General features: G+C 46.0%; 4 protein-coding genes and 1 pseudogene across 7 annotated transcripts in view; 2 read left to right on the top strand and 3 right to left on the bottom strand.

The window, feature by feature from the left end:
• Positions 1–3,893: 3,893 nt before the first annotated feature.
• Positions 3,894–7,473, bottom strand: Exo5 (exonuclease 5). Its single transcript, XM_057784726.1, has 2 exons — positions 7,033–7,473; positions 3,894–5,351 (listed from the first exon to the last, which is right to left on the bottom strand). The coding sequence occupies exon 2, from the start codon at positions 5,335–5,337 to the stop codon at positions 4,216–4,218; it is 1,122 nt and encodes a 373-aa protein (XP_057640709.1). The 5' UTR covers positions 5,338–5,351; positions 7,033–7,473; the 3' UTR covers positions 3,894–4,215.
• Positions 7,474–11,079: 3,606 nt separating this feature from the next.
• LOC130883896 (zinc finger protein 69 homolog) lies at positions 11,080–29,023 on the bottom strand. 2 transcript variants are annotated; one of them, XM_057784715.1, is made up of 7 exons: positions 28,787–29,023; positions 26,189–26,444; positions 23,583–23,668; positions 16,932–17,058; positions 16,101–16,196; positions 12,275–12,451; positions 11,080–12,037 (listed from the first exon to the last, which is right to left on the bottom strand). In XM_057784715.1, exons 2-7 carry the CDS (start codon positions 26,313–26,315, stop codon positions 11,319–11,321), a joined length of 1,332 nt encoding a protein of 443 aa, XP_057640698.1. In that variant the 5' UTR covers positions 26,316–26,444; positions 28,787–29,023; the 3' UTR covers positions 11,080–11,318. The 2 variants fall into 2 exon arrangements, with proteins under 2 accessions (XP_057640698.1, XP_057640697.1); XM_057784714.1 differs by having other exon boundaries at positions 11,080–12,451.
• A 14,896-nt stretch (positions 29,024–43,919) lies between these two features.
• Positions 43,920–96,174, bottom strand: Smap2 (small ArfGAP2). 2 transcript variants are annotated; one of them, XM_057784840.1, is made up of 10 exons: positions 95,663–96,174; positions 64,859–64,992; positions 62,261–62,346; positions 61,310–61,388; positions 56,230–56,316; positions 54,224–54,305; positions 53,215–53,321; positions 50,432–50,597; positions 48,677–48,993; positions 43,920–45,152 (listed from the first exon to the last, which is right to left on the bottom strand). In XM_057784840.1, the coding sequence occupies exons 1-10, from the start codon at positions 95,763–95,765 to the stop codon at positions 45,027–45,029; spliced, it is 1,287 nt and encodes a 428-aa protein (XP_057640823.1). In that variant the 5' UTR covers positions 95,766–96,174; the 3' UTR covers positions 43,920–45,026. The 2 variants fall into 2 exon arrangements, with proteins under 2 accessions (XP_057640823.1, XP_057640824.1); XM_057784841.1 differs by lacking the exons at positions 61,310–61,388; positions 62,261–62,346.
• A 14,528-nt stretch (positions 96,175–110,702) lies between these two features.
• LOC130884203 (40S ribosomal protein S15-like) lies at positions 110,703–111,136 on the top strand (annotated as a pseudogene).
• A 2,592-nt stretch (positions 111,137–113,728) lies between these two features.
• Col9a2 (collagen type IX alpha 2 chain) overlaps positions 113,729–121,896 on the top strand; it is a 17,626-nt gene continuing 9,458 nt past the window's right edge. Inside the window, exons 1-16 of one of the 2 annotated variants that reach the window (XM_057784030.1) lie at positions 113,729–113,960; positions 115,123–115,197; positions 116,657–116,692; positions 116,780–116,842; positions 118,614–118,667; positions 118,780–118,815; positions 118,913–118,936; positions 119,212–119,265; positions 119,592–119,645; positions 119,755–119,802; positions 119,932–119,988; positions 120,068–120,121; positions 120,749–120,802; positions 121,162–121,215; positions 121,316–121,369; positions 121,478–121,531. In XM_057784030.1, coding sequence (XP_057640013.1) covers positions 113,889–113,960; positions 115,123–115,197; positions 116,657–116,692; positions 116,780–116,842; positions 118,614–118,667; positions 118,780–118,815; positions 118,913–118,936; positions 119,212–119,265; positions 119,592–119,645; positions 119,755–119,802; positions 119,932–119,988; positions 120,068–120,121; positions 120,749–120,802; positions 121,162–121,215; positions 121,316–121,369; positions 121,478–121,531 — 843 coding nt within the window. In that variant the 5' untranslated portion in view covers positions 113,729–113,888. Of the gene's footprint in view, positions 113,961–114,530; positions 114,658–115,122; positions 115,198–116,656; positions 116,693–116,779; positions 116,843–118,613; positions 118,668–118,779; positions 118,816–118,912; positions 118,937–119,211; positions 119,266–119,591; positions 119,646–119,754; positions 119,803–119,931; positions 119,989–120,067; positions 120,122–120,748; positions 120,803–121,161; positions 121,216–121,315; positions 121,370–121,477; positions 121,532–121,896 lie in introns of those variants that run through there. The other variant, XM_057784031.1, reaches the window with a different exon arrangement.

Raw genomic sequence — 121,896 nt, 5'->3', positions numbered from 1 at the left:
ATTGATGTGGGAGGGCCCAGATCACTGTGGACTGTGTCATCCCTGGGCTGGGGGTCTTGGGTGGTAAGAAAGCAGGCTGAGCAAGCCATGAGAAGCAAGTCAGTAAGCAGCTCCCCTCCATGGCCTCTGCTTCAGTTCCTGCCTCCAGGTTTGTGTCTTCAGTTCCTGCCCTGACTTCCTTGGATGATGAACTACAAGCTATAAAATGAAACAAACCCTTTCCTCCCCAGGTTGCTCTTGGTCATGGTGTTTATCACAGCAATAGAGAACTAAGATAAAGAGTAATGGAGAAATTAATTTTAAAAGTCAGTCATGGTGGCACAGGAGGCCTCAGCTTGTTGAGACAGATGATCTTGGGCTCAGGGACTGCAGTCTAAGATAGATACCAAAACTATACCTCAGGGGAAAAATGGGAGCAGTGAGATAGCTCGACGGGTAAAGGAGGAAGAGGCAAGAGGAATGCTGCAAGTTCAAGACTAACCTGGGCTACACAGTAAGACTCTTTCTTAAAAATATTAAATTAATAATAATAATAATAATAATAATAATAATAATAGACTGGGGCCCAGCTTAGTGGTAAAGCACTTGCTCAAGACCCTGGTCCCATTCCCAGAAGCAAAAAAGAAGAAGAGGAAAGAGTTTGCTATCTGAGGACATGACAGGAGTTTAAAAAAATCAATGATGGTTTTCATCTTTAATCCCAGCACTTGGGAGGCAGAGGCAGGTGGATCTCTGTGAGTTTGAGGCCAGCCTGGTCTTCAAAGAGAGTTTGAGGACAGCCAGGGTTATTGCACAGAGAAACTCTATCTCAGAAAACACAGCAACAACAACAAATCAGTGAACTTGTCCTCAGGCAGTAACACTAAAAATCAAACAAAAAACAAAAACAATGATAAATTCAACTGCAGAAAAAGCACATACAGCATGACTGATGTACCATGTAAACACTGTGGACAGACAGGTGATAGTAATACAGAATCATACAGGCACACAACAACTTCAGAATAATGGTTGCCTCTAAGCACAGATAGATAAAAAGACAGGGTAAAGACTTTGGCTGTATCTGATGTTTTATTCTTTAAAAATATTTTATTATTCTCAAAAGAAAAAAAAACAAAAAAATGTGTTATTGGGGGCTGGAGAGATGGCTCAACAGTTAAGAGCATGGCTGCTCTTCCAGGGGGCCCAAGTTCAATTCCCAGAATCCACATGGCAGCTCACAACTGTCTGTAACTCCAGTTCCAGGGGATCTGGCACTCTCACAAAGAAAGACACACAGGCAAACACCAGTGAACATAAAAATAAAAAATTATTATTGGTGGTGTGTGAGGGTGTGTAAGTGCATGCCATGAGTGTGTGGAAGTCAGAGGCCAGCTTTATGGAGTCGACTCCTTCCCCTTCTCTGTGGGTCCCAGGGTTTGAACTCAGGTTATCAGGTTTGTGAGGCAGTCACCCTTACCTGCTGAGCTATCTCACCAGCCCTCTTCATGTTTTGTTTTGTTTTCTGTTTGTTTGGTGACAGGGTCTCACACTATCGCTCTGGCTAACCTGCTCATTATGTAGCCTGAGCTGGCCTCAAACTTGTACCACCACACCACGAAAATTTTTCTAAAACACATTTTACAGTCGACAGTTTCAGGTGCTATGTCTGCTTTGTGTTGGAGACAAATTTTATTTTGTGTGTTCTTAAATTTTATGTATATGTGTGTGTCCCTGAGAATATGTACACCACTTATGTGCAGGAGCCCTTGGAGGTAAAAAGAAAGCATGGGATTCCCTGGACCTGGTTTTACAGGCCACTGTGAGCACTGTAGGGTTCTGGGAACCAAACTTGGATGTTTTATAAGAGTGGAAAACACTTTTAACCACTATTAACCACTGACTATCTCTCTGGCCTAGGCATGGACTTTCAATTTATTGTACCACTTATTGACTTGATTATTCTCTTTATCAACACAGTAGGACTCCTCTCCTGCAGGGATAATTCAGGATGAAACCTATGACCTGACTGAATCTTTACTGCACAATAGATGATTAAGATTCCAAAGCGTGGGACCAGCAAGATGGTTCAATGGGTAAAGGTGCTTGTGCCGCACCTGCTGGCCCTGGATTCCGTCCCTGGACACACATGGTGGGAAGAGAGAACGCGCTCCCTCAAGTTGTCCTCTGACCTCCACATACACGGTTGCATGTGCACGTACAAAGTGCGGACTGTGGAGACCTCCACACACTCATCACGGTGGTAGCAGCGGTCTCTCACAGATTCCCGCTCAGCACATAGTCACCACAGGTGGGCAGAGTACACGGAGCAGTTTCCACAGAGCTCAGTCTCTAGGAGGTACCAGAGCTCAGCTGGAGAGGGTGCTGTGTGCTCCAGTGCAGCCCTTACCACACACTTCATATATGTTTCTTCCTCCCGTGTGGAATGGACGGAAGTGAGGACCAGTGGTCACTTCTCAGGCTTTCTCCTCTGGGTGGACTGTGGTCACACAAAGGTTCTTGCAATGGAAACCTTTACCACCGCAGTGGCATTGAATGGGTTTTTCTTTCCTAGACTCAGAGCCATGCCTTGGCCGCAGCCCTTACTCTATATCACACTGTGGAGTCTCTCTAGCTCCACTCCCCCTCCCGACACCCTCACACCTGAAGCCTCTCTCCTGTGGACTTGGGTGATAAGCATGGAGGTCTGTGTTTCAACAGCTCTGGTGCACGTGGCGATCAGAACTGACTGAAGTCCTTGCTGCACTTAGCACCTTGTCACTGTTTCTCTCTTCCGTAAATTCTGATGAACTGCAGAATTAGAACTCTGGCGGAATAGTTTCTGTGTGAACTCCGAGTTCACAGGTCACACTCAAGTTTCTGTCCAATGTGGATGCTGCCGGCATGGAGTCTGAAACTCTGACTGAAGCCCTGGCCACACTCCTCACACACCAGAAGTTTCTTTCCTGTGTGGATACGTGGATGACAGTGAAGATCTGGCTAGAAGAACACTCACCACTCTCCACAGTCCGAGTCTCTTCCCTGTCCAGAGATGGGGAGCTCCAAGAATGAGAAAATGCTTCCAAAGACGAATCTGCAATTAAAACTCTTAGTGGAAGCCGCAAGAAGTGGACTGGAGGGGGCTGGAGAGATGGCTCAGTGGTTAAGAGCATTGCCTGCTCTTCCAGAGGTCCTGAGTTCAGTTCCCAGCAACCACATGGTGTCTTACAACCATCTGTGATAAAGGTCTGGTGCCCTCTTCAGGCATGCACACAGATAGAATATTTTATACTTAATAAATAAAAAAAAGAGAGACAGACTATAATCTAACTTTCCCAGTACATTTCCCTTAAGATGTTTATTTTCTGCTATATGAAAAAGGAAGTCCTGGTGCATGTCATCTTAGGACTTACCCTTTCACCTAGTGTTGCTAAGATTCATGCAGTGTTACATACCATTGCGGCTCATGTTCCGGTTGATATATATCACTTCACTCACCTGGTAATGGGACTTCTGTATTTGCGAAAGTATATTTTTCATATTTCCTGTTGCATACATATGAATTTCCCTTGACATATGCCCAGGAATGATACTACTAGATCGTATAATGTATGAATACTGTTATTCCATATATATTTTTCATCTAATCTTCTTTGATTTCTTCTCGCATCACCTGAGACTACTAATTATGCTTATTTTAAATTCGTGGCCTGCTTGCTCTATTAGCCCTATTTCTAAAGTGCTGATGCATGATCTTAAAGAATTGTGACACACACAACTATGTGTGGTACAGTGGTCATCTATAAAGACTGTGACACACACAACTATGTGTGGTACAGTGGTCATCTTTAAAGGACTGAGATCAGCAAACACACAAACATCAATTCAACAATTCTAGAGAGCATTTCATTTTTATTATGAAAAATGTAAAAAAAAAAATGCATCAAGAAAAAAATAAAAAACGTCAGAACCCAAGTAATTTTCTTGAGAAAACAGTGATCAGTGAGGAACATCCTTGCTGCAGACATGACACACATCTGTCTTCTCTGCAGTTCATTTCAGAGCCATAACCATAACCTATTCATTCCTGATTTTGGCCCCGGATTGGAATGTTATTAAAGGTCGGGGACAGAAAAATAAAAACCTTATCCACAAAATCCAACTGAGAGACCGACCCTTTCACACAGGAGTATTAAGAGCAGAAACGATCAACATTTCTGGAAACATAACTTCCATTCATTTCAACTTCTTGGCTTTGGGCTCCAGTGAAGAACTGAGCACTTCACGGCCCCTCCTCCACTCACAGATGTCAGCATAGTCACAGGTCCGACACTTCCATGCCTCTTCCACATCAACACCTTGAGGAGCTCGGCGGCCCATCCAGTAGGCCACATAATGCTGCACCTGGCCTTTCACTTCCTTCTCGTCAAAGGCTACAGTCTCTGTGCCCAATACAGCAGCAGTCTCTTGATGGACATACTCGAGTTTTAGCGTATCGATAGCTGGGAGATCAGACAGTGTAAGAGACAAGAAAACCAGTTCCATGAGGTCACTCAAAGATTTCACAGAGAAGCCTCCTTGGCGGGCATGCCTCAGCACTGAAAGCCCCAGTGGCGTGTCCAGACACAATTTTGTATGGTGGATTAGGCTTGCAGGAATCACTTTTCCTTGTACCATGGCATCAAAGATATATTTGTATAGACTAACTTGAAAATAGTCTTTCTTTTTCTGAGCTGGCAGAGGGAGAACTGGGCGTCTTCGTGTCTTGAGTTCGATGAGCTCTAGTTCCCCCTTGGCTGTGTAGTGCAACTCATCAATCACTCCAACAAGAAATACTCCCTCCACTTCCCCAAACACGGGAAACTCTCTGATGCGCCCTTCTGACTGGAGGGTAGGAACCATTGAGAGTATGTTCAGAAACTTGACTGCCCAAGCGTCTTCTTTAGTGGTGATGGGGACAGTCACAAGATCATGAAGTTCTAGCTCTTTTGCTAGGTGGATGCTAGCACCAGTGTCCAAAACAGCTGCCTTCTCAGGTGTCGAGAAAGCAGGAAGTTCTTTTCCGTACACCACCTGCAATTCACACCAGTTCTGAGCACACAGGTCAGTGACATATAAGTATTTCAGCTGGAATCTCTCCATGGGTGACAGGACATCCAGTCCATTTTTCCCGGTCTGCAAGCTTACAGGTTTGTCATCCTTTCCAGGGAGTTCAGAAGAAGGACCAGGCTTGCTAGGTGGGACCGTTGGTTCCTTGGCATCTTCCAGGTCCAGGAACTCCACCAACTCCGAGTCACTCAAGTCTGAGAACCCTGAGGCTTCTGCCGATGCTGTCTCCTCTTCCCCAGTCTCAGCCATGGCACAGTTCTAGACTGAACAAGGAGGGACCTACGTGTCAAAGACTTGTACATTCCTCTGAGACTAAAAGAACCACGATATTGGTTGACTGACTTATCCATTCTTTTCAGTACTGGGAACTGAATCCAGGGCCTTATGTGTGCTAGGCAAATGTTCTACTCCTAAACTGCATCCCCAGCCCTAAGACGTCAATTTACTTATGACTCATTAGTAAACACGAGGACACTTTAAGCTGAGTCTTTGTATTCCTGTTCCAGTCATCCACGTCTTTTGTTTTCACTTCTAGATAGAATCCTGGACACTGCACACGGTAACTAAGCGATGTGCCACCGACAGCAGAGCCAACTTGAGAGCAGAACTATTTTTGTTTGATTCATGGGCCTGCCACTAACACACTGTGGATGAATTTAGGCAAATCTTATTTTTCTTAGCCTTGAATTCACTGAGGTTTGCCTATTTTACTTCAAAACTCTACAGAATATTATTTCACTATCATTAATGACTATAGGTCTTGAGACATATTAATGATGAGAAAAAGCTCTTAGTGAATCTTAACTTACCCTTACTAGCCATGCGTGGCAGGGCATGCCTGTATTCCCTGCACTTGGGAGATGGAAGTAGGTCTCACAACTACATAGCCGAGTTGTGTTTGAGTCCCGCTTGGGCTACATTAGACAATATCTCAGAACAATAGCAAAAAAAGAAAAGAAAACAACACCCACCCACCCACAAATTACCCGTATGACCTGATAAATGATCTGTATACAAACTGGTGTTAGCCACTACACTAGTGCTTGCCACTAATTTTTTTCCTCTTTCAGTAAGAAATTATCTTATGAGGAAAAAGGCTATGACCCAGATATCCCAGAACTCGGGAGGCAGAGGCAGGGGGATCTCTGTGAGTTCAAGGCCAGCCTGGTCTACAAGAGTGAGTTCCAGCCTGTGTTGTTACAGAGAAACTCTGTCTAGTAAAAACAAAACTAGGGCTGGAGCAATGGCTCAGTGGTTAAGAGCACTGCTTGCTCTTCCAAAGGTCCTGAGTTCAATTCCCAGCAACCACATGGTGGCTCACAACCATCTGTAATGAGGTCTGGTGCCCTCTTCTGGTCTGCAGGCATACATGCAGACAGAATACTGTATACATAATAAATAAATAAATCTTAAAAAGGAAAAAGAAAAAACAAAACTAATAAATATTTATGCCGGGTGGTGGTGGCGCACACCTTTAATCCCAGCACTCGGGAGGCAGAGGCGGGCGGCTCTCTGTGAGTTCGAGGCCAGCCTGGTCTACAAGAGCTAGTTCCAGGACAGGAACCAAAAGCTACGGAGAAACCCTGTCTCGAAAATAAAAATAAAAATGCACAGGTATAGCTAGAAATTTTAGGTGAAAAAGAATGAGATGTTCAGAAATCACCAGGTCAGTATCAAGAGTCCACAGATTTTGAAACTAATCCTGAAAAATCCAGTAGAATCTCCTAGTATGCTACTTGCTTCTTGAATAATCCTGGGCATGTTAAATAAAATTCTGATGCTACCGGCACATCTTTAGAATGTAGAATTGGTAGGCTAATCCTTCTACATCTACTCGGCTAAAACAGTGCACATTAACGTGGCTTTCCTTCCCCTTTCAAAGGCAGTCTATGTATGTTCGCTCTGAAAAACGATAACTTTAGGAGAGCAGGAGTTCATACTCACCTGGGCCTTGGTTGATTCCCTCCTCGGGGAAGGGCGTGTATTAAAATGGCAAAGTGAGGAAGACGCGCCTGACCACGCCTTCGTCTCACGGTGTTTCTACTTGAGTGACACTGCAGGGTCAGCTGCCTACCGTAACTCGGAGCACTGGCCTCTCCAGGGCAAGGTCTCCGTAACTTCCATTCCCCAGTGCCTGCACTAGGCGCTCAGTCCCAGCGGCAGCCCGAGGTCGGAGGCCCTGCCTCGCTGATGGGTGCCGGCCGCCTGCCACTGCCTTTATCGTCCCGGGCCTTCCACGTGGGCAGACGTGTGCTTTCCACTCAGTCCCCGAGTCCCTGTCCCCTGGGTGAGCCACACGCACCCTCAATGTACTGAGCCCACACGTCAGGGCTCGGATCGAGCCAGGCTCAATATACAAAGCCCAGGAGCCTTGTACAAGGGATCGTACCCATCCGCTTGACCACAATCCCAGAATTCCTAGCGGCGGTCCGAGGACCGCCCCTTTCCGGAGCTATGGCCCCACCCCCCGATGTCCCGAGTTTAGGGCTGCGCTGCACCAAAGCTGGCTGCATTTGTGTACACTGCAGTATCTAAAGTCCTTTAGCCCGGGAGGCCCTAGCTGTCACTGTTCCGTCTCCTACGACCGTCAGCCTGAAGAGAGAAAGCGGCGGTCACCTCGCTGTCCCCAGTGCTGCTGACTTTTGACACCCTTGGACCCGAATCCGGATCTTAGCATCAGGCACCAGCTTTCCCAGTTTAAGGAACCATTACGAACTCAAACTTCAAAGACGTTAGCGCTCCTGTTATCCGTGCCTTTTTTTTCCTTTTCTTTTACCCTTTTATTGGCCTCCAATTGGGATACTCCTGCCTCTGCTTTTTCGGTGCTGGGATTACAAGCATTGTAGCCCTATGCCCAGATTCTCTAAGATTTTTTAAAGTGTTTGTTTTATGTGTATGGATATTTTGCCAGCAAGTATATTCACCACGTGCCTGCCTGGCGCCCCTTAGAAGCCAGAAGAGGTGTCGGATCTCCTGGAACTAGAGTTAGAGGTGTGAGAGCCACATGGGCGTGTGGAAACAAACCCTGATCCTCTCTGCAAGAGGAGCTAGTGCTCTTGACCTCTGAGCCATCCCTCCAGCTCCAGTTGTTTCTATTTTTGAGAAATACTTTCCAGCCCATGGTGACCCATACCTAAAATCTCAGCACTGGTTAAGGTCTGGCTTTTTGGTTCATTTAGTAAATTCAGTCAAGAATTCAAGGGTCCACCAGAAACACAGGTTTGAGATATGTGTGTGTGTGTGTGTAGTGTATTATGTCGTTCTCTGTTCTGTGGAAGGACGAAGGGATGCCAAACATGGGCAGAAAAAGGAAACTGCACAGATGAGAACTAAAACCAATGAAATACTCAACATGACAGGAGCAAAGGTAGACATGTGTGCTTCTCCCTTTGAAGCAATGGACTCAGAGAAATTAATTTCCCAAAATCTCATGCTGGAGGGAGAGAAATGATGCAGCGTGCTATCCGAGATTTGCCTTCCGGGAGCAGACTTCACATGGTCCTTAGAACTTGTCAGGCCACCCTGCACGAAGCACTAGCTGGGACAATGGGCAGGACCATCCCTTGACCAGGACAGCTTAGTTGTGCAACCCTCTTGGTCTCTATTTAAACCTCAACTTCAGCCGGGTGCTGGTGCACAGCTCTAATCCCAGCTCTCTGAAAGCAGAGGCAGGTGGATCTCTGAGCTCAAGGCCAGCCTGGTCTACAGGATGAGTTCCAGGACAGGCAGAGCTACACAAAGAAACCTTATCTCCAAAAACCAAAAACCAAAAACAAACCTACACAGCATGTTAGGATCCAAAGATGGTCTTGGGGATCATTAGACCTCTGTCCCTCTTTCTTTAGTGACCTCATTGCATGAATCCCCTTTCTCTGCTTGTTTCTTTAAGGAAATATGAACGGTGAGTGGCTGATAATGCTAAGAAAATCCAGTAATATGACTGGGTATTTGGGGACCACAAAATCTTTGTGGCAAAGTCAAAATGTGTTTGGACGGAAGCTGTACCAATGGTTCTGCACTTAGATAAGATGACCTCTTCTGGCACTTAATCATAAACTGAGGGATTCTAAGCGAGAACGATGGGGAGGGGGGTTTGGTATGTCATTGTAGCAGCACACGGAGTACAGATTTGCTGGAGCAGTGGCTTTCAACCTTAATGCTACGACCCTTTAATACAGCTCCTTATGGTGCGACTCCAGCTCTAAAGTTATTATCGCTGTTACTTCAGAACTATAATCTATAATTTTGCTACTGTTGTGAACTGCAATGTACATATCTGATGTGACCCCTGCAAGAGGATCGTTAGACCCCCAAAGGGGTCGAAACCCGCAGGTTGAGAACTGTGTTAGAGGAAGATGAGCAGACGACAAGCAGTTAGGAAGGGCTAAGAACTTGAAGAAGGCTGGCTCTGACTAGAGAGCAGGTAAACTGAGGCTGTCCTGAGCAGCGCTTTGTGACTAACTGGGGAGAAGAGCAGGTTTCAGCTGAGAGGTAGATCGACGGTGGCACAGCTTTCTGAGTCAAGAAAATGCAGGCTTTACCGAAAAGATAGTAAAAGGTTTCAACGTGTCGAGTTTGAAGCAATTATAGAATAATCAATATCCACACTGAACATAGTTTAGAGCTCAGGAGAGTTCTAGGATGGAGATGGAAACTGAAGAAGTGTAAAATGGCAGTGAGAACAATTAGACCAAATGAACACGCACAGAAGAGAATGCTAAGAGCCATGGGGGAAAACATGTCTGTTATCGAGAGAGTAACCAAGCAGGTCCTGGCAACAGGCCAAGCCAAGGGGCAGCTCTAGCAAGGGTCCAACTTACACCTCAGGGGCTACACCCACTCTGGGATAGTTAAGAATTAAGCTCAACACTAAGCTGTAGTTACTTTGAGATCTTCTAAGCTCAATTTCAAGGTTCTTTCACACTTTTGAAAATTGCCTGTGTGTGTGTGCATGTCTGAGTCTGGGTTTGTGAATTTAAATGCAGTACTTCGCAAGGTTAGAGGTATTAGATACCCCTGGAATTGGAGTTACATGCACTTGTGAGTAGCCTGAGGGGAACGCCAGGAGCCAAACTTGTGTCCTCTGCAGGAGCAATATATACTCTTACCAGCTGAGCCATCTCCCCAGTCCTATGCAGGGTTCTTGGTGAGTTTCATGTTGCAATGTCAAGTTTGGACATCTCTGCAAACAACAAAATACCACCTGGGGAGAACTGGCTATACTCAGCAGGTGCTTGAGTTGAGCCTTAAGGGGCAGAAGCCTGTAATCTCAACTACTGAAAACGCTAAGGTAGCAGCATCATGAGTTCAGGGCCAGCCTGGGTAACTTACTGAGTTCAGTTCCAAAACTAAAAAAGGAAAGAAAAAAAAAAAAGAGGTAAAGGACTGAGGAAGTAGCTTAGCTGGCCGGGTGATTGTCAAACACACACAAAGCTGTGAGCTTAGCACCCAACAGTGCATAAACAAGGTGCGGTGGCCCACGTTTGTAATCCCTGACCTTGAGAGACAGAGGCAAGAAGATCCTAAGTTCAAGATCATTCTTGAGGCCAGCCTTGGGGAAGAAAGATTGTCTCAAAAAAGAAAAAAAAAAAGTTGATGATGTTGCTTAATGGTGGCACTTGCCAATCATGCCTGATGCTCTAGATTTAATTCACCATGGAAAATCAATAAATCAGTTCTTCAGAAGAGCACAGGTGTTTAAAAAGCTGGTGTAAGAAGCTTGGAGAAAGGACGCGCAAAACTGTGAGCGGAGTACAAGGACGTGAGCGAGGTTTGGACATCAGTGTGCGCCATAGCACACGTGGAGACCAGAGGGCGGCTCGAGGAGCCAGTTCTCTCCCACCACGTGGATCCCAAGGATCAAAATCAGGACGGCTACCATGCTTAGTGGCAAGTGCCCTCACCTGCTGAGCTACCTCCCCAGCCCGGGTAGTAACATTTTAAATAACAGTTCCCAAATACTAACCTGTAAATCAATGGGTCCATAAAGAAATAATTTATTACTCGATCATGAAATGAGAAAAAAATAATTCTTAATTTTTCATAATGCTGAATTTATCATTTTGCATGTCAGACAGTAGTAGTAATCAATGTAGTGTTTATTCACGCTATTGGCGAAATCAAAAGTTGCCATTGTCATTATCAATTTCTTAAATTCGAGTCCTGAGATTTTTAAAGCTTATCATCACCAATTCAGAGCTGCCTTTTGTCCTCATGTCCTGTATCGTTCTTTAAACATCCTCTCGAGCAGAGTTCCTCTTGTGGATTTTATGGTGTCGGCTTAGCGAGGAATTATAGCTGAAGGACTTTCCACACTCACTACATTCGTAAGGCTTCTCTCCAGTGTGATGCCTCTGGTGTTTCTTAAAGGATGAGTCGTGCCTGTAGGCCTTCCCACAGCGGTTACACTCGTAGGCTTTCACTCCTGTGTGAACAGTCTTGTGGTTGCTAAGGTGAATCCTCTGCCTAAAGGCTTTCCCACACTCCTTACACTTGTAGGGCCTCTCTCCAGTGTGGATGCGCTGGTGGTGTGTGAGGTACGCTCTATGACTGAACGTCTTACAGCACGAAGTGCACGCATACGGCTTCTCCCCAGTGTGAATTCTCACGTGCTCACTAAGGTGCCTAATCTGTCGGAAAGTTTTCCCACATTCGTTGCAACTGAAGGGTTTCTCTCCAGAATGCGTCCTCAAGTGTTGGACCAGGCTGATGTTCTGGCTGAAGGCTTTGTGACATTTATCACAGACGAATGGTTTCTCTCCAGTGTGAGTTCTGTGATGCTGGTTGAGCGATGAGCGATGGCGGAAGGCTTTGCCGCACTCCTCACACGCGAAGGGCTTCTCACCAGTGTGGATTCGCTGGTGGGTATTAAGGGATGCGCTCTGACTAAAGGCCCTTCCACATTCCTTACATCGGAAGGGCTTCTCGCCAGTGTGAATTCTCATGTGCTCTGTAAGGTGAATGGGTTGTTTGAACATCTTTTCACATATATTACATCCATACATTCTGGCTCCTACGCAGCTCACTGGATCGCTAGTAGAATCTAACTTATCTTTGTTCCTCCGCCTAGCTGGGTTGTATTTATGGTGTTTCTGTTCTAAAATAACATTGGCACTCTCAAGGTTTTCCCCGAATTTATTCGCTTCTTGGTGTCCCTTTTTGTGGGTCAAAATGGCTTGCCTCTCACCTTCCCTACGGGTTTCCTGGCGCCTTTTTAGTGTACCATTGTAGCTGAAGGCTTTTCTCAGTGTCGGACGAATGGTGTCATCCTCTATGAGCCTTTCCGTCATGACGCCATGACAGAACTTTAGGGCAATGTCATTCTCTGCAGCTGACTCCTTGGTTTCTGGTTTCCTCATCACATCTGAAAGACATGAAAGGAAAAAAGGAATGTAAATAACTCCTTCATAAGATCAACCACTGGGGCTGGGGAGATGGCTCAGAGGTTAAGAGCACTGGCTGCTCTTCCAGAGGACCTGAGTTCAATTCCCAGCAACCACATGGTGGCTCACAACCATCTGTGAGTGGATCAGATTCCTTCTGGTGAGCATGAAGACAGAACACTCATATACGTGAAATATAGGAGGAAATAAATCTTTTTTAAAAACCAACCACCGAAAGTGTTACAGGATAGAGATTTAGACAACAGTACAGAAAGCGGCATGAGATTTTTACTGTATTTAGATATAGTTATGCAGCCTGGCCAGGCAACAAGAAATGAAATTAGGAAATAGAGAAAGGGCTGTTCAGTTGGCAATGCCTGCCTAGTTTACATGAAACCATGGATCACTGCATAAAGTAGATAAGATGGTACATGCCTGTAATCCATCACTCGAGAAGTGGAGGCAGAAAGATCAGAAGTTCAAGACAAGCTTGAGATACGTGAGACCTTATCTCAGAACTAAACAGTAAATCACATATAAACAGTGACTAGCCCCCACACCCGGCCCAGGCAGCAGCACAGAGCCACCAGTTCAGAACACAGGATCTTAAATAAGAGTGCTCACAAGAGCACTACACTACCATTAACTAAAAGTTGTAAATTCTATGTTCTTGCATTTAGTTCTGTTCCTTATAGCTATTAATATAGAAGCATTTCATTTATATTTAATAAATAAAGCTTGCCTGAAGATCAGAGAGTAAAACAGCCCCATTGGCCAGCCTTACAGACCAAACAGTGGTAACAGACACCTTTAATCCCAGTAGCCACATTAGTTTACCATAGAAACCGGGCAGTGCATGCCTTTAATCCCAGAACTAGACAGGAATATAAAACGGGAGGGGACAGCTCTCGGTCTCAGACTCATTCTGAGATTCTTGGAGGCAGAATCGCCATTTCAGACTGAGGTAGAAATGAGCCAGTGCCAGGCTGTTTTGCTTTTTTGGGTCTTCAGGTTGACTTATTTATTAAAATACAAATGAAATGCCACTACATATTAACATATCTATAAAATATCATTCATGCCAAGTAAACTTACAAGAAACCTAGAATGGCTGCTGCTGCTGTGTTTGAGATAAATATCCGTTAAAATTCTGACTAGTTGTTTCAGCTTTTAAATTTTGTATTTAATATTTTTAGACTAAAAATAAAGTTATAATTATAATAATTATAATTATATTATAATTAGAATGCACAAGATACATGTATGAAACTGTCAAAACCCTGTCAACTAAAAAATGTTTTAAATCCTAGTTAGTTTTCTTACTTAGTAATCCATTACACCATTACTAACTAATATTTCAGGTGACATATTTGTATTCATGGAAGGTATAATTTCCTGTAAGTTGTTTTTTTTTTTAATTTTTTTATTGTTTTGGTTTTATAAGACAGGGTTTGGGGGCTGGAGAGATGGCTCAGCAGTTAAGAGCATTGCCTGTTCTTCCAAAGGTTCTGAGTTCAATTCCCAGCAACCACATGGTGGCTTACAACCATCTGTAATGAGATCTGGTGCCCTCTTCTGGCCTGCAGACATACGGACAGAATATTGTATACATAATAAATAAATAAATATTTAAAAAAAAAAAAAAAAAAAGACAGGGTTTCTCTGTGTAGCCCTGGCTGTTCTGGAACTCACTCTATAGACCAGGCTGGCCTCAAACTCACAAAGATCCTCCTGCCTCTGCCTCCCTAAGTGCTGGGATTAAAGGTGTGCGCACCACAGAGACAGTAACAAAGCCTGAGTTTACCAGGCCCTTGGCTCTGGTCCTGGGCAGGAGGGAAATAATGGGGAGAAGCCACCATGCACCCCACTCCACAGCTGAGGGAAGGGAACGCCAGAATGAACTATGAATTTGGAATTTTGCTATTTTGCTGAATTAATTGAATTAAATAAATACTTGTTATTTATTTGGGGTTTTGTTTTTTTTAAGACAAGGTCTCAAGAATCCCAGGCTGGCCTCACTCCTCTTACACAGAAGAGTATGACCCTAGGGCCTGCCACTCCTGCTGCTCCCTCTAGTGTTGCAATCACGTACTACAGTGGCTGGTTAATGCCTCTCTTTTAGAAGTCCTCTAGAAAGCCCCCTTTAAGAGTCCATCAAGAAACAGGCTAGAGCCAACAACCCCCACAGCAGCTTCCCTCTTTTCCTCTTGTCGCTGGCTTTGTGAGCCTGGCATCTCAGTTTCTGCCCCTCCCCACCCTGTGCTGTCCTCACCTGATCAGTTGTGGATGATAAAACCCAGGCGGATGTACAGGCAATGTACAGGCAATTGTTATTTACAAAAGGTAAAACAAAGTGGCTACTGAAGATCATTATGAATATTAATTCTGAATATCAAGCCGGGTGTGATGGCTCTTGTCTGCTCAGCAAGCTGAGGCAGGAGGATCACCTTGAGTTTGAGGCCAGACTAGGCTACATGGTAATAATATCCTATTTCAAAATGCCAAAACCAATGAATAGAAGTTTTAAAATATGTCAAAATAGAAACATTCAAAGAACAGTGTTGCTGCTCAGCAGCAATAAACAAAATATAATTCTAAAAATACATCATCTATAGTAGCAAGTGCAGGATCTAACGATAAATCTGACATAGGATATATTATAGGTATAAGACCTTTATGGAGAAAACCCTGAGCTTTTTTAACTTCTGAGGCAGAGTCTTATGTAAATCAGGCTGGTTTTGAATTCCTGATCCTTCCAACAGTACTTCCTAAATTCCACACTGGAGGTTACACTATGCTGCGGTCAACATACACATGGACATATCTTATGTGTCCGCATGCATAGGCAAGTAATCCTCTCAGATAGTTGGCTGAGGCAGCGCTGCTGGGTCACGGGGTAGATGCTCCTCATCTGACTGGAGCACACCGGCCTTTCAATGCTTCACTGTTTTCCGGTCAGCTTGAGAGTTCTCAGAACTCAGCATTTTTGCCAACATTTGGACATTACTTTATCATTTCTTTAACTTTCCTGATTATTTGTGAGAGAAAGGGTTTTAATTATTTAAATTACATGTTTGTGTGTGCACACTGGCATACACATATCACACGCACATGTGGACAGAGGTCAGAGGACAACTTTCAGGAAGTCAGGTCTCCACATTGTAGGTTCCAGGGGTCACATTCAGGGCTTTAGTCGTCGTGGCAGCAATGACCTTTACCTGCCGAGCTGTCTTGCCAGCTCTCTTGCAGAATTTTTATGAAATTGTTATGAGGAAAATTATATACAAGAGTTAAAAGGAGAATCAAAACTGAAGTTGAGATTATAAAATAATAGTGGGAAAAAGAAGCAAAAGAGAAAAAGCTTTGTGGAATGTAGTGAGCACTTTAGAGAGACAGCAAATGTCTCTAAGGCATCTCATGTCAGCTGCGTCCTGGCTCTGTGAGGGGTGTGGACTCAACTCTAACGAAGACAAGACTCTCTCCCTCCAGTCTTGGAACAGAGAGGAGCAATGGCGAAGGGGTGAAGTGAGACCCTGTGCAGGTCCTGCCAGTGCCCCAGCCTTCCCTACAGCCTGGGAACACCCTGCACTCCGGCCTACCAACCCACAGGCTCATCTACTCTGGTCTCACCGAAAATGGGATCCTCTGGGTCGTGACTCTCTGCCATCCATGGTTCTTCCCCTTTCTCCAGCTGGGAGATCACACTCGGTTTGGAAACTTGATACCCTGCTCAGAGTTAAAGAAGAATTAGAAGCGCTGATGCTGCTGTGTAAGAACCGCCCCAGAGTCTGGGTCCAGCTGCTGGTATTCGGGGTTCTGATAACCAACAGGGTCACAGCTTTCTTTCCTAGCTCTCCGAAATGAAGCTTGTCCCTTAAGGAAGTCATCAGATTTGCCCCGGCATGGTCAGCAGAGGAACCAGAAATCCCTAATACAGAACCCACAGCCAAAACCCAGTAAACCCAAGGTATCAACAGTTTAGCAACAATGGCCCTCTCAAAATGGGCAGGTTTGTGGAGGACAGCTGGCATGATGGTTAATTTTTAATTGTCAATTTGACACAACCTTTAATCACCTGGAAAGATTCTTTTTTTAATATATGTAATTCAATTTTTTAAAATTGATTCTTTGTGGGTTTCCTGAGAAGATTGCTAGCTGAAGAACTGTTTAGATCAAGTTGGTGTGGAAAGCTGTCTCAATTAATGAGAGAAGACCTCAATCCACTGTGGCAGGCTCTAGACTACATTAGAGAACGCCAGCTGAGAGCAAGCAAGCAAGCAAAGGTGTATTCTAGCCTTTGCTCTTTACTGTAGATGTGATGCTTAAGTTCTTGCCTCAACTTCCCCAAAATAATGGACTAGAACTAAAATCATGAGACAAGCCTTTTCTTTCCTGAGCTGCTTTTTGTGGGGAATTTTCTCCCAGCAACAGAAACGAGCGGGACGGCTACTCGGCCCTTACCCACTGACACCAGGTTCCTGTAGTTCTCCAGCATCACCTCCCGATACAGAGCCCGGCATGCAGGAGCCAGCTGCCTCCACTCCTCCTGGGAGAAGTCCACAGCTACGTCCTTGAAAGTCAACAGTTCCTAGAATAGCAAAGAGTCAGTGTGAGTCGGTCCACCCCAGTCAAAGCCTATGGGGCTCTGGCAGGCAGTATTCTAAGTTCAGAGAGATTCCACACCAGTTTCTCCAGGACTAGCCACTGGTCTGTCTAGAGATTTTTGAGAGACTGCTATAATTGACTAAGTAGAAAAGGCCCAAACAAACAAACAAACACATGAAAAAGAAAGCCAGTGAGAGCCGAGGCGCTCTTCTCTTTGGGGTGCTGTGGAAGCAGTGGAGGTACTGTCGGACTGACTCATGTGGGAATCTGAGGGAAGAGTATAATCAAGAATGTTCAAAAGGCCTCAGACTGAGAACAAGAACAGTATGGATGGAGGCAGCTTTGGAGCAAGGGAGAGGGGAAGGAGATGGAGCGCAGAGGTGGGCAGGGCAGGGCCTGTTTTCGCCTTAGCGCTCACTCTCCATAATACTTGGACCTTCTTGAAAACAGTTTAAACTTGCATACACAGCATTAGGTTTCGTTGTGATAATCTGATTTATTTATTTATTGGTTTTTCGAGACAGGTTCTCTCTGTGTAACAGCCTTGGTTCTCTTGGATCTCACTCTGTAGACCAGGCTGGCCTCGAACTCACAGAGATCCACCTGCCTCTGCCTCCGAAGTGGTAGGATTAAAGGCATATGCCAGCACCGCCCCGGCTTGTTGTGGAATTTTAAAGAAAATCTGTTTGTGCTGATTCTACAACCATCTTTTCCCTCACGCCCCGGAAGCCCACTTGTGCCTTCTGCGCCCACCCACAGCCTGCTTCCCACTTTCCAGCCGTCTCTGTGTCACTGCCCCTCCCATTTCAACACTTCTTTGTCAGGCTCACCTCCTTACTACCTTCCACACTTCCCCCACCTATACACACACACGTGAACACTGTAAGTTAGGACCCACACACGAGAGACGTGGTGTTTGTCTGTCTGAGTCTGGGTCCGCTGACTTTACACAATTCCCAGACCATCCACTTCCCTCCAGTGCCATGACCTCATTTTTCTCTGCAGCTCCCCGAAGTCCTCTGAGTGCACATCGCAGTTACGTTACCCATTCACAGGCTGATGGGCATCTAGGCTGGCTCGTTTTCTTGCTACTGTGACAAGTACAGCAACACGCATGGACGTGCAGGTGTCTTTGTGGTAGGATACAGTCCTCTGGGTGTGTGCCCAGGAGTGGTATGATGCAGTCATATGGAAAGCTTATTCTAATGGTTTGAGAAACCTCCATACTGGCTTCTGTAATGACTGTCCTCATTGACAGCCCACAAGCAGTGAGTCAGGGCTCCGTTTCCCTACACCCTCAACCAGCATCTGTCACCTCTTGATGCCAGCCATTCAGACTGCGGGGAGATGGAATCTCAAAGTCACCTGTTTTTAAGATTTATTTATGTCTATGAGTCTTTTGCTAACATGTATGTGTACCACGTGTGTGCCTGGTGCACTAGGAGGTTGAAAGAGCACACTGGATCCCAGGAGCTGTAGTTACGATGATTAGGAGCCATTGTGTGGGTGCTGGGAACTGCACCCAGGTCTCTTGTAGCAAGTGTCACTGTCACTTCCGGAAGACTGGACTGACAAAAACAAGGTCAGGGAGGCTGGGTTACAGGAATGCAACACCGCTGCGGCGGTGTAAAAAAATCATTCTAAGGCAAAAATGGAACAAAGAAAAAGTATTCAATCCAAAAGAAGGCAGTAGAAGCTGAACAAACGGGACAAAGGACAAAATACACACAGAAGCAACCACATCAACGGCCAATTGTGTAGGTGGATAAACAAGCAAGCGCGGGTTATGGCGGTCACACTGTAGACAGAGCTTAAAGTAAGCAAGACGGGAAAGTGGCTCTGTGCAAACAAAAGCGGAAAAGCCAGGGAGTCAAGTTAATCAAAGCAGACTGCAGGCGAAGGCACACGGTTCTCAATGCGTGGGTCACGTATCAGACATCTCGTCTATCAGGCAATACAATTCAATTCATAACAATACAATTCATAACAGTAGCAGAATTACGGTATGAAGTAGTAACAAAGATAACCTTAGGGTTTGGGGCCAGCACAGTATGAGGAAGTGTATTAAAGAGTCGCAGCGTTTGGGATGTTTGAGGGCCACTGGGTTAGAAAGAAGGGCACTTCAGACAAGACTGAGTAGGTTTGGGCTGGGATGGCTGTAAATCAGAGGCTTACAGCATAATGCTAAGATCTATTTAAGGAGACAATCCAAGGCCAGGCCTGGTTGTACATACCATTAATCCTAGCACTCAGTCAGGAGGCAGAGGCAGGCAATCTCTGTGAGTTTGAGGTCAGCATGGTCTACATAGTGAGTTCTAGGACAGTCAGGGCTATGTAGAGAGACCCTGTCTCAAAATACAACAAAAAAGACAGTCCAAAATGTTTGCTTCTGATTGGAGAAAGTTCAAATGAAGCAAAACTGATTTTCCTCAAGCCCAAACTTCAATAGAACCTATTTTATTCCAAATAATAATGCTAATTAATAACAAACAAAACTGTCACAACTAAAGACACAGACAGACAGACAAAAAACTCAGGAAGACAGACTTAATATCTTCTGTCAGCAACTAGTGGGCCAGTAAACAACAATGTATCCAGGAGGGGCTGGATGACGCTTGGCTGATGAAATACTGGCCTGCCGTGCTCAAAGCCCCGGTTCAACCCCAGATCTGTATAAACTGAGTGACAGCACATGCTATAACCCTAGGGCTTGTGAGGTGGAGGCTACAGGGTCAGAAATAAAGGACATCCTCGGATGCATAGAGAATTCTACATAGTTTAAGGCCAGTGTGGGCTACACGGACCCTGTCTCAAAAAGAAAACTAAAATCATGAAGGGCATAGGTTTGAATCATATTATACGTGGTTTAAGTTAACGCTTCACAACTACAAAATTCACTTTTAAAACTTAAATAAACTTTAAGTAATAAAGGGTAGTGGTGGCGCACACCTTTAATCGCAGCACTCGAGAGGCAGAGGCAGGTGGATCTCTGTGAGTTCGAGGCCAGCCTGGTCTACAAGACAGGCTCCAAAGCTACAGAGAAACCCTGTCAAGAAAAAAAAAAAAAACAACCTAAACTTTTTAAAACACCCGTGAGCTGGGCGGTGGTGGCGCACGCCTTTAATCCCAGCACTCGGGAGGCAGAGGCAGGCGGATCTCTTTGAGTTCGAGACCAGCCTGGTCTACAAGAGCTAGTTCCAGGACAGGCTCCAAAACCACAGAGAAACCCTGTCTCGAAAAACCAAAAAAAACACCCGTGAAGGCATAAGTCACAGAACAATCCCACAAATGCAGTGGTAAGAAAGATGATGTAAATTCCGTGTGCTCTCCTCAGGAGTGGAGCTGAGCACTGGTTGGAAAGGAACTCAGGGAAACTGCCGGGGATAAGAGCATGTTCTATTTATTAGTTGGCTTTCACAGTACATGAATGTCAAAACATGAGCACTTTTGAATATATTTGATTTTATTAAAGGCTTGTTTTATAGGATGTGTGTGAATGTTTTGCCTGAATGCAATACATGTGTACAGTGCCTGCAGAAGCCAGAAGGGGACCCTGGAAATGGAGTTACAGTTGTCATCTACGCCACGAGTACTAGGAATCCAACCCAGGTCCTGTGCAGGAGCAGCAAGAGCTCTGAACAGCTGAGCCACCTCTCCAGCCCTTGTTTGTCTATTTGTTTGTTTGCTTTAGATATGGTCCTGCTATGTAGCCAAGGCTGCTTCCAAACTTGAGGTAACCCTCTTGCCTCAGTCCTAAGTACTGAGGTTACAGAAGTGAGCCAGCATGCCCCCCTGAATCACACATACATCAGTGAGCCAGCATGCCCCCCGAATCACACATACATCAGTGAGCCAGCATGCCCCCTGAATCACACATACATCAGTGAGCCAGCATGCCCCCCTGAATCACACATACATCAGTGAGCCAGCATGCCCCCCTGAATCACACATACATCAGTGAGCCAGCATGACCCCTGAATCACACATACATCAGTGAGCCAGCATGACCCCTGAATCACACATATATCTGTGTTTCCTTACAGGTCACTTGTACTTCAGATTTTTTTAAAAGATTTTATTTATTTATTATATATACAGTGTACTGGCTGCATGTATACCTACATGCCAGAAGAGGGCACCAGATCTCATCATAGATGGTTGTGAGCCACCATATGGTTGCTGGGAATTGAACTCAGGACCTTTGGAAGAGCAGCCGGTCAGAGTTGATGAGGTCTGAGTGAATGGCTCTCAACCTCTGAGCCATCTCTCCAGCCTCTTGTACTTCAGATTTTAATAAAAATGCAATCCTTTCCTGGTGCTGAGAACCTAGGCTTTTAGGTCCTTTCACTACATTTATTATTTATATAATAGGGGAGTGCCACAGAATGCTTGTGGAGGCCACAGGACACTTTTCAAAAGTTAGCGCTCACCCTCCACCATGTGGATACTTGGGATTAAACTCAGATTATCAGGTTTTGCACCAAGCACCCAACCTTGAGTAGCCATCTTGTAGGCCCATGGACAATGCAATTTTTGATAAACGTAGAGAAGAGATTCCAAGTATGGGCAACATAAAGCTAAGCTAAAGCTAAGCGACTGGAACATTAGCGCCCTCTTCAGGACACCACAATGAACTGTAGATGTCTCTCAATCCGAGAACCAAGGGACAGGCAGGTAAGCTGCTCAGCTGAGGAAATTGAAGCTGTAAAACGCTAATTTTTTAATTGCCCTAGACCACTGAAGAAGACAGAACAAACTCCAAAGCTACAGAGAAACCCTGTCTCGGAAAAAAAAAAAAAACAGAACAAGCCCCGAGCCACTGAATTTTGCATGTCATATTATTTTCACTCACAGAATTTGCTTCCAATAAATTCTCTTTAAAAACAAAAAAAGATATTATTAATTTTGTTTTGATGAAACAGGGTTTCTCTGTGTAACCCTGGCTGTTCTAGAACTTGCTCTGTAGACTAGACTGGCCTCAAACTCAGTGATCCACCTGCCTCTTAAGGTGTGTGCCACCGTATCCAGCTTACAGGCAATTTTGAGGTGCCCAACATGGATGTTAGGACCAAACTCAGGTCCCCTGCAAGAGCAGTTCGTGCTCTTAATCACTGAGCCATCTCTCTAGGCCTCTGATAATCTACCAGCAAATATTTCTGGGTTTTTTTTTTTAAGATTTATTTCTCTACTGTCTGTGTATGTGTGTGCGCGCACACCTGAGTGTACATGCAGGTGCCCATGAGGCCAGAGGTGTTAGATGCCCCTGGAGTTGAAGTTATAGGGGTTATGAGCTACCTGATGTGGGTGCTGGGAATCAACCCGGGTCCTCAGGAGGAGCAGTCCGTGCTCTTAACCACTGAGCATCTCTCCAGCCCCTGTTCAGTATTTCTTTGTTCTAACTCTAGAATTTCCTTCTGTCTCAACCAAATTTCTGTCAGGCAGAGATGACCTACTTCTGACACAATTCCCCAAATGGTTCTGGATTCTCTTGTTTCCTGCCCACCTGTGAAAGGTGTGGGCTGTGTGGCCTGGCTGGGCTTTTTCTCTCTTCACCTCCTGCGACTGTTTTTAATGTTATAGCAACGGCCACAGTCACGTACACAGATCACTAAGACCCTAGGAATGTAATTCTCACTTACATGGTTGATGGCGGTTATTTATGTTAGAAACTGCATTTCTAACCTGCTGTGTGTGTATGTGTGTGTGGTATATGTACACATGTGCAGGTGTGTGTGCCTGTGTTTGCAGACGTGAAACATAAGAAGGGCAGGGTTGGGTTCTTCCTCTATCACCCTCCACCTTATTCCACTGGGGCAGGGTTTCTCTCGGAACCTCAAGCTCGTGTTTCTTCAGCTAGGCTAGCAAACAGCAAGCCCCAGCAATCCTCTTATCTCCACCTGCCACAGCACTGGGGTTACAAGCACACCCAGATTGTCATGCCGAGGCTGGGATCTGAACTTGGGACTTCACCACTGTGCAGCAAGCACTCCTTATCCATCAAGTCCTCTCTCCAATGCTTTCTTTATTATACTGATGCTTATCTTAGATGCCAAGTGACTGTGTCAGTTTGGAGCTGGGACAGAACTGTTTACTTTCCATCCTGAACCCAGGACGGTGTTGATTCCAGATGAAGTCACTATAAAAGTGGACACTGCTGCCACAGAAGCCTATTTTTTTTAAAAAAATTTTCATTCATTCATTATTTATTTTTGGTTTTTCGACAGGGTTTCTCTGTATAACAGCCTTAGCTGTCCTGGAACTCACTCTGTAGACCAGTGTGGCCTCAAACTCACAGAGATCCACCTGTCCCTACCTCCTGAGTGCTGGGATTAAAAGGCGTGTGCCACCAGAGCCCAGCGAAAGCCTAATTTTTGTACATAAGTAACTTGACTGGAACTCCCCAGATAGAATTAATGATCTCAACCGCTTCTATTTCTCAAAAGGGCAGTTTATATCCCTAAAAACTAAGAAGGAACGTCAAGAAAATGCGAGGGAACACCAACATACCTGGAGCTCTGCTGCAAGGATGCCAGGGGTCACTCCATCTAATGAGCCGTCTCGTTGGCTCCCATCAGCATCATGGGGTTTCGGAGCTGTAGAAGGAGAAAACCGTGAGGCGTGTACCTTCCCAGATCACCAAACAGAAAACCTGCTCCCAGCCCCACTGGCAGGGTCTCCTTCCCACACACTCACATTGGGGCTTTGGCTGGTCTGGAACTCAGGAGACCTGCCTGCCCCTGCCTCTGCCTCTGCCTCCCACATAGAAACTTAAGCTTTCCATACCACACTGGGTTTGCTCTCTTTTCAGACAGGGTCTCACTGGGGCTGTCACTCAGGGTGGCCTCAGCCGCATACCCGGCACCGCATTCCTTTTTTTTTTTTTTTTTGGTTTTTCGAGACAGGGTTTCTCTGTGATTTTGGAGCCTGTCCTGGAACTAGCTCTTGTAGACCAGGCTGGTCTCGAACTCACAGAGATCCGCCTGCCTCTGCCTCCCAAGTGCTGGGATTAAAGGCGTGCGCCACCACCGCCCGGCTAGGCACCGCATTCCTATCCTTTGATTAGGCTGAACATTCCCCGCTCTACAGTTCACTCTGTGACCCACTCCTTAAGGTACAAATATTTCTACCCTTTCTCCACTCTTAGACCTCATTCAGTGGTACCTGCCTTGGGGAAATGTCTTAGTACAGGCAATCAGAGGACGACTTCCTGCCCATTGTATGCCAAAGAACTCTTTTAAAGCTACCTGCTATTATTTTTATCTCTATTGTCAGGAGTCATGCCATGGTGGGCTGCATGTGTCAGGGGCTGCCACTGTGTTTGGCTGCCATATGTGGTGGGTCATCTTTTTGGGGTGACTATTGCCACAATCCTAGCCAAGACAGGTCCAAACGTTCCAGGGTAGGGGTGTGAGGATTAGAAATGTTAGGTAGGAGGAACAGAGATAAGAAAGAATCACAAAGACACAGGATAGTCCTGGGAGGGCAACTCAGCAAATACTGAGTGCTGAATTCAGAGTTCTCAGTTTGCCTGGTATTCAATTTTCCATATACTTTTTTTGTTTGTTTTTTCGAGACAAGGTTTCTCTATAGCTTTGGAGCCTGTCCTGGAACTAGCTCTTGTAGACCAGGCTGGCCTCGAACTCACAGAGATCCACCTGCCTCTGCCTCCCAAGTGCTGGGATAAAAGGTGTGCGTCCATATACTTTTATACCTCAATACAAAAATGGGGGGAAAGGTAAAAGACTACCTTAACATGATACAAAGGACAACTAGAACAATTACTTGCTTCAATACTTTAGACATCAAGCCATTAATTCATGGGAAAAACATTCTGTTCTTGAGGCAGTGAGCCTACCCTAGACCAAGTATCCTGTCAAAGTATCCTAGACCGAGCCAGGCGGTGGTGGCGCACGCCTTTAATCCCAGCACTTGGGAGGCAGAGGCAGGAGGATCTCTGTGAGTTCGAGACCAGCCTGGTCTACAAGAGCTAGTTCCAGGACAGGCTCCAAAACCACAGAGAAACCCTGTCAAAAAAAAAATCCTAGACCAAGCAGTCACTCCCTAGGTCAAAACTCCTAATTCAAAACAAGGAGCAGTAATATGCTTGAATTTTCTTACCTTTGGTCAGGGTGGAGAGGATACACCTCCATGGGCCATCTTGATGTCCAAAACACCAAGTGACCACACCCTAGGTCAGGCCACTTGTTAACAACTTTGAGCAAGCTGAAACTCTCTGACCTTCAGACAAGGTGGACTAGGCTCACATTTTTGGGCCTCCACACTCTATGTGTCTATCTCATCAATTAATGATAAGCAATTATTTATGCCAGGAATGGTGGCACACACCTCTAATCCCTGCACTCAGGAGGTGGAAGCAGGAGGGTAACAAGTTCAAGACCAGCTTCTGTTACACAGCAAACTGGAGGCCAGGCTGGCAACACTGTGATAAAAAACCATTTCTTCTTCTTTTTTTCATCTGTTAAGATGCTTAGCCAACATCCCTCAGCTAGGGCATTTAAAAAACAAAACGAAAAACAAAACATAAAACAAAACCCAATCAAACAAAACACTTGGCTAAACACAAAGCATCACGGATAGGAATGAAGAAGCCACACGAAACATCTGCTCGGCTTCCCAACTAACTACTTTTGAACAGACTAAGACTTGGGCACGTCTTACAGGAACTGACAATGTAGGTAAAAGGAGGGCAGTCAGGCATCTCGCTCCTGCCACTCAGAGGAAGAAGATGACAAAAAGATTGGTAACTGTCAAAAATATTGATGAGGGCTAAGATGACCAGGAGCTTAAACCTGGCAGGAAACCTGAGACTCGGAGGACCGAGACCTTTGATTCTCCGTTTCTGAGTCAGATTCCCCCAACCTCAGGAACCTGGCTGGGGTGGAGGTGGGGGGGGGGTGCTGTGGCCCAGCTTCCTGCTGAATCTGGGGATAGGAATGTAAGTGGTGCATAGTAAAAGTCACAAGGAATTAGAGGTGGGAGCCCAGCATTTCCTTCACAAATATCCCCTGGCCCCCAAACCAAACAAGCCCCACACAGACCTTCTTATCTGTCCCCAAGGGACCACCCCTTCTCCCACCCTCACCAGTTCTCACCTTCTCCTTCACACATTTTCCTCATATCCTCCCACAGCGCCGGCCCCTCCTTGGTCTTCTCCAGATGGTTCAACTTCACCCAGCTGCTGGCTTCAGAGGGCAGGGTGATCAGGAGCTGCTGAGGCATGGTGGTGTCCACCTAACTGAGGGTGGCAGCTTCAGGTAGGGAAACTGCTGGAACTTTTGGTGACAGGCTTCCCAGCTGTACGGACCTCCTCAGATCATAAGCTTCCAGCCACCAAAGTCTGTTGATACCCTGCAACATCAGACAATGCCGTGACCTGAAGAACTCTGGAAACAGATGGTGTTTTTTGGGGAGGCCTGGAGCTGGTTTGGGTCCTCTGTACTCCCTTCCCTTCACCCATCCCCCCTCCCAGTCTCTCTCTTCTTTGTTTTCTTTCTTTCCACCCCCGCCCCTCTCAGACAGGGCTTCTTTGCATAGCTCTGGCTGTCCTGGAACTCATTCTATAGACCAGGTTGTCTTCCAACTCAGGGAGATCCACCTGCCTCTGCCTCCTGAGTGCTGGGATTAAAGATGCATGCCACCATGCCTGGCTGTACTTAAAACAAAAACAACAACAACAACAAAAAAAAACCTTTTGGGGCTGGAGAGATGGCTCAGAGGTTAAAAGCACTGGTTGCTCTTCCAGAGGTCCTGAGTTCAATTCCCAGCACCCACATGGTGGCTCACACCCATCTGTAATGAGATCTGGTGCCCTCTTCTGGAGTGTAGGCATACATTCAGAGGACACTGTACACATAATAAATAGATTTAAAAAAACTTTTATTTATTCATTTATTTGTCTGTGTGCTTGTGCTACGGTGCCCAGGTGGAAGCCACAAGACAACTTCTGAGAGTCCATTCTCTCCTTCCACCACCACGTGGGTCACAGGAATTGGACTCAGGTTGTAAGCCTGGCAGGCGCCCTTCCCTACTGAGCCATTGCACTTATCCGCTTTGTACGCTTTAGGAGCAAAAGACAAGAAAGGCGAGATCCAGTCTGGCCTTGTGGCTGGTGGTGGCTCTTGTCTTTAATCCCTGCACTCTGTGAGTTTGAGGCCATCCTGGTCTACAGACTGAGTTCTAGGACAGCGAGGGCTGTTACACAGAGAAACCCTGTTTTGAAACCCACCATCCAAAAAAAAAAAAAAAAAGAAAAAGAAAAAAAGAAAAGAAAGAAAGAAAACATGATCCAGAGTACCCATCATACAGCCAAAAGTCCAGAACTGTATCTATAACTGCAAAAATGCCATAAGATTTGGCCTCGATGCTAAAATAACAGTGCCCTGGATATAGACGTACCCTTCAACTCCAAACACACAAATACAAAAAGACGAGCATCCAAATATGTACGAATGTCCCCGCACCCTTGCCTGACTTCCCACCTCATAAACTGCATGTTCCTTCTGTCTATCTGGAGTCAAGAAAGAATCCTCGACATCAGAACCCTGAGACCTGTTCATAAAGCTCTAAAGCATTTCAAATCTTAAGCTCAGTTTCCCCATCTATAAAATGTGGTTGATAACTGTACTACATAGGGATGCAGTGTTGAGACAATGTTAGGCCTAGAGCAAACTCTAATAATTAAAACCTTTTAATTTTAAAGCTGTACAATAGTATTATCTTAAATTTAAAAAAAATTATATGTGCTTATTTATGTTGGGATGGAGGTAACATGACAACTTTTTTCTTTTTGGTTTTTCTTTTCTTTCTTTTTTTTTTTTTTTTTTTGGTTTTTCGAGACAGGGTTTCTCTGTAGCTTTGGAGCCTGTCCTGGCACTTGCTCTAGAGACTAGGCTGGACTCGAACCTCACGACTGCTGGGATTAAAGGCGTGCGCCACCACCGCCCAGCTAACATGACAACTTTTGAGAGGCGGTTCTTCCACTAGGATCGATCTCAGGGCATCAGACTTGGCTGCAAAAGTCTTTACCGGCTGAGCCATCTTTGCCAGCCCCATGGCATCATCTTTTAAAGTTATTTTTTTTAAAAAAAAATTAGAAATCTGAACTTAAAAGTTCAACTTGAGTAGCTCAGCTGATAAAACAATCCACATAGCTGCATTTTGGCATGAGCAAGCGGCAACAGACATCACCACGCACCCAAGACGCCCAGCAGCTGGTGAGGTGAATTCTCGTTTTAGAAATAATTAAAACTCACAGAGGGGTACGAGCTCCCACGGAAATGGAGGAAATACGGTATGTCAAGTACATCCAGAGCCACTGCAGAGCTGACCGTAGCAGCAAATTTGGAAACAACCCAACTGCATCATCTGCATCGCCCTTTCACCGCTAAACACTTGCGGATACCAGGGACCAGGTCCAGGGGATCTGAGAGCCCACAAGCAGCTCCCCCGCATCCCCCTGGAGGGCAGCCCTCTGAAGTCTGGGGGAGTGTCGGGAAAGGTGAACGACTGAGTATCCAGAGACCGGAGCTGGTGGAAATAGCCCCGAATATGTAAAAAGTCTCGTTACTAAGTGCAGAAACTTTCGACTGTTCCTTCCGAAGCAGCTGACAATCACAGAAGCTTGCTGAACCCATCCTCGGAGCCCGCTACCCCGACCAGCTCTACGCTCCGCAGCGGGGCTGTCTACTCACCGGAGGATCTGCAGCAGCCCCGGGCGGCGCGGGGATCCGTTCCCGCCGGCCTTCTACGCTCACACCGCAGCGTCCGGCGGGCACCGAGGCACCGTCGACCTCGGGAACTGGAGACCGGCTTCTCCCGCTTCTCCCCCTCTGCACCCGGGAGCGAGGCTCGGCGCGGACGGGCGTCCTACCCGAGCATCCCCTGCCCCAGCCGAGGACGCCCGGCGCCGGCTGCGGTTCAGATGCCACAGCGCGACTGCCTCACCCCGCCCCTTAGGCCTGGGCTCCGACCCCGCGCCTCCACCCGGGACCCGCCCACCCCACGCCGTCCGCGCCGGCGTCCTGCCCGTGGCTCCGCCCTCCCGGGTGCCGCGCCACCCAGATCCCGGAAGCCGGAAGCGGCCGGTGAGTGCCAGAGCCAGGGGCGGTGCCCGGCGGAGCTCCCGGCGCCTGTCCAGGGTCTCCGGGGCCGGGTGGCCCGGCCGGTCTTCCTGGGGAAGCCGCTTCTCCGTCACTTTTTCATTCTTCTAGCTTCAGGATGCAGCCTTAAATAGTACGCAGTTCCTGTCTTCTCCTAACCTCATTCTGGTGAAATTGATAAGTAGAAAAATAAATAGACGACAACCCAAATGGCTTCAGGGACCTAGAAAACAATAAACTTAAAAAACAGAATTCCGGGATATGTATTTTTAATGTCCCTAAAGGCATGTCTTAGTTTGCTAAGGCTGACTTTAAAAAAACACCGCACACCGGGTGGCTTAAACAATAGGAATGTATTTTCTCACGGTCCTGGAGGCTAGGGCCCCTTTCTTCCCAAGTTCTCACGGCGTGTCTCCTGTGTGCCTGCCGCTGGGGGAAGCGCCTAGTGTCTCTGTGACTCAATTTTCCCTTAAAAGTCGCCAGTCCGAATGGATTAGCCTTCGTCGGTGCCTTATTTTTAACTCCTCTCTAAAGGCTCAGTCAACGTAGGACATTGGAGAGAACAAAACTGAACCCATTCGAAGATATCTCAGAGATGGTGAGAAAGGAGAGGCTTACCAGAGCGAAAGCTGGGACGGCAACATCCAGAAAGTTAATTTAAGTTGGAAGCGGTTTTTGCCCAGCTAGCTGGAAAAGAGAACTTTGGTTTTGCACTCAGAAAAGGAGGGTGGAAGAGGACAACGAGTTGGGATGGATATAGGAGTGTCTTTAACTGACTAGGACCTCAAAGGACTGGCTGTCCCTAAGGTGGTGGTGGTTGGGGGCCCGGCGGGGGTGGTGCTATTGAAGGGGAACAACGTGGGAGAAATTTCCGAGCTGCAAAAATGTGCCTGTCTTGCGCTGTGATCTTGGTTCAAAGTCATCTCTGTCTGAGGAGTTGAAGACAGAGGCACTTGGGCTGTTAATGAATTTGCAAAAAAGAAAAAAAGAAGAAAAAAAGCCAGAAATCGGCAATAGAGTTTATTAAACACACCGCTATACAGTCACATCCAGTGCTCCTGGGGAAGGGGTGGCACCGCTGAGGGGGGGTGGAAGGCCTCTGGAACCAGTAAAACCAGTTTTAGTTTTATCTCATGGGCCACTTTGTGCCCGGCGATGTCCATGCCCAAGGGACCAGCTGGCTTCTATCTTGCCTTTAGGTGGGCTGTAGGACAGCACTAGTTATCTCCTGGTCCGACTACCTGGGTCTTTAGAGGCAGGCTCCAAATGCTCGCTTAAGACATCATCGCAAGGCATTGGTTTCCCACAGAGACTGATTGTTCACGTGTGAGAGTTATTTTTATTCCATGGGGGGGGGGGGTTGTCTCTACAGTCATGTTACAGGTAAAAGTAAGTACATGTCTTCTTTAGCAGACAGCGTTATAATGTTGCAAGTTTTCAGTTACAGTATCTAGTGCACACTTACAGATAACCAAGCTGTGGGTGTGATTTCATGTGGCATTAGGGCCAGTCTGAGGCTCTTACTTCAATCTCCCGGGACCCAGGAGGGGCACTAAAAACTAATGTTTCCTTAAAGAAATAAATCATAGCTTGGATTATTTTGGCAGATACCTGGAAACTCTTAAAATTTTTTTGAACGCTCATTGATATTTGTGTGTGTGCATGTGTGTGTGTGTGGATAACCTAATAAGGATTTTCAATACATGCTGTAACTCAGGTAACCACTGAAAGAACAGGAATATGCAACTTCAAACTAGTAATGAGGAGAACGGATGATAAAAGATATCCAATTGAGCCGGGCGGTGGTGGCGCACGCCTTTAATCCCAGCACTTGGGAGGCAGAGGCAGGCGGATCTCTGTGAGTTCGAGACCAGCCTGGTCTACAAGAGCTAGTTCCAGGACAGGCTCCAAAACCACAGAAGAAACCCTGTCTCGAAAAACCAAAAAAAAAAAAAAAAAGATATCCAATTGTTAATGTATTGAGAAGAGTTATATGCGATGGGACTGTTTCAGTGAAGGCAGCAAAGGAAGTGCCCTCTGACGTGATGCTCTTTGAACAGAGACCTGTAAGAAGTCAGGAGGACATGGCTGTCTATAGAAAGACTGTCTTAGCCAAGCAGTAAGCATCCTCTGCATTTAAGCCCAGCACTCAGGAGGCAGAAGCAGGAGGATCTCTGAGTTCAAGACCAGTGTGGCTATAGAACAAGTTCCAGGACAGCCAGGGCTAGACAAAAAAATCCCGTCTTAAAAAACAGAGCAAACCAACAACAAAGAAAGCAAGACTGTCCTAGTAGAGAACCAAGTCCGAGATGGGAGCATGTGTAGTCAGATGCAAGGCTTCAGGATGGTTAGGGGCAAACCATGGTAAAAACATGGGATGCCAACACACACACAACACACACACACACACACACACCTATGCAGCCACAGCATGCATATGGAAGTCAGAGGATAGCTTGTAGGAATTGGTTCTTTCCTTTAAACACGTGAGTCCTGGGAATCAAGCTCAGGTCGCCAGGTTTGGCAGTAAGTGGCCTGTACTCTCTGGCCCATCTTTGCAGGCCTAAACTTCTGTTTTAGCACAGCTGGACTTACACTCAACGTGGTATAACCTCTGGCAGATGCAAGGATGCAATAAATCAAGTAAATGATAATGGCAAATCGTTTTTAGGTGACAGCAGACATGGTAATGAGTGAAGGTCTGTTTTTCAGCTAAACTATAACACCATGGTGTGAATCCATGCCTGTGCGTGTGTACGTTGAGGTCAGCGGTCAGCCAAAGGTGTCATTCCTCAAGTTTCATCCACCTTTTTTCTTAGGACAGGTTCTCCGATGAGCCCAGAAACTGGTCCATCTCAGCCTCCTGCAGCCATTGAAATAACAAGCATAGGGCACCACTTGGGTTTTGTTTTGTTTGTTTGAGACGGGGTCTTACTGTGAAGCCCCTGCTGGCCTGAGATTTCATATACAGACCAGGCTGACCTCGAACTCAGAGACCCACCTGCCTCTGCCTCCCAAGTGCTGGGATTAAAGGCCTGTGCTACTATTTCGGGCTGTGCCTCGCTTTTTTACATGTACTCTGGGGAATCTATCTCGTGACCATATGCTTGCACTTAAACTCTATACTGACTGAGCCCTATCCTCAGATCAAAACACTCTCTTAATAACTCATTCAGAGGGCCGGGCGGTGGTGGCGCACGCCTTTAATCCCAGCACTTGGGAGGCAGAGGCAGGCGGATCTCTGTGAGTTCGAGACCAGCCTGGTCTACAAGAGCTAGTTCCAGGACAGGCTCCAAAACCACAGAGAAACCCTGTCTCAAAAAAAAAAAAAAAAAAAAAAAAAAAACTCATTCAGTCCATTAGTGTTAACTATATCCACATTGTTGGGAGGCAGGTCATATGACATGTGATGGAATTTATGGTCCAAAATTCATTGTTAAATTTTGACATCTGTAGTACTAGTTTATTCTACCATAACAATCTAAAATCATATATTTAGTCTTAAAACATTATTTCTAGAAATGAGCCAGCTAACGTTTTTATTAGACCTCTCCTGTGTTAACAAAAGGTTAGGGTGAAAGCGTGGGTTGCAGTCCCTTCTAATTCATGAAAGACAGTTTAAAGCTGTGATTCTGAGAAGTTAATCCTCAGAAGCAACCCAGCTCTATCATCTGCATCGCCAGTCACTGATGAATAGTTGCTGATACCAGGGACCAGGTCCAGCTGCCCCCGGGCAGCTCCACCCACCCACCTACCCACCCCTGGGCGCAGATCTTTGAAGTCTGGGGGAGGGGAGGGAAAGGTGACTGACTGAGTGCCCGGAGACCAGAGCTGGTGGAAATAGCCCCGAATATGTAAAAAGTCTCCTTGCTGAGTGCAGAAACTTTCAGTTAGTTGATTAAAATATTAATTTTTATTTATTTGTGCACTTCACCTTCAACTATGTAAAAGGGTTGGAAGGAAAGGGAAAGAAAAAAGTCAGTGGGGAAAATGGGCAAAAGATATGATTAGACGTGACACGGGAGGGAAAGTCAAAAGGACAAGCAACAAATGACAGTTGACCGTACCCAAACTGTCCTAAGTAGGAGTCAGAGAACTGCACATCCCTGATAGAAGTGTGCGCCGGCCGCTTTGCAAAGTCGTTTTTAAACTGCCCCCGCCACCGCCATGTGTGAGTGTGTATGTGTGTGTGTTTGTCTGTCTATCTGTCCCCCCCCCAACACACACACGCATTGGTTTTTAAAGACAGGCAGATCTCTGTGAGTTTGAGACCAGCCTGGTCTACAGAACGAGTTCCAGGACATGCTCCAAAGCCACAGAGAAACCCTGTCTCGAAAAAAAAAAAAAAAAAAAAAGACAGGATTTCACTCTTGTAGACCAGGCTGACCTTGAACATGAGGCAATCCTCTTGCCTCTGCCTCCTGTTGCTGGGACTATATCACATACCTGACCTGACAATATCATGCAATTTTAAGAGTAGATTTCATTTAAACTTTTTTTTTAAAGATTTATTTATTATGTATACAACATTCTGCCTCAATGTATTCCCGCACACCAGAGAAGGGCACCAGATTTCAGTACAGATGGTTGGGAGCCACCATGTGGTTGCTGGGAATCGAACTCAGGACCTCTGGAAGAGCAGCCAGTGCTCTTAACCTCTGAGCCATCTCTCCAGCCCCTCATTTAAACTTTTTAATGAGAAAACTGATCTATACCATTTGGAAGGTGGAGGCAGGAGGGCCTGGCTACAAAGCAGGTTTGAGGCAAACCTGGGCTAAAATCCTTTCTCAAAAAAATAAAATAAAATAAATAAAAGAAAAAATAACCTGTAGGGAAACAAATGGTTATTTGAGCCATGTGTACTGGTGTATATCTGTAATCCCAGCATTAAGGAGGCTGAGACAGGAGAATTACATGTTTGGAACCGGTTTGGACCAAAATTAAAAAAGTGTTAAACTGTATGAAGTTCCTGATACTTGATCAGTTTTGACATACAAAAGGGCAATTTCATGTGACTCAGCTTAAAATTATCTCACTGTTCACATATACACACAAAAATCTACATCAGGGAAAATGCATATGGACACACATGCACACAGACATATCGGAACTTTATATATATGACCACATGTTCATACTTACATAAAAATATACATATTAAGGGAAAATAGATACTTGTTGTTAATATGTACAAATCAAACAAAATAAATATAGCATTCTCTGAAAACAAGCCATGACCTCACGATGCTGTTTGAACCAGGAACTAAAACTGAAAGATGTTTCAGCTCCCTTTTTCATTTTAGTAAATGTATTCAACAGAGAACAATTTCACTCCTATAAGTAGGAAAGCATCATACCATAAAATAATGAGGGCGTTGTAGCCAAGACATTCAGCTTTTTATCAAAACAACTGCCAGTAAACCCAATCAATTGACATATCTACAATAATCAATTGATATATCTATAATAATCTTTTTTCAATGAGGAGACTGGAATTGCTTCTCAGTTTTAGGAGGGATTCCGCAGGTAGAAGCTGGTTTCACAGATGTTCTGATGTAGTGCACGCCCTACCGCAAGGTGCAAGTCATTGTGCGGCCTGCTCACCTCCCTGATTCTTAACTGCATATTGTTGGACATAATACAGGAAAGAATATTTAAATGTCTATATGAAGAATTTCTATCATGTTAAAAATTATTTAAAATTTTTAATGCTAAAAAGTACACTTAAAAATTAATCTAAAAATAATAAAGTTGAAATAGTCCCACGTTTTTGGTTTTTTTTCATTTTGTTTTTTTTGAGACAGGGTTTCTCTGTGTAGCTTTGGAGCCTGTCCTAGCACTAGCTCTGTGGACCAGGCTGGCCTCAAATTCACAGAGATCCTCCTGTCTCTGCCTCCCGAGTGCTGGGATTAAAGGCGTGCGCCACCACTACCCAGGCAATAGTCCGACTTTTAAATTAAGTGATCTGTTTGAAAATGTGTAATACTGGGACTAATGAGCGTCCCAGAGGTTAGGTGGACAAACATGCAGGCAAAATACTCACACACAAAAACTTTTTAAAATAAAAACTAAACTTTGGCTGGGTAGTGGTGGCACACGCCTTTAATCCCAGCACTCGGGAGGCAGAGGCAGGTGGATTTCTGTGAGTTCGAGGCCAGCCTGGACTACAAGAGCTGTTCCAGGACAGGCTCAAAAGCTACAAAGAAACCTTGTCTCGAAAACAAAACAAAAAACCCCAAACTAAAATTTGTATAGTCCCTTCTTAGCAAGGCCGTAGCGCTAGGTTTGGTCTAGCTACTACCACTAGAAGGAAAAGAATGTTGTGACCAGAAGTTCGTCTTCTGCCAGGCATGGGAGCAAAGGCCTATAATCCCAGCAGTGACCCAGAGAGTTTAAGGACAGCCTGGGCTACATGGTAAGATGGTCTCAAAGAAAGAAAGCAAAAAGAAAAGGAAGAGGAATGGAAGCATCTGATAGTGTCGCACACACAGCAGTGACCTAAGAATAATAACCCTATACTCACTGTCTTCCTTTCCTTGGCTTGTTTCCTCCGCTTCCTATGGTGTTTCCTGAGCTTCACAAATAAGCGGCTTCTTTGTCTCAGGGTCTGCTTCTGAGATAACCCTGAACGTGTGAACAATGAGCTGGGAGTCACCCTCTCCTGTGAAGTGAGCTATCGTGTCCCACCAGCCCACACTACCCTGCCCCAAACAATAGTGTCCTTAAAATCTCGTATTTAATGGACCTGAGAGAGATAGCACACCTTGGAAAGACAATTCACCAAGCTAACCATGGAACAATTTGTATTTTGCTGGACACAGGACATATTTCAGTTAACAGTTGAAAGGAGAAGTTCATAACGGCTAACATCATCCTTCAGAGTCACAGTTACACTGGTTCTGAGCTTCTGCTTCCAGTGAATTCGCTTGGTCCAGTTTTACTTATTTTTGAGACAAGATCTTGCCATTGAGTCTACACTGACTCACACTCACAGCAACCCTCCTGCCTCAGACTCTGAAGTTCTGAGATTTCAGGCATGCCTAGTTTCCGCTCAGATTATAGACCATCCTTCTACCCCTTGAAGACTGCACAGTTTTGTTGGGAACCCTGTCTCTTCCAAGGAATAGTGCTCACCAGCCCATGAGGATCATCTCCCTCTTCATCTCCTTCAGACAGCGGTTTATTCATAGACATAAATCTAGGACGAGTTGAATGGGAAAGGAGAAAAGTAACATTTTGGGGACTGGCAAACAGAGAGATAGGTGCTAAAGAGACTCTAGTCCTGAAAAGGTTGGCTCCCTAAGCAAGCATCGAGAAGAGCCGGAAGGATTCCGATAAATGGATTGCCTGGCTTGCACCGAGAATGGTAGTGAAAGTGATGCTAAGAGCGGAATTCTCACGAGGGGGAGACATTGTTGAAGCAGCTGGGTCCTGGCATCCCTGTGCCCTGCAGTCCTCCTGGTGTCTTTCCCAGAGTCTGGAGACATCGTCTCAGAGGGGACTCAGAACTAATGGGCACCAGGCACAGAGGAGGACCAGTTCTGTGCTGAACATGGAGGATAGGGCCGGATAAGGATAAATGAAAGCATACACAAAGAGAATGTCCTATTTGGTCTAAACTCCATAGGCATATCTGAACAACCCTCTCTGGTGACTCAGACTGCCTGAGGGAAAAGATCTGAAGATACCATCTAGACGCCACTCAATCAATAACTTGAGGATCTTTCAGGGAGGCTAAAGGTCCTGTTAGGAGAGGCTTTCCTGGGGCAAAGTTTTCATTACCCGGCTCCAAACTGTCTCACCAGATAACTGGACAAGGGAATTACATACATCCAGAAATCGGCAACAGCTTAGGCAAGAATCCACCTGGTACAGTTAATTCCCTTTGGCTCCGGCCAGGAGTGAGATGCACCTGCACAGCAGCAGCACTTTAAGTCCCCTCTCAGGACGGCAGCCTCGCCTTATTGAGTATGCCGGGAAGCTGCCCACCAGTTCAGGTCCAGCAGCAGGAGGCAAGGCTTCACGTCTATCTCTGTAATGTCTGTCCCCAAGATTGGGGAGATTTTAGCTGCATGGATGAAGGAGGACTTGAGTAATCTGCCATTTACTTGGGACCCCATTCCCAATTCTCTAGCTCCAAAAATCTAAGTATCCATTCTGATTGCTGCGGGTTTCAGGCGGATGATCACTGTTAAAGGCAACTATTGGGAATTTCACAACTCCACTGAAAATAGGAAATAAATTTCATCAGCATTAATTTTTTGAATTTAATGTGCATGTGCAGGCATACGGAAGCCAGAAGAGGGGGTTGAATCCTCTGGAAATGGAGTTATGGTTTGAAGTCACCTTGTGGATGCTGGGAACTGAGCATGGGCCCTCTACAAGAGCCAGTGCCCTCAACCACTGAGGGCCTTGCCAGCACTTCAGCAGCGTTCTTGATCTATAGGGATGGCTACTAAATGGTGTTTAAAGAGTCTAGTACCTGGTTTTTGGACTGGGTCTCACATAGCCTAGAACGGCCTCAAACAATAAGTAGCCAAGATGATCCTCCCTCCCCACTTCTTGATCACAGTGCTGGATTATAGGTGTACACTCCCATGACAGCTTATGCAGTGCAGGGATTGAACCCAGGGCTCCATGCATGCTAGGAAAACACTTTATCAACGGAACTATCCCTCTTCCTTTCCTTTTTATGTTCTTTCTTTTAAACCATCTTACCACGTAGCCCAGGCTGTCCTTACACTCTCCTTCTTGCTACTGAGATTAGAGGTCTTTGCTACCATGCCTGGTGGAAGATGAACTTTTGGGAACATCATTCTTGCCCTTCTAGGGGTAGTGGCTAGATCAAACCCAGGGCTATGGCCTTGCTAAGCACTTAGTGGGATTCAAAATTTTAGTAAACAAAACGTCTTTGGGTTCCTACCAGTGGCAGGTTACAGAAGGAATGCCCATGTTTTTCTTTTTTTTTTTTTTTTTTTGTTTTTTTGTTTTTTTGTTTTTCGAGACAGGGTTTCTCTGTGGTTTTGGAGCCTGTCCTGGAACTAGCTCTTGTAGACCAGGCTGGTCTTGAACTCACAGAGATTCGTGTCTCTGCCTCCCAAGTGCTGGGATTAAAGGCCCATGTTTTTCTTTGATATCTTTTTCCATATATATAAAACAATGTCTGTCATCTCAGCTTTCAGGGTAAGCCAAAAATATATTGAGCCTTGTCTATTAAAATATGCCCATTTGGAGGGAGGAAAGGGAAGGGATAAATGCTGTAATAATAATATATATTTTTAAAACTTCCCAGCTGGAGCTGGAGAAATTGCTAGACTTCCAAGGACCCAGATTTGATTCCCAGCACCCATCTTATTTATGTCTTTAACTACTACTTTTAACTCAGTCCCAGGGGATCCAATGTCCTCTTTTGGTCTCCATGGTACCACATATAATGCACAGACATGCATGCAGACAACGCACCCATACAGTAAAATAAACAAAATTATATTTAAAAAATAAGCCCAGTTACTGGACTTAACTTCCAGTTTCTTTTTTTCCCTCGTTTGTTTCGTGTGGCTCGCATGTGTGTGTTTGTGTGTTGGCGTACACAGGCCCGCGGCATACATGTGGAGGTCAGAGGACAGCTCACAGGAGTAGATCCTGGTTTTCTACCACATGGGTCCTGTGGGTTGAACTCCGGTCCCCAGGCTTGTGCAAGTGCCTTAGCTCACTGAACCATCTCACCAGCCCAACTTCCAGTTTCTCAAACAGTTTTTAAAAAATTGAAATTCAGGGTTGGAAAATTGACTTAGTGGTTAGGAGCACTTGTTAGTCTTTCAGAGGACCCAGGGTTCGATTCCTAGCACTCACATGGAGGTCACCACCTCCTCACACACCAGGCAAGCATTCGGTGCACTAATGTACATGTATGAAAAAAAAAACACTCATGCACACAAAATAATAAAAAATAAATGTAATTTTTTGGGATTTTTGAGACAGGGTTTCTCTGTATAGCCATGGCTAACCTGAAACTCATTCTGTAGACCAGACTGGCCTCGAACTCAGAGATTCCATCTGCCTCTGTCTCCAAAATGGTATTAAATGTGTGCACCATCATGCCCAGCTAAATTTTTTTAAAAAAAAAATTGAAATTCCTACCAAAAATTAGCTGAGCCCTTCAAAAACAAAACAAAACAAAACAAACAAACAAAAACCAATGTACTAGAGGGAAAAGTTAGAGCCACAATTCCAAACTAAAAACAAACAAAAAACAAAGCAGGTATCATAACAAAATTCAGTTCATAGACTCAGGGTTGAGTCCTGGTTTCAAGGAGAAGCAACCCTGTGCTATGCTGGCACATCCTTGATTTGCACACAACACTCAGGAGGCTGAAGCAGGCGGACTTCAAGGCCAGCCTGGGATTCATAGCAAGACCTGGTCTCAAAACAAATAGATCTTTTTGGAATAACTTGCAGCAACTGAGAACAGGCTTACTTCAGGTGGTATGAGATGACCTTGGATTTGCACAGAGCATCATTCTTAGGAGGCGCATATCTAGGGGTGCAACACACTTTAGATGACACGGTGGGAAATGTGTTCAGCATTAAGCTTGTGAGCTCCCTTCGTGTAGTTACATGGAACCATGCTCCAGTGAGATCATTTCCGTTTCCCCAGTGATTACTGCATGGATGTACCATGATTTAGTTATTCGTTTTTCTGTTGATGGACATTTAGATTGCCTATAGTTTGGGGAGATTATGAACAATGCTCTCCTGGGCATTTTTATGCTTCTAATGTTCAGAATAGGTGTTTCTATGTATATACCCAAGGGACAGAATTGCTGCCTATTAGTAATCTAAAGCATTCTTCCAAGAACTGGATCAGTTTACATTCCCACCTGTTTTGCTTGCTCCACACTCTTTCTCACACTTGGAGCTGTTCTCTTGCTTAGTCATTCAGGCACATGCATGCACACATGCATGCATGTATGCACAGATACATGTATTTGAAACAGGGTCTCACTATGTAGTCCTGGCTTATGTGGAACTATGTAGAAAGGACTAGCTTTGGATTCACAGACATTTCCCTGCCTCTTCCAGTAAGACTGGACATTTCTTCGTATGGATATGCTAGTAATTTGGTTATCTCCTTAAAGTGCCCATGCAGGTGTGTGTGTGTGTGTGTGTGTTTGCCTATGTGCACTCCTTTCTCTCCTTTTCTGGTACTGAGAATGGAACCAAGGGTCTCATGCATAGAACTAAGTTCTATCCCCATTCTCCGGTCTTGAGCCCACTCTGCAGCTAAAACAGGCCATGACCGTACAATCCTCCTGCCTCAGTCTCTGAACAAAAGGCCTATGCCACCAGACTTGCTTATCTTTTTCCTGTTTAGAATGATTTCTTCACATATTCAGTGCCTTTATCACATGCTGGGAGCATCTTTTCCTGTGTTGTGGCAAGCCATTCATATATACATACATATTTAATCTCATATATATAATCATATATATGTATATATAAACACATAAAATTCTTCATTGTTTATTGAAGAAACTGCTCCTTAGAACCCTGGAGGAGGAGCATGGCATGCTCTAGCTAAGCTACCAGCAAGGTTGAGAAACTTGGAAACCAGCAGCCTATTATTGAGGTCCAGCTACTTTTTTTCTGTCTGTTTTTCGAGACAGGGACTATGGAGCTATGGAGCCAGTCCTGAAACTTGTTCTATAGACCAGGCTGGCCTTGAACTCACAGAGATCCACCTGCCTCTGCCTCCTGAGTGCTGGGATTAAAGGCGTGCAACACCATTGCCCAGCACAAAAAAATATTCTGACCTCATTTGTTCCTGAGAGTGAGACGGACAATTGTTATTTGCTTTTTCTTTATTGGTTTGGAACCCATACTTTATTGCTTCAAGCAACACTTGACATTCACTATGTACATTTAACTTAACACAGCCTGCTTCTCTACTTTCAAATGTATTTCAGTTTCATCTTCAGCCCACATTGGCAGGTTTCTGGCCATATCATCCCTATGAGGATGCTGGTGCATGCTGCCAGATGCCGACCAAGTCCACCAGTCCCTTCCCATCCTTATCTGTGCTGAGCTTCCCTGCGCACCTGACATCTGTGATCTCTCCACTGGCCCCTAGGGTTCCCCGTGTATTGTGTTTCCCAGGATGCTCTATTCTACATCTTCATCCCCACCTCATCTCTCTCCTTGGGTGCTTCCTCCTCAGCACCTACTCAGAATGAAATGCTTCCCCAAGGTTCCTTTCCTAACCCACATTCCCATTTTACTAGTACACTCTTTCTGATCCCATCTACTCCTTCCATGGGGCTAACTCTCAAATTAGTATCTCCAGTCCAACCTCTTCTTTGAACCTTGGACTCGAACCTAATTTCCAGCTGTCCGACCGAACCTGGAGACATGACAGGCAGCCTGAATACAGCATGCCTGTAATCAGTAATTATCTGCTTCTTCCATCCATTCTCTGCATGCCCTAGAGAGTCATGTTTTTTTCACTTAGTTCTACCTCCTGCTATATTTCCCTGGTTGCTTTTCCCAGTTGGTGTTCCATGGATATTAGATATTTAGAAGACACGGACACTGCAGCGAAGTCAGGCTGCTATGTGTTAGAAGGCTAGGACAAACTTGTTTCCACAGGACCTTCTGGAGTCACTCCGGCTGTTAGATTCTAGATACACATGAGGTAAAGTAAGCACACGATCTTCCCAAGATTATTTTAGGATTCCTACCTGTAGAAATACCGCATAGCATCTCAGGTGCCTCCTCGGGCACGAAACTGCTGCCCTGACCCAGTCCACTCTTCCCTAGCCCCATGCCAGGGCCCTAGCATGGTTTTGTTGTCGTTCTGGTCCCATGGCTCTCATCTTGCTTCCTTAGACATGTTACTCACAGTGGTACAAGAGCGAGCTATTTAGAACTCAATGAGAAAAATGACATCTATTGTTCATGGGGGTGTGCTTTCTGGGGTATGGGGAGCTCTCCTGTAACCTGGCTAACTCCACCTGTCTCATCTCGCGCCAGACCCACATACACCTTAGGAATCTCCACCTGCTCTCCTCTCTCCAATGGTCTTTGTTCACATGGTGCCGTCTGGAATATTCCTCCCCTTCCCGCTACCTACTGGTTGGCTGCTCCTCTCTAAGATCCAGCTCGGCCGCTACTATTTTCCAGCCCCACTCATAATCTATCATCAGCAGTTATGAATGTGCTGTGCAAAGCTTAAGATCAGGGACAATGTCAATATTTTCTTCTTTATCTTTTTTTTTTTTTTTGTGTGTGTGTGTATGTGTGTTCTCTTTTTCAAGACAGTGTTTCTCTGTGAAACAGCCCTGGCTGTCCTGTAACTCACTCTGTAGACCAGACTGGTTTTTTTTTTTTTTTTTTTTTTGACCAGACTGGTCTTGAACTCACTGAGATCTGCCAGCCGCCTCTGCCTCACGAATGCTGGGATTAAAGGTGTGCGCCACCACTGCCTGGCTAATTTCTTTTCTTCTTAAATCCTAAAACCAGTGGCCACAAGTCTCAGCTCTCATCTCTTGATGCCAGGATGAATCCACCCATACCGACACCTCCCAACTCATTCCCAGTGCAGGTACCGGCGTTACTCTTCCAGCTCTCCACCACACTGATGGCTTATTCGGGTCTGTTTGAATATAACCTCCTCTGATACACTCCATCCAAATCCCCATGCCCACTCTCTTCCCTTAACTCTCTGAAGTTGCCTGTCCACCTTTCCTCCTGAGTTACCCCATACAACTGGAGTAGTTACTTACTGTGCTGTCTCTAGTGCTTCAGACAGTGTCTGGCATAATGTCTGTCTGCACGTTAACTATGTGCTGGGTGAACTAATGTCTTACATGTCTGGCACATAATTCTTCCTGACATTTGAATGCCTGCTAACTGCCCTATATTGTGTTAACTGCACCACAGGAACTATTTGTCTTGAGGCTACAATTAGCTCCGTTTTATACCGAGACCTTTAGGGATAGTAGTTTGCTGAAATTCCGGTTAGAAAGGATATGGGTGCTGGTGGCCTCACTGTGAGTGGCTACCTTGCTTGCCTCCCACTCACACGGGTAACACGCAACCATGCGCTCAAATGCAAGGACGGTGAGGTGGGAGAGAGAGAGGAGAGTCAAAGAGATGTGGGAATGCGTGCAGCAGATCGCTGTCCTTTACATCCATCCTCCCCACCCCAGCCAAGCAGAGCACCACCCTATTTCAGGATGGAGAGGTCAAGTTCCCCCTAGTTTTCACTGCTTAACCAGGCAGCCAAAGGGAGCTACTGCTCCTTGCTAGGGAGGAGTTTAAACTACCTATTTACTCAGCAGGGTTCAGGGAAAGAACAAAGTGTTCACAGATCAGTCTTGGAGTCTGCTCTGGGCTCTGCCAAGGAACACTCGACACCTGGCGACTGCGCTCCCTCTCTGGGTCTCTGCTTTCACAGCTTTTCTACCTGTGGGGACACTCCAGATTCTGACATCCCACAGTCCTTACAGTGCAGAGCCCCAGACCAGTCCTTCTGCCCACTGCTCTGGGTATCACTGGAGAAAGGCCTCCTTTCTGTCTTCTGAACTAGCCTGGCCCTTGGCATGCCAAGAACAGAATTCTTTAAAATTCAAGTGAAGGTGGCAGATGCTCTTGGAAAGCAAACACCCTGTGTGTGCCGTACTGTCTTCCAAGAGCGACAGAGTGACAGGCGAGCGAGACGGTCCTTCCCTGCAATATTTATTAAGGAATGTACATACACAGGAGAAAGGCAACCAGGCGCTGTGGTTCCCACACGAGATCTTTGAAGCAAAGTTTTCTATTTGAGTTTTTAAGTGGGGTGAACAATGGCTGAGAGAAAGCTGTCCGGGCTCTCTGCTTCTTACACCTGGGAAAGGTGGGCAAACAGCACTCAGACATGAGGGCATCAGAGATGGTGGATGGGGAAGGGAAAGGAGGCGAGACCTATCAATGAGATGGCAAGTTTTAAACTGTAGAATAATCTGGCAACAGTTTTAGGCTGTTGAGAAATTAATTCCTCTCTGTTGTAAACGTAGAACTATAAAAACACCCAGAGAAGATGGGGAGGTGGCAAGTGGGACCCACACATCCACAGGACACCAGCAGCGCACACGCTAAGTTTGGCATTTCCTTAGAGGGGCTGGTCTATCAGCCACAGGGCCAGATCCTGATCAGTGTTGGCAGAAGGCGGGCAAGGGATGTGTGGGATCTTCATGAAGTCTTTGGTGCTAGTAAAAGCTGACTGAAGCAGCGAGTCCTGAGGCTCCAGATCCTGAAAGCACTCAGAGTCAATGGAGTGATGTTTTTGCTCATCCTCATAGGAAGGGGCTTGCCTCACTCCAGAGCCAGGACCCGAGGAGTACGTGACTGCAGAACTTCCTTCATTCCTACAAAGCTGGGAACAATGCCTCCCTCTCCCAGCAAAACTCCTGACATTTAGAACCAGCTTAAAACAAATAAAGGACCACTCCACGCTCCCTCTGCTACTCGGAGGCCCGAGAGAAGGCTCAACCTCAAGGCAAGGTACTGAGAAGTTCATGTACCCTCTTCTGCCAATAATTTCCATGGTGCTGGTGCCGGGAGAGGGTGGGGGTGGGGAGGAAATCAGGACAGTCGGGACATGATCAACACAAAGCAACAGAGAGGTCTGTGAGTTGAGGAAGGGGCTAGGTTGGGCAGGATGCCAAACCCTAGATGACTTATGAGCAATTTCTAAACCAAACAGAGAGAGGTAGGAAAAAGAGGAGAGAGCTGGGAAAGAGAAAAGGGAAAGCAAGGGTGGAAGAGACTGGCAGCCATACAGGCTGCTTTGTTTTTATTTCCACATCTGAGGACTGAGAGTCTGATTGGCTGCCTGGCCATTTCCACCACCCATTGACTGTCCATAACTCATCATGCCGTTGGTTCCGTAGAAGTTCATCCCAGCCATCTGTTGGGTCATCTGAAAAGAATAGAAATTTTCAGATCAGGCCGAGGGCACTTAGCCAGTTAGTATACAGAGCAGGGGGGAGAAGAAGAAGGCCTGAGTCTAGTCACCACAAAACCTTCCAGTAAGCTCCTCCTCTTCTTTTCCAGGCCTGCTCCTCACCTCCTCACTACTGGGGCCTGTTGTCATGTCAGCTGGTCACAGCCTGCTCTTAAGAGTCTAAAACCAGGCCCTGCGGCAGTAGTCTGCCTCATGCCCAGCAGAGGGCACTAGTGCCAATATCAGTTCCTGTATGCTTGCTTGGACAAGTGGGGTGATGGGGGCCTCCTACTGGATGTACAAAGGAAGAAAAGGGGGAGACAACCTAAGTGTCTGTCATTTATGACAACCAGAGAAGAGTCAGTGGAATGTAGCTGGATGGGACAGTCTTCTTTTTGTCGTCTGGTTCTGAGACGGGGTCTCACTGTGTAGCCCTGACTGGCCCGGAACTCACTATGCAGACCAGGCTGGCCTCACACCTGCAGCGATTATCCAGCCTCTGCCCCCGCCCACAAGTACTAGGATTATGGCCATGCGCTACTGTGCTGGGCCAGGAGGGACTTCTTTGTAATTAGACTGAAAGACTGAAATTTACTGTATAAACTTGTTCTTCCATCAACTTTTTCAAAAAACTTCAGTTTTCCTTAAAATTGAACATTAAAGGGAAAACTGGAAGAACAATGCAACAAAACCCATGTTTCACCTTCAAATTCACTAGCCGTTACAATTTCAGCCTGATGTATTTCTGTGTACATACATATACATACACATATATATACATACATATACATGTATTCAAAACCTTCAAGATAAATTTGAGGTGCAGGTATGGTACCACTGCACCCCCTGGAGGTCAGGAGGCATCTCAAGAGGTTGAACACACTTCCCCAGAACCACACCTCAGCACACCCAAGAGAGGATGAACACACTTTCCCAGAACCACACCTCAGCACACCCGAGAAATGTGATGCAGCTACCATCGCCCATACCGCCTCACTGTCTAAAGCCTGATGTCAGCGGGTGTCCATTTCTGTGATGCTGCTACCATTGTCCATACCGCCTCACTGTCTAAAGCCTGATGTCAGCCGGGTGTCCATTTCTGTTCAGTGTGTGACTGACAGACTTGTGTGGGGAGTGACATACAGAGGCAGCCTCAGCCCAGAGAATTTTCCTGTTCTTGGGTGCACTCCCTCTTTTTTTTTTTTTCATTTTTTAAAAATGTATTTAGCTTTTTATTTCATGTGCATTGGTGTGAAGGTATCAGATCCCCTGGAACTGGAGTTACAGACAGTTGTAAGCTGCCTTGTGGGTGCTGGGAATTGAATCTGGGTCTCTGGAAGAGAAGCCAGTGCTCTTATGCTGAGCCATCTGTCCAGCCCCCTGGTGCAGGCCTTTAATCAAAGCACTGGGGAGGCAGAGGCAGGTGGATCTGAGTTCAAGGCCAGCCTGTTCTAGGACAGTCAGGGTTACACAGAGAAACCCTGTCTCAAAATATAAACAAAAAGATCCCACTTTTATATATTATATTATAAATTATCACATTATATATAATAATTTTCAGAACTATTCATTTATTTGTTTTGCTTGCTTTTTGAGACAGGGTCTCCCTATGTAGTCCTGGCTGTCCTGGAACTGACCAGAATGTCCTCACACTTAGAGATTCACCTTTCTCTGTCTCCCAAGTGCTGAGATTAAAGGTGTGTGCCACCACACACAGCTAATTATATATATGATCATATATATAGTTTTAAATATGTCAACCCTGTCCTATGATCTTATTTTTATTCTTTAGTTGTCTACAAACACACATATGCTACCCTTTCTTTGCCTGCTTTCTATACTACTTTCTCTGATTCTTTTTAAAATAGATCTATTTATTTTTATGTATATGAGTGTTTTGTCTGTGTCTGAATGTGTACCACATGTGTGCCTGGTACCTGTAGAGGCCAGAGGAGGGCATCAGTTCCCCTAACCTGAAGTTACAGACAGTTGGGAGCTTCCAAGTAGGTCCTGTGAAGAGAGCCAATGCTCTTAGCTGCTGAGCCGTCTCTCCAGTCCGGTCAGTTTTTTTTTTTTGCTCCCTTGTTTTGTTTTAGTTTGTGTGTGTGTGTCTGTGGGAAAAGTGCACATGGATACTGCTCCTTTATATCACACTTCCTCTCATTTGTTTCATGCCTTTTGCTATCAATATGTTTTAAGCTAAATCCATTCACTTGTATTTCAGCCTTTACATCTGAGATTATTTCCCCTGAGCACAGTGCACTCCATTTTACAATTCCCAGTTCTCACAGTTCTCCTGGCTCAGCCTCCGGAGTTCTGTGATTTTGGGTACAGGCTGCCACGCCTAGCTTCAGGGACTTTATTTAGGTTGGTGAACTGTGTAACAGTTTTTTCTGCTTCATGATTTTGTGGGAGGAGTGGGTTCTTTACCTGAAATTCTTTGACTTTTAAAGATCAGTTCTTTGGACGGCTAACAGCCTGCGCTGATCACACTCTGCCCTCACCCCAATACTTCCCAGTCCCCCTGACTTCCCTACTGTCTCAATTGTGTGTCTCTCTTCTTCCCTTTTTAACCCTTCAAGAACAATTTGTGCCACCCAAATCTTCTCAAGTACATATGGCCTTCTCCTGGAGAGTGGGCAGCATACTGAGGCAGCACTCTGAGAGAGCACCCTCTCCGTCCCCCAGCTCCATGGCTTGGGGTGGGATCATGAGCTCTGAATGTTTTCTGCTTTCTCCACATAGGTTTGTAAGAATGCCAGCTGCCACGTTAGCACATTCTGCTGGCTTAGCAGTGTCTCATTCTTCTGAGGCAGAAACAATGCAGACAGGTATGAAGGTCTGGGGGACATTACTAGACGGGAGCTTGAGGGTGCCCTCTCCTGTCAGTGGAATGACCCCACAGACAAATGGATGCTGTGGCCTCTATTCTATTCCTCACTTTGTTTCTTCTCATCACCTCTAGATTCCCAGAGACTTTCCTCTTCCTACGTCATGCTCGCCTCCCCACATACAACCTAGCCACCTGTGTTTCTGCTCCCATGTCTGTGAGGCCCCAGGAAACCAGAGCTCCACTCTGCCAGGGCTTAGGCCTGTTCTCATATGCCTCCCCCAGGATGGGTCTGTTCCCCTCCAGCCTCTGCTCCCTCTCCTCTTTTTGCATAGTCTCCGCTCTGGCTCAGTGGGACTCGGGTGTCCCTATGCCCAATGTCATGTCACGAGTCATGTACTAGCGCTTTTGTTTGTGTCCCTTGTCTTGTTTGTTTGGTTTTTAGAAGGTGTGGAGGGACTCAGACTTAGTCTATGGGTCTCATTCTATAGGAACTCAGGAACCCTCAAAAAAGTCCGACTTCAGTCAGGCCTTCTAGGGAAATAAAACAAGGTATGTCTCTGGCACTAGCTCGTCCATATGGAAAGGATTTTGGGGAGAAAGAAGTGGCACCAGGTGGGACACCAGGGAAGGTTCTGAAGCCCATCCCAGGCCCAGGGAGGCTGCTTACCTGAGTCAGGTTCCACTGCAGCTGCTGAGCTGGCTGAACGCCATACACAGTCTGGGGCATGGCTGCCATGCTTGCCATGTAGCCAGCCTGGTGAGAGGTCATCATCCCGTTCGGCACACCCATCATGGAAGCCTGCATGCCCCCCATATAGCCTGCAGGCATAGCCATGGGGGCAACCATTCCAGAGGCTCCTGGCTGAGCTACCATGCCTACTGGTGGGGGCATCATGCTCCCCATGATACTGTTAGGTGGTGTGACCCCAGGGAAACTGGGGTAAGCTGTGGGATATGCCATCTGAGCAGGAGCCATGAACATTGCTGCCAAGAAAACACACATAAGGGTCTGTTAAAGAGGAAAAGACACAAAGTTAGCCCAATACTCACCAGCTATTCCTTTCCTGGAGGAGATTCTCAGATTACTCAACTTGGAATCCTGTTCTCCACAGCAAGTCAGCAGAATAAATTCCTTACAGGTCTCTGTGGTTACCACTGGGCCTCGCTCTGACCTAGTCACTCCTTTTCTGGGGCAGACCCTGACCTTCTGTCAGACTCCACAGAAGTGTGACACTGGACCTCACAGAAGGTGAGCGAGGCCCAGCTCTGATGACAATATAACTATCTGCTGATACTTTGTGGCTTCCCCAGCAATGTCATTTCAAGTTTGTTTTATACATAATATTTCTGACCTCACAGTTACTATTCCTTGTAACAACAAAATAATTCTTTTTATAAATTAGCATACAGTGGAGCAGGTTTCTTTGTGGCATTTTTTATACACACTTACTTTTGGTCGATCACCCCAATAAACACCCCTCTCCCTGGATCCCATCCCTGCTGCACTCTTTCTCTTCTTTCTCTTCATTACTTCTCCTTCCTCCTTTCTTTTTTTTTTTTTTTTTTGATTTTTCGAGACAGGGTTTCTCCGTAGCTTTTGGTTCCTGTCCTGGAACTAGCTCTTGTAGACCAGGCTGGCCTCGAACTCACAGAGATCCGCCTGTTTCTGCCTCCCGAGTGCTGGGATTAAAGGCGTGTGCCACCACCGCCCGGCTTCATTTTTTTTTAAAATATTTATTTATTTATTTATTTATTTATTTATTTATTTATTATGTATACAATATTCTGTCTGTGTGTATGTCTGCAGGCCAGAAGAAGGCACCAGACCTCATTAAAGATGGTTGTGAGCCACCATGTGGTTGCTGGGAATTGAACTCAGGACCTTTGAAAGAGCAGGCAATGCTCTTAACCACTGAGCCATCTCTCCAGCCCCCCATTTTTTTTTTTTTAAAGAAAGATTTATGCAGTGTTCTGCCGGCATGTATGCCCACACTAGATCTCATTATAGATGGTTGTGAGTGAGTCACCATGTGGTTGCTGGGAACTTAGAAGAGCAGCCAGCGCTCTTACCCTCTGAGCCGTCTCTCCGGCCCCTCCTTCCATTTTCATATCATATGTGTCAATACAGCCTTCCCCTCTCCCATGGACCCTTTCTAATTTCCTGGACTCTAGCCACAATTACTTTCTCATATGTAGATTCTAGTACATAATTTTTGCACATGTTTATTTATGTGAGAGAAAAATTAAACATGTGGTATGTGTAATTCTAAGCCTGTGTTATCTCAGTTAACATAATATTTTCCAGTTCTATCTATTGTTTACAAATTTCATTTTTCTTTATGGCTGAATTCTAACACAGCATCTAATTCTTGCGTTTGTTCTCAGTCTTTCCTTGGAGCACTTCAGTGATTTCAGTCTTTACCTTGGGCAGGCATCTGAGGCGTCTGGGATCCATACAGTGAGAGGATGGAGTCCTTGGAGAGCTGCTTCTTGCCTGTTTCTTCTGATTTGCTCCCTGGCTCAGGAAACAGGTTCAGGTTTTCAGGGACAGAACCAGCACTCCCTGCAGTTGGCATGGAACCCACAGCCTGGGGCACAGAGGATAATGAGAAAACCATTAGCATAGAACCCACAGCCTGGGGCAGGGAGGACAATGAGAAAACCATTAGCATAGAACCTACAGCCTGGGGCACAGAGGACAATGAGAAAATTCATTAGCATAGAACCCACAGCCTGGGGCACAGAGGACAATGAGAAAACCATTAGCATGGAACCCACAGCCTGGGGCACAGAGGACAATGAGAAAATCCATTAGCATAGAACCTACAGCCTGGGGCACAGAGGACAATGAGAAAATTCATTAGCATGGAACCTACAGCCTAGGGCAGGGAGGGTAGCAGGACAATCAGAATGGGCCTCTGTGTAAGAACCCTTATACCTTCTGCTATGTCTATCACTTCTGATAAGAATTAATGGCTGGGGCTGGAGAGGTGGCTCAGCTCTTAAGAGCACTGGCTGTTCTTCCAGAGGACCCAGGTTCAATTCCCAGCACCCACATGGCAGCTAACAACTGTCTGTAACTCCAGTTTCTGGGGATCTGATACCTTCACACCAATACACATAAAATAAAGTTAAATAAATGATTAAAAAGGGGGTTGGAGAGATGGCTCAGCGGTTAAGAGCACTGACTGCTCTTTCAGAGGTCCTGAGTTCAATTCCCAGCAACCATGTGGTGGCTCACAACCACCTATAATGAGATCTGGTGCCCTCTTCTGGCCTATAGGTAGGATACTGTATACATAAATAAATCTTTAAAAAAAATATTTAAAAAAAATAATTAATGGCTCATGATAGCTCACACCTAATAATCCCAGAGTTTAGGAGGCTGAGGCAGGAGGCTGACTGAAAGTTTGAGGCTCCCTGTGCTATACAGTGAATTCTAGACCAGCCTGGACAACACTGTTAAAAGTGTGAGACAGCAGGGAATAGAGAAAGAAAGAAAAGAATTTTTGGCTCATGTAAAGTCAGCATCTTCCTGAAATTTTTACCATAAAAATACTTGACAAACCCTGCAAGTTAAGCTCAGGTACAAGCCTTTGTTCTTCAACAAAACAATATGACCTGATAAGAGAGAAATACAAACAACCCCAAATAATGCAGCACAGAGAACTGAGTTTAGTTCAGTGTACAGGTTGGAGATAGCTCAGTGGCAAAGTGATTGCCTAGGATACATAAGGTCCTGGGTTCAACTCCCAGCCTCTCTCTCACACATACAAAGATCCCAGAGTAGCTATTTCCCATAATACAACCAGAAGCAATTCCACAACTCTGTTCTCACCCGAAAAATATACATTATAGAGAATTCTTGTGCAGATATGAAAGTGAACAAAATATACAAAGTGACACTGAGGTGGTTTGAATGTAACTGGCCCCATAAGCTCACAGGGGGTGGCATTATTAGGAGGTGTGGATGGTGATAGAAGCCTGGAAAGGCCACTGCAGGAGGCTGTGAAGTTGAAGCCTGGATTCCCTTGGAGACACCAGAGCCATGGGATACCTGCTGAGGAGAGCTACTAACTGGATGGAACCAGCCCAAGAGAGAGAAGTGTGTTGTAGTCAACAAAGCTGAAAGGAGTTGGAGATCTGAAGAATGCCTTGATATCAAACATGGAGATGCAGAGTTTGGAGTTTGCCCAGCTGGTTCTCAGTCTTGCTTTGGTCTAGTATTTCCTCACTATGCTCCCTTCCCTGCATTTTAGGATGGTAATGTATATCCTCTGTCATAAATGTTGGAAGTATGTGATTTGCTTTTTTATTTTGACTTTATGGGGTACTACAATTAAGAGATTGCATGAATCTCAGAGGAGACTTTGAAATTTAAACCACTGTTGAGACTGTGATGGACTATGGGGACTTTTGAAGTTGGACTAAATGCATTTTGCACTGTGATATTGCTATAATCTTATGGGGGTCAGGGAGTGGAATATGGCAGTTTGAATGCAACTGGTCCCTATAAGCTCATAGGAGGTGGCATTATTAGGAGGTATGGCTTTGTTGGAGTAGGTATTGGAGTAGGTCTTGTTGGAGGAAGTGTGTCACCGTGGAGGCGGGTTTTGAAGTCTCATATATGCTCAAGCCATGCCCAGTATCTCAGTTCACTTCCTGTTGCCTGCACAAGATGTAGGACTCTCAGCTACCTCTCCAACACTGTGTCTGCCCTAAGCCACCATGCCCCACCCTGATGATAATGGACTAAACCTCTGAACTGTAAGCCACCCAATTAAATGTTTTCCTTTATAAGAGTTGCCATGGTCATGGTGTCTCTTCACAGCAACAGAAACCCCAACAGACAGGCACAGACATCACTTCTGGGACGCAGCAGCAAGTACTCCACAAATAAGAGCAGCTGAAGTCCAAGTCTTTTGTCCCCACAACACCCTGGCTCCTGCCAGGGTACAAGTGCAGGTGGAGGGGCTCACCTCAAGTATCAGCCTTTAAAATATGACACCCTGTGACACAGACAACCAGTCACTCTTTGGGGGCAAAAGACAAAATAATATGAAGCAGTCATCTTGGACTATGACAACACAACACAATGCCAAAGAGAAAATCAAGAGAAACGAAAGTTCAGCCCTACCGAGGAAGCGTGACTCAATTCCATGATCAAGCTACCAACTTTAATCCTGAGAAGTGCAAAAGACTCACCTTTCTGGAAACTGAAGAAGGGGATGGAACAGAGGCCAAGAGATCTAGATCCTTTTCTAGGGTGTTGCTGGTCTTACTATTTGCAATGGAGCAGGCCACAGGGGCATCTAGGAGGAAAGACGGAATTAAATACAGCACAGCTATGAAGACACGTCCTCTATGTGAGCCAAGAAGTGTATATAGAAAGACAACAGGTTTTGGCCCAGGGAGCCGGGATAGGGCTTTTCAAGAGAGGCCTCACCCCACATTCCCACAAGTGCTCTGTAGTAGGCTACATCCCACTTTTAGTCAGAGGGCAGCAGAATCTCAGACCTGAAGGCCACATCAGTGCCACAGCTGAGTGGCTGCCTTCCTCCTGGCTACAGGAAGGACACGGTGGGTAGGGCTCAATTTCAGAGAGAAACAAGGCGTGGAAACTGGAGGCATGGCAGTTACCAACCTGAACCAGCAGCAGAGGCCTGCAGGCCCAAGGCCTGTGAGAAAGAACTGGCTTTCTCTTTGGAAATGGCAGGATCAGGGATGCAAAGAGAAAACTGACAGCAAGGCAGTAGGCCATCTCAGAGAATGGCCGCACAGGAATGGTGGCTGGCAGGAGAGAACAGGGAAGTGGCAGAAGGCTCAAAGATACTCTATAGTGAAATTACCAACATTTGTAAAGGGCTTGGAATAAAGTAGAAGGGCCAGAAGCGACTGAAGCAGATGCTGACCCAGCACACCACACGGTTATGAAAGTGACATCCAAAGGCTAAGTAAACTATTCAAGATCCCAGACAGTGGTCACACTGTGGACACCAAGGCCATGCTCTCGGCCATTGCACTGAGCTGTTGCTCTGAAAAACATCCAGTGAACACTTTCTTAAGAGTGATGTTCAGAACTAACAGGAAGAGCAGCAGAGGACAACCTCAGTGGAGAAGAAACAAATACAAGCCCCAATTCCCAGTCTTCCCACGGGAGCTGAGAATCCCCCGAATCTGCAAGATCACGGGAGCTGAAAAGCCTGATTCTTACCCAGGCCCAACAAATCCATGACCGGGGCCGCGGACTTCGGGGAGCTTTTCCGAGGTAGCTGTGCGTCTTCTTTTTTCTGTGGCTAAGGTGAAAAAAATGTTATAAAGAAGAACAAGCAGTTGTTTTCGACATACCCCCATCACTGTAAAGCCACAGGTATTTCTGTGGTATGGCTGTTTGTCAAAGGCAGTTACCAAAGAAACAAGACTCAGAAGGGCCAGAAAGCATGAGTGCATGAAGAAACGTGAAGTGAAAAACAGGCCTGGGCAGCTTCTTTAGCTTTCTGGGGAGGCTTATCTTTCTGAAGCCGGTCATCCAGGAGCAGGCACCAACAGAAACAGTTTTTGGTCCCAGGGGGAATAAGCCCCTGAAGGGACCACATAACAGACCCGGGCTGAGTTCAGTTTCCAGAAGCCCAGGGTAGAAGGTGACGATGGACTCCCAAGAGTTGTCTTCTGACCTCCACGTGTGTGTTACAGCACACGCACCCCACAGATAAACGCATGAATTGGGTTTTGCTGTCATTTTGTTTCTGAGAATGGGTTTCTCTGTGTAGCCCTGGCTGTCCTGGAACTCGCCATATAGACCAGGCTGGCCTCGAACTCAGAGATCTGCAGGTCTCTGCCCCCCCAGTGCTGGAGTAAAGGAGTACGATACTATGTCCTGCCCAGTTTTATTTTTTAATTAAGAAAAAGTCAGGAACTAACAAACTTCTCATTTTGTTTAGAAAATCTTACTTCATGCTACAGGCCATCACTTTACAGAGTCCCAATCTACGCTACGGTAGTTGCCATGGATTGAGTCTACAGATGAGCTTCACAATGATGTACAGAACTTTTCCTTAAGCTAGAGTCAAAATAGAGAAAAGGGCCGGGCGGTGGTGGCGCACGCCTTTAATCCCAGCACTCGGGAGGCAGAGGCAGGCGGATCTCTGTGAGTTCGAGACCAGCCTGGTCTACAAGAGCTAGTTCCAGGACAGGCTCCAAAACCACAGAGAAACCCTGTCTCGAAAAACCAAAAAAAAAAAAAAAAGAGAGAGAAAAGGGGGAAAAAAGGCTGGAGGGATGGCTCAGTGGTTAAGAGTACAGGCTGCTTGTGAAGAGGACCCAGGTTTGGTTTCCAGCACCCATATGGCAACTCTAGTTCCAGAGGACATAATGCCCTCTTCTGGTCTCTGCAGGCATCAGGCACACATGTGGCACATATACATACACACACATGCAGGTAAACATTCATATATATAAGATAAAAACAAGCCCCTCAAAAATAAAAATTAGGCCAGGTGGTGGTGGTGGTGCATGCCTTTAATCCCAGCACTCGGGAGGCAGAGGCAGGTGGATCTCTGTGAGTTTGAAGCCAGCCTGGTCTACAGAGTGAGTTCTAGGAAAGCCCAAACTACACAATGAAACCCTGTCTCAACCCCTCCCCACCAAAGGCCATCTCTTCTCTGAAAACTATATGCTCCCAGAGGATCTGTACCAGTCACAGTGTCGTACGGGGAAGGGGTGGGTATGACCCCACTTCTGGGCTGCTTCACAATGCAGCAGAGGAAGGAGGGAAGAGGCTTAACAAGATGAACACAGAGGGAACATCTGCTTAGAAGCAGCAGGTTGCCACGGCACACTGGCAGGGAGCATGCCCTTGCTCAGAAGGAAAGACAGTTTCCAGGCTTCCATCCAGCCCCCTCGTCTAGCTATAAGCTAGATGCAGTGTAGCACAGCACAGGGTCTCTGTGAGCTCCAGGGCTATACAGTGAGACCTTCTCCCAGAAAGGGGGAGGGGGGCAGAGGGCAATGGGGAGGGGAGAAGGGTCGGGGTGCTAGAAGAACAGGAGATGCCACAGAGCACGTTAGATAGCACCAGGCAGGGGACAAACAGGTGACCTGCGTTACATGTGGGCCTTCGGGCCCAGTGCAGCAGTGCCATATGGTTTCAAAGCCACCCAGCCTCCTCCCCCACATAAGCGAACACGAGGCCACCCACATGGTGACAGGATCCCCACTTACCATTTTTACTTTCTCAAAAACAACAGGTTCCATCTTCTTCTCTGGAGCAGGCTCGCTCCCTCGTTTCCACTTATCGTCTTTCTCTTTCTAAAGAGATTTAACAGGAAAGGGGTGTCTTGGTATTAGCACAATTACCGTTTTAGGAGCTACACTCCAAATGCAAGCAGGATAGCAGAGGTCCCTAAGACTCAACCAACTTGTTGAGGGTCTAAGCATTGACCTTCCCCCGGCTTCCACACTGAAGGGAGACTGCATACTCTAAGTACCCACTCTTCTCATCAGCCTGACCCATTCATTACCCTTGAAATTTATAATACAGGCTATCTATAGAGATTTAAAAGCTGCCACCCATTTGTGCCCTTTTTAGGATCTCCTATGTGTTATAAATAACTATACAAAGCCAAAGGAATATAAAAAATAAGTACTAAAGACAGGCATGGTGGTAAATGCCTGTAATCTCATCATTTGGAAGAAACGGGGGCAGGAGAATTTTGAGTTTGAGACCAATCTTGACCATACAACAAAGACCATCAAAACAACAGTCCAAAAAAAAAAAAAGAATATTCTTTCCGTTTTTGTTTTTTTTTTTCTCTTTTAAACTCTGGTCCTCTGCAAAAGCATCAAGCGGTCCTAACCACTGGACCATGTCTCCGGCCCTTTCACCTCTATTTTTAAAACTCAGGAAACAAAGCTAGAGGCTGGGCATGGTGGCACATGGTGCCTGCACTTAAGAAGTTCACAGGCCACGTTGGCTACATAGCAAGTCTGAGGCCAGCCAGAATTATAGGAGACCTTGTCTTAAAAATTGTTGAGCCTGAATTGCCATGTTATGAGAATGAATGATGGTGGATACCCAAAGATAGCACTGCTTGGAGGAGTGTGCGGGATAAGGCAAAGAGGAAGGCCCAAGAAACACTGACATAGACAGCATAAAGCAAGACTGCAGAACCTTGGGTACGACAGTAACACAAGCATCGAGGGCCGCCCAGGACAGGAACAGCTGGAGAACCACCATAAACGGCTGCCCACACATGCTTAAGCATTGCCAGGGCTTAAATCAATGAAATGATAAATTAATGTCTTAAAAAACAAAGGAAGGAAGGAAGGGGGGAGGGAGGGAGAGAGGGAGGAAGGAAGGGAAGGAGGAAGAAGAGAAAGAGAAGATCAGGCACAGTAGCTGACAGCTGTGATCCTACCATTTATGAGAAGTGCAGGAAGCTCGCTATGAGTTTGAGGTCACCCTGGGCTACAGTGAGACTTGGTCTCAAACAAAACATAACAAAGCTTTAGTTTCAAGATTAACATAAGACAAGATAATTCAAGTGGCAACTTTATAATTCTTTCAGATTATAATATAAAGCTATTGGTCAATTTTAATATCAAATAAACATGTCAATGGAAAACAAAATCATAAAATAACTTTAAAAATACAGGCACATGGGGGCTAGTGGGATGGCTCTGTGGAGTACTTGCTGCTCTTGTAGAGGACCTAGGTTCTGTTTCCAGTACCCACACTGGGCAGCTCACAACCACCTGTAATTCTAGTTCCAGGGGATCCAATGCCCTCTTCTGAACAACACAGATACCTGTGTGTACATGATGCACACACATATAAACATACAAGTAGACATATATATATATATATCCATAAATAATAAAAATTTAAAGGACACAGGCACATACAGTGCCCAAAAAAAGTGTTCAGTCTGCTCGTGACCAAAGTCCTCAATTTATTTATTTATATATTTTTAAAATATTTTTATGCTTAATTTAACTTTATTTTATGTGCATTGGTGTGAAGGTGTCAGATCCCCTGCAACTGGATCTTCAGACAGTTGTGAGCTACCATGTGGGTGCTGGGAATCGAACCCAGGTCCTCTGGAAAAATAGTCAGTGCTCTTAACCACTGAGCCATCTCTCCAGCCCCAAAAGTCCTCAATTTAAAACGCATTTTATAGAGAAGATATTTACAGTAATACCTAGTGCTTGTAGGAATGAAATAAAACTTCAGTTTTTATACAATGGTTAAAAAAAAAAAACGGCATAAAATGGTCTAACCTCTAGAAATTATGTTGGCAAAGAGAGAAAAGTACTGGATTTCTTTGACTTTCATAAAGTTATAACCTACAATGAAACTTAAGAAACAATAATTGGGGGGGCTGGAGAGATGGCTCAGAGGTTAAGAGCATTGCCTCCTCTTCCAAAGGTCCTGAGTTTAATTCCCAGCAACCACATGGTGGCTCACAACCATCTGTAATGGGGTCTGGTGCCCTCTTCTGGCCTGCAGGCATACACATAGACAGAATATTGTATACATAATAAATAAATAAATAAATAAATAAATAAATAAATAAATATTTTTTTTTAAAAAAGGAACAATAATTGGGGCATGGTGGTATGCATCCTAGTCCTAGCACTGGGGAGGCAGAGGCCGTCAGATCTGAGTTTGAGTCCAGCTTGATCTACAGAGAGAGTTCCAAGGTAGCCAGGGATACACAGAGAAATTGTGTCTCAGAAATAAAAAATAAATAAATAAAATAAAAAAAGGAGGGAGGGCGTGGTAGAATAGGCCTGAGATTCCAACACTCAGGTGTTAGGGCAGAGGATCTCCAATTCAAGGACAACCTGGGCTACAGAGTCATCCCAGGTCAGTCTGGGACACATAGCAAGATCTAATCTCAATAAACAGCCTCCAGCCACAGCCCCCCTTCCATCTTCTGGAGCACTCTCCATACTCCCTCCTTTAGTTTACGCTTCAGCACAGTGAACACAGTTTTTATTTTCTATAAATAAAAGAAGATGTATTGCTTGGGTTTAAACTCTTTTTTAAAATATTTTATTTTAAAATTATGTGTAATATGTGTAGAGAGAGGTATGTTGTACATGTGAGTGCAAAGCCTACAGAGGCCAAAGGCAGGTATTGGATCCCATGGGACTGGTGCTCTAGGCAACTGTGAGCTGTCTGCAGTGAACTAGGAACCGAGCCCTCACCCTCTGCTTCAGAGTTCATGCTGCTGACTGTTGACCTGTTAGATTCTTCTGACGGTGCACTCTGGGATGTAATTCTTTCTTGGAACAGGTATGCTAACTGACAAGCCTTATTTTCCAGATGCTGGGGGGTCTTCGTATTCAGTTGGAAGGAGTTCCTCTTCCTGGACTTCCTGGACTACCTTGCATTTACCTGCCTGTCGAGACTCAGCAGGTAACGAGTGCCCTTCTCCTACACGGCCAAACATCCATCTACAGCTGATTCCAATTAGCTTACTCTTTAACTATCTGGGAAGGCTTTTACATGAAATGGCTTGGGGAGCCCCATGCAAACATAGTGATTTCACTGGCTGTTGTATCATTCATTAAGATAAAAAAAAAAAAATGGGGGTAGAGTACTTGTGTGGTATATACAAGGCCTGGATTCAATCCCTAGCAGTGCAAAAAAGAAAGTGAGCAGTTGAATAAAAGCTAGAAGATAAGGGGCTGGAGAGATGGCTCAGTGGTTAAGAGCACTGACTGTTCTTCCAGAGGACCCAGGTTCAATTCCCAGCATCCAAATGGCAGCTCACCACTGTTAGCTGTAACTATAAGACCTGGCACCCCCACACAGACACACACGCAGGCAAAACACCAGTACACATAAGGAAAGACAGGAAGGTAGGAAAGGAAGGAAGGGAATGAAGGACGAACAAACAAGCAAACTAGAAGACAGGCCTGTGCTAAGACTATCAAATCAATTGTTCTAAAGGATCTTGCCAAAGCTGACTGAAGCTCTGGATCGTCATCTCTGCATCGTCCTCCCTAGGCATCATTAGTGGGCACACATCCTGAAACTATTGTTACACACACGACAACTGGTACCCATTCATTTCCCTCTGAAACGCTTCCTGGGGATAAAGGGTGTGTCCAATGACACAGGCCATCAGCACATCACAGTGGAAAAGTATGCTGGTCAGACTGAAGGAAACACTGATGATCTGACTAGACTCGCAGCTTTTGGCCTCATTTATAGCAAGAAGTATATGTGCACTTATTAATATACACATACACAGACACACAATATCATTCTACTTGACCTATTACACCCAACACATCCATCTCTAAAAAACAATCTGGGACCAGCTAGATGGCTCAGTGGGCAGGGGCCTTGCTGACGATCTCTGAGTCCACTCTCAGGGACCCATACTGTGGGAGAGAAGTGACTCCGCTAAGTCATCTTCTGACCTCTACATGCACACCACGACACTGCATGCGCACGTGCACATACACAAACACACACAGACACACACACACTACATTAAATAAAGAAATACTTTTTAAAGAAGGAATTTGGAAACTGGGTGGTGGTGGCTCACACCTTTAGTCCCAGCACTAGGCAGAGGCAGGTAGAACTCTGTGAGTTCAAGGCCAGCATGGTTTACAAAACCTAGTTCCAGGACAGGCTCCAAAGCTACAGAGAAATCCTGTCTCGGAAAACCAAGAAGAAAAAAAGAAAAATAAAAAAGAAGAAGGAATTTGGAGTCAGATATAGAGGATCCCTACAATCCCAATACTTAGAAGATAGAGGCAGGAGTTTGAGGACAGGCTAACCTGCATAGTGAAACCCTGTCCCAAACACTCAAAAAGGAAGGCAGAAGGGAGGGAGGGGGAAAGAATTGGAGCTGGGAATCAGCAGCACTTCTCCATGTAGATCAAGGCAGAGACTCCACTGGTAGCTGTCCTGCTTGCCCACAAGGTAAGCTCAAAGCGTGTTCCATATTTAGCACCTGGCTTTCTCCTAATTTTACATTTATTTGTTTATTTATTGTAGCCTTAGTTTGTTTATTTGAGACAGGGTCTGACTGTGTAGCCTTGGCTGGCCTGGAATCACTATGTAGAGCAGGCTGGCCTCACACTCACAGAGACTGCCTGTTTCAGCTGGGATTAAAAGTGCCATGGCAGCTACTTCCACATCTATTAACTGACTGTTTGTGACCATTTTGCTGCATCACTGGGATTTTGTTTATTAAGTGAAAGTCTTTCAAATTCTTCCCTTGCCTGATTAAAAAGCAAACCACTAGTATAACAAAATGAAAGATTTACAACCAACCCTAAGGGCGTTGATGTCCAGACTTCGGTCCATATATTTCTTCTTCTCATATTTATCTCGAATAAATCCTTCAACAGCTCTGCAAACATTTATTAAGGACTAATCAAGAGTGTCTCCAGCAGTGGAAATGTGAAAGACCAATTTGTCCCCCATGGCAATGCTCTCCTCTTTCCTTCCTGCCTGGTTTCCCCAAGGGACTCCTGTCTCTTCCTGTGCAGCTCCCCTGACCAACACCTTGCAATCACTCCTTCAAGGTTACTGCAGGCAGTCACCATTTCCTGGTTTCCTTTTGGACTGCTGACAGCAGGTGGAACTGACCTTCACTGAAGGTGTGGCATCTGTGGCTGCTGTAGACTGCAGAGGAAACAGCCAGTGGTAATTTTAAGGCTCCTAATCAACAGAGTTCAAAGGTACCTAAACGCCTCCCCAAAACAAGCTAAGGTCCCCTACGGCCAGATTTTGATTGCTGGGTCTCTGTCACCTAACAGGCTCCAACAGCCAAAGTCAAACCCTAAAGAGGAAGTCTGCAAAGTGCCCCTTGAGGAACATCACCTTCAAATTGAGGAACATCACGGACAAACTGGTCAAAACAGTCAATACTTTCCATACAAGCTATTTTAAAAAGCAGTAAAAATGAGTGCCAGTTTTGCTGATTGCCAGGATTTAACGGAGCAAAGAAAAGCATTCTTTCCATAAAACATTAGTTTCAGAGATTCAGAAACTATTGGGGCTGTCACTCTATGGGAGAATTCACAGTGAGATCGCTGCAGCCCTAAATACTGAGCTTTCCCTATGGGACACTATATGACAATCCCAAGATCAGCACACAAGTGCCTTTTCTGTCTCGGTTGAAGGAGAAAGAAAAGCCAAAGTTTTAGACTAATCCATGCAGAGATGCCTGGCTCCTCCCAAACGTCCAAGCTGCACTCAGCTATGGTCCAGGAAAGATACGGGTCTATCTGTGGCCGCCGGAAGGTCTCAGGAAGGTAGGCTTCATAGAGTCGGTTTGCCTTTCCGTTCCCCATCTCTTGCATGCACTGCAATAAAGAACACAGAGAGCAGAGAGCCATTGTCTCTCCCAGTTCTCCTCTGCAGAGAGCTGACTTCAGAGAGCGGCCAGTGGCAGAACCAAGACTCAAACTTCTGGGCTCTGGTTTCCCAACATTTGTTGCCACAGCTTTTCCCTCCCCGTAGGTTAATTTTTCTTTGTTGTTTTTTCCCCTCTGTGTACGGGTATTTTTCTAGCATATATGTCTGTGCACCGCATGTGTTTGAGGAGGCCAGAGGAGGGCATCCGAACCCCCCGCCCCCCCCCCCCCGCCGGCCTGGAGCTACAGACACTTGTGAGCCATCGCATGGGTGCTGAGAGTGGAATCTGGGTTTGCTGGAAGAGCAGTCGATGTTCTTAGTCCCTGAATAGTTTTTGTTGTTGTTGTTCTTTTTAATTGAAAGACATGTCTAATAAGAGACAAATAATTCAGTAATAATTCATTTGAAAACCCAAGCTACATAGCTACCCATCAAATTACTACAGAGCCAGCACTAATGGGTCCTATTATTCTAAGTTAATACAAGTTTCTTTTGGCAGTGCTGAGAATTGAATTCAGAGCCTTGTTCATAGTAGGAAATGTTCTATTACCACTAAGCTACATCCGCAGCCCTTCCAAACTTATACTTTTAGCTAACTTATCCAGTTCTATTATCAGTAAATGTGTATTTTCCATTAAGCATTTAAATAGATTCCTGTGCTGGTTAGATTTAACTATCAACTTGATACAACCTAGAATCAGCTGGGAGAATAGTTGAGGAATTATCCTAGTTCTGATTTGCCTGTGGTTGATTGTCTTGATTGCTAATGATGTAGAAAGACCAAGCCCATTGTGGGCCAGAGCATCCTCTAGGCAGAAGTTTCTGAACAGTATAAGAGAATACAGGCAAAAACTAGATGAAGGGCAGCATGCATTTGTGCCTCTCTGCTCTGTTGGTGTGAAGCGACCAGCTGCTCAAGTTCCTGCCGGGACATACCCAAAATAGTGGCTTGCAACCTAAAGTTATAAGCCAAACAAACCTTTTCTTTGCTCTATGTTGCTTTTGGTCAAGGTGTTTTATCACAGCAACAGAAATAAAACTAGAAAAAAAAAGTCATTCATCATTTAGACTACAATGGTCTGTAAATACAGTCTGAGGTCATTTCTAATGCCTCTTCAGACACAAATAAAGCAAAACCTCTGATCTCTACCATTAACTTCTAGCAAGTGGTTTTCTTTGGATCCTCCTTCCTTGATGTCCCTGCCCAAAAAGAAAATAAAATGATTTCATTAAAGTGTCTCAATAGCCGGGCGGTGGTGGCGCATGCCTTTAATCCCAGCACTCGGGAGGCAGAGGCAGGTGGATCTCTGTGAGTTCGAGACCAGCCTGGTCTACAAGAGCTAGTTCCAGGACAGGTTCCAAAACCACAGAGAAACCCTGTCTCGAAAAACCAAAAAAAAAGATGTAAAGTGTCTCAATATAGGAAGGAAACAAAGAACAACGAAGCTACAAACAGGAGCAGATCTCGGGCCATCCAGCAGCATTAATTTATGTGTCACTCCCAGCCCACCAAGCTAACAGCATGCAGGATTTATGCTGCATTTTAGAGTATAGCATCACTCTAAGGCTGGAAGCATAGCTCAGATGCACAGCTCACAGTATCTGCCTCATATTATGAGGCCCTGGTTCAATCTCTAGAACCAGGAAGAAAAATGAGTAGTCTATGGTTTAGAAGGCTTTTGGTTTTTTTGTTCTTAGTGCTGGGGATCAAACCCAGCAAACTTCCTTCAGGTGAGGCAAACACGCCCTCACTGAGCTATACCCTCAGCCCTTTGTTTAAATGACTGCCTACATCTAAAACTACAAATGTGGTCGGGCAGGGGTGGCTCATGTCTTTAATCCCAGCACTCAGGAAACAAAGGCAGGCAGATCTCTGTGAGTTTGAGGCCAGGCTAGTATATAAGAGTTAGTTTCAGGACAGACTCCAAAGCTACAGAGAAACCCTGTCTTGAAAAAGACAATAAATAAATAAATAAATAAATAAATAAATAAATAAATAAATAAATAGACTACAAATGTTGTATCTGTAAATGCCAAAAGTCCTAAATGACCACAGGTGTCTGAGACAAGAAAGACACACGTGCAGTCTCAGTACTTGGGAGGATGAGCTAAGTGCAGAAAGAGTTGGAGGCCTGTTTGTCTCAAAGCAACAACGAAAATAACAATTTGCTGGGTGTGGTGGCACAGGCTTTTAATTCCAGCACCCAAGGGGTAAAGACAGGGAGATCTCTGTACATTTCAGGCCAGCCAGGGCTACACTATGAGACTCTGTCCCAAATAAACAAAATTAGAATTTGACAAATGTGTTTGAAACTAAATTTTCAATTGAATGGAAAAAAAAAATTAAATTTCCCTCTTCCCTTCTCCTCCCCTCCAGAATCAGTTTAGAGTTCTCCTGGAACTATTCTTATGGGGGAGGGGGGGGTGGTAAGAGAAGCTGGCCCTCCATTGTGGTCGTACCTGGATCTGTTCCTGAGTCCACTGGTCGAGGTTCACTGATTTTACCCTGGATATATGCACTCCCAGATTCCTGTGGATTCCAGCACACCGAATGCAGATAAACACACCAATGTTCCAGGAGGCCCATCGTGGCCCTATGAAGATGGAGACAGGGCAATCAAGTACAAATTATGAGAATGTCCCAGCCCATCTGTGCTACTGAGATTATCAAGCAACGTTTCTGCTAAAAATCAACTGAGAGAGACTTTACTGCAATCACCTTTATATTGACTTTATTCATTCCTATGGATCAATGTTTGATTTTCAACTTAAACAGTTTGCAGAGCTGTGCGGTGACCACCAGTCTAATTACAGAACAGATTGATCACTCAAGCCCCAAACCTAATAGCAGGCACTCTGAACCCCTCCCCAGCCACCCTTAGCTCCGAGTTCCTGGCTTACAGATCTGTTTTCTGACTATGACTTGCCAGTTGCAGACATGGAATCTTCATAGAGCTAGGCAAAGTGCAGACACAGGACAGGCTTTGGTGTCTAATGAGGGCTAAAATGCATGCTATTGTACGTTGTTACTTGTATGAAGAACACCACCAATAGAGTGCTGGAAAATCATGTCACATTCTCTCTAGCCTGGACCTCACACCAACAGGGGAAGACACTGTGAAGGTGAGGGGCCTGGATTCGGCTTTCTCCTAGGGAAAAGGATACTCACATTGCAGGCCTGCCAGGCTCATGCTGAAACTGAAAACGCTGTAATCCTCTCCTCCAGCCTATGAAATATGCATCCACAGTAACCTACCAGGATCCTCTCCCCTGGCCTGGTGTCCCCATTTTACCCAACTTCAGAATTATCTAGATTCAGAATTACCAAATAATGTAATTATTTGAATGCTTATTGGTACAAAAGAGAAATCTCAGATGTGAATTTTAAAAGCTGTTTCAGAACCTCCCTGACAGTTCTCTGCTCCCTAATAATATCTCTGGAAAATCCCCAAACTCCTCATAATTTTATGTGGAAAAAAGTCACTTTTATATGACAACCGCCAAAGATTGACAGAAAAATCTGACATAGTTCCTTCTCTGTCATTCCTCAGAAACTGATGGCATAAATTAGGCACGGATTCAGAATTAGAGGTTGTGATAGAGCGTCCAAGTGACTCCAATACTGACTGACTTTCTACAGAGATTAGCAGGGCCTGTGCTTGGAATAAGACTCCCGTTCTCTGGGAAAAGACAGTTGTCCAGCCTGTGTATTTTCACGGATGTTTTCATGAACAAATTCTAGAATCCTGTGGGAATTCTTATAAAAATCTGAATCCATAATTATTACCGGAAAGATAATTTTGGTCCAGGTAAAGTTCATCATGGCAAAATACAAAAGCACAGGAGGCGTGCATCCTCCTAGTCACCACCAGAGGGTGCTCTCTGCTTGAAAGGTTATTGCTATTCATTTGCCAGGCTCAGGTTTATCTTTTAAAAGATCTTCAGTCTCTCCAGGTTCCATAAACAGACACTCAATGATTCATATATTTGTTTCTGGTAGTGGGGTGTCATACAGATGCAAAATGAACGAGGTTTCTCACGGTGCTGAATTTCTGGTTTTGTGAATGGTTTTCAAAATTCCCATATGAGTTTAAAAATTTGCAATGGGACCAAATATCAATATTTCATGCTTCTTTGGCATTTTTCCTTTGTTCTAGATTCTAAAGTCTCAAAACCAAGATAGTTAAGATGGGGCAAATGAGACAGCTCAGCAGGTGAAGGCGCTTACCACTGAGGCTGAGTAACCTCAGAATCCACACAGTGGAAGGAGAGAGTGCACCCCCACGAGTTGCCCTCTGGTCTCCACAAACACACAATAAATAAGTAAATTAATAACGATTTTTGAAAAGAATATTAGGCTAGCTGCTTCCTAGGTCTTAGTCGAGAGAAAGCCGTTTCCAGTCATCTAAGACATCGGCACCACTGTGGGATTTCTCCAGATTCTAAGTCTACACCCTTGCAATGGCCCCAGAACAGAAATACAGGCAGCTACCTTTTAGTGAGCAACCAGATGACGGCCTTCTCTTCCTCTCCCACTGACACTCCTCCCACGTCCCCAGTGCAATAGTGACACTTCTCCCTCCTACCTCACTCAGTCTCTCCGTCACCCACCCTCCCCAAACCTGAGTCTAGGCAAGAGCTCAGCCACTGCCCTAGAGCCGGAGTTCTGAGTTTTCAGCAACTAGACTTCCCAGTCCCCAACTGCATGATCCATAGGAGACTGTGTAATGGGGAAGAGACAAAAGATATTTGTGGGCTAGGAGTAAAGCTCAGCGGAAATGCACTTGCTGAGTATGCTAGACTTTGGGTTCAAGGCGCTCCCCCTCCCACAACTTACAGGCTGACAACATGAGGAAATGGCCTAGTTACCTAAAGTGTAATTTGTGAAGCCAGGAAAGGCCCAGGTTTGAATGCAACTCCCATCAGTGATTACACATATGACCTTCAGAGACTTCTACATCCCAGGCCTCAGTCTCCCCATCTATAAAATATGTATAACATCTACCTCCAATCACCTAGAACAGAGAGGAACAGTAAATAACAAGTGCACATAAGAACATGGTACAGAATGAGGGTTCTAGAACACATTTCTCATTCACCTCGACTGAAGAGCCAGTCAATGGATTCGCATGTGTGTCCCAATGGAGTACAACACTACTGTTTTGTTCTTTCCCTAGCTGGCCTCAAACTTGTAGCAATTCTTCTTCCTCTGCTTCAGCAGAGTTAGGATTAGAGGTATGTACCACTACACCTGGCTTCCCCCACCCCCTTTACTTTTAAATAAAATTTGTGTTTATGATATACATTAAATTATAAAATACACTTCTGTGGGCTCTCAGCTTCAGGTCTTAGCTCATCATGGTGAGGAGAGGACAGCAGAGCTCACCACACGCTGTTAAGAGAGGGATGTCTGCACCAGACATCTGGACTGTCTGTGGGCAGTCCACACACATACCCATCTTCCCTCTGTAGTTAATCTTCCCTAAATTTACTAATCTCCCAGGTAGTTCATAATCCATTCCAACTGACAAGATTAACATCTTCTTGACTAGTATTAATGGCTTTACAGATGCCAAGCGAGCCGGGTGGTGGTGGCGCATGCCTTTAATCCCAGCACTCGGGAGGCACAGGCAAGCAGATCTCTGTGAGTTCAAGGCCAGCCTGGTCTACAAGAGCTAGTTCCAGGACAGGCTCCAAAGCTACAGAGAAACCTTGTCTTGCAAAAACAAAAACAAAAACAAATGTCAAATGAGGGTATAAAATGGCTCAGCAAGTAAAGGCATTTGTTGCTAAGTTTGATGAGGAACCCACATGATGGAAAGAGAGAACTAACTTCTCCAAGTTGTTTTCTATCTCCATATGTATGCCATGGCTTGTGTGCACATGTATGTGCAGTGTTTGTGTGTATATATACAAGATAAGTACATGCCAAATGAAATAATAAACTTATAGACATATTAGCTGTTAATGAAACTAAAACAGTTCATGAGCCTGGCACTGGGACAGAAAACTGGTTTAAATGTGACAATGTCCTGGTCAACTTGACACAAACCTAGACATATCTAGGAAGAGGGAATCTTTTTTTTTTTTTTTTGGATTTTTCGAGACAGGGTTTCTCCGTGGCTTTTGGTTCCTGTCCTGGAACTAGCTCTTCTAGACCAGGCTGGCCTCGAACTCACAGAGATCCACCTGCCTCTGCCTCCCGAGTGCTGGGATTAAAGGTGTGCGCCACCACTGCCCGGCGGAAGAGGGAATCTTAATGGAGAAAATGCCCCAATAAGACTGGCCTATAGGTAACTCTATGGGATGCTTTCTTGATTAATGGTTGATATGAAAAATTAAGTAGGGCTGCAAGAGGTATGTTTACCAGTCTGTTTGTGGGGATATTTTGTTTGTGCTTTAATAAATAAAGCTTGTCTGAATATCACTCGTTAGGTCTAGAGATCTGTACAGACAGAGAGTGATATGGCTGGATGGAGGGAGGAATATACGGCGAGAGGAGACAGGAGCTCAGCCCTTTTTCAGCTGAGGAGCTAGCAAGGTAAGAGTTGGCTGTGGCTTGCTCCTTTGTCTCTCTGGTCCTTCAGCATTTACCCCAATATCTGGCTCCAGGTTTGGGTTTTTATTATTAGGATCAATTAGAACTCAGGGAACTCCCATTTTTATTTATTCAAAAAGGCATCCATTCAGTTCTCTATACTAAACAATAGTAAGCAGTAACCTCTGTAAATATAAACAGATTAAGGAGCCATGAGACTAAAATAGGGCTTGCTCTGTCAAGCTCTGCTCTCAGAATACCCTGTAAGAGAAAAGAGAAGCCGCTTGTTCCCTCTGAGCTGCTTTTTCTTTTTTCTTTCTTTCTTTTTCCTTTTCTTTTTTTTGGTTTTTTGAGACATGGTTTCTCTGTAGCTTTAGAGCCTATCCTGGGACTAGCTCTTGTAGACCAGGCTGGCCTCGAACTCATAGAGATCCACCTGGCTCTGTCTCCCAAGTGCTAGGATTAAAGGTGTGCGCCACCACAGCCCGGCCAGAATGTTGTTTTTCTCTCTGTCAAACAAGGACATGGTCCATGTGCAAAGTCAATAAAAGAATAAAAGTTAAATTTCCTAAATGTTTGAGACAAAGAAAATGGAAATATTTCTTAGATCACTAAGGAGTTAAAAAGTCAGAGGTGCCAGATAGTGGTGGCACACACCTTTAATCCCAGCACTCAGAAGGTAGAGGCAGACAGACATCTGTGAGTTCGAGGCCAGCCTGGGCTACAGAGTTCCAGGACAGCCAGGGCTACACAGAGAAACCCTGTCTCAAAAAACCAAAACAACTGTGAGTTCGAGGCCAGCCTGGTCTACAAGAGCTAGTTCCAGGACAGGCTCCAAAAGCTACAGAGAAACCCTGTCTCGAAAAACCAAAAAAAAAAAAAACAAAAAAAAAAAAACAAAACAAAGCAAAAGTTAGAGGTACAAGGTCTGGAGAGATGGTTCAGCAATTAAGAGCACTGGCTGCTCTTCAGGTTCAATTCCCAGCCCCACACATCAGCCTTCATACATGCATATATGCAGGCAAAAAAGGCATATAAAATAAAAATAATTTATCAATCATTAAAGACCCTTCAGGCCAGCAGTTGTAGCACCTTTGGAAGTCAAATGACCCTTTCACAGGGGTAGTACGTCAGATATCTGCATATCAGATATTTACTTTATGACTCATAACACTAGCAAAATCACAGTTATGAAGTAGCAACAAAAAGTAATTTTATGGTTGGGGGTCACCACAACATGAGGAGCTGTACTAAAAGGGTGCAGCATTAGGAAGGTTGTGATCCACTGCTTTAGGGAATCATCCGGCTCTGGAGTGACTAGTGAGTTAGGGACCATCTCAAAAGGTAGCGGGTTCCACTGTTAGATGGCACAGACTGCTAGAGACGCTTGCTCTGGCTGGGTTCCATTCATCTGTCTGGACCACTTCCATCTCCCAGGGCTGCTCTTCACTCCTAGATTTACATGAAATATGCAAGACAAAGGTGGAGGCTAGGAGATTTTAGCAGGGGGAGAGTAGTGCTTCTTATAGTCAACCAAAATACAAGCCAGCTGAGTCAACTTAGTCAAGGTGATCAATAAATGAACAGATGCAGTAATTGGGTTGCTCTGATGTCAGTGGAGGTGCAAAGCAACTTTGCCTTGTACTAGGGAACAGGGAAAGGAGGTTAATGAAACAGAGCCCTGTCCAGTACTCACAGATGAAAGGATACTCAATGGAGATCATGCCTATTTCAACAGTCAACAGAGCTTTTCCCAAAACATGAAAACTTAAAACGTCAAGAAATCACTGAGGTCTTAGGCAAGAAAAGAAGAATGATTCCTCATCTTTCTCAAGTGGTAGCCTTGCTTACTAACTGTGGAGCTCCCTTGACTTTCCCCATCTCAGGCAAGGGAGGGCCACAAAAGGAAATGCCACTGTGTAGTAATATGAGCGGCGGGGCTGCGTCCCCAGCACCCAGCCGCCCGCATGGCTAGCTTATGCCCTGAAATAATTACACGGAAACTGTATTCTTTTAATCACTGCTTGGCCCATTAGTTCCAGCCTCTTATTGGCTAGCTCTTACATATTGATCTAACCCATTTCTAATATTCTGTGTAGTACCATGAGCTGGCTTACCAGGAAAGATCTTAACCTGCGTCTGTCTGGAGTGGGAGAATCATGGCGACCCCTTACTCGGCTTCTTTCTCCCAGCATCCTGTCTGTTTACTCCACCCACCTAAGGGCTGGCCTATAAATGGGCCTAGGCAGTTTCTTTATTATTTAACCAATGACCTTCCTCCATCACCACTGAAAAGCACGAAACGATTCCAGAAAGGAATACAGGTTCATGGCTCTAACAGCCAAAGTGCCAGGAAATAGCACCAGGAATTCCCCACGAATCCTAGGAAACCTAAGTACTCCTCTGGACTAGTCCAGACGCCTGAGGTTATCTGCCTGATCCCAGCAACCCACAGAACTAAAGATAGGCTAATCCTTTCTGTGACTTTGTCAACTATTTCCTTACCTAGATTAGATTATCTCTAAAATCTAGCTCTTTTGAAAGATAGTTACAAGGCCTCTAAAAATGCTAGGCTTCCTGGTGTGGTTCTATAATTCTAGCTACTAGCAATCCTGTAATCCCAGCCCCTGAGGCAAGAACACTGCAAATTCAAGGCCTGCCTGAGTAGTTATGTTTGACAGTGTCTTAAAATAATAATGTTTTTTTTTTCTTTTTAGATTTTCAAGACAAGGTTTCTCTGTGTAGCCCTGGCTGTACTGAAACTTGCTCTGTAAACCAGGTTGGCCTTGAACTCAGAGATCCACTTGCCTTGGCCCCCCACGTGCTGGGACTAAAGGTGTGCACCACCACCCGGCAATAAAAATAGATTTTAAGGGTCGTAACACTGGTAAAGTGCATGCTTGAGGTCCTGAGATGGATCTCTAGCACACATGCGCGCACACGCACGCACACACATACACTAATATTTTAAAATACAACACTAACAAAACAAAGTACTAAAGTAGGTGGTTCCTAACTGTCACAAACTCTAGAGCTCTACACATGGGAACACCACGGTGTGACTCATGCATGTGTAAGCAATTTCCATATCAGTAATGTCTTAACTTAAACCACTTTGCACAAGGCCTTGGAATTAACCCCCAGCACCAGAGGAAAGGAACAGTCTTTCTAGATGGGAGGCCACATACGGCTGTGGTGGTGCTATCTAAAACTTTGGGACAAGGCCCAAGTCTCTTGGTATTTCCCTGGGAAATTCTTCTGGTATGTGCTACTATGAATTTTTTTTTTTTTTTATGGTTTTCCGAAACAGGGTTTCTCTGTAGCTTTGAAGCCAGTCCTGGAACTCATTCTGTAGACTTACCTGGCAATGAACTCAGAGATTCCGCTTGCTGCTGCCTCCCAAGTGCTGGGATTAAAGGCGTGCGCTACCGCCCAGCTGATTTTTTTAAAAAATAAAGTGCAGACATATTTTAAGGAAAAAGGAAAAAAGCTGGTCAAATGATTTCCTGCCTGTGTTGAAGAATCTTGAGAAGTCAGTAAGAATGGATGACTTGCACAACCAAGGAAGCCCCAAAGCTACTTGCAGTAGAGACCAGTCCTCATAACTTACAAAGCACTAAGAACAGTCAGTTTTGGTTGTTGTTTTGAGACAGGTTCTACGTAGCACAGTCCTGGAACTCACAGAGATCTGCCTGCCTCTGCCTCACCAGTGCTGGGATGATGGAGGTGGGTCTTGTATCTATCTGTTGCTTTCACTGGCTAACTAATAAAGAAACTGCTTGGCCTTTGATAGGACAGAAAATTAGGTAGGCGGAGTAGACAGAACAGAATGCTGGGAGAAAGAAGCCAAGTCAGGCAGTCGCCATGATTCTCCGGCCGGACACAGATGCAGGTTAAGATCTTTCCTGGTAAGTCAGCTCATGGTGCTACACAGAATATTAGAAATGGGTTAGATCAATATATAAGAGCTAGCCAATAAGAGGTTAAAACTAATGGGCCAAGCAGTGTTTAAAAGAATACAGTTTCTGTGTAATTATTCCGGGTAGAGCTAACAGGGTGGCGGGATGCAGCCCCGCCGCTCCACCAACACTGGGATCAAAGGTGTGTGCCACCATGCCCACTGAATATTGTAAAATTTAATGAAAAAGCCAATATTGATCTCTATTCTTGAAATCCTGGTGTGGGAGGTCCTTCTGTCTATGTGTTGCTTTTATTGGTTAATGAATAAAGCTGTTTTGGCCAGAGGCTTAGCAGAATAGGGCAAGGAAGGAGTTCCAAGCAGACAGAGGGTGGAGAGAGTAGACGGAGTCAGAGGGAGGCCATGTAGCCGCCTCCAGGGACAGACGCCTCCCCTGGAGGGAAACTTTACCGGTAGGCCGCGACCTCATGGTGATGCACAAATTAATGGAGATGGGTTACTTTAGGATATAAGAGCTAGCTAGCAAGTCAGGTGGTGGCGGCACATGCCTTTAATCCCAGCACTCGGGAGGCAGAGGCAGGCAGATCTCTGGGAGTTTGAGGCCAGCCTGGTCTACAAGAAGTAGTTCCAGGAAAGGTACCAAAGTTACAGAGAAACCTTGTCTCGAAAAAACCTAGCAATACGCTTAAGCTATTGGCCAAACAGTATTGCAAATAATATAGTTCCTGTGTGATTATTTCGAATCAGGGAGATTGGGAGACATACTAGCAGCCTCCCCCAACAAATCCTAGTTGTCAAGAGGTTAAGGCAGAAGAACTGTGAGTTTTAGCCCAGGTTGGACCAAACAACAAGACCTTGTCTCAATTTTTAAAAATAAGGAAAGGGGGGAGAGCAATCCAGCTCTAATTTAAATAACTCTTAACCAGAGAAATGGCTCAAAGAGTAAATTATTCACTGTGCAAGTGAGATGACGACCTGAATTAGAATCCCCAGGCCTGTGGAGTGGGATGCAGTAGAACACATCTGAATCCCATACATCTATTCTACAGCATGATGGGATGTGAAGATGGAGAATCCTGGAGCCCACAGGTCAGTTAGCCTGGTGCACGCAAGGTGAACAAAGACTTCCCTCAAACAAGGTGGAAGGCAAGGGCTCCAGAGGTTGACTTCTGACTTCAGGAATGTGTCATGGCATGCACACACCCACACATGTGCACGTTCTCTCTCTCTCTCTCTCTCTCTCTCTCTCTCTCTCTCTGTCTCTGTCTCTGTCTCTCTCCTCTCTCTCTCTGTCTCTTTCTCACACACACATAAACATGCAAATAAGCACATGCAAAATAAATAAAATCTCTTGGGGTAAAAAAAAAAGCACAAACAACAGGGCTGGAGAAATGGCCCAGTGGTTAGGAACAGTTGCCGAGGACCTGGGTTCAGTTCTGAGGGATTCAGCACCCTCTTCTGGCCTCTTTGGGCATTAGGTATGTATGCAGTACATTTATATACATACAGGCAAAACATATACATTTTTAAAAAAATATTCATATACATTTCTTTTTTTTTTGGTTTTTTTTCTGTAGCTTTGGTGCCTGTGCCGGAACTAGCTCTTGTAGACCAGGTTGGCCTCGAACTCCCGGAGATTCGCCTGCCTCTGCCTCCCGAGTACTGGGATTAAAGGCATGCGCCACTACTGCCTGGCTCCTCATACACATTTTTAAAAAGCATATAAAATAGTAATAAATGAAAACCTAGTAGGGATATTTTTGTGAAATGACATTTTATAGAGGAATGACATAATGTTAATTTAAACACACCACATAGAATGTCAGAGGAATAGATGTGTACAATGTTTCATGTCCCTTGGCCAGCCCATGAGTTTGACTCTAGCTAATTCCCTCTATACAAAGACCCTGCTTAAAGCATTTATGAATAAGCTAGAAGAGTGGTGGCTGAGACATGCTTCTCTGTAAAGGGGAGGGGGGAACAAAAAATAGCTGCTTTCATGAAGGGCAGGAAGGAGGTTACTTCATGAGGAGCCAAACAGTGAGACTATCTCAGTACAAACGATTGTGTTTAGCTTGAAGGCTCCATGTGGGCAATTACTCCAGCAAAGGCTCAGCTGGACTAGAAGCAAAGCCTGCCAGAACCCCAGCACAGAGACTAACACAGGCTCAAGTGTCAGAATCATGGTACTGGCATCCCAGCGCATCCCTGTGAGGATAACACAGAACACGGTCTCCTTTACTGTACACAATTCTGAACTGAGCAGTGAAGACTGAATTCAGAGTCCATGGGAACAAATCCAATGCTATTCCTAAACTGATACTTTATAGCAACTGTTAACAAGCAGAAACGTCCAACCTCTTAGGGTCAATACCTCTGGGAATCCTCAGTTCAATCATCATTTCAAGGAGTAGTGGCAGACTGGTGGAGCATTCCCACATGGAGGGAGGGCACAATTTTTTGGAATAAGCCACTGAAGAAAGACGATATTGAAACTGAGCCATGAGTTGCTCTTCATCCTCTATCCATAGGATAGATTCCTCTCCCTCTACCCAATGAGGACAAGTTAATTTCTTCCTTGGGTGGTTGAAGGGCTAACTGTCAAAACACTGGATTCTCACACAGGACCCAGTCCTGATCCATGACTCACACTGCTGACTTGATCGTCTCTACAAAGAAATGCTTTCATGCATGCCAGCCACTACCTCAACCAGCCACTAACTGCAGATAAGCAAGGAGGGACTGCTGAGCTGATAGCTACATAACCACCTCAAAGTCAGCTAGCTGCAGCTGTATTTCAAAACTTGGTATAATCACTAAAGTCCCTCCACAGAATTCAACCTTGCTGATGATACAGGTAAGAGGAAGCAGAGGAACAACATGACAATTGACAGTAACCCCACCCACATCCAAAAAGTCCCCCCATTTCTTGTCCCTTCAGACCTATGGTTCGCAGCCAAAGCAATTTCTACTTTAAAGAAATGTCTCTAGAAATTTTTGGCTGTCACAACTGGCAGGAAGTAGAAACATGCTAGGCATCTAGAGGCCAAGGAATGCTGATTAAAAAAAAAAAATTCAAAATACACAGGGCAATCCCCACAAGGAATTACCAAAATGTCAATAGTACTGAGGTCAAGAATGCTGCTGTGGAGGAATCAGTCTTAAGTCTTTAGTTTGGAACAGGCAAGAGAGAAAAACACGACAATTCTGCAGAACAGTTTTCTCTTGTTCTGTGACAGGCATTTAGAGTGGATTGTAGCTTGCATGGGTACTCTATAGGCCCATAAGTCGAAAGTTTGGTCCCAGGGAGATGGTGTAGCACTGAGAAGTGGGGCTCTATGAGAAGTCTTCAAATCACTGGGTGCCTGCCGTCAGAGAGGGTTCTGAGACCCTAGACTCATCCTCTATGTTGCTTCCTACTTTGGCCAAGCCACGTGCTCCAGGCATGATGAACTGCTTTTGTCTTGGAGGGACCCTCCAGAACCACGAGTCAGAACAAAGCTTTCTCTTCTTAAAAACTATTTTAGACATATTTCCTTTATGTGTATGTGGATTTTGCCTGCATGTATGTATGTACGCATGTATGCCCATGGAGGTCAGAAGAGGGTGTCAGATCACCTGGGACTGGAGTTACAGACACATGGGTGTAAGCTGCCATGTGGGCACTGAGAACTGAACTTGGGACCTCTGCAAAAACAGTGCTCTTAACAGCACCCTCACCACCCTAAGCCTTTGTTCTTTATAATGTAACTGCCTTGGATTTTTTTTTTTTTTTTTTGTTTTTTTGTTTTTCGAGACAGGGTTTCTCTGTAGCTTTGGTGCCTGTCCTGGAACTTTGTTTATTTTGAGACAGGGTTTCTCTGTGTGGTCCTGGCTGTCCCAGAACTCACTCGGTGGACCTTGAACTCATAGAGATTCACCTCCCTCTGCCTCCTGAGTGCTGGGATTAAAGACACCATCACTAGACTTTGGGTTTTTCATTATAGTGACAAAGCTGACTAATACAAACATACTATCCTAAAACCTTAGAGATTTTCTAGTTCAAACACAGCTGAGAAACTGGAGAGTTCAAGCTCACTCAGAAAGGATCACCCGCTGAACTGGAATTAGAATCGTCTTTACACACCTTAAACGTATCAGAAGTGCTCTAACAGTCATTACTAAACTAACACCTCACTCTGCAGGTTCCTTTTTTACTATAACATGATGGTGCAGCTAGGGAATGGAGCATCCAAGACTGAATGTGAAGACTCATTCTCAGGTTTTCCATCCGCACCCCTCCACTTCCTGAAAAGGAAGTCCAGAAGAACAAGGGTGACACACTGGGTCTCAGGACCCAGCAGTCAGGCAGGCGAGGTCTCTCAGTCATTCCCAGCAAAGCACAGGCTTTTCACCAGGCAGCGGCTCTATACAAAACCTTCTGAGCCAGCAGATGAGCTTTGTGACCCGAAAAGGAGCACAGTGGCTTTCCCCACACATCAGAGGAGAGCAAGAGCGGCAGACACATAAAAAAGCAGGGCCATTTACCAATAACAGCCATAAGTTAGACAGCTTCCTAAACAAACGGCAGCACAGAAAGCAACCCTGGGATCAAAGTACAAATGGCTAGTCCAGTGACATGCTGAATGCTCATCACCGGAAACAGCCCTGCCTGGAAGGTGATCATAAGGTGGAGGTCTGCTCTTTCACAGAGATGACCCATCACGGTGTTTCAAAGCTAGGACATCAGAAGCAAGTACGAGCTATACATATGGAAAGACTTGGCATGGGGCAGGGCAAAGAAGCCAGCCCGCAGAGAAGGCTGCACAGGGATCTGTATGCAGAGAGCAGGCCAAAGGAAGGTTCTTCAGCTAAGCAAACCTGTTGCAGTGGGGACTGAGAGCTCCTAGAACTGCTATAGGGTTAGAATTTCACTAGAACGGTGTCTAAATATTTACCCCGTCCCATAAAAGGGCTAAAGGACTGCTATTTCAGCCTCCGGTTTCACACCCCTTGCTACATTTCCCCCAGACGATGCCACACTGAACCTCCTACAGAGAGAGGGCAATGGATGGGCTTCGTGACTGGTCCCAGCTTTCAGGTGGCACAGATGCCAGGAGCACACACATGAAACGCGCAAAGAAGTCATGCCACAAAGCAGTCCCGAGATTCACCTCTCGGCTTCCTAGAATGTCACAAATCTCCAGCTATCCGAGCCCACAGTGTGAAGGGGACTGTTAGGAACCAAAAGAAGAGTAAGATCTGAACACACAGTAGCAGGACAACTGTGTGGTGGGCACAAAGACACTGCCAGACAGTGCACATCCACTATGCACACACACAGACACAGTCCTTTGTCTTTGTTTATAGTCTAGGAAACCCTTGCTCAGAAAATAAAAACTATAGCAATCATCATTCCCTTCGTAGCAACGTAGGGCCTCTAATCTGCCTTCTCAGCAGAGGGGTTGAGTGAAGGGAGACTGAACATCTAAGGGCTCATCATGGTGTGTAAACACTCTCCTATGTAGGCAGAGCATGGTGAGCTGGCCATCCCACTGTGATGGGACACACAAAGCTGCCCTATGGTCAACCAGGACTCCCCAGCTCTCCCCACTCCTTGCCTCAAAGATGTCTACCACAGCGAAGCATTTCAGAATGACAGCCCTACAGCAAGACCATCTCTCAAACGGTCCCAACCAGGGGATGCCACCCAGCTTCTTCTTCTTTTTTTTTTTAAATATTTATTTATTATGTATACAATATTCTGTCTGCATGTATGCCTGAAAGCCAGAAGAGGGCACCAGACCTCATTACAGATGCTGGGAATTGAACTCAGGACCTTTGGAAGAGCAGGCAATGCTCTTAACCTCTGAGCCATCTCTCCAGTCCCCGCCACCCAGCTTCTTTAAATTAGAGGGGCCCAAGACTACTCAGGGCTGAACATGTGAATAACTCATCAGCCTAAAAGAGCATAAAAATCTATACCGCACTATTGTCTGTTGTAGTAGGGAGCTGCGGGCCTCTTCCCACAGCCCGGCTCATGGTTGCCTGGCTAGCTTATGCCCCAAAATAAAGACACACAAACTCTATTCTTTTAAACACTGCTTGGCCCATTTCTGTTCATGTATGTAGCACCCCAAGGTGCGCTTACCGGGAAGATTCTAGCCTACGTCCATCCTGGGTCAGAGCTTCATCGTGTCTGCTCTGGAGAAGAGAGCATGGCGTCTGTCTCCCAGAGGAGCTGCCCTGCATCTGAGCTCACTTCCTCTTCCTCCCAGCATTCTATTCTGTCTACTCCACCCACCTAAGGGATAGCCTATCAAATGGGCCAAGGCAGTTTGTTTATTGACAAATGACCTTCCTCCATCAGTCTGTAATGATGAAAACTGAAAACTTAAATGTCCAACACTTAGTGTGATGTAAAAGATGACATACTCCCATGACAGAGTATGTTTTTAACAAAGGTATTTACATGTTTTAATGCCATGAAAAAAATACCCATGACAAATGTTAAATGAAATGATAATGTCATAAAAATTGAAGCACAAAATCAAGTAAATAATGAGCAATGAGAATTCTGGGAACTATCATTTGCGCGGTTCAGTTTTTCCATACTTTCCAATTGTTTTATCACATATACAGGTAAGTGCCACAGTAAGGAAAGATGGCAGCAGACGGCTCTGCTTCTAAAGGCAACAGCTTCTAATATTTAGACTCCCCACTCCACGAATCTCATAAGATTAAATATGAAAAAAAACAAAAACCCTGCTCTAGGAGTCTGTTCCCATGGCAACAAGTCTTCCTCTCCCCCTTAAATACATGCGCAGTCTAATGAAACGAGGATCTATTTTTACTCTGCCAGAATGTAGACCCTTGACTGGAGTCATTTGTGCCAAGCTGCTTCTGTTCAGACAAGGCTGAGGACCAAAAGAGACACTCAACGGAAGTAAAATGCACCCTCCTGGCTCTGGCTTGAAAACTTCATTTAAAGGTGCACCTTGCTCTCTTTTCTGAGCTGGAAACACACAGCAGCCCATTACAGGAAAGACCTTTTCTTAGATTTCCCCTGTCTGCTGCAATTCCTCTTGCAAAGTCCCCATGCCCACTTTCAGAGTGACAAAGCCAAATCCTGTGCCAAACAGCTACTCTGAGTAAACACACTCTCAAGCCGGCATGAGAGCCTGACCGAATCTTTCTAGCTTTTTCTTTATCTAGTCGGCTGTCACACTGAAACTGGTTTCCCATGGCTCTGCTGTTGGCAGCCCGGGAAGGATTGGGGTCCTTGCTAGCTCTCCTCTAAGAACTTGTGTCAGCACACAAGCTAAAGTATCACCAACACAAACCCAGAGGCTGCAGGCTGCAGACTAAGACCTTGAGATCTATATACAAAGTTCTCATAAGAAATTATTTTTCAAAAGCTAAGAACTGCCAGGTGTGGTGGTGCACACCTTTAGTCCCAGTGCTTGGAGGAGACAAACACAGGCGGTCCTTTTAGTTTGAGGCCAGCTTGGCCTATAAAGTGAGCACCAAGACAGCCAGGGATACACAGAAAAATCCTGTCTCACCAATCCAAACCAAATAGCTTAAGAACTAAAGCAACTATCAATGTGCTAATAAAGCAAATTCTTTCAAGTCACGGCCAGAAATGCCAGAGAGCTCATTTCTAAATCTGCACACTCAGGGACTTCCGTCAGATAAGAAAAGAGGAAGGAGTTAAAAACAACGTCAGCTGTGTGCACTTGGGCAAACAAGGTGAAGAAACACAGTAGGATTCACACACAAATGCACAGTGAGAGATGGCTACTCTGGAGAGGCCGGGGATTTTACAGTCTAGCCTTCACTAGCAACTGTTGCAAAAGACAATGTGCTGGTTGGTTTCTGTTAACTTGACACAAACTAGAGTCATGTGGCAGGAGGGAACCTCAAATGAGGAAATGCCTCATCAGATTGGTCAGTCTGTGGGCATGCCAGTTGATTATTTTATTGATTGTGGATTGATGTGCCAGGATCCAGCCCAGAGTGGGCAGTGCCACCTCTAGGCAGGTGGTCCAGGGGAGTACAAGTAAAGTACAAGAAAGGTGGTTGAATGTGGGCCTGGAAGCAAGGCAGTGAGCTGCTCTCCTCAGGCCCCACCTCCCCCCCTTGCTTGGTTCCTTCCTTCTGTGATGTCCTCAATGACAGGATATAGTCAGATCAACCCTTTCCTTCCCGAGTTGCTTTTGGTCATGGTGTTTCTCCCAGCAAAGGAGAGCAAACTAAGACAAGAGCTCTCTGTGCAAAGGAGAGGAGAGGCAAAGATGCTCTCCTTGCTGCATCACTGTGCTGGGACACAGCTATCCCCAGAGAAGGCAGCTTCCCTCCTCCTGAGTCCTTCCTGTTTTCAGTACCCCACCAAATGGACCATCACACATTCACTCAGGTGGGGGTGACGAACACAATGGCAGGAAGTCAAAAGGATCCAGTTTAGGACTAAGAAATTTCCTGTAAAAGCTGAGTTGAATTTTTTTAAACGAAAAAAAATATCAACAAAATCTTCTGCAGGTGGACTTGTAAAACGCAGTGCGTTTTAAAACTGTATTCGCTATGCATCTAAAACCAACCTGGGATGAAAAAACTGCCCAAAGACTACATTCATCATCAATGAAAAGAAGGAACAATAGAGAATCCTATTCCTCCGCAAGCCACAAGTTATGAAGGTAAAATCTGAGGCAGGTTTCGGCCACACAAGAGGGAGAGTTGACAAACTGTGAGAACCCCCACAGCAACCTTACACTGCTGGATGGCCACAGCTGAAGGTGAATTTGCTCATCTCTGGGGCTTTCCACTGGGGAAGGACCTGTCGTTCAGCCATCACGGACCAGCGTTCACAAAGCCTGTGGGGAATACAGGATCCAGAAGAGCGGGGTAGGGAAGGAGAAGGTTTGAGAAAGGGAAGAGTCAAACACAGTGAGAGATAATTATAACTATACAACACGAAGCTCTACAGAGGTGTGGGTGTGCTTTAAGAGGTAACTTTAAAGCTCAGGTGGCCTGGCTGAAAAGAACTGGTATTCTGGAGAAACATCAAATATCTCAAATACCAAATTACAAAGCTAGCTGCCTAAGCTCCAGTATGGGAGGTGGTTACAGTGTGACCCAGAAGTCAAGGCATCCTCCACTATATAGGGAGTTCAAGACCAGCCTGAACTATGTGAGACTCTGTCTCAACCTCCACAAAACTATTAACTTACTTATTTAATTAAAATATAAAATCTAGCCAGGTGTGGTGGCACACACTTTTAATCCCAGCACACACTTTTAATCTTGGAAATCACAGGTGGATCTCTGTGAGTTTGAGGCCAGCCTGGTCTACAGAGCTAGTTTCAGGACAGCGAGGGCTACATAGAAAAACCTCGTCTTTAAAAAGCAAAACAAAAGGGGCTGGAGAGATGGCTCAGTGGTAAAGAGCACTGGCTGCTCTTCCAAAAGACCTGGGTTCAATTCCCAGCACCCACATGGCAGCTCACAACTGTCTGAATATCCACCAGTTGCAGGGGATCTGACACCTTCACACCAATACACATTAAATAAACCATAAAAATATATATACAAACAAATGTGTGTGTTTATACATATACATATGCCAGACATGGTGGATCACTCAAGTGACCTCAACACTTAGGAGGCTCAGGTAAGAGAACTACCACAAGCCAGTCAGTGGTGGCACACACCTTTAATCCCGCAATGAGAGGCTGGAGCAGGCAGGTCTCTAAATTTGAAGCCAGCCTGGTCTACAGAGTGAGTTCTAGGACAGGCAGGGAGCCCATGTCTCAAAAAAACAAAACAAACAGAGAGAGAGAGAGAGAGAGAGAGAGAGAGAGAGAGAATAGCTACAGATCAAGGCCAGTCTGGGCTACACTGTAGGTTCAGGGCAGACAGAGTTACATGGCAAGACCATGTCTCACAAGTAAATAAACAGCAAAAAATAAAACCCAAATTGCATTCAATTGTATCTGTGAATTACAGGAATGCCTGTCAAGAAGAAATTAATTTGCCGGGCGGTGGTGGCGCACGCCTTTAATCCCAGCACTCGGGAGGCAGAGGCAGGCACTCGGGAGGCAGAGGCAGGCGGATCTCTGTGAGTTCGAGACCAGCCTGGTCTACAAGAGCTAGTTCCAGGATAGGCTCCAAAACCACAGAGAAACCCTGTCTCAAAAAACCAAAAAAAAAAAAAACCAAAAAAAAAAAAAAAGAAGAAGAAATTAATTTCTAAAAGTAAAACACAAGGAAACCCATGTGCTTTTCATTGTTAATGACAACTTAAATGACATTCCCTTCATCTGAGGAAAGTAACGCCCAAAACAAACGTACTCACTCTGAACTGAAACCTTTCCTTGGCCTAGTTCCACCAAAGCCATTAACATGGGCAGAATCCAAATACAGGTGACCTGATTGACAAAAAAAGCACTTCTAGAAAGTGCTGAACCGGAATCACATAACGCAAATGCTTTTATAGTCAGGAAGGATATCAGCGGCCGTAACTTGGCAAGCTTTGCCTTTAGATAGAACAGTGACATTCTGTGTAAGACTATAATACTTTTCAGGGTTGGTGCAGAAGTTACTGATATCACCCTTTTCACCCAGTACTAACCAACCTATCTGAAGTTCTTGGGAGACACCAACCACAGGCCCTCACTCCTTACCTAACAAGTCTAGAAACAGTGGTGCATGGTACAAGGAAATTAACCCCACTGCAACTACCTTATTCATCAAGGAGAGATTAAACCGGGTCATATTTTAAAGCTGCCATCCACAAAATTCTGTGCATCTTTGTATTATTGACTTAAGTCACCCAGGTGAGGATGAGGCAACATGCCTAGACCTTAGGCTTCCCAGAATTCGAAGAGTGGGAACTTATTTTCCGAGTAACCAAACGATAAATCGATGCATAGCTCCTGGTTGGCAAGTCATAGTCAAACAGCTTCAATCTGGCACACAGCCTTAGAGGATATGACTTGCTGTATCTCACTACTTCCTGGGACAAAGTTTCAGTGATAGCTGGGATCCTTTAAAAGCACATGAAAGTTTTCTACCAGAAACCCCTTCCTATTTCCTATCCACATTTACCTGAAAAAATTTTTGATATTATCTCTAATAACTAAGGGGGAACAATCACATCTTGGAGATGTTTTCAGTGTCTTTGTGTCTCAGTACTTGGATCTTACCCTTATTCTACTCTATCACAGGAAATCACCTACGTTTCCCAGCCTCCCTTGCCAAATGATTTCTGGATAAATTCCTTCAATAAGAGATTCTAGTAAGGATAAATGGCAAAAGGAAGAAAGAAGTCAAAGTTCTCTTATTTGGCTTGGGTTTCAGCAGCCACTGAACAATTCCTCTTTCCATGCCTCTGGATCATACCACATGGCTTCTGGCACTAATTCCCTTAGCTACATGGTAGCTCCTGGAAACCATGATTGCCTAGGTGTCTCGGTAGTCACTGACCTATTGGTTTCTGTTTTCCTAACTCGTTCTCGACTGAGGAGGCCTTCCAATATATCAAACATATTTTTTAAATTATTTTTTAGAAAATAATTTTATTTTATCCAGATATCCTATAAAAAATCCTTGTAGAGAACAAAATATACAGATGATAATACAAATTCATTCATTCAATGATTTACTTAGGCCTTATCAACCCCTATCATTGCTGAGAATATTAGTGAATGTAGCCCCAAATCCTTGTCCTTATGGGCTTACATCCTAGGGGACACTTCAAGTGCAGTGAATCGCAATTTAAGAAGTTAACGTTGGCTGGGGATGTAGCACAGTTACTAAGTTCTAGCCTAGCATAAATGAAGCCTTGGGTTTGCTGCCTAATATCACATAGACCAGGTGTGGTGGCACCTGCCTATAATCTTATCACTGGGGGAGTGAAGATAAAAAGATCAGAAATAAAGCTAATCCTCAACTACATACTGAATCTAAGGACACCCTGGGATACACCAGATCCTGAGCCAGGTGTGCTGGGCTTAGCGACACAAGCCTGTAATTCTAGTGACTTAATAGATGGAGGTGGGAAGTACAAAAGTTCACGCCAACCCGGGCAACTTCAAGAGGCTCTGTCTCAAAAAGTCTAAAAGTGACACACCCTTGTATCCCAGCACTCAGGAGGCAGAGCAGTAGAATCCGAACAAGTCTGAGACTTCATCCTACATAGTGAGTTCCAAGCTAGCCAGGACTACATAGGGAAACCCTATCTAAAAATGGGGGGCTGGGGAGGTGTCTGAGGATATAGCTTAGTGGTAAGGTGCTTGCCTGGCATGTGAGTAGCCAAATCCCAGCACTACAAAAAACAATTAATTAAGCAATACAGGATTACTGTCTCAACACTAGAGGACTGTGGTAAATGGGTGAATGTTAAGGTGTTCTACTCTACAGAAATTTGCCCCTCCCTTTTCAGTATGGTGTGCCTGCCAGCCTGAGAACTTCAGGAGCAGTACGGAACTTCCTCAAAGTTACCATCTACTTAAAAGGGCCCCTTGCTCAAACAGAAGTGCAACTGTGGCCAGGATCTAAGAAACACCGTGTGTTCAGTATGTATAACAAGTGAGTATGACACAGACTCTTGCTGGGCGTCTTTTCAACAGGGGACATCAATTGGAGAAAGAAACTCTGAGCAATGTGTCACTTACCCTTTCTCCATAGCACAGGTAGGCTCCACTAACAACATGCAATGTACGTAATTAATAGTGTGTCACGGCCACCAATTGCATATTATTTTCAGGTTGGAATGTGCAGGCAGAAGAACAGAAACAGACAATGACTCATGTGATGAACAGTTAGATAGACAACTGTGCCCAAGAAAGCAGCCACCTACATCCCATAAAGACATCAGATGACAAAGGTAGGAAGGGGTAGTTTTCAGATTTATCTGGAAACAAGATTTGCTACCAAGAGAGCACCTTACACAATCATGAAGTCATCACAAATATTCAGCTCATGGTCCTGCTTGAGCATAAAAGCATGCTCAGCTCCGAAACTAACAGCATTGGCTGCAGAGACGACAGCACACATTCTGCTGGCATTTCATTAGAACAACCTCAGAGGAGGGCATGTCCACGAGAGCACCTGCCATACAGACGATGCAGGCTCAAGACTCTAACCTGGGTCTCTGACCAGCAACCAAATTCTAACCTTCATACGTCACAATATGTAGTCAAATCACCCTAAATAACACGCACATTCACAGACACACAGACAGCACAGCACAGAGGCTCTGTACATTTCTGCCTCCCCTTCCTTGAGTACAGTTCCTCTGTGCCTGGCAAAGCCCTGTGTATCCTTTCCATCAGCTTAGTTGCCTCTTTGAAGCTTGCCTTAAGGCCTTTTTGTCTTCTTCAGTGCTTTTCCTGCTCCCTGTACACAATGCCATAATGATTATTTGCTTTGTATATCTACTTTCCCACTAGACTATACACCTTTGCGATCAAAGGTCCCATCTTTGAATCTTATCATATGTCCCTGCAAAGCATCTGGCACAGACTGAGTGCTTAAATTTTTTTTTTGTTGTTTGGGTTATTTTGTTTGTTTGTTTTTGTTTAATGGGGTGTTCTGTTGTTGTCTGCTTGGTTCTTTTTTTTTGGTCTTTTAAGACAGGGTTTCATAGCTGGGCATGGTGGCCTACATCTTTAATCCCAGCATACAGGAGGCAGAGGCAGGTGGATCTCTGTGAGTTCAAGGCCAGCTTGGTCTTGAGAGGAAGTTCCAGAACAGACAGGGTGACACAGAGAAATACTGTCTCAAAAAATAAAACAGGAGCTGGAGAGATGGCTCAGAGGTTAAGAGCATTGCCTGCTCTTCCAAAGGTCCTGAGTTCAATTCCCAGCAACCACACGGTGGCTCACAACCATCTGTAATGGGGTCTGGTGCCCTTTTCTGGCCTGCAGGCATACACACAGACAGAATATTGTATACATAATAAATAAATAAGTAAATAAATAAAAAAATAATTTAAAAAAATAAAATAAAACAAAACAAAACAAGACAGGGTTTCACGTAGCCTAGGCTGGATCAGGATAATCTTGAATTCTCTGGGTGATAGGCATGTACTCACACCCCACTTTTAGGACACATTACTGTATATGTATGCATGCATGTGGGGGGGGTATACACACACATACTTATGATGGGGGTGGGTCTTGTATTTATCTGTTGCTTTCATTGGTTAATTAATAAAGAAAACTGCTTGGCCCTGATAGGACAGAAAATTAGGTAGGCGGAGTAGACAGAACAGAATGCTGGGAGAAAGAAACCGAGTCAGTGAGTCGCCATGATTCTCCCACTCCAGACAGACACAAGTTAAGATCTTTCCTGGTAAGCCAGCTCGTGGTGCTACACAGAATATTAGAAATGGGTTAGATCAATATGTAAGAGCTAGCCAATAAGAGGCTGGAACTAATGGGCCAGGCAGTGATTAAAAGAATATAGTTTCCGTGTAATTATTTTGGGTAAAGCCATGCGGGCAGCCAGGTGCCGGGGACGCAGCCCCGCTGCTCTTATTACAACATACTTATGCATGCATACATACATACATACATACATACATACATACACACATACATACAGTGTGGAATCTTCAGTCGAAAGGAAGCTGTTCCTAAAGGAACTTTGTCCTCTTTTCCTCATGGCCACAACTATTTAAAAGGAATGCAGAATAAACAAGGAAGTGTCTCCCAGAGAACAGCCTTAGCACATTAAAACTGTGAGATGATTTAACAGTGGCTTTGACTAATCACTTTCAGTAAACTTGTCAGTATAATCATGACTGTCAGGATTAATATGTATCAGCTGTGAAAGTTCAGAAAGTTATCTGGTCTTGGGCAGAGGAGACTATAACAGCAAGAAAACTGGAAATGGAAGAATAACTTGTCTGTCTACATCTGGTAAAAAAATTTTTTAAATATTTATTTATTTATTTATTTATTTATTTATTTATTTATTTATTTATTTATTTATGTGTACAACATTCCTTCCATGTATGCTTGCAGGCCAGAAGAGGGCACCAGATCTCATTACAGATGGCTGTGAGCCACCATGTGGTTGCTGGGAATTGAACTCAGGACCTCAGGAAGAGCAGTCAGTGTTCTTAACCTCTGAGCCATCTCTCCAGCCCCTGGTAAAATTTTTTAAACCTCTCAAGGAGGTTAAAAAATATGTTTCTGGTGCCGGGCGGTGGTGGCGCACGCCTTTAATCCCAGCACTTGGGAGGCAGAAGCAGGAGGATCTCTGTGAGTTCGAGACCAGCCTGGTCTACAAGAGCTAGTTCCAGGACAGGCTCCAAAACCACAGAGAAATCCTGTCTCGAAAAACAACAACAAAAAAAAATGTTTCTGCATTATCATATGCCACTGACATGTAATAGCTAAAACAACTTAAAATTGACAGGAAAGTTTGTGTTTTAAGGTATGACAATTAAAAAGCAATGGTTGACCATTTATAAAAAAAAATAAATAAAAGGACAGCTAAAGATTAAATTGCAAAAGTTAAAACTGGGTGACTGGTGAGATGCCTCAATGGGTAAAGTTTCTTACTGCCTGCCCATCTGAGCTCAGTCTCTACAGCCACACTACAGAAAGACAGAGCTGGTTCCTACACGGTGTCCCTGACCATCACATGTGTTGTAGCATGTGCACGCACACACACACACAAATAATTAAAATATAGTACATTTTTAATTAAAAAGGTTAAAATTTAGGGCTACTACTAGAAAATCTCCACATAAAGAAATTCCTGGTCTAATCTTCCACACATGTCTGGAGAGGCAGAAATCATCCAGGCTATCCTCAGGGTCCTGTAAAGCACATTTGCAAAAATGCCAGAACTCCCATATATAGAAAATGGTTTTGGCTTAAGGACTAGGGGATTACTATGAATCATTCCAACTGTGGCTTCCAGTAACCAAAGTATTTTAAGAATATAAAGTTAGAAAGTGAAACTAACAAACTCAAGATAAGATAAATAAGACCAAGAGTGGTATAAAAATGATGTTTGCATCTGAACAGCACTAGTTTACAAGACACTTGCATTTTCCAATTAGAAAAATGAAGCTGACAGATGTTATGAGCACTGACTACTTCACTGCTCTTCCCAAGGTCCTGAGTTCAATTCCCAGCACCCATATAGATCTATAACAGTATCGGATGCCCTCTTCTGGCATACATGTGTACATGTGGAAGGAGCACGCATACATTAAAAAAAGAAGAAGAAAGAGAAGAAAAGGAAATGGAGCTGAGAGGTGGGCGGCATGCTGAAGGGTCGCTGCTCCATCACCAGGGAGTCCTTTTCACTACTGCCTCCTTGGCTCCTCAAAGGCTCCTGAGTGCTGTGGATTCTTTATTAAAAGATGTATTTGTTGTGGGATATTTGTACACTGTGAAGATGTATTGCTGTGATTGGTCTAATAAAAAGCTGAGCAGCCAATAGCTAGACAGGAGACATAGGCAGGACTTCTGGGCAGAGAGAGACCTTCGGGAGGAAGGCATAGTCACCAGCCAGGTCGCAGAGGAAGCAGAATAGAAAGTACAGAGTAAAGGTAACTGAGCCATGTAAAAGAACATAAAAGTAGATTAATGGATATGGGTTAATTTAAGTTGTAAGACTAGTTAGTAACAAGTGTAAACCAAGGCCAAGCATTCATAATTAATAATAAGTCTCTGTGCCATTATTTGTGATCTGGCGGCTCCCCAAAAATCCATCTACATGTATTCATTCTTATTTTATGTGTAAGAATGTTTTACCTAGGGGGCTGGAGAGATGGCTCAGAGGTTAAGAGCATTGCCTGCTCTTCCAAAGGTCCTGAGTTCAATTCCCAGCAACCACATGGTGGCTCACAACCATCTGTAATGGGGTCTGGTGCACTCTTCTGGCCTGCAGGCATACACACAGACAGAATATTGTATACATAATAAATAAATAAATAAATAAATATTTTTTTTTTAAAAAAAAAGAATGTTTTACCTACATGTCTGTCTGTGTACCACATGCATGTCTGGTGGCCATGAAAGCCAGAGGAAGATCTTAGATTCCTGGAACTAGACTTTCAGATGGTTGTGAACCACCATGTTGATTCTAGGAACCAAACTTGGGTCCTCTGCTAAAATCCCAAGTGCCCTTAACTGCTGAGCCATCTTTCCATTCCCTACTCCCTTTTCAAAGACATCTTCCATAAGAGAAGCTGTCTTCCAAAATCATTCAAAAATGTTTCCCAACTTAACAGAAGTACAGACTTGTGTACAACCTAGAAATAATGCAGAAGCTCTTTCATTGTACATGGACAGAGAATCTTCACTGTCTTCATATTATGATGTTGATTAAAAAATCCAAGAGACCAAACTCAGTGGGTAATGTGCTATTTGCATAAAAGTGCTGAAAACCTATACATATAACGTCACTATTTAAAACCCACATATACAAAATAAAGAAAATGTCATTGCTTGTCAATGCATTTATTACCTCTCAAAAATCAGGTAAAGGAGGTTGGGAAGAAGGCTCAGGAGTAAAGCACTCCTGCAATGGGCTGAGGAGATGGCTCAGTGATGAAGGGCACTGACTGCTACTCCAGAGGACAGATTCAATTCCCAGCACCCGCATGGCAGTTCACAACTGTCTATAATTCCAGTTCCAGGGATCTGACACTTTCACACCAATGCACATAAACAAATTTAAAAGAAGAAGTGTGAGAACTGCAGTTCCAATCTCCATAGCTCACCTAAAAGCTAGGTGGGCATGACAGCCTAATTATGGTCCCCAAGTACAGGCGGCAGGCACAGGGGATCCTCGAGACAAGGTGGCTAGAATGGCCAGAATCAGTGACAGATCTGTCTCAAAAGGGAAGAGATCTATAGAGGAAGACTCCCAAGGTCAACATGGGCTTCCATAGGGAGGTATAGACATGTACGCATGTATCCTCACACATATGTCCCCATACATACATTTAAAATAAAAAGTCAGGTAAGGCAAAACACTTAGAAGAAAGAGGTGGGAGGATCACAGCAAGTTTGCATCTAGTCGGGTCTACATAGCAAGTTCTAGTCCTGCCAAAGCTATACAGCACTGTCTCAAATACATATGTAAGAAACCAGGCACAGGGGTGCATGCCTGTAATGCAAGCTTTGGAGAGGAAGATCAGGAGTTCATTTACTCAGCTACACAGAGGTTAAGGCCAGCTTGGGCTACAAGACCCTGTTTCAAACAAAGAAAAACGATAGGTAAGAAATGGCCAACAGTGGTTATCCCCAGGACAATGACTTTTCACACTCTTAGAGTTTTTGAATTTTGAACCACATGACAATCAACTTAAATGAAAATATATATAACAGGAGATGAAACAGGTAGGGATTAGTTGATTAGAGGGAAACACCAACGACAAGATGTGACAAAAGAGGGAAGGGAGCCTCGCAAAGCCTTCAGACTCCAGAACTCCATGAGGTGCTCCAGTCTTTCGCATATTCCACAAGCCATCATGTGGCCCCATGTCGGCTCCTTCTGTTTCTCACAAACCTTGACACTGGTGACGTCCCAGGGCAGACAAGAGAACACAGGTCTACAGAAAGGCAGACCTTCCCAATGGTAAATGATAGATAGTATCTGGTTTTAACCAGTCTCTGAACGGGTTAATTCCTATCCACTGATAAACATTTGGAGCCACAGAGCTAAAGGCAAAGCCTTGGGCCACTGTGGCCCCAAGTACAAAGAAAGTATGATGGTCTCCGGCAGCTAGTTACTATGGACATATCTGGGTCTTACACTAACTAGTTTTACCCTGTTTATCATTACTGAAGTCAGTCCGTTGAAAGTATTAATGTAGGAGCTCTCATGACAAGGAAACTGTATCTTGGGCTATGAACAAGTCACAGCATTGTGAAAGGGAGTTTTTTTTTTGTTGTTGTTTTTTTGTTTTTTTTTTTTTGGTTTTTCGAGACAGGGTTTCCTTGTAGTTTTGGAGCCTGTCCTGGAACTAGCTCTTGTAGACCAGGCTGGTCTCGAACTCACACAGATCCACCTGCCTCTGCCTCCCAAGTGCTGGGATTAAAGGCGTGCGCCACCACCGCCCGGCTGAAAGGGAGTTTTTTGAGACAGGGTTTCATGTAGCCCAGGCTAGCCTCAAAATTGCTAAGGATAACTGAACTGAATTGAATTTCCTGCCTCTAACTTCTGAGTTCTGGGATTACAGGTGTGGCCACGTCAGATGGTTTAAATCGTGACTTTTTGTTTTTTTAAACAAAGCAGTGCCAAAGCAATCTGGCCATTCGAGAACCTGGTCCAACAGGCTTTTCTATTGCAGTGGTTCTCAACCTTCCTAATGCTGTGACCCTTTAATACAGTTCCTCATGGTATGGTACCCCAACCATAAATTATTTTTTGTTTGTTTGTTTTTTCAAGACAGGGTTTCTTTGTGTCCTGACTATCCTGGAATCCTAGTAGACCAGGCTGGCCTCAAACAGAGATCTGCCTGCTTCTTCCTCCTGAGTACTGAGATTAAAGGTGTGCGCCACCACCACCCAGCTCCAAATTTTTTTTTTTTTTTTGGTTTTTCTCTGTGGTTTTGGAGCCTGTCCTGGAACTAGCTCTTGTAGATCCGCCTGCCTCTGCCTCCCAAGTACTGGGATTAAAGGCGTGCGCCACCACCACCTGGCCAAAAAAATTATTTTTGATGGCACTTCATAACTGTAATTTTGCTATTGTTATTTATCATAATGTAAATATTTTTGGAGACAGAGGTTTGCCAAAGGGGTTGAGACCCACTGTTCTACTGACTACAGAGAAAGAGTATCTGCTTGTTCTCTATTGTGATATTTAAACTATCAATTCTAAGGATCAACTAACATATCACTTCCTTTCTTTTCTTTTCTGTTTTTTGTTTTTTGAGGACAGGGTTTCTCTGTGTAACAACCCTAGCTGTCTTGGAACTAGCTCTTGTAGACCAGGCTGGCCTCGAATTCATAGAGATCCACCTGCCTCTGCCTCCCAAGTGCTGGGGTTAAAGACGTGCGCCACCACCGCTAGGCCCTAATGATGTAACAAAGAAGAATCAGGGGACTAGAGAAATTACTCTGTGGTTCAGCGTTCATACTCTTTAGAAGGCCTGAGTTCAGTGCCTAGCACTCACCTCAGGTGGCTCATGATCACCTCTAATTCCAGTTCCAGGGAATCTGACACCCTCTCCTGGTGTCCATGGGCAATAACTCACATATATACATAATTTAAAATAAAAGTAAACTTTATAAAAGATAATTTTTCTAAAAAAAAATAAATAAATAGAAAAGGCAGGGTGGCAAGATGGCTCAGTGAGTAAGAAAGGGTGTTTGCCACCAAGCCTGACCATCTGAGTTCTCTCCCCACATGGTAGAAATTGTTCTGCCTCTTACACACACACACACACACACACACAGAGAATATAAAATTTTAAAAAGAGTCATTGCCAAAGAGTTATTTTAGAACATTTTTACAAAAGTATCCACTTACAGATCTGTAGTCCAAGCTACATAAATAGACTAAATATTAATAGACGAACACTCTCCAGACCCTGTCTGGTGAGCTCTCAATTTTCTGAGAAAGGACAAGATAAAAAAAAAAAAAAAGTAAACTCAAATATTTAGTGAATAGTTTTCAAATTCCTCTGCCAACTAAGGGCCTTTTACCGCAGCTGAGCAAGCCACGATGCACAGATACAAACGTCTTTCTCACCACCCTCTGAGAACTGCAAACATGTTCATTACAAAAGCAGAAAGGGGAAAAGAGGAACAACACGAATGAGGGGTTAACCGGCAGACTGGGCTGGATAGTTCTCCCGCTCGATAAACACGAGGCCTCTGCAAAAGCCTGTTTAACAGAACTGAAAGATAACGACACACAGTGTCTCTTTTTTAATAGTGGTGAAATGTACTGAAAATAATCTCTGGCTTGGAATGTTGAGGAGCTAGGGCAGTAGCACCAGCGGACTAGCTTTTGTCGCTGTTGTTCGCATTTTACTCATTGACTGTGTGGGGATTCGTACAGGCATCAGAGCACCCCGTGGAGGTCAAGGAACAACTGTGAGCCCTGGAGACCAAACCCAGTCAGTCTTGGTGGCAAGCGCCTTTCTCCACTGAGCCACTTCACAGGCCCCAGCGACTCGTTCTCGTTAGGCATTAACCAAGGCTTCATATCTGAGTTCCCAATAGGACTATTAATAAAGGGCAGTGGGAAATTTGGAGGAAATGACAAAGTAACCTCTCTCTTCCACATGGTATATTTTATTGGAATGAGTAAGTTTAAGCGCGACATGAGAAATAGGGGAGGGGGTGGTTCTAAAAATCACCAAAAAACGGCATCTGATTCCCCAAATGTGGTGATGCTCACCCAGGGATGCCTCACTGTGATTTAAGAGCTGTCAACTGAGGACATTAGAGAATCTGAGTGAAACCAAATGTTAAACCAAACATTCCAATAGATCTAACCAGAATCAATCTAGCCAGGTGGGGGTAGCCAGGGGATCTCTGCAAGTTCAAGGCCAGCCTGGTTTACAAAGTGAGTTCTAAGATAGTCAGGGCTATGCAGAGGGACCCTGTCTCGAAAAAAATATAAATAAATAAAAATTTAGGAGAGAAATCCAGGGACCTGCTTTCCTAATAGTACGTTCCATTTGCCTTCTGATAGAGGTCACTAAAAAAATATTACTAGGAGTCTAAATCAATGCATCATCATTCCTGATGACCTCCTTACATAACCCTACTCTAAATAAACCATAATCACATGAAGCATGGGTTAGGAATCTATTGCTTTTCTCAAAATCAATACACACACATTTGAATTTGTCTTAAACTATATGCCCATATGCTATACGGTAAATCTGGAAATGGAACTAAGGTACATAAACAATAGCCCCCCCAAATATAACTGCTTGTCTCTACAACGCCAAGTACAAACATTTCACTAGTACATTTTTCTACCATATTGACCTTTAATTTTATTAAAGCACGAACCTTTAAGAGCACAGAAAACAAAGGCTAAATGGTTGTGGCCGATTTACAAAAATCCTTCCGTTTCACCTCTAGGAGTGGAAGCACCAAGGAAGCAACGAATTCGATGAATTTCTTGCTTCCCTTTCTCCCTGTTTGGATGGGTCCTGCACTACAGCCCAGATCCTGCTAGTTTCGGCCACCCCACAAGCACAAGGCCTCCACAGACCAGGCGAGGCTATCTAGAAATCCGCACTGTGTCACTGCGTAAGGCAGCACACATCCTGAGTGAAGAAAGCCATCTAAGCACTTTGTCAGAGCTCAACAAGGTGGCAAAATGACAGGAGCTGCTAATGAAAGAGCAGACAGTAAGGAATGCCACCTTTAAAAACCATTTCGACAGTTTTCCTCTTCGTCATCTCACCTTCCTCCTCGCCGCCCCCACCCCCACCACCACACTGCAGCTCACCCACAGCTCTGCCAAGTGAAAGGCTGCCAGCTCTGGATGACAGCGGGCCCAGAAGCCATTCAGAGCCTGCAACACAGACATTCTCACCTGAACACACCGGGCCTCCCCACCCCCCACTATATCATCTTCACCACGCTCTCATACACACACATAGACACACACAGACGCACACGCACGCACGCACGCACACACATCTCCCCAGCCCCCACGCCACACTAAACCCCAGCCCCAGGAAATCCAGAAGGCTCTTGAGCAAGGGTAGCACCCGTTGCCATCCGAAGAGGGCTCGCTCCTGGGCTCCAGAATCCCCTCCCAACTCAGGCCACAGCCACGCCACCGCCCCGCAGTCAGCCCCCAGCCGGTGCCGCGGATGCGCTACCTTTGGACTGGCAGTCAGCACAGAACTTGTTATCTTCCTCCAGCAGCAGGTTGGCCAGGACCGCCTGGTACCGATCCACGTCCTTCACCGACTTGCCCGTCATGGCCAGGGTGCCGGCGGGGGCAGAGGGCGAAGCGCCCCCCGCGCCCCCAGGAGCCCCTGCCTCGGTCCCGGGTTGAGGCCTCGGGGGCCCCGCTCAGGCGCACCTCCCGAGCGGTGCCTGGTCCTCTCGCCCCGCCCCGAGCCGTCCCGGGGTCAGGGCCGTCTGCCCCGCGCCCCGCAGTCCCTCAGCGCGGCGCCTCCTGGCGGGCTCCGGACAAGGAGGGGACCCGCGGAGGCTGCGGGACCTGGAACGCGGCCTAGGCGGAGCGAGCCCTCGGCCTCAGGCGTGCGGGCCGCACACCTGACCCCGGTGCTGAGGTTCTGCCGCCGCGCTTCCCGCCTCGGTTTCCCTGGCAGCTTCGGCCAGCTCTGCCGCCACCTCCACCGCCTACTTCCGGCAGCTCTTCCTCTCCTCCTCCACCCAGCCCAACCCGCGCATGCGCCCCGCCCACCGCACCGCACTGGGCTCTTCCCTCGGCTCCGCCTCCAAGGAGCCAATCCGGGAAGAGGCGGGGGCGGGGCTTAGGTGAGAGCGGCACTGGGAGGACACGCCCCCTTCATGTCCTTGGAAAAGAATGAATGAAGCCCGGTGGAAAAGGAAGGAAAGCGAAGAGAATAGTGACGGTAACAACCAACATCTACCGAGTTCTTATTGTGTGGAAGGCACTGCGCTAAGCGCTTCGTGTCAGTTAGCACAGTATGCTCTTCACCGCAACCTTTATGAAATGTATATTATTATCTTTATATAACCCAAGGGTTGTGGGTATCCCAGACTCCCTCAGCTTAGTCTTTCCTTCAAGAGATGAAAGAACTCACTCTCTGTTCCAAGTTAAAGAGACACTACACCCTCCTACATGATCACTTCTCTTTTTTTCTTTTCTTTTCTTTTTTTCCCCAGGCAAAGTTTCTTGGTTTAGCTCTGGCTGTCCTGGAACTTACTCTGTAGACCAGGCGGCCTCGAACTCGGAGATCTGCCTGCCAAGTGCTGAGATTAAAGGCATGTGCCACCACCGCCCAGTCCTCACCATAACTTCTAAGTTGGTATACCTCCTGCTCGCTGATATACGTTAGCCTTCGTCTTGTGACTACCATTCTCTTTGAGCATTGTTCTGCCATTTTTCTTTTCTTCTTCTTCTTCCTCCTCCCCCTCCTCCTCCTCCTCCTCCTCCTCTTCTTCTTCTTCTTCTTCTTCTTCCTCTTCTTCTGAAATAGTTTGTTTTTTAACAGGTTTCCCCTGATAGCCTGAACTCCATATTGTGGACCAGGATAGCCTCAAACTCACAGAGATCTGCCTACATTTACCTCCAAAGTGCTAGGATTAAAGGTATGTGTCGCCATACCTGGCTGTGTGTGTGTGTGTGTGTGTGTGTGTGTGTGTGTGTGTGTGTGCCCAAGGAGATCAGAAGAAGGCATTGCATCCCCTGGAGCTGGTGTGACATGTTGTTATGAGCTGATGGAAGCACTGAACAATGTGGTGTTAGGAACTGAACCAGGGTCCTCTGGGAGATTTCCAGACTCTGTCTACTGCTGAGCCTCTCTCCAGCCACCTTCTTACTTAAACACTTACAAAGCAAAGAAGCAGTTTGGGGTTTTTTTTGTTGTTGTTTGAGGGTTGTTTGTTTGTTTTTTGTTTTTGTTTTTTCGAGACAGGGTTTCTCTGTAGCTTTGGAACCTGTCCTGGAACTAGCTCTTGTAGACCAGGCTGGCCTTGAACTCACAGAGATCCACCTTACCTCTGTCTCCCGAGTGCTGGGATTAAAGGCGTGCGCCACCACCACCCAGCTCTTCTCATTCTTTGAAGTAAAGAAAAGAATCATTCCTTCACTACCAAATTCCTACAAGAAACAGAAAGTGCTGTAGGAGACGAGAGCAGCACCTTCCGATTTGTGATCTTAAGGGTTTCCTCTGAACACTAGAGCAAAGGATCAGGGAAGCCAGCAAGGCCAAATGTTCAGTTACAGCTAAGACAGCCCTCTTGTCCAGCTCTACTTTCTCTCAAGAACAGGCTCCCTTCAAAATGTTTATATTTTCAAAGGGAAATTAAGTTTTTCTGTTACTTTATTAATCAGAAGTTTATTACTCTGTCCAAAACCTTTTCATTCTAGCTAAGCCTCAAAGAATTTGCTTTCATAAACATACAAGTTCATAAAGTATTTTCCTAAGATAGTTCTATCAGACTAGATATTATCGTAGACATTTGTTAAGTATTTGCTTTATTTTAATACAGGGTCTCACTATGTAGCCTGGACTGACCTGAACTCACTGTGCAGACCAGAAAGGCCTTGAACTCACAGAGATCTGCCTACTTCTGCCTACTGAGTGCTGGAGAGGATTGCAACATTCTGGCCTAAAGGTTTAAGTATTCAATCATGTGTATGTATTTGTGTATGTGTATACATAGGTGTGTGCACACAAGTGCAGGTGCCCTGGGACTCCAGAAGAGGGCATCCAATTTTCTGGAGCTAGAGTTACAGGTGACTCTGAGCCTCCCAAGGCCTCTTGTATGACAATCTCACCGAACCATGCTCACACACTGAAAAAGCCTTTGGGAGCTCCTGATGTTCTCCCGCTTGGTGAGAGACCTGCATAGTCTGGTGATAACATACACATACCATGAAGTCAGATCGCCTGGGCTGCAATCTATGGCTTCAATACTGTTCGTGTGGCTTTGGCAGGTTGCTGAACTCTGTACCTCAATATCCCATCTGTGAAGTGGGAACAGTAGTGATGCTAAGAGCCTGTTTGCAGGATTAATGCAAAGTTTCACTGGCCTGTAACATTTCTAGAACAACTCTCAGCACATCAAGAATGACAGGCTATTAACACCTATTGCTAAATCTATCTGGCTTTTGGCCTTACCCGTCTATGATAGAGTTTATTTCCTGATCTCTTTATGGTTAGACATAGTCAATGGGCCATGCAGAAACCTGTCACTTTCTGCCTGAAGCCTTTATTTTCTGCTTTGGCTGGGATACACTATCCACAAAGGACAGAACTCTGAAGACAGAGTGAAACTCCACTATAGAAAACAGAGATGACTTCTGAACCCTGTAAGGGCAGCCCTCCAGGGTCCAGACCGGGCTGCATAATGAAGGCCTGAATTTATTTCAGATCAGCAAGAGCTTTCTGCTAGTCCACAAAAGATGGGAGGTGACGAGCAACAGGAAAGTCTGCTCTGCGTTAAGTTGTGAGTTGTTTTCTCACCAAATTGTAACTTAACTAATCCTACAAAAAAGGATTCATCAAAGCCAGAACTGGTGCCACATGCCTGTGACCCCAGCACTCGGTAGGTGGAGGCAAGCCGGGCAGGAGTTCAAAGCTAGCTTCGGCTACATGGTGGATATTAGGATCTCCTGAGATCCTGTTTCAAAAAGAAGAGACAGAGAGACAGAAAAAAAAGAGAGAGGAAAACAAAAGGAAAAAGATCACTACTCCTTGGGTATATTTATCCGTTCATTGCCTTTTGTGTTTATTTTTGTAGCAGAGTACCTTGCACCAACATGCCTGGCTCAGAAAGCAGTTTACTCCTAAGTGACCATGGTAGAGTAAGCACCGCAGTAAACGCCTGGAAGGGGACTCTAGAGGCGCTGTGTTTGGACTACTGCTACAGGGAGCTTCCCGTTCCTGCACCTTCTAGCTGAGGGAGCAAACCTCTTGAGTCACATATTGAGCTAAAATAGCTTCCAACCCACTGGTTAGTCAGGCTGCCAATTTAGGGTAATACTAATTAAATGGTTTTGTCATTAAGCGAGCTGGACTAATTTTCTATTTTCCCATCATCTCTGTGTCGGTTATCACAGTAAGTGGACTCTGGATCACCAATGAAAGTATGGCCCATTCGGCTAACTGCAGTCCGCCCTCACGTTTCTTTAGATGTAGAGAACTTGTCGTGACTTAGCAGAGACTGCACTACCAGCTTCGAAAATGTGGTTGTACAGAAACCAACTGTGCGTCTTTGCGTTCCCGTCCTTTTTTCCTTCTAGAATTCCTACCTGTCCACTCCTCAGCCTGACTCTCAGAAGCACCTCTGTTCGCCGCTGCTGAGGGTGCCTGAGAGGACAGGGTCAGGGCTTTTCTCAGTGGCACTGTGTTCTGATGGTCACAATGCTTGGGACTCCAGAAGATCAGCATTAGTCATAGGTCCCTTCCAGACAGAGAATGACACCCCTTATCTCTTTACACATTGTACTCTGGACTCCACAGACATTCCTGCTTGTGAACAGTCTCATGAAGTCTGTCTTGTGAGCATATTGGCTGGTAGCCCAGGCCCAGTGCCGGGACCAGGCAGCCTGATGGGAATGGATTTCATGCTATGCCAATCTGCCATTCTCCTTACAGTCACTGTGCCCCGCATCTAGCAAGCCCCTTTCTCTGCCTTCCCTTCTCTACTCTGACTTCCCTAAAACCTTCCACAGCTCTTCAGTGATATGGACCCTGGGAGCGGAGGTTGGACCAGCTGTGTGTGACTATGGCTCAGAAGCTCATGCTATGCAGCTCACTGCCATGGTGATCTTGCATCCTCCCAGCTACATGATAGTACAGACAGCATCCGAGAGCGCCCTCATCACCCTCTGTCCTGTATCAGTAGCTCCTGCATTTTCAGGACCTTACAAGGGACTGGGTAAGCACGCCTGACCAAGGCCTTCTGGGCGAGACTCTGAAGGGCAAAGGAAGGAAATCACCCCACGCCACAGCATAGCAACTGCAAAAAGCAAAACCCTGGGGGAGAGGTAAGACCGGAAGTTTCCAGAAAGGAAAAACAAGTCACATGTAGAAGGACCAGGAAGGAGAACGGCACAGAGTTCTCAACAGCAGCTGTGGAAGCCAGGGAAACATGGAACCGTGCCTCTGAAATTCTGAGAGAAAGAGTTGCCAACCCAGAATTCTAAGCTAGCTACCCTGCTGTTCTGGAAGCAGTGTGAACGAGGGTGTTTTTTTTTTTAGCTGCACTTGCTTTCAAAGTTGTGCCCCTCCCCCTGAGGCTGTGTTCTGAACCCCCCACATCCCTCTCTGAGCCCAGATCTACTCCAATGGAGAGCATCAGCTAGCTCCCCTGCAGGCAGGTTCCTGGTTGTGCTCAACTGGAGGCACAGGCAGGAAACCAGACCTACGCTGAGTTACTTATTTTCTCTGCTTTCTTCCTGCGGCCTGGAGCTCTTCCTTCCTGTACTGACAACCAACCTTGCTGTGAGGGCAGCTTTGCTCTCAACTACAGCTCTTCACCATGATCTTCCAGAACCCTCTAATCCCAGTACTCAGGAGGCAGAGGCAGGCAGATCTCTGAGTTCAAGGCCAGCCTGGTCTAATTAGTAAGTTCCAGGACAGCCAGGGCTATACAGAGAGAAAAGAACTCTCACCCAGCTCAGTGTTGACAGTGTATACCTCTAGTTCCAGCCCTCCAGGGGTGGAGGCAAGAAGAGTCCAAGGTTTGTGCTTCACAGTAAGCAAAGTGAACATGAGGCCAGCCTGGGCTACATTGCAAGACCCTAGGTGAATGGGGGAAGGAGAAAAGAAACAAGAAATGAGAGATGAATTAATCACAGATTCTTAGAAATTAGACATCTCAGCACAGGGTGATCATTTGGCTCCAGAGAAAACAAAGGTTTAAACAGTAAGGAAAATCTAATCAGTAAATCCAGTGGTCAGCACAATATTATAGACAGTGAACAGTAGCAAGAGATTGTCACTCAACTAGATCGGGAAATCATCGGAGAAGGAATCTAGGGATAGAGTAAAGAAAGTTGGAAGCCGGGTGGTAGTGGTGCACGCCTTTAATCCCAGCACTCGGGAGGCAGAGGCAGGCGGATCTCTGTGAGTTCGAGGCCAGCCTGGTCTACAAGAGCTAGTTCTAGGACCGGAACCAAAAAAAAAAACTACGGAGAAACCCTGTCTCGAAAATTAAAAAAAAAAAAAAAGAAAGAAAAAGAAAGTTGTATCTTCATCTTGCTTAGCAGGAAAGGATAAAACAAAGATGGAGGGTAAATAAGGGTAATTTAGCAAGCTGTTTATTCAAATTCCTCAATTACAAAGAAAAGCTGCCTAAGAGTTGAAAATAGTTTCTTCGAAGGAGCAGGCATCAAGCTGATAGGGGTGAGGCGGGGCGGTACTGGCTGACATTATAAGCCCTGGGCATAGAGTCTTGAGGTTTCATTTTTTTCTTTAATAATTTTATATATGGGAGTGTTTTGCCTGCATGTATGAATGTGCATCATATGTGACCCTGATGTCCTCAGAGGCCAGAAAAAGACACAGGATCTTGGAAATGATAAGAAATCCAACTGGGCTTGAGCAGATAATGGTTTATTCTCACCAAGTGAGAAATTCAGAAGTAGGGCAGTTGTTTAACTGACTCAGCTCCCTGACGAGGCCATCAGCATCAGGGTACTCTTATTCTGCTTTGCCTTGCTAATGTTTAGTGATCTTCAAATGCTCCCCAGATGAGCTCCATCAGCATCAACTGGAAACTTGACAGTAATGGTTGTCCTCGCTCCAGATCTACCAAGTAGACTGTGGGCTGTGTGAGACCCTGTATCAAAGAGAGGGAGAGAGAAAAAGATAGATAGATGATAGATAGATAGATAGATAGATAGATAGATAGATAGATAGATAGATGAAAGATAGCATGAAGAAGAAGAAAGGATGATGGATGGATGATAGATAGCATGAAGAAGAAGATGATGATGATGAAGAGAGAGGAGGAAGAGGAGGAAAAAGAAGCAATAGCTCAACAGGGACAGCCAAATGGGACAGCAGGTAGAGTACTTGCCACCAAATGTGATGACCAAAGTTCAATCCCCAGGACTTCCATGGTAGAAGTAGAGAACTAACTCCTGAAAGTCATCCTCTGACTTCCACATGCACATTGTGGTACTCATGCATCCCCCTCCCACACTGTGTGTGTGTGTGTACACACACAATAATAATAATAATGATGAAGCTTAAAAAGAAAAAGGAAAGCTGGGCAGTGGTGGCAAATGTCTTTAATCCCAGCACTCGGGAGGCAGAGGCAGGCGGATCTCTGTGAGTTCGAGGCCAGCCTGGTCTATAAGAGCTAGTTCCAGGACAGGCTCCAAAACCACAGAGAAACCCTGTCTCGAAAAACCAAAAAAAAAAAGAAAGAAAGAAAAAGGAAGGCTCTTCACCTGACTAGATCTGTTTGCTAGTGATGATGTTTGGGCTGTTTCCCATTAATTCTTGAACACAGCTCTTTCTTTAGATGTCATGTTCCTGAAATCTTCAGCTGAGTGGCCCCAACAGACCCACAAAGAGCGTTCTTAGGCCTGAAATTAAGGTGGGGACCTCCCTTTGATGTGCCGGTTGAGGCCCAAGTTGCCCAAGCGTATTTCATCGCTGGTTTCTGAACAGGAAGTGGCCCAGATTTGCAAATCACTGTGTACACCAGCTGTACTGTCCTGGTCCTGCTGTGGTTTCTGTTTCTTTCCAGATGTGTCATCCATGGCCACCAACCCCTTTCTCTTGTTCTCACAGTTTGAGAGAGTGCAGCTTCCTGGGCCTCTCCTGCCCTGGCCACGGGCTCACACTGTCACGGAGCAGGGACCTCAGGCTAACACACACCTCTGAAACCTTTACTGACCCCGAAAAGGTATCATGGTAGGATCTGATTCTGTGGCTCTGGTGTCGGTTCAGCAGTTGGCTGGTGACCTTGCCACCCCTGCTGAAGGCCTTCACTAGGAAACGGGAGTCTTTCTCTTGTTTATTTGATTTAGAAAAAGAGTCTAACCCACCCTGGTCTCAAATTACTGTCTAGCAGAGATGACCTTGAACTTTAGGTCGCCTGTCCTCTACCACTCCTGGGTGCTAGAATTACAGGTGTACACCACCACATCTGGGTCAAATAATACAGTCGGAAGTGTATCACAGGCTGGCCAGATGTCTCAGCAGGTAAAGGTACTGGACACCAAACCTGACAAGCTAAGACTAAGTTTAGTCCCTGAAATTCCCATGCTGGAGAGAACCGACTTCCACAAGTTGTCCCCTGACCACATGGCGTGAACACTCAAACACACGCATGTAAATGTTATAAAAACTACCTGAAGTACATACCCCTTGTTAAGTATTTTAGCTGAAAGATGGGGCTGTAGCACACTTCTTTTTTTTTTTTTTTTTTTTTTTTTTTTTTTGGTTTTTCGAGACAGGGTTTCTCTGTGGCTTTGGAGCCTGTCCGGGAACTAGCTCTGTAGACCAGGCTGGTCTCGAACTCACAGAGATCTGCCTGCCTCTGCCTCCCGAGTGCTGGGATTAAAGGCGTGCACCACCATCGCCCAGCTGTAGCACACTTCTATGAATGTAAAATATCTTGTATCTGCTTTATGATACATATTAATGATTCTGCTGTATCAGAGCTGAGCGTGGTAGTGTGAGCTTGTAGTCCCAGATATCTGGAAGTCTGAGGCAGGAGGATTGCTTGAACCCGGGACTTGGAAACCAGCCTGGGCAACATAGCAAGCCCACGACTCAGAAGAACTAACCAACAAGCCTGGGACCTGATGGTTGGGGACTTATCAGCCTACTCAGACCGCACTGATTTTAAAATAAGAGCCTTCACCATCAGGAAAGTGTGTTTCAGAGAAAAAGCTGAGGCAATAGGTCAGGGATCTGTTGCTAATACGATCAAAAGGTCAGAGCATTCTCTGAGAGAAAATGATTTTGAGATTAACTGTGTGGTACACACATCCCTCAATTACCTCAGTGGAAGCCAAAAATAAAACATAGGCTTTTGACTCTTGGCCCATGTGTTGACCAGCCTGCTCTCAGCCTGTAGCAGGCATCCAAATGCCTTTACTCTCATTTTAGAGAACCCATAGTTTCAGTTTAAAACAGGCAGGCTATCTAAGTTGAGAACAGTGGCACATGTCTGTGGTCCCAGCAAGAGGCTGAGGCAGGAGGATCACAAGTTCAAGGCTTCCCAGGACTAGGGCTACACAGGACAACTCTCAGATTCCCAAAGGAAGAGAAGAGGGGAGGGAGGGGTGGATAGGGAAGGGGAAGGAAGGAAATGGGGACTTTATCTAGGGAAGACCCATAAAGGAATCTAATGGAGTGAATGCCCATGGCATACATCAGAGACACAAGGTTATTGAGATTTAATACCTGAAAAAGCACTGGCGTGTAGGCTGAGAGGGAGAGAGTACCAAATGAAAGGTAATTCACATCTGCAAATCCCGCCAGCAGGAAGTACACAGCTGCACACGCATGCTACTTTCATAAGGATGCGGTGGGGTGGGGGTCGTCTATGAACCACGGGGGATTGACCATTCCTAAGTCAATCTTCTTTTGAAATTATTTGGAACTGTTTCTTCCACTTTCTCTTTCTGTGTGGGGCCGCCTGCCCCGGTCGTGGCTACATCCATCCCACCGCTCTATCTGGGGAGAAGAGGACTTGCGTCTAGCTCTGTGCGTCCACAGAGAATAAACTGTGGGTGATGAGTCTCGTCCAACGCCCAACACAGGTCGATTCAGTGATGGGATTCGAAGCTCTTGTCCTGAAGAGACTTAGAAGAGAGGTGGGGTTTTAGTGGGCCGAGGGCTAGGCTCCATGAATAGTTAGGGACCAGAGAGAGGCTGACAGTCGGCAGAACAATGGTCTTCCAAGCATGGTTACACCTTTAGTCCCTCAGACTAAATAAAAAAATATTTTATTCATATTAAATAAAAAAATAATAGCAACTCTCTAAGATGACATAAAGTTAAAGTCATAGAATGGGAAATGATCTTGAGTAACTGTAGTGTGAATTCTAATTGATCTTAATAATAAAAACCCAAAGCAGGGCGGTGGTGGCGCACGCCTTTAATCCCAGCACTCGGGAGGCAGAGGCAGGCGATCTCTGTGAGTTTGAGGCCGGCCTGGTCTACAAGAGCTAGAGGACAGGCTTCAAAGCTACAGAGAAACCTTGTCTGGAAAAAACCAAAATAATAATAATAACCCGGAGTCAGATATTAGGGGGTAAAAGCTGAAAGATCAGAGAAGCAGGGCCTCCAGCCACTAGTTCTTACCTCTACGAAATCCTCAGAACCAAGGGGGCAAGATCCTGTTCCCACAAATCCTCAGACTGAATGCTTTGAGTTCCTGTCTCCTCCCACCTTATATTCCTCTCTGCTTGTCCTCACCTCTCTAGTGTTGGGATTAAAGGCACGAGACTCCCAAGTACTGGGATTAAAGGTGTGAGCCACCACCGCCTGACTCTGTTTCTCTTTGAGACTGGATCAGTCTAGTGTGGCCTATGGTGGAGAGGGAGAGGCAGAGGGAGGTTTTACTATGGCTGGGCCAGTAAGATTGATTTAGTAGGTAAAAGTGCTTGTGGACAAACCTGGTGGCCTGAATCTTGTCCTCTGAACACACCTGGTGGAAGGAGAGAAGCAAGTCCTAAAAGTTATCCTCTGACCTCAATACAGGAGCTATGGCGAATGCATGCATGCGAGCACTCGAGGACGAGCCAAGCCAGGCGTGCAGAGTAGAAGCTCCTAAAGGGAACAGCTAAAGAGACAGAAGGAAACCAAAGGAGCAGAGCTAGGACACTGCCCTGCAGGTGGTGGGTGCTGGCTCAGGACCAGGGAAGAGTCAGGTGCATCTGTGGGCGGGCAGATAGAACCAGAGCCAGGTGCGGCTGTTCAGAGACACTGGAGGAACTGGATGTGGGGTGCATGTCTTTAAATTCAGCTCTGGGAAGGCAGAGGCAGGTGAGGCAGGTGGGGGCTAGCCTGATCTACATAGTAAGACTTTGAAGGAAGAAGAGGTGAGAGCAGGTAATTGATGTTTAGGGTGTTTCCTGAGCACAAGAGACAGCCCCAGTCCAGGGGAGCAAACCTGCAGAGGGCTGCACTCAGCTGAGGATGGGCAGCTGCTCCCCGGGAGGGATCTGGCTTCTTGCTGGCTCTATATTGATATTAGATAGATAGATAGATAGATAGATAGATAGATAGATAGATAGATAGATAGATAGATAGATGATAGATAGATAGATAGATAGATAGATAGATAGATAGATAGATAGATAGATAGATAGATAGATAGATGATAGACATTTCCCTTTGAGGTAGGTGTGGCTGACATGCCTGGAATCTCAACACTCAGGCTGCTGAAGTGGAAGGACTGTAATTTCTAGGCCAGCCTAGGCTACAAAGCAGGAAATTAAAAACAAACAGCTGGAGACATGACTCAGTCATTAAGAGCCTTGCTGCTCTTGCCAAGGACCAGAGTTCAGGACCCAGCACCCTGTCCTGGGCAGCTCACAAGTGCCTGAACTACAACCAGGGGACCTGATGCCCTTTCTTTGCCTCTGAGGGCACCTGCACTTACATGTATACACACACACACACGCACACACACACACACACATACATGCGTCTTTAAAATAAACACCTCCAAGCTGGCTTATCCGCTGCCCTGCCCTGCTGCAGGGACTGACCAGCTGAGACCTAGGGAAGAGGGAGGAGCTGTTGCTACTGTCTTCCAAATGCTTGCACACCCTGCTCCTTTCCAGGCTCAATGTTAAACATGCGCTGGATATAAGGAGGGGCTGGTATATGCATGCTCTACAAATGAGGAAAATGATGATCAGAGAGGCGAAGGGACTTGCCCGAGGTCACTCAGCCAATATGGAGTAGAATAAGGATCTAATTCTATTTGAAGCCAAATTCCAAATTCTTTTTTTGAAAAATTATCTGTAATTATGTATATATAAAAATTATACATATAAGGGGTGGGTGTGTATGCCTGTGGAGGCCAGAAGTGGCCTTCAGATTCCCTGGAGCTGGAGTTACAGGAAGTTGTCAGCTGCCCAGTGTGGGTTCTGGAAGCTTAACTTGGGTCTTCTGTCAAAGTAGCAAGCTGTCAGTCCGGTAGTAGTGGCACATGCCTTTAATCCCAGCACCAGGGAGGCAGAGGCAAACAGATCTCTGAGTTCGAGGCCACCCTGGTCTACCGAGCAAGTGCCAGGACAGCCAGAACTACACAGAGAAACTCTGTCTCGAAAAAAAGAAAGAAAGAAAGACAAAGCAGCTAGCTCTCTTGACCTCAGTCACCTCTCAGCCCCAGTTCTGATTCCCGGAAGCCATCATCTTTCCCGAAACTGAGTTCTTTTCCAAAGATACATTATTTATTTGTGTGCTCACACACATGAAGGTCAGAGAACAATTCGACCGTGTGGGTCCCAGCACTGAAACACTAGTCCTCGAGCTTGGCAACAGGTGGTTTATCCATCGAGCCTTCCCACCAACCCCTTCCCAGCAGGGTTCTAACGGTTTTTCTCCTTTCCCTAGAGCTCCAGGGAAATGGGCTTTTCTATGTAACTTGTCATCAGCATGATGTACTGCGAATAGTGACCACGAGGTGGCGCCAGGGCACCAGCCAGCCTAATTTGCTGCCCTGGACCAGTCAGGTTTGTCTTCCCTCCAGAGGTGGAAGAAAAATCCGGGAAATTAGCAATCTCTGCTAGATCTCCAGCCCTGCTTTAGGAAGTCTGAAACACTCCTAGTTTTTGAACCTCACATCAAACAAAAGATTCCAAGGACTCTTCTATGAACGTCTAGGACCAACTATATAACATCTTGTAACAATCTTGTGGTCCCTCTGCCCTCTTGACCCCTGTCTTCCATTTCTGTACATAGCTCAAAATGGGTATCCTCGTGCTATGGCTTCAGAGGGAAAAGGGAGCAGGCACAGATCCCTGAGATCCACGCTGAGCAGGAAACAACGGTAATCGCTGTGTGGTCTTGGGAAAGTCCTTTCTGCTAAAGCTGTTTTCTTTGGTATGAAACGGACATAAATAAGGGCCAGAGAGATGGCTCTGTGGTTAGAGCACTTGCAAAGAAGGGGCCCTAGTTCGGCTTTAGCACCCACATAGTGACTCACAACCGCCCACAGCCCCAGTTCCAGGGAAGCTGACACCCTCTTCTGACCGACGTGTGCACCAAGATGCATGCCATGAACATATAACATCTGAGGCAGAATGTTCATACATAGAAAACAAATAAATCTAAAAAAAGAAATTAAAGTTTAAAAAAACAGATATAATCAGGGAACCAGCTTCACTGAGGAGTAACAAACTTCAGGCTGGGTATTTGGGAAGTGCTGCCTCGAAAGAGGACAATCACCATGGCTTAGGCAGGGTCTCTGTTGACAGTTCCCCCAGGAGACTGCAGAGTGGGCAAAGGATGTAAGTCACAGTGCATTCAGAATACAAAGCAGAGACTGCCTGCCCAGCGCGAGTGAAGGCCGGGTCTGATCCCCAGCACGGTTCAAACCGTGTAATCCCAGCTCTCGAGAAGTGGAGACCAGAGAGGAACGAGTTCCTGGTCATCCTCAGCTACATAGTGAGTCTGAGGACAGCTTGGGCTACATGAGACCTAGATCCAAAAAAAGAAAGGAGGGAGGAAGAGAAAGAGGAAGGGAGGGAGGGAGGGAGCGAGGGAGGGAGGGAGGGAGGGGGAAAAGACAGAGAGAGAGGGAGGAAGGGAGGGAGGGAGAGAGGAAGGAAGGCAGGCATGCATGTATATGTGAATACATACATACACAGGCACACAAAGGAAATAAATATAGATTTTTTGTTTTTGTTTGTTCGTTTGTTTTTTCTTTTTTTTTTTTTTTTGATTTTCGAGACAGGGTTTCTCCATAGCTTTTGGTTCCTGTCCTGGAACTAGCTCTTGTAGACCAGGCTGGACTCGAACTCCCAGAGATCCGCCTGCCTCTGCCTCCCGAGTGCTGGGATTAAAGGCGTGCGCCACCACCGCGCGGCCCTTATTTGGGCTTTTTGAGATAAGGTTTCTCTGTAGCTTTGGAGCCTGTCCTGGAACTTGCTCTGTAGACCATGCTGGCCTTGAACTCACAGAGATCCACCTGTCTCTGCCTCCTAAGTGCTGGGATTAAAGGCGTGCACTGCCACCACCCATTTGAAGAAAAAGCCACATAACTCCCCATGAAACATGTTAGCTTTTACCAGGAAGTCTTGGGGAAGTTAGCATGAATCCACAACACTCTAGTAAACTGCGGTTCCTCACTGGAGCAAAAAGCGCATGTTTCCAGAAGAAAACATGGGAAAGAGGCGGGAAGAAAAGGAGGAGGCTTTTTAGGGGAATTCAAGAATACTGGGATAGATGTTACAAAGACGGTCTCCAGCAAAATGTTTCTAGGGTGTTGATGTCTAGGTCCTCACAGTCCTCTCCACGTTCCCAGTGTTGGACTAGATGCCCAAACATCAGGGAAGAGTTGCTCCAGACACCGTTCACATAACCACAAATTGATGCAAAAGCAAGAGGATTTTTATTCTGTCATGACAGGGCCCTTCAGGTTCAGGATATGAAGGACATCCACAGCTGTTACAGCCCATCTTTTAAAGCAAAAAGCCACAGAGACAAGGTGGGGGGGACCTGTAGGTTGTTTTCCAACTTATTGGATTGGCTTATTCAAAGGGTTACTAGCAATGATTGGTCTATTCCAGGGCAGGAGAATAGTTGCGTGGTCAGGTGATAAGGGAGAGCATCTGTGGTCCATCCTGACCTTTGGTTCAGTGACTAAATCAATACATCAGGAACTGAGTCAACATCTGTGGGTTGTATTTGCCTCAATTCCCAAAATGGAGTTACGTTTGAAGATTATTCACAAGGACACGGGAGGATGAGCCGTCCAGCATGTGGTTATTCACAAGGACACAAACAGATAAGCAGTCCAGCATGTGTGTGTGTGTGGGTGACTGTCCCTTTTCCAAGACAGAGTGAGTGTAAGGTTTTAGAAAAATGTCTTAGGGTTGAGGGGGCTTACAAATGCATTTAGAGTCTTTCACCCAGCTTCAGCGTGCTTCTCTCTTGCTGGATCTGGAGCCACAGTATGACGATGACCTCAGTGGAGCCAGCACGTCTGCTTTGTCTGATGTAGCACACCTAGTATCAGAAGATACTCAAGCTTTTCCGAATCGCCGCCAAAATGGCCGAAGTGGAGCAGAAGAAGCGGATCTTCCGCAAGTTCACTACCGCGGCGTGGACCTGGACCAGCTGCTGGACATGTCCTAGGAGCAGCTGATGCAGCTCTACAGCGCCCGGCAGAGGCGACGCCTCAACCGCGGCCGGCGGCGGAAGCAGCACTCGCTGCTCAAGCGCCTGAGAAAGGCCAAGAAGGAGGCGCCGCCCATGGAGAAGCCCGAGGTGGTGAAGACCCACCTGCGGGACATGATCATCCTGCCCGAGATGGTGGGGAGCATGGTGGTCGTGTACAACGGCAAGACCTTCAACCAGGTGGAGATCAAGCCGGAGATGATTGGCCACTAGCTGGGCGAGTTCTCCATCACCCACAAGCCTGTGAAGCACGGCCGGCCTGACATCGGTGCCACCCACTCCTCCCGCTTCATCCCCCTCAAGTAGCTGTGGCCAATAAAGACTCATGTTCAAAAAAAAAAAAAAAAAGAATATACTCAATAAAGGCTAGTCTATTCCTGAATGGGGTGGCGTTCCATTCTGGTCTCTGTCGGGTGAGTTGCATATCGCTAGCTACCCACAGATAACACTTGTAAACTCTGGTCAAAATGTATAGCAACCATCCCTAATGAAGTGGGGCTAGAGGGTTGGCTCAGCGGCTAAGGAAACTTCTTGTTCTTGCAGAGGACCAGTGTTCAGAGCCCTTGCTAACAACCACTCTAGTTTCAGGGAATCCCATGCCCTTTCCTGGCCTCTACAGTCTCCTGGATGCATATAGTACACATACATACGCTCAGGCATACACACGCATGCACGCACACACACACTTAATTAAGCAAATGAAGTGGCCTAAGGCTCAGAAAGGTAACCCAGTGTAGCCATCAACTAGAAAGTGATTTGTCTTTTAAAATGAGAGAGCCAGGGCTGGAGAGATGGCTCAGCGGTTAAGAGCATTGCCTGCTCTTCCAAAGGTCCTGAGTTCAGTTCCCAGCAACCACATGGTGGCTCACAACCATCTGTAATGAGGTCTGGTGCCTTCTTCTGGCCTGCAGGAATACACACAGATAGAATACTGTATACATAATGAACAAATAAATATTTAAAAAAATTTAAAAAAATAAAAATAAAATAAAATGAGAGAGCCACAGCCAACGATGACATGGCTCAGCAGGTAAAGGCATCTGCCACCAGCCTGCCAACCCGAGTTCAACCCCATCAGCACATATGATGGAAGGAGAGCATCAACTCCCACAAGTCCTCTGGCTTCCATACGTTCGCTGTGGAGTGCAGTCCTTCCTCCCACACACAAGATAAACAAAATGGAAAAATGAAAAAGACGTTTTAGTAAATGAACAGAACCAAGGAGATGAACGTGTGTGTGTGTGTGTAAAATCAGAATTTAAATGACCATTTTTTTAGATCTTTTATATTTTAATAAGTGCTCCATCTGCATGTACACCTTTATTCCAGAAGAGGGCACCAGATCTCATTACAGATGGTTGGGAGCCACCGTGTGGTTACTGGGAAATGAACTCAGAACCTCTGGAAGAGCGGCCTGTGCTTTTAACCACTGAGCCATCTCTCCAGCCCCTAAATGAGCTTTAAAACAGAAACAACAGCCGAATCAAACCTGAGAATCCAGCAGTCACTTGGTCCTTGAGTCTGGAAGCCTCAACAGTCAGAGTAGCTCTAGAACAACTGTCTCTCACTGGTGGGTGACAACCAGTAGCTAGCCGGTCCCCAAGATGGGGTGCCTCAGTAGTTCCAGCCTGGCAGCAGGAGCTCAAAGGTTCCTGGAGAGCTGCTAGTCACTACTCCACCATAAAAGCACAGGAAGTGCTGGTTCTCCTGTCAGTGAAGGAATTAGCAGAGGAAGCAACAAGGGGGCAAACCAACTCAGCCACAAGAGGGAGGTCAAGCAAGAAAAGAGGCAAGAAACAGTTTTCCATTAAAGGGGTACCCCCCTTTTTTTATCTGGGTGGCTACTGAAAGGTGCTGCCCCCAAATGGGGTGGCTCTTCCCATATCAGTCAAGGTGATTAGGACAGTTCTTCGGGTGAGGTTCCCAATTTGTGGCAAGTTGGACATTAAAACCAACCATCCTGTCAAGGGATCCATCAGGGAGTGGGGGCACATAGCTTTAATGCCAGCACTTGGGAGATGGAGGCAGAAGACTCAGCAATCCAAGACCATCATATGTGATTTAGTTACTCTTCTCTTGCTATAACAGAACACCATGAACCAGAGCAACTTTTAAAAGAAGCATTTAATTGGGTTAGAGTCCATGGTGGCAGACTGAAGGCATTACTGTAATTCTAGTTCCAGGGCATCTGGTACCCCATGAGCCACCAGGCATGCATGAACTGCAAAACACTCATACACATAAATAAAAACTAATTTTTGAAAGGTATTGTTGCAGAAGGTCAAGTGGGGTGCATGTAAATGTTTGGGAGGGAAGACAGTATGGCCAAGGCAGGTCCAAATGCTAACAGCCTCCTGCCTCAAGGATGGAAGGAGGATGCTTGGATCTCACTGGTGGTCTCTGGAAGATCAACCTCCTAGGTTGATGGAAGCAGGGAGGCAAGAGTAAAAGGGGCACAGACATGCCTCTGGAATTAGTAGTAGAGGGCTAGAGAAAAAGCAAATGGAGAATTCTGGAGTGGGATAGTTCAGGAAAGATTTTGGTGTGTTTTAATATGGCAGGGCCCGTTTGTCTATGGAGAGGACCAAGCCAGTTACTAAGGACTGAGCATGGTGGGGACCTGATCAGGTGTGCAGAATATTGAGCCTGGGCTCTGGAGGATAGGAGACCCAGACAGGCCTGGCTCAGGCCAGGGTAATGGACCGGACTGCAGATCAGGAGGAAGGCGTTGATCTTGGAGGGCAGGGTGAAAAGGGACTTCGATGGTCGTCTGCCTTTTCACAGAGAAAGCAGGTTTTCATTGGTCCCGCATCCCCGTATGTTTCCGGGGCCTCCAGTCAAGCTCAGAATGAGGTCCCAGGGTGGGCACAGAAGACCCGCCCCTAGCCGGGCGGAGCTGGACACCTCCTTCCCGCAGTGATCTCAGGTGACAGTCCTGCGGGTCCCTGCCCCGCCCCACCGCGTATTGAGGAGGTCCGGCCAGTGGCTCAGAGAGCAGTCCCCCGTTGCCCGTGCCTGCCTGGACCCCGCATCCTTGTTCCAGAACCCGCCGCTCACCATGGCCACTACTCCCGCGCTCCGCAGCTTGGTCGTTCTCCTCCAGGTGCTGGGGCTCGCCCTGGCTCAGATCGTAAGTCCCGCCGCCTCTCTGGCACCGAAGTCCTGGGTGCAGAGCCTGGGTTTAGGATCCAGAAGTTTGGGGATCTACTGTAGGCCATCCCTAGCCTGAGGGGCAGCTGAGGACAGAGCCGCTGGGAGGGTGTATACCGGACATGCAGGGGGCACTGAGGGGAGATTGATCAGTCCTGGAGCCAAAGGGACCCTGTCCCGGAATGCTCGGCCTTGGACAGACAGCATCGGGGCAGGAGCTGGCGCAGGGTCCTGGCAGCAGAGAGAGCCCAGGTGGTGGCGAAGACAATGGTGGCCATTCAGTCGACAGCCGAGCCTCCGCCCCCGGAATCTCCTAAGGGGCCCGGGCTCCAGCCTGACTTCTCTGTCGCCCCACTGCATCTTCTATGACCGGCTTGTGAGCTCCCTTCTGGGGAGCTGGGGTCTGGGGAAGGAATGCGCCGAGTAGGACCTAACCGGGACCTTGGGCCTGGCACCCACCCACAAGCCAAGCGGTGCTGGTGTGGGGTGCAGCTTGCCTGTGGGGTGCTGGCCGGGCACTTCAGGGCACCTAGCGCCAGCGGGACATCTTCTTGACTCAGGGCTAGCCCGCGAAGAGAACCACCTCAGGGAGGACCAAGTGAGAATAGCACCAGCTTCCCTTCTTCACACCTCCCTTCTCTGCGGGTACTTAACCCGCACCAGAGGATGAGGGAGAGGTGCGCGTTCACCGCTGTATCTGTGGTTGGTTAGAAAACAATACTAGTTCGAAGTGCCATCCATCGAGGGCTAGGCACCACCTTACATCATCTGTGATTTGAGCGAATGATATCTTTATCTATTTCCCACCCATGACAATGCAAGGACAGTGTGGTCCAGGGGAAGAAGATGGCCGACCTAGGTGCAATTGTGATTTCATCTTTCACTGTGACCACGAACCTTTAATTTTCCTGTGTGTGTTTCTTCACCCTCTTCCTGTCACCCCTAATACTACCCTCTATAGTTCTGAGTAATCCATAAAATAGTGAGTGTGATGACACACAGTAGCTGCTCAACAAACTCCCCGTGGAGTTCCGTTTCCTTGGGGAGTTGCCTAGTCACCTTCACTTTCGGGGTCCCCAGCAGTCCCTGGGAGCTCAGTTCTGCATACTGTCTGAGAGCTGCATTCTTGTGTGTATTTTCAGAAAGGTCCTCCAGGAGAGCCGGGTCCTCCAGGGCCACCAGGGCCACCAGGAATACCGGGTTCTGATGGCATCGACGTGAGTATCTAACTTCAGACTTGAGGGGAAGGAAGGCTGTCTGTCCACAAAGGAGAACTTTGTGAGCACAGGGGTGGGGACACCTGGAAGTTTAGCACCCCCTGTTGCCAGGACATGGCGCCTGCAGAGACCACAAGGAGCCCGTTTGTTCAGTGAAAACCCCAAACCAGCCCTGAAATGGGGAGTCTGTCGCAGCCACTCTGCAACAAGGGCCTGCTGTTCTGTTGCCGGCCTCAGCTCACAGCGCGTCCTTATCCCCTCCCTCCCTTCCTCCTCTTAACCCCTCCCGCTGTCCCCTGGCACACTACTTTAAGGTACCTGGGGAGCGTCATGTAGACAGCTGACCAGCCAGGGCCACACTCCTCTCTTTTTTTGCTTTAGCTTCCAAGTTTAGAATTGCCTGGGCTGGTCCTTTGCTCTCCGAGTGTGCTGAGGGTTAACAGCCTTACTCGGGAGGCTCCCCCAGGAGGTCGGCTGGATGTTTACCTTTCGGACAGACTCCTATTCAGCCTGATGCCCCCAACCCCCAAACGCAGGACACTGGACCCCAGCCAGGCTCATGCCGCTGCTGGCTCCAGAATTCCTGGGGGCCTCTCCCAGGCTAAATCTGACTACAGGGCCATGCCAGTCTCCCACCAACGGTCCTTTGTCACACGGGAAAGAGAACCTTCTTTTCTTGAGAACATTTTGAATCTACCTCTTTGCTGGCCCCCTTATCCTTGCCTCTGCCGCAGTCTCTGGCTTTCCTGTCTGACAGCCACTACTCACCTCATTTCCCTCCCCTTCAGATTTCTCTAAAAGGCTTTAAAAAAAAATTATTCGTTTTATCACTTGCTTAATCAGTTCTCCCGACTAACTTGAAGCCTGGGGACTTCATAGTACCTGCCCACGTCAGGATGTCTAAAATCTTGACTAGCCTGGCGGTGGTAGTGTACGCCTTTAATCCCAGCACTCGGGAGGCAGAGGCAGGCAGATCTCTGTGAGTTCGAGACCAGCCTGGTCTACAAGAGCTAGTTCTAGGACAGGCTCCAAAACCACAGAGAAACCCTGTCTCAAAAAAAAAAAAAAAAAAAAAAAAAAAAAAAAAAATCTTGACTAAATGCTCATCTCAGTTGGCTGGCCTGGTGTTAATGCACTTGCATTTTGTTTTGTTTTCATTTAATTTAATTTAGACAAGGTCTCTTTACATAGCCCTGGCTGTCTTGAAATTCACTGTTAGACTAGGCTGGCCTTGAACGCACAGACTTACCCTTGGTCTCTGCCTCCTGAATGCTGGAGCTAAGGAAGGCCGGTGCTCAGCTGAATTTTGTTTGTTTTGAGCAAAGGCAGCTGTTTTTTAAAAAATAGTGCAGATCTCAGCACAAAACAGAGAGGAGACACTCTGGGGCATTGGCCAGACTTGTCCACACCCACTGGGGAGGCAGGAGCCATAGATGTCTCATCAGCTTGTGTCTTGCAGGGTGACAAGGGGCCTCCAGGAAAAGTCGGTCCTCCGGTGAGTGCTCTTTATGTTTTTCTTTGACCTTTGGCTCTTCCAGTACTTGCTGTCCTCTGGCTAATATGTTCTGCTTCTGATTTCAAGGGATCCAAAGGAGAGCCTGGCAAACCTGGGCCGGATGGGCCGGATGGGAAGCCTGGCGTGGATGTGAGTACCTGAGACTGGGGAGAGGCTGATTCAGGCTTCTTCACGCGTGTCTGGTTAGAAAGAGTAGCAAGGCCAGGCAGCAGTGGCACACGCCTTTAATCCCAGCACTCAGGGAGGCAGAGGCGGGAGGATCTCTGTGAGTCTGAGGCCAGCCTGATTTAGAAGAGCTAAGACCTAGTTCCAGGGCAGCTAGGAAGCCCTGTCTCAAAAAAAGAAAAAGAATGGTAACGAGCCGGGCGGTGGTGGCGCACGCCTTTAATCCCAGCACTCGGGAGGCAGAGGCAGGCGGATCTCTGTGAGTTCGAGACCAGCCTGGTCTACAAGAGCTAGTTCCAGGACAGGCTCCAAAACCACAGAGAAACCCTGTCTCGAAAAACCAAAAAAAAAAAAAAGAGTGGTAACGAGATGGCGGCTCTATAGTCATTCAGGACTCATTTCATACAACTGTGACCTCACTCCGATCTCATATCCACCCTGACATGGATGTCTGGCCTTGGATCTCTGGCACTGGGAGCCCCGAGAGGGCCTTTGCTTTCTGTGAGCTGCAGGGTTGTCCCTCCTGTCTGCAGGTGTGAGGACTTAGTCTTACCCTTCTGGCCTCTAAGGATTGCACAGCCTTTGTGTATTCTGCTTTGCTCCCCAACCCCTCACCGCCATCCCTCCCCGCTCCCCTTCTCCCCTACCCCAAGTGCCTTGCTCATTCCCTCTGCAGTTCTGGTCCAGCTCAGGGAAGGAACATCATTATGGAGTTCCCAGAGACCCCAAAGCCACAAATTCCTGAGGGCTGACAGCCTCAGGAAGGTGGGGATAGTTATTTGGTGGAAGTACATGGCAGACTCTGAAAGACAGATGGGTGGGGGGAGAAGTCTCTTTGAATTGTGCCTGTTTGCCTCTTCAAGGGGTAATGACCAGGGCTGCAGACTGCAGGGCCCCTTTAAACTCCCCATCCACACCCTACAAAGATTCCAAAACACACTGCCTTACTCTAGCATGGTCAGTGCCAATGTATTCCCAGAGAGCTGAGAGTGTTAATTCATTTGCAGATGAGAAAATGCAGGCTTTCAGACGTTACCCAGAGCAGAGGTCACCAGTTCAGATCCCCGTCTGAGTACCCTAGACTCGAACTGGGAGAAGTGAGGTCGAGCCCACAGGTCTTTGAGTCTTAGTCAGGTCTCTCAAAGGAAGGTAATTAATTGGGTAGAGAATGTAGCTCACCGGTGAAGTGCTAGCATCACAATTGGGCATGGCAGTACACGTCTGTAAGCCCAGCACTCCGGAGGTGGGGAAGAGAGTCTCAGAAATTCAAGGTCATCCTTGGGACTGTAGTGAGTTGGAAACTTCTATCTCAGCAACACAACCAAAGGATACTTGCCAGGCATGGTTGCGCCTGCCTTTAATACCAGTGCTCTGGAGGCAGAGGCGGGTGGGTTTCTGAGTTCTGAGATCTCTGATCTACAGAGCAAGTTCCAGGACATCCAGGACTACACAGAAAACAAACAAACAAAAACAAAAACAAAAAACCTATCCCTAAAAATACATAAATAAATAAATATTTTTTGAGAGGGAAATAATCATTTTGCTTACCTCCCAAGATCCAAAACAAACAAAAAGTCCCCCCCCAAAAAAAAAAAACGGAGAAAAGGGAAAAGAGAAAGTAAGATCCCCCAGGCCTCCAGCAGGAATGGAAAGCCTAAAATCCCCTAGATTTGCCCTGCCCTGTGAGCTAAGGGCAGATATGCTTCAATGATCCTACCATCTCTTTCTCCCCCAGGGTTTAATGGGAGCCAAGGGAGAGCCTGGCCCCATGGGGACCCCCGGAGTCAAGGTAAGTGACTACTGGGTGTTCATTGAAGACAGCGTTTGGAGGGGCTGCAGTAGAAGTGAGGTGTGGACCCCAGCCTTCTCCAGCCTCTGAGCCACTCTCATTGCTCCTGCAGGGTCAGCCTGGGCTCCCAGGCCCCCCTGGCCTGCCGGTGAGTAGCACCTACAAGTGTATAGAGGGACCCTCTGAGGGCTGGGAGGACCTGCCAATGGGAGACGTGAATCTGATTTCCTTTATTTCTATTGCAGGGCCCCGGATTTGCTGGCCCTCCCGTAAGTTATAGGGGCTTGGGCAGGGAGCTGGGGAAGGAAAAGAGGGTTTCTAGGGGAGTCTCCATCTTGAGGAACAACCTGCATGTTGTATTGGTGCCATGAATGGGCAGCTTGCTGAGTCTGGAATGATCTGGTCCTTAGAGCCCCACAATCCAGTCTCTCTGGAATTGTTTGAATAGATATGGTAGAGAAGAGACTTTTGGTGCCTGTCCCTACCTTCCTGTCTAAGGTGGATGTTGTGAGGCATCTTGAACAACCGTCTCTCTGACCCACAGGGACCACCTGGACCTGTGGGCCTCCCTGGTGAGATTGGAGCCCCGGGCCCCAAGGTAAGCCTACTGACCCTCTGCCTCTGCCTCTTGCCCCGCATGCCAAGACTGAAAGTCTGGGGCAGGCTTTCTGGGAGCTTCTGAATTGCTTCTGCCCCACGAGGAACTCCCCCTGGGGCAGAATCCTCTCTTGCTTGCAGCAAATCTTTCTGGGAGGCTCAGGGTTGGTGCCACCTGCCAGTCTCCTGGATCTCCTTACTGTGGCAGCTCTCTGGAGGTGCCCTAAAGAGTGGCCTGGATGGACCAGTGGTAGGAAGTGGAGGAAGAGCAGAAATAACTGGGGCCTGGCAGGATGCTGTTGTGATTTCGGCTCTTTTTGCTTCCAGGGAGATCCAGGACCAGAGGGACCATCAGGTCCCCCAGGACCCCCTGGGAAACCGGCAAGTGTTCTCTGTCCTCAACCTTCCTGGATGGCCATGTGTTCCCGAGGAAGTGGCTTGCAGAGGGGATGGGTCAGGTTATATCTCATCATTTTGTATCTCCTATCAGGGTCAACCAGGAACCATCCAGGGCCTGGAAGGGAGTGCGGATCTCCTGGTGAGAAACGGGGTCTGGAGATACTGCCTAGGGCTTTCAGTGGGAGATGGGGAGGGAGTTCTGGGAAGCATTGCTCAGCTGGCCCTGGCCAGGCAAGAGACCTCTGGCCTTACAGGATGTTCTTTTCAGTGTCCAACCAACTGTCCAGCTGGTGCGAAAGGCCCCCAGGGGCTGCAAGGAGTGAAGGTGAAGGGGTGGCTTGTCCTGGGAGGGTGGGACAGGTGCTTGGAGGGAACCTGGGGCTGAGTTCCCTTCTTCCCTTCAGGGGCATCCAGGCAAGCGGGGGATTCTGGGTGATCCTGGTCGCCAGGGCAAGCCGGTGAGTATGAGAGCTAAAGGCCAGGATGAGGGTGAGGATTATGGGGAGACAATCCTGGAGGCATCTGCCACATTCTTCATCCTTCCCCTGTCCCTGTGGGTTCAAGGGACAGATCCTTAAACTGGGAGGCAGGAGGCCAATGTTACACACTTCTCCTTCCCTCTTCTCTTCTCTCTCTCTCTCTCTCTCTCTCTCTCTCTCTCTCTCTCTCTCTCTCTCTCACCAGGCTGGCCTTGAACTCACCTGCCTCTGCCTCCAAAGTTCTGGGATTAAAGGCATGCGCCATTGCCGCCCAACCCAACGAGTCTCTTGTTGAGTCCCTTTTTCATGTGATAGGGGACATCTTGGCTTTGTTTTGTTTTGTTTTGTTTTTTTGGTTTTTCGAGACAGGGTTTCTGTGGTTTTGAGCCTGCCCTAGAACTAGCTCTTGTAGACCAGGCTGGTCTCGAACTCACAGAGATCTACCTGCCTCTGCCTCCCGAGTGCTGGGATTAAAGGCGTGCGCCACCACTGCCCGGTGACATCTTGGTTTCTAATTGTCCCGCCTGGCTGTCTGTGCTGGGAAAGGTTGCTGGTGTCTGCTGTCTTGTATTTGCTGCCAGTCTGACAGCTCTTCCTTGCTCTTAGGGCCCCAAGGGAGATGTGGGTGCCTCTGGAGAGCAAGGCATCCCTGGACCACCGGTAAGAAACACCTCACTGTTATGCCTTCTATCATCCCGGGAGCCCTTTGATGGAGCCATTCACCTGCTTTGGCCTCTATAAAAGAAATCCGTGTTTGGCTGGGAGTGCCTGGGTGGGGTGAAAGGCTGACACTGGCTGCAGGGATAGAGTGGACAGAACCAAGGTTGCCCACCAGAAGACCTGGCCAAGGTCCAGGTCTGTCGCTGTTCCTTTCAGTGCCCCTGGGAGGTTCCTCTCTACATCTGAGCATCTTTGTACGACACAGGAGATACGAACACTCTGCCCAAAGGGGCATTGTGGGAAGGGATGGGACCAAAAACAGCAGTTGTTTTCACTGACATTTTTCTTTTTTTTGACAGGGTCCCCAGGGCATCAGGGGCTACCCAGGCGTGGCAGGACCTAAGGGAGAGACGGTAAGTCTATGGGTGTCCTGCAAGAGTTGCTGGGACCAGAACTCTTCAGAGGCCTTCAGAGTCCAACCAGGACTGATCCACAATCTTTTCCTTTCCCCAGGGTCCTCGTGGATATAAAGGCATGGTGGGCTCCATCGGGGCTGCTGGGCCACCGGTAAGCCTGCTCCTGTCCCCAGACCCTATGCTAAAGCTCTATGGCTTCAAAGTGGGTGCTGGTCTTTATGGGGTCATGTGACTTGGGCTCTTGTCTCCTTCGTGCCAGGGTGAAGAAGGTCCAAGGGGGCCACCAGGCCGGACTGGTGAGAAGGGGGATGTGGTAAGTTCTCGGGAGATCCTTGTCTGATCAGAACCCCTGGAGAGTACTGGGAAGGGATTATCTCCATTAATGCTGGTGTGTGCACACATAGGCGTTTATGTATGTGCCTGACAGTCTGCATGGGGGTGACTTCTGGGTGTGGGGGAGTGTCTGATGATCTGTGCTGAGAATCCAGTTTGCTTGCTGTGTTCAGACTTCACTAGAAGCCTTGGGATCCAGTCCTGTAGCCACTGGGGCCAGACAATGAAATTCCAGCAAATTAACCATGAAACTAATGGGATTTGGTCTGGATCCCAAGACATCTATCACAGTCACTTAACTCTCTCCCTCCCACCTCCCTTCCTCTCTCTCTCTCTCTCTCTCTC

Source organism: Chionomys nivalis, chromosome 11 (assembly GCF_950005125.1).
Source record: "Chionomys nivalis chromosome 11, mChiNiv1.1, whole genome shotgun sequence".
Lineage (NCBI taxonomy): Eukaryota > Metazoa > Chordata > Mammalia > Rodentia > Cricetidae > Chionomys > Chionomys nivalis.
This window is presented reverse-complemented; position numbering and strand designations above follow the sequence as displayed.

What these genes read in the sequence shown, in the direction of transcription:
- Exo5 (XM_057784726.1), bottom strand. Translation starts at nt 5,337, where the DNA reads ATGGCTGAGACTGGGGAAGAGGAGACAGCATCGGCAGAAGCCTCAGGG.
- LOC130883896 (XM_057784714.1), bottom strand. Translation starts at nt 26,315, where the DNA reads ATGCCTCAGCAGCTCCTGATCACCCTGCCCTCTGAAGCCAGCAGCTGG. An exon ending in CAGGAACCTGGTGTCAGTGG is followed by an intron (nt 16,197 to 16,931) that starts GTAAGGGCCGAG and finishes AACTCTGAGCAG; the next exon opens with GGTATCAAGTTTCCAAACCG. An exon ending in CCCAGAGGATCCCATTTTCG is followed by an intron (nt 12,452 to 16,100) that starts GTGAGACCAGAG and finishes CATGTCTTTCAG; the next exon opens with ATGTGATGAGGAAACCAGAA.
- Smap2 (XM_057784840.1), bottom strand. Translation starts at nt 95,765, where the DNA reads ATGACGGGCAAGTCGGTGAAGGACGTGGATCGGTACCAGGCGGTCCTG. An exon ending in CGGCGGCCACAGATAGACCC is followed by an intron (nt 61,389 to 62,260) that starts GTATCTTTCCTG and finishes AAATGTTTGCAG; the next exon opens with AGCTGTTGAAGGATTTATTC. An exon ending in TGGACATCAACGCCCTTAGG is followed by an intron (nt 56,317 to 61,309) that starts GTTGGTTGTAAA and finishes AAATCTCTTTAG; the next exon opens with AAAGAGAAAGACGATAAGTG.